Genomic DNA, 133,469 nt, shown 5'->3' on the forward strand with positions numbered 1-133,469 from the left:
TCTCAAAACCTGAGAAGAGTTTTGCCCTTGGCATCACGAATGACATCAACTCAAACAAGTCTCTGGCCAGCAGACTGTGAAATGTTGCACTCCGCAGCATGTCCAACAGAGACAATCTCCTAGGCTTACCTCTCTATGGCACAGATCCGCAGGTTTCTAGCCGTCGGGTGAAAGGTTTCTAGCCATCGGGTGAAATCCAAGGAACACATTGACATACTAGCAAAAGAAAATCCTGACTCAAACGACATCTACTTTCCTTCCTGGATTGACTCATACTACCCAAAACCTCCGGTGGCTCTGCAAGACATAAGCCTCTATGATTTCATTGCATGGCATGATGTGGTGACAGAGAAGCCCAAAATTGAAAACATCCCTTGTTACATATTTCCCTTTGGATACATCAAAAAGAGAAGTATGGCAAGCCAAATTATCATTTAGAGATATCTCTAATTCATTTATAGATATCTCTAAATCATTTCCAGATATCTCTAAATATTTGAAGATATCTTCAAATATTTAGAGATATCTCTAAATCATTTTAAGATATCTAAAATGCATTTTTAGATATCTAAAATGCATTTTTAGATATCTTTAAATCATTTGAAGATATCTTTAAATGGAGCTTTAAATGAGATATCTAAAATGCATTTTTAGATATCTTTAAATCATTTTAAGATATCTCTAAATGTTTTTGAGATATCTTTAAATACTTTTCAGATATCTTTAAATCATTTAGAGATATCTCTAAATGAACAGGAAGTTATTTGAAGATATCTTCAAATGATTTAGAGATATCTTTAAATGAACAGGAAGTTATTTGAAGATATCTTCAAACGATTTAAAGATATCTTTAAATGAACAGGAAGTTATTTTGAGATATCTTTAAATGATTTAAAGATATCTTTAAAACCCTCATTTTAAGATATCTCTAAATGACAGTTTGGCGTACCATGCTAGCACAATCCATATGGTTTCCATAGTATTTAAAGATATCTGTAAATCAATTTGAGATATCTTTATTTCATTTTTAGATATCTCAAATTGATTTACAGATATCTTTAAATTAATTTTAGATATCTTAAAAACTGCACAATTAAAGATATCTGGAATTCAATTTGAGATATCTTGAAATGTTTTACAGATATCTCTAAATATTTCAAGATATCTTAAAATGCAATTAGAGATATCTCTAAATGATAATTTGGCTTGCCATATGCCCTACTTAATCAATCATTACCATTACAATGTACAAGACTACCCAGAGAACAACTTATTTGCTATCCTCCTACTTTTCAAAAAGACAAAAAGAACAGACCTTCTTCCTGAAGGGTGCCATTCCTATGTGGGAGCCTTCAAAAAGCTATGGCCTATCATGACCAACTACAACAAATAGCTGCAGCTGATGAGTTAACTCAACTAGTAGAGCAAAAACAAAAGGAAATAGAGGCTGAAGAAGACAATTAGCTTGAAACAGAAGGACCTGAAAATCAGAGGCAATGACTGAATTTCTGAGATGTGGCGGCACAACCTCTTCTACAAAATGTAGAAGACATGCTGAAGCGCCTTAATAAAGATCAGCAGAGAGTGTTTTTATTATTATTATTTATTTCTTAGCAGACGCCCTTATCCAGGGCGACTTACAATCGTAAGCAAATACATTTCAAGTGTTTGACCACATTGCCAAAACTTTGCAACAACAAACTGAGACAAATGCCCCCATCCTCTGCATGTTTGTGAGTGGAACTGGAGGCACACGGAAGACTTTTCTCATTCAAACTGTCACAGCATGGGTGAGACAGAGCCTGGGAAAAGAAGTGGCAATCACAGCACCCACTGGAGTTGCAGCTTACAATATCAATGGGATGACCATTCACAGACTACTCATGCTTCCAGTGGAGCATGGCAAAACACTGGTGTATCGTAACCTCTGCAATGCCTTCGTACAGACATGCGAGATGTGACCCTCCACATTATTGATGAGGTGTCCTTGATTTCCAATGTCATCTTATTGCACATCCATCTTCGTCTGTGTGAGATTTTCCAGACTGCTAACACAGATGACGGCTGGTTTGGAAAAATCAACATCTTACTTCTGGGGGATTTGCTACAGCTTCCACCTGTGCATGAGAATCCACCTTGTGTGCCAGTTACTCAAGAGGAATTGTACAAACTGACTGGCTCCATGGGATCTGTGGATCTGTGGAATTTTCTTCTGTATGATGAACCCACACTTAAAATGCACCAGAAAAAGGACAGAACTTTTGGTAACCTCCTTAACCGTGCCCGATGCGGAGCCACCAACCAAGCTGATCGCAGATTGTTGACATATGTAGGCAATGCAAAACTTCTCCAATCATGAAACGTGAACTTATTCAGTCAGCAGGAAGAATGATTGCAGTCCAACTTATGCTTTGGGAAACCAAATCAGACGGGACCATTACAAAGCAACACAATGCCAAGTTTACTGCAGTGCATAAGAGCAAAATTACTGTGGACAACAGGAATTACCAATTATCTTCCATTTTCACACACCAAGGATAGGGTGTTACTTCAGGACACTATGTGTCTGTTCTTGCTGTTGGTGCTACTGGAAAATGAGTGCATGCAAATGATGCACTCATTGAAGTCAAACCTTGGCCAAGAAATGCAAAGGACATGTATATGGCCTTTTATGAAGAGATCTAATGCTTTACAAATGCCTTCATTGGCCTAAGTTCATAACACCACTATATCAAGGAGAATAATGTTTTTTTCCAGCATTAAAATGTGTTAGTATACTACCCTTTAGCACTGACATGCATATGTACCTTTTTATTATTATTATTATTTGTTTATTTAGCAGACGCCTTTATCCAAGATGACTTACAGAGACTAGGGTGTGTGAACTATGCATCAGCTGCAGAGTCACTTACAACAACATCTCACCTGAAAGACGGAGCACAAGGAGGTTAAGTGACTTGCTCAGGGTCACACAGTGAGTCAGTGGCTGAGTCGGGATTTGAACCGGGGACCTCCTGGTTACAAGCCCTTTTCTTAACCACTGGACCACACAGCCTCCTATAACCATTTTTAACCATTCATAACATTGTAGTTTTGTACCTACGTAAATATCAATACCTACTAAAATACATATTGTTTTCACCAGTGATGGATGTACATTTGCAACTAAAAGAATACAATGTTTACACTTTCAATACTGTCAAAAAGTCCCTTACACCATTGTTTTACTTTAAAATCTTCTCATTTCTGTAATATTACTCAACTTATTACTCGTTTTGTCTGTCTATTTACCATACACATTGTCTAATATCTTCCCCTCACTTTATTCATTATTTGATGAAGTAAAAAAATAAGTTATACCTATAACAAAAACAGTGCTGGGGCCCAAGATTCACACAATTGTTGTACAACTTCAAGTGGATTGTGACCATTCCCTTATTAGCTCAAAAGTCACATCTGCAACAAAAAACATTGACAATGCACAACCAAAAAAAGGCTCCAACACCCCAGCCCTGGATTTGCAATGCCTGCCCCATCAACTGTCACTTCCCATACACTTACCTTGCATTCTCATTTTCCCTTGCACTCGTTGCCATTATTGGTCTTATTCATCATCTTCATTGTTGGAAATATACTGCTTCATGCTCTTCGAGGTATTATTGTATGGGCCAAATGTCTGTCCATGTGTGCCCTGATCTACCTGTGCCTTACCTGCATGTTGTCCGTGTGTCTTCCCAAAGCATACTTGTCTGCACCTGTGTTGACGCCTCTCCCATTCCCTGGCTGTCTTTCTCTCTGTAGTAGTGCTTGTAAGGATAACTGAGAACACTTCAGTCTGTGTTGAGCACTTTCCTTGGCACATCTGTCTCAGCATCTTTATTCTGGTTACAACCCAGCTGATAAGGGAATGGTCACAATCCACTTGAAGTTGTACAAAGAGCATTTCAATGTAAAGTGGAGCAATGAAAAAAAGAAGCCAAGTTAGAAGCAACAATTGTGTGAATGTTGGGCCCCAGCACCTTTCCAATTGTGCCTATTTGCTTGATGCTTGACAAGGTTGCCCCAATTGCTTCTCCTAACTTGGGCTTTTGTGTTTGATATCACCACTTTAAAAGGCTGTTGGGTCTTTCTAACTTGTTTTTTACATTGACAAATGTTTTTGTTATAGATCTATTATACAGTACATCTGATAGAAGAAGCAACAGACAGACAAAAAAAAATGGTAACAATTGTAAGTCGCCCTGGATAAGGGCGTCTGCTGAGAAATCAATCAATCAATTAATAAATAAATAAATAAAAATAATGAGTTTACAAAACACGTTTTTTCAGCTTACTGTAACAGTTTCACTTTCTTTTTTATTATTATTATGTTTTTAATGTATTACCTTTTTCCTTCGTTTCAGCAATTAATTAATTATTTTCTTTATTTCACATTTTTGGGGCATTTTGTCCTTGGAACGTGAGCACACACAACCCTTAGTACATTTTTATTTTTGTTTTGTTTTTCTTGAATGCAACTGTTCATTTTAAGCTAATTTTTTACACAACAGTACTCACACGTGTTTGGTCACCGTCACTCATGTTGCATGAAATTTCATTTTCTGTTAATACAGCATTTGGAACCATTTTGGTTGCAGTCTGGAACCATGCAAGGTTGATAAACTGTTTTATCAGTTTACACATACGCTCAAGAAGCAATGGTAAACAAACATTTGCGACTCAGCAAACAAGATGATCAAGATTGTAATCCGGCATTTACTGAGATTTGCAGCTTCACTGCCAGTGCAGAGCTCATCTGACAAGGCATACACTGCATATTAATAAGGACCAACTGAGATGTTTGTCCTTAACCCCTGTAGGCTGGTCTTGCACTCTATGGAAGTGTGAAGAAAGGAAGATGGATAATGCAACTCAATTAACTTACATTGTTCTTGTCAGGCAGTTATGGCTCTGATTTAATGTTACTCAGGAATGCTGGCTGCAATTATCCAGGCAAGCTAGGACCAAAGACACAATCTGCATTAGAAGCTTTTTTTCCCTTTTTCAGCCTTCACACTTGCTACTACATATATATTCTGAATAATGTTGTATACCCCCTTGCAACATAACACTGAAGTATGAATACTTCATTTTTTTTTTTTACTGTATGACTTGACCCATACAGTATTCAAGATCAGACAAAGATGATTGGTAAAACAATCCTTAAAATATGACAACACACCACAACATAGTCTTTAAATAATACACTATTTATTTTGCTTTAAAATAGTTTACTTTTATACTACAGACTGAAAATTTCAAGCAGGTCAAGGACTTGCACAATGCAAGACAAAAAAAAAAAAAAATAATAACACTCAATTTTCTTAGTTAATTAAATACTGAAAGTAAAAAATGCTTATTAGGAAACCCTGTGTTTTAATTATAGGTGTGATTTGTTTAGTCATAACTGCCCTCATTGTATGTGCTCCATGCTGTAAAACAGAATTGTTAGATTTCCCACTTTTCCATAAAAATGTAAACTATCAAACAAATCCTCTGAAGGCCACCCCATATTGACAAGGGTTAAAATTAAAAGTAATTTCATTTAGTTATCTACATTCTAGTTATGTCAATTTAGATCTCGCTGGGGTTTATATTGCAAATCATGTTATAATCAGGGAGACCCCTAACCATTTGACAACATCTGAAGCTCCCCTGGCCATCCTTGAACATGTCTGCTGCATAACGGTTTCAAGCTGCAAGTAATTACCAGATCGGAGGAATGCACAGTCAGCCATGCATGACAAAATGCCTAGATTAAACTGACATTTAGTGCTAGCGATTTCCCGTGGATGAACCTAACTCTTGTAAAAAGTCAGTAAATGTACCTCAGTTTTTATGAGATAACACACTTTGGGATTAAAACAGAACATGTACATGACCAAAACACAACCCCCCATATTCACTTGTTTTATGGGAGGAGGGGGTTAGAGGGAGAACATGATATGAAAATAGATGAGCCAACAAATGAGCTCTTAGCTAAGAGGGCTAAAAAATTCCCTTTTATACTATCCAGAAAATATGGACATCTGAATACATTACACTTCGAGCACTGTGTGCCCAACTGCTTTACAAACACTTAGCAGACTTGCCAAAATATTTTATTACATACGTATACAACCTACATGAGGTATAGGAACTTTTAGGAAGCTAATCTGGTATTGAACTTTGAGCAAGTGAGCCGACAGTGCATTTAAAATATCACAGGCAAAGAAAACTTCAACTTCACCATACAGTGTTTTTTTGGTACAAATAGTTAAAAAGAGAATGTTCCAAAATATTCAGATTACATTTGATGCCATGCATAAAGCACCCAATCTATGTCTCATCCATCATTAGGTCTGGCACCAAATACATAATATATTCCTGAAAGGTCACACCACTTTGTTGATGTTATATGCAATATATGCTCACTTATAATTAAAACCATCTCTTTTATGTTTAAGAAAAAAATAGCAGAACCAACTTAATAGAACATATTTTGAAACAGTGCACAATCTGAGGAAGTCAGGATGCTATGAGATTTAATATTCTATATGGAAGTTACAGTATATTCTCATACTAAAGAGATCTGTTAGGGCAGTACAAAGAAAGTCCCCCAAACTTATTTAATGTTGAAATTTTAAAGACAACCATTTCCAATTAAGTTTGTATTTGTTTTTAAAAAGTGAAACCCGAAAAAAAAAACTTGTACAAAGAATCGAAGCTATAAAATTCCTGATTTTACCTGTTTGCTTAATAGAGAAAAAAAGGTAGTTCAGTGGTATCTTGTGCATGCAAATGTACCATAAAACAAATGAAGAATTAAATGAGCTACCTGTGAACTTCCTCAAATCTGATATTGCAAGATGCAATACCACAATGCTTACCAAGTGTTGCTAAAACTTGCAGGTGCATTTCTAAAATAAATAATAGCCACCAAACAGAAAAAACTTATAATTACAAATTAGGCTTGTGCATTATATAAAAAGGCCACTTGATAATACATCATTATGCAGCATGTGATGTTACAAATATCCTGCCTGGGATTCAGCCACACAAGTGTGGTATTTGGATGTGTAATTTGCTCTTTCTTGATTGCCCACTCATATTAGGAAAGTTAGTAAAGTATCCCTTTTGTCTCTATATATATAGCTAAACTTAGACCTATTATTTATGCATCTGATGCTCAAAGACTAATGCATGCATTTGTTTCACCTAGAATTGATTATTGTAATGCACTTTGCTCTGGTATCCCAATACACAAGTTGTCTCGCTTACATCTCATTCAGAACACTGCCGCTAGCATTTTGACTAAAACCAGAAAAAGTGAACATATTACCCCTGTTTTTTTTGCCTCTCTGTACTGGCTCCCTGTGCAGACTTTGCTTTTAACTTACAAGGCCCTGAATGGATTAAACCCCAGTTTCTTACAGGAATTATTGATCCTGTATACTCCTAACCGCACTCTTACATCACAGGATGCAGGGCTGCTGGTTATTCCAAGGGTGAATAAAAATATAGGAGAAAGGGCCTTTTCTTGTAAAGCTCCTAAATTATGGAATGCTGTGGCTGGGGCTCTTACTGTTTTTAAAGTCTAGATTGAAAATGTATTTTTCTATTTTACAATCAAAACTGCATTTTCTTTTTGTCCTTTTTAAAATTCTAATTGTATTACATCTTTTTTATATTTTAATTGTTCTATTTCTACGAACTAGCTTTTTTTACAATTAAAACCAATGTTTTTATCTCAATTTCTGTTTTATGAAATTCTGTATTAGATGGTTTAATTGTTCTTTGTGCGTGAAGAGCTTTGGAATCCTTGTGATGAAAGGCGCTATAGAAATGTGAGCTGTTGTTGTATGACTGTGAAAATGGAAAAAAAAATGATTGAGTAAAGGAACAAGTTTTAAACAAGTTCCTGCACCTTTTAGAACTCCAGTTGTCTTTAAAATTTAGCATCATCTTTAGCTAGCTTAAGAAACTTTACTTAAAAACCATGATACCTCTAGGTCAGTGAGGTAAAAATGAATATTGCTATATTTAAGTTAAAAATGAACTGCACTCAATAAAGGAAGTGTCCACAATTAGAAGTATTCCATAACACCAGGGAGGGCCTCCTGAAGGTGAAGCTAATATTTCTGCACCACAGAAAACAAAAATCAGTGCACAGGTTATCACAGTAAGTATTTGCGTCTAGCATCCTCATCCAAAGTGAGGTCTACTACTTCTGGCGGGGATGACCAGTTGGGTTGGGGTGAAACAGCTGTCCAGAGGTGAGATTGTCTTGTGCTGCTGTACTGTGAAATGGGGCCGTGCTTCCAAGATGAAATACTATGAATTACACCTCCTCTGGGATGGATGCACCTGAAGAGAAGTGAAAAAAAATAATCATAAAGGAGTAAAGGTTAAATACAGGGTAGTTAACTTTATTTACCATTGTTCATAAAAAAGTAGCCTCTATAAAATATACTTTACAGATGCAACCATTGAGGGCTTTCTCATTCCATGATAATTTTGGATAGCCTCAAATCACCATTTGCCACCAGGTCATACAATTTCTGCCCCCTTCCTCTTATTATGACAAAGATATTTTTGGGGCACAACTTAAACCTATTAAGAAAACATGCATTGCTTGCTAATTCATTTACATGTTAGAAATCCTAAAGCTTCAATGATCAGACTTGCAAATATAAAATTTGCCTACAAGCAAGAAAAGGCCATATGCAGATTCAAACTTTCAATGCAACATTCTCTGCAGGAGAGCTACAGGTCTCAAAACCCAACAAGGCAAGTTCTTATTAACATATTAACTTTGCTGAAAAATAAACAAAAAAAACAAACATTAAAAAAGACCTATGAGTTGGCTAACAAAGCAACTTAAACAAATTGACTGTTTCCTACAGATGTAATGATAAAGATGTATTTATGCCATTATAAAAAAAAACACTATATTTCTTGGACAGGGTTATTGGAAAATGCTTGTTAAAGCAACAAGTATTTAGCATTTTCTTTTGAACTACATGAAGAAATAGCTTATAAAAGTGAATTCCTTCCTGAACCGAATTTTCTACTTCTTATGATGAGGTAGAGTTAGAAAACTAGTTAACCTCCTAGTTACACATTTATATATTTAAAGTAAAATTGATCTGTACCTTGTATTTTCTTGCACACCCACGATTTCCACTTCACTGTCTGATGAAGCAATATTTATTTCTTCTTTGATTTGAAGAGGGCCACAAGTAGACAAATCACCAGTTGCAAACTCTGCATTTATGTGACCTACAAAAACATAAAATAAATAAATGTAAACTATACTTATAACAAGTTAAATAATCTTGTGCAGGTTAGAGTACTTGAAAAAAAAAAAAATAATAATATATTTTCATGAATGCAAGCTAAATATATTGTAGCGACCCAGTCAGTTCAGGTCGGTTCGTTTATCTTGTTTCATCTGGTCCAGTGCATTCATGTTATCTGTACTGTTCCAAGGAGGGACCATACCACTAGTTTTGGTAGTGTGTGTGTGTGTGCCGCTGTTGGGTGTGGACCATCTCATCTACAGCCCTTGCTCTGCCCTGCCCCCCCCCTCACCCACTAACGAGAGTAGTGGTCCGCTCTCTTCTCTGTGTATGAGGGGACATAAAGCTGGAGCCTGTGTGTGTGTGGAATAGAGCGAACGAGAAAGTTAGCAAGTTTTTAGGTTTGTGACAGGAGGAAGGTTTTTGTGGTGTGGTCCTGACACAAACACGGACCCTGTTCAATAAAGTACTTTTGTTGGCGCCTGAATCCCGTCTCCGGCTCCTGCTCTAGTGTTAACGTGGTAATTTTTGTGGTGCATATGTAGAATAATATTGTCTGGCATTAGGTTTGAATACTCCATTTTTAACACTCGGGCACTAAATTACTCGAAATTCCCATCCCTAGTGCTTACAGTTTATAGCCTGTACGTTTAAATGAAGACACCTGTACGCTCATTTCAATAAAGGCACTTTTCCAATGACTGTTGGGTATCCATGTCTGAAGTCATTGTTTATTGTTATTGAACCAAATGTCAATGCCTCCTCAACCAAAAGCCTGTCCTTCTCCAAGTAAAGGGCTAAACACACTACAACGTTTTTTACGCCAGCCGATTCACAGCGATTTTTTGTATTCACATGAGCGTTTTTCTCTTCTTCAATGTCAATTGGAACGCCTGATTCTAGCAGTGCTTCTATATAAGCAGCACGATGCATATCTCGATATGCACTTCAAACAGAAAATATGAGAAAAGTTGAATTATATTGTGTTTTCTATCAGCAGAATTACCAATGGGTTGAACAGAAATTCCATCCACTCACTTTCATGGTACAAATTGTACTGTAACTGCCATTCACTCTCATCAGGCTTTGTGAGTTGTTCTGTTCTTGTTTGAATTGAAATAAATGAATCCGCTTTCAGTAAACACTGCAGCTCAGAAACGACAAACTGCAGTGTGAAGTATTGTGGTTTAATGAAATTAGATCAAATTGGCTACCTCTGCTTTTATTTTATTTGAAATACCGGTAGGCTATTTTTTTTGTCTGCTACGTGTATCAAGTATATGCAAATCAGTGGTATTTTATAGATGTGAACCCACATTCTTCTACTTTGTTCTCATCTTCTTCGAAGCTATAGCAATGCAGCAGCCTGCACCCGATCCACATTGCCTCCAAATGTTGAAGGACTCTGGAAAACACAGCGTTTTTCGTCCAGAAATCGAACCTGTTTCGATTTATTTTTTTTGCAGCGTTTCTCGCAGTGATTACGCTCAAGTGTGAAAGGTAGTATTCAATTCCATAGGTTCGAATACGCTCAAGTGTGAAAGGTAGTATTCAATTCCATAGGTTCGAATACGCTCAAGTGTGAAAGGTAGTATTCAATTCCATAGGTTCGATTTTTTAAAACTAAAAACGCCGCAAATAAACGTTGTAGTGTGACTAGCCCTTTAATCTATGTAGATGCTTTATTTTTCCAGATACACATTTTTACCCCATAAAAGCCTTTTTCCCAGTGGCAAAATGTAATGCATCTGTTTGAAACCTTTAATGTATCTGTTTGAAAACATGCATTTAACATGGACACATGGTAAAAATCAGTGCAAGTATTTATGAATTAAACATTTGTTCATGTCATTTGTTTGAAATACACCAGGAGGATAAACAAATATGGCCACAAAACAGTAGGTCTACCATTTACCAGAATACAACCAGAGATTAAAACAAATGCACAGTGAAGGAAACCCACAATCAAACTTGACAGAGAATGACAGTCATACCGTCACATTCGGCCTGTAGTGTTTCTGTAACCCTGCTAATATCAAGTCAGTAGTACAACATAAGGTCTCTGACAGTGCATTTGTGATTGCATGAATCATTGAATATAGAACAGGAAGCCAATATCTCAAAAGGTCATATGACCATAAACATGACCTGATGAGTTTCCATAACACTGAATGCTAACTGCAGATTTCCAAACACAAAGCAACAGAGACTGGTTTTCATATGAAGTAAATACTTCCATATAGTTACTGCAAATCACGAATTAGTGTGAAGTTTCACTCAACCTGAGCAGAGCTGAATACATGTACACTGTAAGCAGGGCTGAAGAACGTGTGCCGAAGGATTTGGTCGGGGTTCCGAAACAAACGTAAAGTATGTTTTTATTAATATGTATTCTGCTTAGAGATACATGTATATAAATGTGTTACTCTATGACCTGAGGGACCTTTCAATACTTCCTTTATAAGAAATAATGGAAACTACTGTCGATTATTTTCTCAAAATAAGTATAAATAAAATAATTCATTCCATTATTATCAGTAATAAGGAAAAAAAAAATGTACCTGATAAATTTAGTTAATGAAACATTATCTGCTTATATCCACTTGTTTCCTGATATTTATAAATTATATAAAAACATATATATTAAAACACATGAAACAGAATACAACTAAGTCAAATACATCAGATTTAAATGAAATGCCTGTCTCAAGTGACATCACAACAAAAAACAACAATTAGGCAGTGCAGTTCAATCCCTCCCCCATTCAATGATATGCATTTGCAGTCTGTACTGCAAAAGTACGATGGCCCAGTAAGTCAAAAAATGAAGTGCGGTTATCACTTATACCCAATCACGGGCCCAGAATGACACTTCAGTATGATCGTGTTTTCACGATTACGGTCCTTAAAGGGTTAAGTTTACTCCCTCCCAGCACACGCTCACGTGTGCTACAATACGCAATCTATGGAAGGCCATCGGGGTCAAAAACACATTATTTTACGTGTTGTAATTCTAATTGTTGCATCTACTAATTTGGCCAATCAGATCACTGAAAATGAAATGAGAACCAATGAATTTAAAGAAAATAATATGTGTAATAAATGATCCAATTAAAAGTCGCCTACATCTGCCATTCCTGCCCAGTTCGTGGCGCTATATGGACTTGGCATTGGGTAAAGTCCAGTGAAAAATGGATAGACCCGGAACCTCAGAGACAAGCATCAACTGGCGGTTCAGAGCCTTAGAAATCACTTTAATTCAGTGGTAACCCCACTCTAACTAATATGTAATGCTAAACAAGTGTTAAAAGATCTGACATTGAATTTAACATTAGCGATGGTAACTCAATATTTTTTGTGTAAAATTGAAATAAATATAATTAGAAATTAAAAAACTGATATAAAAATCTTTATTTAAAACAAGTTAATGACCTGCCACTATGTAGGTACTACTATAACATGACCAGCCCCTACGTAGAAAATGAATAGTTAATTTATATTTATTTAAAACACGTAGTATTTAATATATTCCGATTGGTCCAAATCAATAAGTGAATTAAATATTTATGGCATTCCATATAATTGGACTGTGTGTGTATTCTACATGTCATTTTTTGGTAAATTACATTACTAATGCTAAATAAGATTTAAAATGAAAAAATAAATAAATAAATAAATAAATAAATAACACACTTTTCCCAAATTAGTAAAAATATTTAATGCAACAAAGAAAAACAGAAAAGCATCACCCCCCCCCCCCCCACTTACTGTAGGCAAGTGTGTTTTTGATCCAAAGAGAGAGAAGTACTACTTGAATAAGCAAGGTACATTATATACACTACCTTACTGTTGTTTACCCTCAGATTGTATAATGCACTCCATAAATTGGAAGGCAATATTCATACTTAAAGTACTGCTTTAAGTTACATAGTCTTTTAGAACTAGGCACTGAAGCCAAGGCTACAAACTGTTTTGACTCATGATCCTCCAGAGAAACTATTCATTCTGCAGAGAACATTTCCCCCACTTCTCCCTAGGCTATGCTGCAAATCCCTGGTGGTGGGTGGGGTCAAATATCTACCTCTCGTCTACAACCTCATGATGCTGAACTTTGTTTGCTTGTAGTACTAGTCTGTTAAAAGGTGCAATAACAAAGCAGAAAGTACATTAAAATGGTACCAGATTTTCAGGTAGAAGAGTCACCCCAACCAAAGAAAAACATCCCCCGCCACAATAAAAAAAAAGCATCCCCCCCGCCCCAACCAAAAAAAAGCATCCCCCCACCCCAACCAAAAAAAAAGCACCCCCCCGCCCCAACCAAAAAAAAGCATCCCCCGCCCCAACCAAAAAAAAGCACCCCCCGCCCCAACCAAAAAAAAAAGCATCCCCCGCCCCAACCAAAAAAAGCACCCACCACCCCAACCAAAAAAAAGCACCCCCCCGCCCCAACCAAAAAAAAAAGCATCCCCCGCCCCAACCAAAAAAAGCACCCACCACCCCAACCAAAAAAAAGCACCCCCCCGCCCCAACCAAAAAAAGCACCCACCACCCCAACCAAAAAAAAGCACCCCCCGCCCCAACCAAAAAAAAAAGCATCCCCCGCCCCAACCAAAAAAAGCACCCACCACCCCAACCAAAAAAAAGCACCCCCCCGCCCCAACCAAAAAAAAGCACCCCCCGCCCCAACCAAAAAAAAAAGCATCCCCCCGCCCCAACCAAAAAAAGCACCCACCACCCCAACCAAAAAAAAGCACCCCCCCGCCCCAACCAAAAAAAAGCACCCCCCGCCCCAACCAAAAAAAAAAGCATCCCCCCGCCCCAACCAAAAAAAGCATCCACCCACCCCAACCAAAAAAAAGCACCCCCCGCCCCAACCAAAAAAAAAGCACCCCCCGCCCCAACCAAAAAAAAAGCACCCCCCGCCCCAACCAAAAAAAAATAAAAAAAGCTGGTTCAGCAGATCTTTAGAACATTAAGTTAAACATTGTAAATTAAACCTACGGATAGTGCCTCTCAGGTCCTAAAGATAGCTCTGCTAAATAATTAAATAATAAGAATAAGAATAATAAAGACCGGCACCAGAGAACTAGAGTTGCTCAAGCACTAAAAATTTGAAATTAGTAAAAATCAGGGTGTAAAGGCACAAATGTACATCAAGAAGATAATCACATTTTTTGTCAAATACACTATATAAAATGAAAAAACCCAAATGGAGGTCATTATGACTAACCTGTTTCCATACTTGACCCCAGATCCCCTTTGTTTTGCCAAGAATTTGATCCCATATCCTGGGTTCTGTAAGTTTTTAGTTCCTGAGCTACAGCAGCTGCTAGCAGATTGTTGACACTTACTACTTCAGGGTCAGAGTTAGTGTCAGAAATGTCATAGTGTGCTAATACAGGAGGACCATCTGTAGGAATACAACAAAAAAAATCCTGTTATTTAAACTGTACTGGAAATTCCACATTTACTAGTACTAGGTTTTTTGAAAACTCTATCTACACTCAAGTATGTGCGCATTACAACCCTTGAAATCAAAAAGCACAGCCGTTTCCCTGGGGCTTCTTAATCCATCCAGTCTTATGTACTTTACTTGATAAAAAAAAAAAAAAATTAGTAAAACCAAATTAGTAGATATACATTCAAAGCAGATTTGAACAAATAGGCCTATGAAAATGGAGGCATTTCTTGGTTAAAAAAATACAGTCTGTTTCTTTTACAGTACTACAGATTAGACGACAGATGTGTACCACATACAGACGTGCTCAAATTTGTTGGTACCCCTCCACAAAAAACGAAGAATGCACAATTTTCTCTGAAATAACTTGAAACTGACAAAAGTAATTGGCATCCACCATTGTTTATTCCATATTTAATAGAAATCAGACTTTGCTTTTGGTTTTTTATTCAACATAATATTGTAAATAATAAAACAAATGAAAATGGCATGGACAAAAATGATGGGACCACTAACCTAATATTTTGTTGCACAACCTTTAGAGGCAATCACTGCAATCAAACGTTTTCTGTAGCTCTCAATGAGACTTCTGCACCTGTTAACAGGTAGTTTGGCCCACTCTTCCTGAGCAAACTGCTCCAGCTGTCTCAGGTTTGATGGGTGCCTTCTCCAGACTGCAAGTTTCAGCTCTTTCCATAGATGTTCGATAGGATTCAGATCAGGACTCGTAGAAGGCCACTTCAGAACAGTCCAATGTTTTGTTCTTATCCATTCTTGGGTGCTTTTAGCTGTGTGTTTTGGGTCATTATCCTGTTGGAGGACCCATGACCTGCGACTGAGACAGAGCTTTCTGACACTGGGCAGTACGTTTCGCTCCAGAATGCCTTGATAGTCTTGAGATTTCATTGTGCCCTGCACAGATTCAAGGCACCCTGTGCCAGGCGCAGCAAAGCAGCCCCAAAACATAACCGAGCCTCCTCCATGTTTCACTGTAGGTATGGTGTTCTTTTCTTTGAAAGCTTCATTTTTTCGTCTGTGAACATAGAGCTGATGTGACTTGCCAAAAAGCTCCAGTTTTGACTCATCTGTCCAAAGGACATTCTCCCAGAAGAATTGTGGCTTGTCAATATGCATTTTAGCAAATTCCAGTCTGGCTTTTTTTATGTTTTTCTTTCAAAAGTGGAGTCCTCCTGGGTCTTCTTCCATGGAGCCCACTTTCGCTCAAAAAGCGACGGATGGTGCGATCAGAAACTGACGTACCTTCACCTTGGAGTTCAGCTTGTATCTCTTTGGCAGTTATCCTTGGTTCTTTTTCTACCATTCGCACTATCCTTCTGTTCAATCTGGGGTCGATTTTCCTCTTGCGGCCACGCCCAGGGAGGTTGGCTACAGTTCCATGGACCTTAAACTTCTTAATAATATTTGCAACTGTTGTCACAGGAACATCAAGCTGCTTGGAGATGGTCTTGTAGCCTTTACCTTTACCATGCTTGTCTATTATTTTCTTTCTGATCTCCTCAGACAACTCTCTCCTTTGCTTTCTCTGGTCCATGTTCAGTGTGGTGCACACAATGATACCAAACAGCACAGTGACTACTTTTCTCCATTTAAATAGGCTGAATGACTGATTACAAGATTGGAGACATGTGTGATACTAATTAAAGAAACGAATTAGTTTGAAATATCACTATAATCCAATTATTTATTATCTTTTCTAAGGGGTACCAACAAATGTGTCCAGGCCATTTTAGAATATCTTTGTAGAATAAGCAATAATTCATCTCTTTTCACAGTTTCTTTGCTTTATTCTATGACATACCAAAGGCATGCAAGTATACATGATAAAATAGCTTTTAATTTCATTGCCTTTCAGGAGGAATGAAGCATTATTTCAATGAGCTGTAAGGGTACCAACAAATTTGAGCACGTCTGTATTACTGGACCTACAGTATATAGGTTATACTTGCTCTGTTCTAACAGGATTGTAAAACACTGGCTTTTCCAACACAGAAAATAACACTGCTATGGTTAAATCTGTTTGTATACTACTGAAAGTTCGACCCTCTCCCTAGGTATTGTCATCTTCAGTGGAAACTTATGACAATTCCTCCTGTGGCTTCATATACTGCATTGGCCCATGTGTCCATGTTCATCATCAAAATAAGCGACCCAGTTGCTGAAGATGAGTGCAAGACGTGAGGTTCTAGAGGGTTATTCATTAGCGTAACTGGGAAGTTGGAATAGTGAACAATATCAAAAGAATAAAAGTTCATATACAAGTATTGTACATTAGATGGGGTACTAATGTATTTTCACTTCTGCTGTATCTTTTCCTCTCATTCAATAGTCTTGCATACAAGCTCATGTGGTTTATCTAGACTAAACTGTACACACATACTGTGTAAGCTCATGCATACACAAGTGTGTACTGGTTACTGTATACAGTATTTCACATATTGAGTGTTTAAGGTTAAAGAAACCCAGGTTCTACCAGGGTAATGAGAGTATTCTACATCTTATTCAATCATTTCCAGAATTAGTCCAAGATTTTAGTTTGTCTCCTGTGATATTATGTAATTACAGCAGTAAATTAGTTTAAAGCAAATTTCAAGGCTTTTTTGCTATGCAGTCTGACATTTAATTAAAAAAAAAAAAAAAGTTATCTAAACTCAACCCTGGTCTCTTGAACAAATGGATTTGTGGTTTGGCACATTTTGTTGGGAATCCAGTGCTATCACATATGAAAAACACATAAAGAAAACAGATAGGTAGCCTATAAAAAAAAAATATATTCAACAAGATAGTCACTCTTATTTAAAGAACACATTTTATCAAACAGCCAACATTTTACTGTTTCATGCTTTATTCATTATCATTTCTTATTAAAACAAAGCAGAATTCTGCATCATTTGTCGATAATTATGCTGCAAAGTGAAATGATTTATGAAATGTCAGCTAAAACTAATGAAAATGTACTTTATTGTAACATAGCCAAAGCAAAGCCATGTCACTGCAGAAACACTTTTGGATCTGGCTTTAGTTCAGAAGACATAACTTGAGAGCAAAGTACAATATTGCAACTGTTATATTACTGGAATAGTTAACGTCAAATATTGAATCTCAGAAATGTGTTTTTCAAAATGGTTAGTAGAAAAAACAGCCTAAAAACATTGAAAATTTAGCATTGTACTAAACACGTAGTGATATGATAATCACCATGCACAAACATACATCTGATTAATATAAAATCATGCAGATTAATACTCTGGTCACCTACCCATTAAAATACTTGTGCTCGGAAACTACTTCAATTCTTCATCAGTAGAAAAAGCCATCTTAAATGCTCTTTGTAGCTTCACTTTCGTAGCTTCTGCACTTTAAATCATCTTTGCTTACAATTTAAAATGTACCAATATTCTTTGTCAGGGTTACATATCTACATTTCAATAAATATTAATGACACCCAGAAAAAAAATAAAAAATAGCCAAGTATGCAGCATCACAGACTATAAATACATCGGACATCTGCAACCAGCCATGCTTTCAATTTGGAGCATGCTACAAATAACCCCCACTCATTAGCAAAACACACCAGCTTCTATAAATCCCCTATGCACTTACTTTCTCAGTAATCACATAATATAAAAAAAGTGTATAGCACTGACATGTTTCAAATTTGTTGTTACAAATGCATTTAAAAAATAAAATAATTTAAAACAGAACTATGATATACAAAGGCAGCAATAAAGATGAAAGGAAATTATATGACACCAATACTGTATTAACATGCCATCATTGGTGTACGGTTAATCCAAAAACCCACAGGTTACTGAACTACAGTACACTTTTTAAATGGAGCGTTCTGAAATAAAATTACATTAAAATACAATTCCTTACAGTTAATTTAGATCAGAGGTTCCCAAACTGGGGTACGCGTACCCCCAGGGGTACGCGAGACGTGTTTAGGGGGTATGCGTGACAAATTGTGTAATGGCGAACATTTTTCTTTTAGTTTTTTTTTTTTTTTTTTGCATTTTCATAAGACTTGTCATACTCACACAAAACTTTAAAACACATTGGAAATTCCTTTTAATTTCTGCCGTGAAATGGAGAAACAAACAGAGAGCCGTGCAAGACAATCTCGCAGCAGCGGGACACTTGGGATCAACGCTGTGGTGTGCTCGTTTATTGCAAACCTCTAAGTGGTAACAATGAGAACAAAGATACACAGGGACAGTGACGTACAGAACTCTCACCACCAATAACTGTACAACGCGAATTAAATGTATTATATTTATGACGTCTGTTTTTAGTTTTTTATTAATTACATTTTTTTGGTGCTTATTATGAGCTATTTTCGATTTTTATGTAAATCGTTTTTTCAGAGCTTTCGATTTTTATGTACTGTATGAAATTATTGTTTTCTGTTACTGTACTTTACAAAATGCTTGTTTTTTTTTTTTCTGTCACAAAGTAGTAACTGTACAGTACCACACTTTGTACCTTCTTTCCTTTGTTGTCTTCCACAACGAAATCTCTGTGGTCACGGACACATTCTTCTGGGATTTTTTGTGTTTAGGCATTTTTTTTACATTTCGCCACAATTTGCAATTCTGTTTTAAATCCTACGTATCTTAACTGTGATACAGCTTTAAATCACACGAACAAGCCTCCAGTCGAGAAAGTATTCAGAACTAATCAATACAAGTTAGGGAAAGGTAGTTTGTTTTTGTTTTTTTATGTATTAGGTTTCTGAGTTATGTGAATTGAGTATATTTCCGTGTTTTTCTGGTGTTCATTATACACAGATTTTTTTTTTTTTTTTTGTATAAGGGATGTTTTATCGGTTAAACCCTAAAATCAGTAGCCGTAATTATATTATTATAGTCATTTCAATTGTAAGTATATTATTGTGTATGTGTATAAATCTGTGTATTATGAATGCATATATTAAAAACAACATGAAAATATAAATCTGTATGCTAGGGGTATGCAGACAGTTGATAGGTCTGGAAGGGGGGTACGCTGCAATCAAAAGTTTGGGAACCTCTGATTTAGATTAATGTTTTTTTTTTCTTTTTTTTGGGGGGGGGGGGGGGGGGAGAGACAATGACACGATCATACAGATATAAAAAATAACTATTTTAGTCTACAGCTATGGCCAGAATTTTAGCATCACCGAGAATTTTAGGATTGAGACAAAAAAACCTATATGAACATAATTGATATTTTATTTAATATCATGCAATCAAAGATACTACAAATTGACATTGCAAAGGTATACCAGAAACCATAATAATGTATTATTTATGTTGCTCTTACTTAGATTAGCTCTTATTGTACTTTCATAACTGCTCTTATCTGTATTATGATATTCTGTAAAGTGATATTTTGTACTGTGAAATTTTGTAAACATTTTAAGTTGCCCTGGACAAGGGCGTCTGCTAAGAAAGAAAGAAAGAAAGAAAGAAAGAAAGAAAGAAAGAAAGAAAGAAAGAAAGAAAGAAAGAAAGAAATAATAATAATAATAATAATAATAATAATAATAATAATAATAATAATAATAATAATAATAATAATACAAGTAAACAAGTTGTAATATGCAGCCTGTCTTTTTAAACAAGGTTGGAAGAATGATGAAAGCAACCCCATAAAAATTGACATTTCTCCAGTAATTGTCCAAGTTGCCCAAATTTTCTGTAACCTAGGCCATCTACTGTATTGAAACACATATCTTTACCCAAAGCAAACTGCACTTTTATTTTCAAATATTACAAGGAAACACTGTACATTTTGAAAATGTATTTGTTAGGTTAATTTTACAGCAAATGTACAAGGTTTAACAAATGTCACTTTGCAAAATAACAAAAAAAAAAATTACATTTTCACTATAGGAGGAGTGAGCATGAGAAGTAAACGGACACACTTCCCATTAACTACAGAATTTAAAAGCATAGTCAAAAACAAGAGTAAAAAAAAATATGGCACCGTAACACACTAACACACATTTTTAAAAGGACTAGTTTTATAATTTAAACTTAAACATAAAGTTAGTGGATCTTATAAAAATGCTTTAGAAGATACATATCACCAAATACTTTGAGGCAATTTGAATGATATACATTTGCTATGCAAACAGAACCTCTTTCTCCAAAACTAGTCTTTAACATGAAGAAATCCATATTTTTGTCTTTTGTTTATGATAGAAAAAAAGCATCCCTTTCGTAAAGCTCTGGGAAAACAAACAATTTTGTAGCTCAGACCCACCCCCTTGTATGAAAGCATAATGGAGTAATATTAATCACATTTTTCAAAGCCCTGTCAAATTCTGTTACTAGAAATTTGTGCAAAAGATGAACAGCAGTTTCTTTCAATAGCAGCTTCAAAACGTAAAAAAAAACCAACAAAAAAAAACCACAATAACAAAAAAAAGTTGAATTATCTATTAGAAAATGTGTCTATTCATGTTTAATCTAGATTTTTACAATTTCAGGGCATGCTTTGGATGTAGCACACTCGGTACCCTGTTCTAGAAAATGTCACTGAATACCACTTAAACTATTTATATTACTTTTTTAGCCATGCCTTATTGAACCTGCATGCCTTAATATACAGATTTGCTTGTATTGCTATGATAATTTGGTAGAAAAAATGCGAATCTCACACTGATTTCTATGCAAACATACCAGTTTCCATCATGTTAAATTTACACTATTTTCTTTACTACCAATTAAAAGTTTGTCCTTTGGTAGCCCCACAAAATAAACTCCTATTTGTTATTTCACACAATACTTCATACTCTGATCAAACTTGCTGTATAACCTACAGTTTTTCCTCTTTATTTACATTAGCAGTACACTAGAATGTCAGACTACCAGCTATAAAATCATAATAACATGCAAGTCAGTAATCATCAAGTCAAGGCGTGATTTGATTTGTTTTCTAATAACATGGACAGCTTTAGAGTTGAGCTGACCAGGAGCTTGCAAACCAGGAAATTGTCACATAATGCATGCACACTAGAATTCGTTAGGTTATCATCATAACCCTGGTTCCCGAAACCTGATTATTATATACCAAAGCTGCTCGGCCCAGCCTGTGATGCAGTCATGCCTGCCTCTGAGGATACAAAAGGACTTCGCACACAGATCGACGTAATTGTTCCTTCAAGCCTGCTGCAATCATGGACACAGCGAACTTGAAGGTAAATGGTTACATTTCTATTTCAGGGAAACAAGGGTTATGATAATAACCTAATGTTCCCTTTCAAGTACGAAATGTAACTATTACCAAAAAGGTCAGTATACCCAAGCTGTCACAAGGGCATGATTGCTTTACGACCAGAATGCTACAAGGTTAAGCTGAGACTGCCTTGTGCGTTACAGAATCCCATTAACAAGTACTATGGCTAAAAAACTCACCTCTATGCCTGTATTGTAAGGGCTGACTCGGAAGCCAGGGTTTTTAGGATCCATGACATTCAGTCTGTAGAACCTGGTGAAGGTATGGGAAGTAGACCACAAGGATGCATTGCATATGTCTGACAGATGCACCCTGGAATAAAGCCCATGCGGTTGCCATGCCCCTGGTGGAATGGGCAGTGAGCTTTTGTGGAGGGGACAAGTTGGCTCACTCATAGGAAGTTCTGACTATCTGCTATCCATTTGCACAGCCTCTGTTTAGACAGGGCTTGACCATAGGACTTCACCCCACAGCAACAAAAAATTGTTCTGACTGCCTCCAACTTGTCATCTTGTAACCACAATATGTTAGGGCCTGCACTGGACAAAGCGTATGGAGCTGCTGCTCTCTGTCAGACTGAAAAGGAGGTGGATGGAAAGCCTCCAATTCAAAAAAGTAGGCTTGGTACGGAACCTTTGTCCTAGCTTCTGCAAAAATTGAGAATAACCTCATCTCTCACCCGTTTTGAAGAGGTGACTGTAAACAATATCCTTCATAGGCGGCAGAAGTGAGCTCCTGGGGAGACAGTCATTTTTGACATGGCAAGCCGAAATGGCTGCCAGATAGACCTTTAATGTGGAAGGGGATTTCCCCCGTCAAAAAGGTCATGCAAAATTGCAGTATAACTGCCATGGGTCAGGTCGTGGGGTCGAAGGCAGACACCATGTCAAAGATGCCCCGCCAGGAAGTGAGCTCCTGGGGAGACAGATTAATTTTTGACATGGCCCAGAAGTCGCTGGAACGTCACTACTGTGAGTGCTCTGTTGAGCTGAAAGTGCTCTAAGGTGGCTATTCTCTGCACGCTAACGTCCGACAGACTGGACACTCCTAGATAGGAGGCTGTCTGAGAAGATATGAGCTGGCTCTTCACAAGATTCACTGCAAGACCCAACCTTTCAAAGTGGCCAGTGACAAGTTCCGTGTAGGCCTCTGCCTGTGCTGGAGACTGGGCACAAATTAGCCATTGTCCAAATAATTGAGCACTCTGATGCCTTTGAGTCTCAGTGGGGCCAGGATAGCTTCCATGCACTTCGAGATGGCACAGGGAGCTAGAGAGAGGCCAAATGGCAAGACACAGAACTTGTACGCGTTTACCTGAAAGGCGAACCACAGGTACTTCCTGTGCGCTGGTGTTATGGGGATGTGGAAATAGGTGCCTTTGAGGTCCACCGTGGTGAACCAGTCGCCTGGCCTGATTGACTGAAATAGCTGTTGCTTTGTCAACATTTTGAACTCCTTTGCCTCAAATACAGGTTGACCTGTCTGCGGTCAAGGATTGGTCTGAGGCCACTATCCCACTTGGGCACTAGGAAGTACCTGGAGTAGAACTCTTTCTCTAACTGGAGGGGGTCTATTATTATAAATAATAAAAATAATAATAGTACAGGGCACTTGCAAGACTCCATTGGCCCTCTTGATCAGCGGTAGAAGCTCTGCCGACAGTGAGAGATTGACCACAGGGGATGTACTGTCGGACTCCACACCCTCAGACGGGAACACCAGCTCTTGTTTGCCCACCTGCACAGCCGCGGGAGAGACATTTCTCCAGCGTGCGCTTGGAGAATGATGCACAAACCTCACAGAAACTGCGGTTAGTCAGTGCCTCCCTGACGTGCTCTGCCGTGCTTGTCTTCAACAGGCAGATTGTCCTTGCATGTGTGTCGCTGTGATAAAACCCAGGCATGATGCAAGTAGCAATGCAGTGTACAGTAAACAAACTGCAGGTGCTGTCTCAGTCTGCTTATAGACAGCAACGGGCCGGGTCAAGATCCGAACAAAACCGTTTTTTGTACTGGACCGGGGGTGTAAGCACCGGTCGGTAGCGCAACGGTACGGGGTCGGTACAGTACCGGTTTGTGACTGTAGCACCGGGTCGGTACGGTGCAGTAACTGCGGTCCCGGTTTGCCAACGGGTTGGGAATGGAGCAGGTCAGTGACCTCGGTACCAGTACAGGTCCAAAGGTTCAGAAAATAAATGTCTCATAACTTAATACAAGATTTTTAATTGAACAAGATAGAACTAAGCAGCCTGTGAGGAGAGCACAAGTCAGCCGACTTATGTTGCTTGATCCCTGGGAAGGAGCGAATCAAGCCACTGGCTTCACGCGGGGCACAAGACCACTGCGGGAAATAACAAACAGGCTGTAGTGCACAATATATGCGTAATTAATTTAAAAAAAAAAAAAAAAAAAAAAAAAGAATAACTATCACAACGCAAATGTTATATTGTATAAATTATGTAAAACACGATATGAGCAAATTATACACATATAAGCAAGAAGTACTTATCTAATACCAGGCTCCCCGGTCAGTTCTTGAAAGGAAAAATGGTGCCGAGATCTGTGCATGCAGTCCTTTTGTACCCTCTGGGGCGGGCATGACAGTGTCAAAGGCTCGGCCGAGCAGCTTTCGTATATAATATTCCAGTGCATACTGTAGCAATAAGGCTGCAGACCAAAAAGGTAATGATTTTGCACAGTCTGGGGTTGCATTGGATTAAATGTAGACCTCAACAACTAAATTGAAGTTGGAAGGTTCTATGAGAAAAAATAAATAAAAAATTAAGTCTGAAGGTCAGGCCACCATCTTGAAGGTTACATTTCTCTTTTATTTTAGATGGTTTCACAGTTATGTAGTGGCCAGTTTAAAATTCTGGAAGTTTTCATGACACCATTGTAAAAACCTGAGTCTTAACATCACATTATGACAGCCTCCTAGACTAGAAACCCCAGTAAAACAAAGCACACTAGATCATGCAGAATTAGTGCTTTAAGTCCATTAATAGGAGTGTGGGGATGGTCATGTTTCCAGCCTATTAGAACTCAACCTCATTACAAGGGCCTGTTTCATTTTATTTTAACATTCACATTTTACAGTAGTTTGGCCAGAGTTTAATAATAAGAAAACAAAAAGAAATTAATATTTAAAAGTTATATACTTTCCAGGCCTAAAGACACAGTTCTTAAATGCTCGAGTGATCCAAATCTTGACTAGCAGGGTTTCCATTTTCTGAAAAGCTGGTAGGAGGGTGGTTGTTGTTGAATGGGATCTGGAAGGATTCAGAGTCGATGTTTTGGTGGCTCACTACATATGGCGTATAAGCTTGCGAGTGCAAATGGCTGCCGGACATTTGCATGCACGCATTGGACTGGGTGGTGGGCGGCACCCTTTGGCCGATCATTTGGATTTGGGGCTCTGTGGGTTCAGAGCGTGGCTTAGTCTCATCATCGGTGTCTAGTCGAGTCAGTTTGTCCATCCACACACGAAACCTCTCCTCTGTCTGCCGCTGCATCACCGCAAAACGGTTCATGGCTTCTTCCAAGACGTTGCCAATGCAGTTCCGGTCCCATGAAGTGCCGCTGTCTAGCAGTCCCTGAATTTGACCGGTCACTCCTGCAGAACCTTCGGCGCGACTGAAGCCAGCTTTAAAGACATTGAGGCCATTCGATAAGCATTATTATCTCACATTTTTGTTTGCTTTTTTTTTTTTTTTTTTTTTTTAATTTAGTTGTTGCCAATTAGCTTTTATTATTTTCTCCCCAATTTGAAATGCCCAATTATTTTTTAAGCTCAGCTCACCGCTACCACCTCTGCGCTGACTCGGGAGGGGCGAAGATGAACACATGCTGTCCTCCGAAGCCTGTGCCGTCAGCCGCCCGCTTCTTTACACTCTGCAGACTCACCGTGCAGCCGCCTCAGAGCTACAGCGTCGGAGGACAACGCAGCTCTGGGCAGCTTACAGGCAAGCCCACAGGCGCCCGGCCAGACTACAGGGGTCGCTGGTGCGCGGTGAGCCAAGGACACCCTGGCCGACCTAACCCTCCCTCCACCCGGACGACGCTCGGCCAATTGAGCGCCGCCCCCTGGGAGCTCCCGTCCACGGTCGGCTGTGGAATAGCCTGGACTCGAACCGGCGACGTCCAGGCTATAGAGCGCATCCTGCACTCTAGCGAGTGCTTTTACTGGATGCGCCTCTCGGAAGCCCTTGTTTGCTTTTTAAAAATTATACAAATGTGTTATTGTCTGTATGTTTGGCATGCTGGTGACATGAGAAAAACAAAAAAACACATGCAATATTTAATACACTCACATAAGTTATCTGTAGATTTAAAATGGCTGATGCTACGATAAATGAAGTAATTCCAGAATCCAACATGTAAAACAATAGAAGATGTTCAATCAAGTGAATAATGTGTACATGACTGTATACATATCATTTAGATAAGCAACAATGCAAAATGAATAAAGCAATGATATTTGGCCTCTGTAAAGTTTATCATTCTGAACAAGCTGAAATAAAACGATTTACCCCGGTACCAGAAAGTAGGCCTATTGGTCACAAGTGAGGTAATACAATCAGGATTAGCCACAAGCAGAAAATAGTAGGGTATACCACCTCAATTCTATCAGCTAATCAAATAGCTTTGTTAATATGATCTCCAAAAAGAAGAAGCCAGCTAGCTGTACTTAACTCAATATTACGCAGTGAAATACAAAAATACAGTGGGCGGTATTGATATTGCAAATAATTCCATTTCAAACTGTACAACAGGGATTAGAAGAAATGCAGCAACAACTCTGATCTTTACTATCTCTTTACTAAAGTTAAGGCAATTAAGTTTAGGTTTTAAATTGGAATAGATTTACTTGGGTTCTAGCATTTAAATCCATGTTGGCCTTGAGAAGTGACTGCAAAAATTTCCCCTTTGTTAGAAAATGCCATATACAGGAATTAATAGTAAGTCCAAAAATTACATATTAAATCACTGGTGAACAGTATGTAAGGTATTTAAGTATGGCTATCACCTTTAAATGTGTAAATGGCTTCATTTAGTTTACTGATAATACATTTCATAAAAAATAACTATACACAGACATCAAGCAGCTGACAAGTCTGTATCAATCCCCCCACCCAAGATATATTTTTGTATTACGTTGCAATTGCATAACGACTCAGTAGTATTCAGTTTCATTATTAAACCACGTAGCTTTTTTCCTTGCATGCCAAAACCTGTATGCATGCGGCTGTTAAGAAACTACAGAGTCCACAATGCACCTGACCAGATTCAACTTCCTGCCAAATGAATGCTGAGAGGCTAGCCTGTGGAGTGTAAATTGCCTAAGTATATCACAATGCAGTGTCCATTTTAAAATAATTATTCTCTCATCTTTGTGGAAAAGGAGACTGTACAGGAAAAAGTTGGCACGGTTCAATTAAGAACTTGTTGAACTTGACAATATATTTCATAATATATATCTAAGGTATAAACCACGACAGGCAGTGCGGTTCCCATGAAATATACACACGCCTGGGTGGTGATTAGAAGCTAGTTCAAAAGTTAATTGTCTTTTTTTTGGGGCTTTCGCTTTTTATATACTGTATGAATTTATTGTTTTCGGTTACTTTCCAAAATGCTTGGGTATTTTTTTTCTGCCACAATATCTATAGTAACTCAACAGTACTTGCACACTTAAGTTGTACATTCTTTCCTTTGCTGTCTTCCACAACAAAATCTGTATGGCCATGGGCACATTCTTCTGGGGTTTTTGTGTGTCAAGGAATTTTTTTACATTTTGCCACAATTTCAACATGAACGGATTAACCATTTCCAGTGTTTTCCAGGGGGTTTATTGACTATATACTGATTTCATTTTTGATTTAACATATTGCTCATTCTTCACTAAAGTTATGAGATTGCATTTTTTACAGGTTCACCCAGTACTACAGTTCCCAGTGGCCTGATGTCACTTACACACAGTTTTGCTGACCCAATCAGCAAACGGCTCGTGTAACAAGCACACTCCTTCAGGGGCAGGATTCCCTGCTGAGAGTATTTCAAGAAGTCCAGGATGCTAGCCTGTTATCTTTTTATTACTAATAATTCAGGAACCGTTTAATATTTTTTCACAAAACTTTTTTTTCAAAAGGCTCGACCACATGCACCTTACTCGGTTTGGTGCAGAAATTCAGTATCGTGTAGCCTGTATATGAGAGCAAAAAACACACACACACACACAAAAAAACATATTAAGTATAGGGAGAAAAAGGGAACTTACTAAAAAATGGGTATCAAGATCTCGAAGGTGGCGTCACGAAACTCTCCAATCATTCACAACACTGGAAGTCAATGGAACTGCAAATTTGTGGGCAATTCCAACAAACCCAGCCAAAGTTAAAGTTCAAAGTTATTAAAGTGCAAAGTTAGAGGTTTAACAAGAATTGGGATATAAAAGATCAAAAGCAAAAGAAGAAATGGAGGGAAAATTTGGCTTGCTGCTATGAGAAGAAAATAAATAAATAAATAAAGAGGCTGTCCTTGTTGAAGATCTTCCACATCCTGCTTTAGCTGAAATCAACCCACCTGTCAACCTTCAGCAACAACCACCGAATCTTCCTAGACATCCTTGACATCAGCAACAACCTGCACATCAGTAAGACCCTACAGATTGACTACAACCTCTGAGTCATCCTTCTATCTGTAATCAAGATCCATTAATGCTGTTTTCTCTCACTTCCACTCCTAACTCTGCAGCATCCAGCCAAACATATAAAAAGGGGCACTGTATCAAAACTCAGGAATAAGTTGAAAAAAGCAGAAGCAAAGTTAAAAAAGAAATACAGAAGTAGAGAGAATCTGAAAAACAAAAATATAAAGAATGCAAAAGAAAAAAACCAAAGAACTACCAGAGAAATGGAAACTCAAAGAAATGTGATTCATCAAAGAACAACAAGAAATACCAATTGGATCATCTAACTCTCTATCTAAAACAAGTGTAAGGAACAAGACACCCAATGAAGTTTCTGAATTCCTGCATCAAAATGATCAATATTCACCATCACAAACGGAAAAAACTAAGAAATAAGAAGAAAGGGGCACACTGGAGACTCGCCACAAAAAGTTCCTTTCAGAAAATCCAACAATAAAACTCTCAAAGGCATTTCTGTAAAAATCGTCCCTTCTGGATTGTGAGACCCAAAATAACAGACAGAGAGACAAGCCCTTGCAAAATCCATGAGAACTTTAAACAAAAAAATCAAGAAGTTGCAGCAGCTCTGTGTCATCACTACAAAATCAGCAAGTGAACATGGAGTGCATGTACCAACATTGTAAAAAGAGCAACAAGATGACATTTCCTACTAACTCAAAACAAAACATCATATCCTGGGAGGAGTGGGCTACAAAAACCACATCACTGAAGAAAACAAGATGCAACCGCTACAGAATTTGAAGCCAAATCCACACGGCTCGATAAAAAAGATTCACCACTGTTGAGAAACTAGTTGACTTGGCCAAAGATCATTTTCCGAGATTTTGCACCCATATTCAACACTGGCCACCAGTTTGATAGGATGAAGAAACTTAGACAAACTGGCAGAAGATGAAGTGATAGTTCATATAGACTATAGCAAAAATTATGTCTGCAAGTACCATAAGGAGGTGAAGGAGACCCACTTCGGAGGATCACATGCCCAAGTAACACCCCATACTGGAGTTAACTACCCGAGTGGTGATAGGGTAGATTAATTTGCAACTATATCTGGCAGTCTTCAGCATGATGCTATCGCCACATGGGCTCATTTGGAACCTGTGCTGGACTACATGCGAAAGCAGTTCCCAAGTGCCACAAAGATACACTTTATATCTACACCTCAGCATAGAAACAAAACACACTTCTGCCTCATATTTTCAAAAACAGCACTGCTGTCGTTGTAACCGTACAATTTATAAGGTCATACAATGCAGGATTCAACGATAATGTGGCACAATTTTTTTCGCTTTATAGGTGTGTATGATTTGTTAGTAACCGAAATCTCAGTAAACAACTGAAGACAGATAAGAGGATAATTTCTTACCACTTAATTTGCAACGATGAAACATAACCTGGTTAACCGTACTGATGGCATATCAAATGCTTAGATGACAGATATGGTTGCATTCTTGTAGAACTTAAGGATAAAACAAAATACATTTCAACAAAGAATTGCATTAGTTCCATTAGTTAGCTGAGCACAAGGTGGTTTCAATAATACTTTGATTTAAATATAGGCCTACTATGTGATAGTTTGGGATATAGAGTATTTAAAACAGTAGGTAGGTGTTTATTTTTACATTATTTTAATATATAATTATTAGTCGTATAAAATTGCTACCGAATAAGACGGTTTTGCTACCTACTTTCCAGGTAGGTAGCAAATCCTCACTACTGCCTTAAAAAGTTAACTTCTAGCCCTGATTAAAGCTAAGATTTCCAATCAGACTAACAGTAAGTAAAGCACCTGAAGACACATGCCATAATGTTTAAAAACCACTTGGCTCATTGCTGGCATTAAAATAAGAAGGAAAACAATTATATTACAACAGTTCAGAAAACAAATGCACAGCAATGTTAGAATCATATTTACAGTCTTCCACTAACACTGTAGTTCAGTCTGCAAATAAAGGTGTTTTGAAAAGACCTGTTTAGCTTATTGCTGGCATTACAATAACAATAAATATTTAATTTATTAACAGCCCAGTAATGTCATGTGAGAGCAATCCTATTTACAGTATTCCATAAATGAAGTTTCGTGTTTTACTGGCATTAAATGAAACACTGATAAAGGCGTGTTGACTGACTCATTGCTTGACAGGTTCTCTGCTGTGTATCACCCGATTGTAATTTAAATAGCACCCCTTTTAATGTAAATGCATAATAAATCCTCCCAGTTGTTCCTTTACTAATACTGCCTTGTTACTTGCAATGTTTAATAAGAGGTGTGCCGCCATGTCTTTATGAAACAAACAGTGTGTAGTGTAGTGACTACATCCTTTACACAGTAAAGCGATCAATTTTCTTAGCTTACTTCAGGAAAGCCCCGCCTTGAGCACAGTACCTTGGGTCCAAGTTTTTCAGCATTGAAGAATGCAGTGCTTTGCTATTTTTTGTTGCCGTCTTTTTTGCTTTCTTGTTCTCTACAAGTTTACAACTGGCAATATGATCTTTTAATGGTATTGACTCATACATGATCAATCGAATGACGGCTCAATTTGCAGAATAGTATCCCACCATCCTCATATAGATAATCAGAAAATGTTTTAGCTGTCTTTTGCTGAAACACTGCTTTTTTTTTTCTTTGTTGGTGCAGTCACAGTATTGAGTTTCAGCAGAGACACATGAGTAAAGTCACATGATGAATTAACTCAACTTGGCTGGATGTAGTCCAAAAAAGAAAGCCTGTGTAAGCATTATTGTGGGTTGTAAAGAGGATATCTTATACCCCTTCTCCACTGACACATCCAACCCGTGAGGGCTCGGTACGGTACGGGTGGTTCTCCACTGGCTATTTGTCGAGCGGAGCGAGAACCAAACCGTGAAATTCTGGCTTCACAAGGCATCTGAATCCGGCTGCGAGTTGAGCCGAGCCAGAGGCGGGGTTAAGGATTTTCGTCATTACATTGCATCAGTCAGTGCACTCCAGAAAGAAAAACAACAAACATGACGGGCAGCAAGTGTGATGAGAGAAAAGTACAGCCTTGGGACACTGAGGAAGTGCAGGCCCTAGTTTCTCTGTGGGAAGATAGAAGTGTTCAGGAAGATCTGGAGTCGTGCGTCAGAAATGAGAAAGTTTATGCCTGAATTTCTGACGATTCGTGGGTATGGTACACTTAACTCACACACTGAAAAGCACAATTCTACCAAATTTCTCATCCTTGGCCTTAATTATGTTAATATAAAGAAGGAAAAAAATGTAGAAAATAAATCTAAACTTATTTACAAAAATAGTCAAACAAAATACTGTACAGTTGTACCATACCTACAACTTTTTTTAAGCACACAAACAAAAAATAATTAGAAAAAAAACTACTATCCTTAAAGCGGGATACCTCTGGAAAATCATTATTTATTTATTTTTTATTTAGTAGTCACCAATTATTTATTATTTTCTCCCAATTTAGAATATCCAAATATTCTTAGGCTCAGTTCACTGCTTAGAATATTTTTCTTATTGCTTATTTTTATTTTGTGTTCTTGTGTACAATGCTTTTTGATAACACGGATGCTATGTGGCCCAGTGTTTAAAGAAAAGGGCTTGTAACCAGGAGTTCCCCGGTTCAAATCCCTCCTCAGCCACTGACTCATTGTGTGACCCTGAGCAAGTCACTTAACCTCCTTGTGCTCTGTCTTTTGGGTGAGACGTAATTGTAAGTGACTCTGCAGCTGATGCATAGTTCACACACCCTAGTCTCTGTAAGTCGCTTTGGATAAAGGCGTCTGCTAAATAAACTAATAATAATAATAATAATAATAATAACTTGTCATGAAAGGTGCTTTATAAAATTACGATTATTATTACTTATATCATCGTAAAGCTTGCATGGCAAGTATTTGTTTGTTGCGTCGGTGGTCATTAAATGAAAACAAAGCTTTACACAGGAAGAAACATAAATCGTGATTTAGCTAATATGTGTTGTTTGTATCACTTTTTACATTGTGTTTGCCAATTAAAAGCAAATATTATGTTGGAAAAAAACATAGTATAGTTTCAGTGGCCGCAGTATATTTTGCTGGAAGTATTCTATATGATACCGTAATGCTAATACAAGTGATGAAATCAAGTTATTGGCAGGTGATTTTTTTTTTTAAAGCTTATTTCACCTTTGTAAGTACTCCTAAGAAAAAAAAATTGTATTTCTGCATTTTGTCTTCCCCACAATGTCAACAGTAGTGTTCTTAACCAGCAGCTAAAGCGTATGTAAATACAAATCATTTAAAAAAAAAAAAAAAAAATCTAATTAATGTGAAACACTGAAGATTTTAAAATATATATTTGAGTGATTTTCAAAACCTTATGTAGAAAATGGAATCTGTAAAAACAAACATTTTCATTTAGGAGCCTTATCTTTTCACTCCACAATTCATAGCTAATGGCAATTTCACACATGCTGAGTGGATGGAAAACTTTAGAATGTCAAAAAGTACTTTCAATTACATTTGTGATGTACTATGCCCTGTGCAGCAGTGCAGAGATACCCGGTTTCACTGTGCTATACCTGTGAAGAAGAAACTGGCAATCACAATTTGGAAGCTAGCTACGAACGTTGAATACCGGACATTTGTTTGGTGCGAGTCGCGCAACAGTGTGTCAAAGTGTATACGAAGTTTGTAACGCCAGTAACAAAAAAATTACCGCCAAGACACTTCCGCAGACCTTTGTTGAAACAAACTATTTTAAAAGACAGATGGGGTTTTCCAGTGTGTGGGAGCACTTGATGGGTCACACATTGGTATCATTGCCCAAGAAAAGTTTCACCATGACTACTTCAACAGGAAAGTGTGGCATTCAATTATTCTTTAGGGGGAAGATTTTGGGATGTTTGTGTTGGATTTCCAGGAAGTGGTCTGTCCATGTTTTACACCAGTCTAGTCTATGCACATTGGGCAGCCAACGGAAACTCTTTCCAAACATGCCTTCCAATATAGGTGGCACAGACCTCAACTTGCATATTATTGGTGATCCAGATTATCCTGTGAAACTTTGGCTGCTTAAACCTTATGCAGACACAGGGAAATTAACAAACCCTCAGAAGACATTTAACTATCGGTTAAGTCGGGCTCACTCAGTGGTGGAAAATGCTTTTGGGCGGCTTAAGGGCAGATGGAGATGCTTGCTAAACAGAAATGACAGTAAACGACCTTGTAACACAAATGGGTATAAGCTTTCTATTGTGAGCAGGAAGGGGAAAGGTACTTTGAGGAATGGTCAAGCTTCACCTGCTCTGAGCAGCTGCAGCAACAGGTGTATGTAATGCCAGAAAACCCAGATACCTCAAAGTGGACAGAAGACATGTTCTGGCATTAGGGCGTTCTTCAGTACTTCATTTTTTGCAATTCTGTTTTAATGCTGGTGTTTTTATAGCACATTGTAATTTTCCATGTTATTTTCAAGTCTGTAAATAAACATGTCACCACCAGAATGAGTACTAGAGATTAATATTTAAAAAAATATTTATTGTATATACATATATTAACATATTAAACATTTAATAGTAGTAACATAGTAAACAATCACATTTAAGAACATGGAACACATAGCATAGGAAAGTGCAAAATGAGAACACGAACAAGAGATGAAAGGAAGTTAAAGCACTTTAGAATGAATGGTCGGAAAGTAAGGCAAGCTGTTTTAACATTTAATCTTGAATTTGTTACCAGAAAGCAAGAAAGCTTTAATCCTGTAGCAGCTATACTGGTATTTCACTGGGTTTGTTCCGTTCACGCTTTTGACCGAGTTCTTGGGTTGATTCTGGAAAATGTTTGTGCGTAGATGTGTGGGGGCGGAGTTTTTAAAGAGTACAGTTTTATATAATTTAATCCTAATAAAAGAGATTAATGAAACATGTGGTTTCACCTTATTAATTTTGTTTTGATCCATCGATGGGTATTGGACTGATTCGATGCACCGATCCACCGTCCTAGCCTTAGATATCACAAATTATATCCTTGATATTAACAAATCTAAATTCCGATATCAAAAATCACATTTTTCATAGCAAAAATGGGAGAAATACTGATATCAAAACATGGAATTTCTGATATCAGAAAAATAATTTGACATCAGAAATACATTTATCAGAAATTCATTAACAAATGTAAAAACATCTTGCCATAGGACAGTTCCATACAGGAGCAGTTACAGGGTATAGTGAGAACTCTGAAGGCAGAGTTATTGATTATGGAGTGTGTGAATTGTTTGGATTTGCTGTAAGGACTGTAGCAAGTTGAGCAAACACTGACAAGGAGCATCTGGTTCTCAATCAATTGCTTTTGGTGTTCCAGTTCTTGTCTTCTGCACTCCATATCATGCCTTCTGTTCTCCTGTTCAAATGTAAAATTCTCTCTATTTGGAGGTAGCAGGCATCAAAATTTGCAAAACCAGATAGGAGGGCACTGACAGATTCTGGGTGTTTTTTTTTTTTTTTTTTTTTTTTTTATTTCCTGGCTGAAAAGAAACAAATAGACACCTGTAAACAAACAATTAAACAACACACATGATCTATGTCGTGGCATAACATTAAAACATGCTGTACAAAAATAGTTTAACTTATCTGCAGGGGCTGCATTATGGCAACAATAAGATTTAAAAACAAAATCATATATAATACTACTTTGTGCAATAGTACATTGCTATAACTGCACAATTACCTCTGGGACGTGCTGCAGGTCCTGGGGAAGCCATGCAGGTTGGGCAAGATCCGGGTGATCCATCACTGGAATCACTGGTTCTTGGTTCTGAATGATATATATTTCACATATGTTAGAAATGCCCACAAACTGCATGCAATAATGTACATTTAAATACAAGAATAACTGTTCTTTAACTGAAAAAAAAAATAAAAAAATAAAAAATGAATACCTGTCATTCTGCAGATTCTGGGGAAAAAGGTCCTTGTGTTTCACATTCTTCTCTACTGGAGTGGTTTGGAGGGGCATTGCTGATCAGTGTTTCTAATAGAATAAAATAATATTTTAGAAATAGATTTTTTTTTAAATCTTATTTTATTTTAGCATTTGTTTTTTTGTTTATTTTTAAAAACAATGAACAGGTACACAGTTCAGATTAAATAAACAACAGTGTACTTCTTTCGGGTATAAAGTTGCCGAACAACAACAAAGCTTCATTTAAAACAGATAAGTCTACATACCTTCCGAACAAGGGCTTGTATCTTCCTCCGCCGGACTGGTACAAACACCACCTTCGAGGCTGTGTACTGGACAGCATCCCAGTATGTTGTCCGTTACCTCAGGTATTAACGTTTTTTTGCTGTTGCCGCTTTTGTTGTTGGCGTCCTTCACTTTTTTGTATGCTATTTTATTTCTTTTTTATTTTGTGACGACACTGAAATGCCATCCTTTCAATTCCCATTGCCTGTGGCATTTGAAATTTTTTCATAAATTAAGATGTCGCACTGCACCCAGTAACTGCTCCTGAATGGAACATTCTGACCAAATAGTCAAAAATGCTTTAATGTCCTCATCCCATCCCAAGGCAAGCAAACATTTTATTTTCTTGGCTCACTAGCGACCACCATTGTGAAATCCAAAACACTGCCGTTGCATATCATGCTATGTAATAACACTTCCGCCTAGACCAGTTGCAGAGGTGCCAACTTATAGTAGCGGAAATACAGTAGCATATAGTAGCAGCCCTGGCCCTAGAAATCAAAAGGTTCTTAGGGTTCTGGCAAGCCAATGCCCTAATTTTTGCTGTTCAATCTATAATTTTGGTAATTGTAAACACATGGCATTTAAAAATGAAAAACCCCAATAAAAATATTTCAAACACTTTTTTTTAAATTTTGAATTATATTCTGGATTTAAATTAGAAACAGTAAGTGCTATCAAACCTGGACTGAAATATTCAACTTCAAAACTTATAAAAATAACACCTCAAGAAAGATTTAACATAGTTATTTACATTTTTACTATGCAATTATCAAAACACAAAATGCTGTGTAGTATCCAATAATTAAGTGCACATATTTCGATAGATAATATTGAAGTCTTCCAAAACACAGAAAAATATAATAACACAAATGCAATATGAAACATACATTAACAAATATTTACTTAAGAAAAGCAATAACTTACTTTAACTTAGTGGTGCCTTGCTTCACAACATCCATGGAGAAAAACAAGGTCTTGTTATTTTGTTTTACTATTCCATGCCATCACCAGCCACCTCAAAACCTAAATATTTCTATACTTCACTGCGCAGGCTAGCCAATACGGAAGTAATTTAATCTTCTCTGAGTATAAATGCACGACACATCTAAAAGTATTAAGTACGGTGTCATGCTGAATGTTGCATTATTTTGAGATGTGTTTTGATGTTTTAAAAGTTCACATTTTAAAAATACATTAATAACAGTGCAAGTAATCGCATGGAAAAAATGCAATGAACCACACGGACGCACGCGCATATCTCTCAATGATCCCAATAGTGCTTAATGCAGCATGCAAATAGCATTCGGTACCTTGCGAGCACGTTCTGAATGGAAGAAAAAAAAAAAAGATATATACATAGATCAAATTATTTAAGCTGATTTTCCTGTTTATTATGCTTTTTTGTGTTAAGTTTGTTTTTAGGTGTGTATCATGTTCCTTAATTAGTTAGAGCCTTATCGAGCACTATATTCTGCAATTTTGAAGACTGACTGGATTCTGTTTTAATTCTGGAAACTGGTGTTTTTATGTTTTTCTAAATTGCATTACCTTTTACGTCTTAAGCAGTTCTGTCCATGGGTAACATTTTGATTTAATTTTGCCGTTAATGGAGAATTTTACATATTGCTACAATACAAACCTGATTTAAAAGTATGTACTGTACTACAGTTCATGTGTCCACAGTCGTCTCTTTTGGCAAGTGATATTTTCAGAATCATATCGTTCTGAATTAAAATACTACTGTTGATAATATAGTACTGTATCAACAAAATCAACTACAGTACATCTAAATGGATGTCTACTTATTTTAAAACACAGTCCTTTCAGCTTTGTATTTTTGACACTGCATCTTTGTGTTCCCTGAAAAAACACACGATTTTTGTCTTTTACTTTTGTTAGTCCCCCCAACTCGTGCACTAACAAATTTCAAATAAACCTAGATAAACCTCTCGTTTTATCTGCAGTTTGCGGTATTTTGTTTAGCAAGGTTTAGTTTTAGAGAAAGGGAGTATTTATTTTTGGGTACGCTACATTGTCAAAGTTTCAAGAAATAAAATGTAATTATTAATTAATATCTTTTGAAAATGCAAGCCCACTTGTTAAAAAAAAAATTAAAGCGCTGTATGTATGTATGTAAAGATCACAACCGAGTTCACAGTAACATACTGTGTTCATTTACATGATCGCTAAGCTACAAAATACAAATCTAATTTGCTGACCTACATAGCTACACGTAAATGCTGCGTGCATACACAACCACACAATTTACAGATACTCGCAGATTTGTATTTTCAGTGCATGACATACTGAATTTAAGGAAATAAAGGAAGTGCCTAATTAAATGTTTTTACATCCATTTCCTGACTTTTTTCTGATTCTGTTAATTCACGATTTCCGTGACCTCCGTCACAAAATCGTATCCTTAATTATCGCTTGATACTAAAGCTATTCATAAGTAACTTAGTATTCCTCAATTTAGTTGCCTATTATTACTTTTGTTGCATGTAATGGGTAACTTGACGACATATTTATTTAGCTGCTGCCTTCACCCAAGGCGGCTCATCTATTTATTTTATTTTGCTTCAGTCTCAAATAACTCAAGATGTTTAAATTTATAGACGATAATATTTGTAATCTTGGATTTATGCAACACACAGGGAATTAAGGTTTAGGCTATTTGACTATGAAAGGAATGAAAAAAATGAAACCAGATTTATATTGTATAGAGAGCAAGTAGCTGAAGCTGCTTCTAAACACGATACATCTATACTGTAGGTACAAAGGTATCTTTCGTAATAATAAATCAAAAGCAATATTTATAAGACCGTGAAGTTAAAGCCAATAGACTTTAAAAACAGTAATCCTGTCACATACATGCCCTAACCGTTTATCGACCATGATCAATCTCTTTAGAAAAGTCTATTATTTAACAGAGAAGATTAGTTCAGATATTGTAGATCTTACCAAAACATTTTTGTACACTGTGTTGTATGTGCTCCGTGCGCTGCCATTGCTGGCAGTGTCACACGAGCTGTTCAGTGTGTTGATATGTAAATAAATCTTGTTCGCCTGTGGGGCGTATCAACTTCAACCTCTCGATCTCCTGCCTGTCACTCAGCAGCGAATGCACGCACCCAGACGGGTACTCTGTCATAAGCATTAATACCCTGTATATTTCTAAACAAGGGATTTAGGGGAGCTCCCCAATAAAAGTTTGGAATCTCAAAACAATAACTGTGTGAATATAGTAATTGTTACAGCTGTGTATAGCAGTATTTAAAACATGATTCATTCATCTGACTTCTTACATATAGGCCCTTACTGTGGTCCCACCGCAGTCGGATATGCGACAGATTGCATACTATTCAACTGACGTTACAATGTTGGACCCCAATGTGGACTATGTAGAGTTAAACAGAATCCTGCATCAGGCCAGTATTACAAAGACGCAATAAAAAAAAATATATATATACAAAATACTGGATTACGGTATTAATGAAAAGAATGACCTCAGACTTGCCATTTATTTAGTACAAAATAAATATCTAAATTGACACAGTTTCAGACTTAAATATAAGCCTGGTTTCTACATGAATAGAAAACTGAACTCTGGAAAAACTACTTCGCCACATGGTAACACGTAACACAGTATACAAGGAAACGATCGCACGCATGGTCCAGAGTGTGCATGAGTCTACAAACATTTCCATGCAAAGTTGCATGTTGATAAATCTCACACTTTGTTACTGTGCGTACGCACAGTTTAAAATGAAATTTGTGCATATGCACGATTGATAAATATAGCCCCTGGTCTGCTTTAACCCTTTGCGGTCCTATGTCGGACCAGGTCTGACATTAAAATTGTTCCTTTCCTGTCCGACATAAAAAAGCCGTCAATCACAGGTCCCTAGTCGATTTTTCTGAGGAAAACGCAGAGAAAAGCTTTCAATGGCCGAGAGAAGCCGAAAAAAAAAAATTAAAAATAAACAGAGGCGGATCTGAGCAATACGCATAGTCCCTTCACCACAGACATAACACGGACACAAACAATCAAGACAGCTGCTTCCGCATTCAGCACTGAAAAAGAATTACTTGGAAAGCATTATTGTGGAGTTCGGTGATAAATCGAGTGATCAGGAGATGGTTTATCAGTATGCACGACTATGAAGAGATATGTGAAATACAGCGAACAAGGGGTAGGGAAGGGCTGGAGATGCAGTACTGGAGTGTCATGTTGATATGCAGTGCCCTTTAAACCTGTTTTACTGTGAATAAAATTACTTTTAAACCACACGTGTAAAATAAACAGCTTGTGTGAAAATAAAATTAGACCTGATGCGCCTGACAGGTGCTGAATAAACGGATCGGAAAGGGATAATAGCGAGAGCAGTGGGGGATGTCTAGTTGAGTAGAATGGTTGGTTGTCCTTTATGGAATTTTGCTTTTGTGGATTCTATTGTTCTTTTAGACAGAAGATAACCTTACGCCAGCATTAAAAATGAAAACACAAAAGATATGGCAATATGGTAAATAAACCATCATTGGTGAATGTTTCTTGAATCAAATCAGTAAGGTTGCACTTAAAAGCAAAATAGGCCTATATGTGGAAACTGCAGAAAACGTGATCACTATTAGCAGACGTCCTACTATTGTACAAGCATAACTTCATAGTATATTATTTGTAATGTCAAAATGCCTTTAGCACAAATACTTTTGGAAGGCATAAGAAATTGAGTTTGTATTTTTGGGCTGAATAAGTATTTAAATCTGTTAGTGTATAGTTAGTGATTGTTAAATCACAATCTCAAAATCTAGATTTAACTATAAATTGTACTCATTCAAGTAAAAAATGTCAAACTATTTACAACACACAAACCCCCAGCTGGAAGAAAATATCTATTTACAGGATCTGTTTCTTTAAAGAACTGTAGCGTATGAAAAAAACGTATTGTACCTCACAAACCAAACACATAACTGTTGTATGAAAGTGATGTGGATTTTTAAATTAGAATCATTTAAATTCAAGCCATTATATGCACTAAAAATGATAGCAGATCCAGCGTGCAATGGCCTTGAAGGAAAAACATCTGTTGCGATAAATAAATAAAAATAAATAAATAAATCCCCCAGTAATTCATGTAAGGTTAAAGGGAGCAATGGACCTCAGTGGATCTTGGCAATAGAGCATTCAATGTTCTTGGTCAACATACCAAATATGTGTCTATTCACAAACCTCTTGCTAAAAAGAGTAAGTTTAGCCCTTGCCTTATTTCAGTGCTGATGGTACATGCAAAAAAAAAAAAAAAAAAATGCACAGAACTTTTAGCATATGGTTGCAAGGGCTATAATTCTTCACCTTTCAGAAGATGTTTAAAAATAAGATTTTACATTGCTGCTGGGAAAACAGCAGCTTGATATTTTATTTTTGGGTGATTTTTTTAGCTATTCAATTGTCAAAACTACAGATTTAATACTAAAACATTTCACATCTGTCTTAGCTAGAAATATAATTATCAAAGAGCTTTAAATGACTAATTCAGTACTGGCTAGTGTGCAAATTGTTCTCTTATCTTAATGCACTTTAAAGAAATACAAGTGAAGCAAATTCTATTTACTAACCTATACTGGTACAGAACTTGCACCAACGTAAAACACTAAAATTAAGATAAAACTGAAAACGTTTTTAAAATGTTGTGCACTTCCTCAAAAAAGATCTACAACTAGTTAAGGGGCTGTGCTATACCTGAAACAGCACTCTCTTTAAACATACCTGGGATGTTGCCTGTGATTGTCTTGCCGTTTCCTGACACCTCTTTGTCGTCATCGGAGGAACTGGTGCTGGAGTCGCAGGTCAGGTCGCTGTCACTGGTACTGCTGTCCTGCAGCAGGTTGTACTTTTTCCGGGCGGCTGCCTCCCTCTTCTGTCTCAGCAGTCGTATACGCTCCTTGTGCTTTTGGCTCCGGTGGCCCTTGACCTTGGCTAGCCGGCCATTCTGTTTATCTGCACCCGTCACCTGCCAGCGGTTCTTCTTAGCAGCCATGGAGGTTGTGGAAGACATTTCACTCTCAGACCGCGAACGCCTCGATTTCCTACCGCCTGCCACTACCATCCCCACGGCCCCAGAGTTGGAGTCCCCACCTTCTGCGGCACCGGAAGCCCCTGCTCGGGGTGCCCCGTTCTCTTCAGCAGAGGACAGTGTGTCCGAGTCAGCAAGGTGGCCACTGGAGGATGGCGACAGCATGCAGTGGTTGGAGGAGTCACTCTCGTAGGTCCGGCTGGGCGTCTGTTTCTCACTCTCCGTGGAGGCCTGCTGTGACTCAGGAGAGTCCCGTCGAAGCTCCATTAGAAGGCAAGGCATGGAGGAAAGAAGACCTGGGTCAGTCTGGAGGGGACTGTCTCCTTTCTCCGAGGGGGAGGTCTCTGTTTTCAGGGTCTCGTCTCCTGCTGCAACTTCCAAAGGGGTTTCTGGAGGGGTCTTGGAATTCACAAGCTCTTCCGCCTTCTCCGCATCAGCCATCTTCATGTCAGTCGGTTGCCGGACCCTCCCTGGTCAGATCATAGAGCACAGGGGAATAATGGGGCTTAGGGGGCAGGGAACGTTGATAAAATCCGTCACAGGGGCAAGCCTACATTAAAATAATAAAAAAGGAAATGTTTTACTCACATTTCACCTCTGACAGCAGATTTCTGAAGTGGGTCAGCCTACTCTTTGATAACGGTTTTCGAGGAAACATCACCAGCTCAGAATGAACTATTGTATTTTTCCATCTCAACATGTTTTAAAGCGAGCATAGCAAATGAACATGAATTTAAATGACCATTTCCATCAGACCTTCCTAGTATGTTAGATGTTGGCCACATCTCAAGACGTTGTCACACAAGCAACTTTTGTTGATGGCAGAAAGAGAGCTTGGTATTAGTCCTTGTGCTTTGGATGTCATCTTATTTCTAAATCATGGGTTCACAATTTTTTTTTTTTTTAACCATGTGACAAAACTATCAGATGTGATTGGTTGGTATTGTGTTTGTTGCTGTTGTATTGCCAGTGAAATAGAACAGTGTCCTAAGCGTGGCAGTGCGGTTCCAGCTTGTCGCTGGCTTGTAAACAGCATGTTGAGTGGAATTGTCACACAAGGTGACACAGGGCCTTATTTTATTTATATATATATATATATATATATATATATATATATATATATATATATATATATATATACACATACATATATATTTATATACATATATATATTATATACACACATACATATATATTTATATACATATATATTATATACACACATACAGTATATATACATACAGTGTGTATATATATATATATATATATATATATATATATATATATATAAATAAAAAATAAAACATGTAACAAAAGTTGCCCCTAAAAAGGCATGCCAGTAATTGAGGGACTTCTCTGGTAAGTAAAATAGTAATTTGATTTCTGCCTTTGAATATACGTACAGTAGGCAAATTACATTTACATATTGCATAGATATTATTTATTTCAAATTGCTAGTACACCAGCAGCAGTGGCTTTTCTCTTATTCACGGTTTAAAATTATTGTAGGTGGAAATTTACCATCGTTCAGTGTTGGAAAATAAGTTCAAACTTACTTGTGCTGTATGCAATATCGACAAATATCCATGTTACACTTCCTGATTTCTGAATTATTACAAAAAGACAACAGTGCTTCGCAGTCTGTACCAAGGTGTGTCAGATTAACAGTCAAGGGAGGTATTAAGTGAGAATGATTCATGAACTCAGCAGGTAGGTTTCAAGAGGTTGTTCATGTGGATTCATTGTGTTTGAGGTCTAAAATTGTTATATTTCAAGTACGGCTTGCAAGCAGTTCATTCCCACTTCAGAAATCGATCCACATACCCACCTTTAATTTCTACAATTCCATAAACATTTATTTTCTCAGACTTTCACACGTCAAGAAACCTTGTGTACCACAAGCCACCCGACATATTAGACATCAAGAATCTGAAATGCTGGTGTAAATGTGTGATAATACAACGGCTAGACAATTAAAACATTCAACCGGGATGTCCCCTATGGACATATTTACGACAATTGTTTGTGTGTCTATAAAGCCTAGACCTAGATCTCTGCATACTTTCCAACAGTAGTATCTAACCAATATGTAGTTCATAATGTACACTAACATTGTAGCATCTTTTAATGATAAAATATAACTTGCAAGCAGAAACATTACAATTTTAGATCCATTTACCTCCTTGACGTGGACAGATCATTTTACAACCCAGATTAGGGTAGTGTTTGGTAAAGTGTGTCCCGGTCAAGACAGAGTCATGAATACTTATGTCATGTTGGTCATATCACATGTTGGTAAAGCTAAACCGTAACTGATATAATACTAGGAGTCTTATTTCAATCCCTGAAATATAACTACTGTACACAAACACGTAATTTTCATTACAATAAAACACTGTAGCCTATCGCCAGAGTATATAAGACAACAATATGTTGTATATATATGTCAAGTACTCAACACACTGAACCCTAAAAGTCCATTGCACACTGGATCCGATAACGTATCCGAATTTAACGTGCATCTAAAACAGAAAAAAAACGATCATGTGCATTCCCTATTGCTCCTTGCACACTGAGTCTGTAATTGTTTTACGACGGTGATGCGTCAATTTTGCAATCGGAAAAAGGTTCGATTTGATCCGATTTAACTTGCGTTAAATTACATTGACCAATGAAAAACGACTGAGAAGACACGTGGATTCTTGAAGTTCCCTGAACAAAATGGAAAATATAATTGTGTGTCAACAAACAAATTACTTTATGATAACTCCAAAGACTTTGAAAAAATAAAAAAAAGAAAACATATGGAAAGACACTGCCGCGGACTTGGGCATGAATGATATGCATTATAAAACATGAAATTATGAACTGACAGCATACATAAACACGTGGCTTTTGTGCAGTACAGGTTATTACAAGCATATACTTTTTATTTCAATTGTAGTCGAGGAAGTAAAGAAACAATGGCCTAACCTGGTGACATATCAGAAGGGCAAGAGAGGTCAGGGCTTAACAGTCAGAAAAGAGGGGCAGTACATGAAAGGGGTGGTATTTCTGGCTCCATACAGAGTAGTAGAAGGTCATTGTTGTAAAGTATTTTCGGTAGCTCATTGCTAGCTTCCCAACTTTTAGTTATATTTATTATAGGAGCGAGTGTTTGAAAATTAAATATTGGTCATATGGTTTCTGATGCTATGACAACTGTGTTGTGTAATATCATGTTTTTAAATTGTTTTATGTATTGCGCAACATTATTATAGATCTAGTAGAAACGTAACAATTAGCAAACATTTTAACTTCTATCAGCGTTTGCTGATCATTAAGTTTATACTACATTTAACATTTGTGTTCAAAGTTAAGAATTGTATTTATTTTTTTATTAAAATACTGAAACTACGTATATTTACTACATCATCTACTGCACATCAGCGCTCTGAAGTACGATATCTAGTATGCAATGGATTGACTCACGACTTTTTCGGATGACGGATACTTAATGACAACGGATACAGTGTGCAATGGGCTTTAATCTCAATGCAGCTTTAAAAGGAATAATGTGCAGATTCGTGGTTTAAAACGGACAGCCTGCAAACTGCTCATGCCATTTAAAGTATTAGCTAGACTTATGGCTGGATAAGAGACATTGGCTCAATATTTGTCTGTAGTCCAGCTGGGTATTCTGTTTATCGACACACAGAAAACAGAAGCAGTTTAAACTGCCATTGTTTTGCACCTTCAAAAGAGCATCGAATCTCGACATTTAAAAAATAAAAACGCCCAACTACAAAGTAATTATTTAAATCACGGATACGGGATAGTAGTGTGCCTTAAAAAACAAAAAAATCGAAAAAGCCATGGTTTAGCTATCAGTTTAAACCTCTTTGAAATCAAGAACTGTTAAAGTCAAGGACAACTAAATTCACTGTCTTTTTAAAGGATAAATTATGGTACCATATACTGTATGTATACTGTACTGGCCTAGTACGGTAGCTACGCGCCTAGTTTTTATAAAAGCTGCTGCACCTGTCGGTTATATTATTAAACAGTAAATTTCTACCGACAGCAAAGGGTACTGCATCCGTTGTTGCTCGATGCAAAATGCAGAGGCCCAACCAAAAAAGAACCCACGGCAACCAAACAATCACCCTAGGCCCTTAATATGTTCCCTCTCAACCACATATCCCACGGAACTGTGTAAAAAAATGGACACAAGGATATAGTCATCCAGCCTTTGCAAATAAACTAAAAATCTAAGCATTATTGCAAACCCAGGCAGGCCCGCGCTAGTCCCCCCGCGTCACTTGTCTCAGCAATTCCCTTGGCTGTGCAGACATACAATCACCAACGAATATGGTGCATATAGAAAAATAACAACAAACCTGGTAATCTATTGCACCACTAACAATCACTGAAATTATTATTAAAAGCACATTTTGCAAAACCTAAAACAACAATGCAAACCCTAATACGAAGCGGTGTTGGGAAAAGTTATAACAGTGAAACTAGCTGCTGGAGCCAGGAGGCTTTCCGTCTTTAAATTCCAGACAAAATGTTAGAGGATAAACTTACCTGGAAATAAAATGAACTTTTTTTTACGTTCCCACCTTCATTAACATATTATTTCACAGGCCATACATACAGCAAGACTAAACACCAGATTACAGCCCGATTTATTTAACGCCTCCTCCTCCTCCCTCTACCTTGTTCTACTTCTTTAAAATGTCACCACCAGCCGTTGTTCAGAACACCGTGCGTCACTTCCGGCCTGGCCAGTCATGGGCAATGACGTCAGCCAAAAACGCAAATTGTTACGGTAGCTCAGGTTGCCCAGAATACCGCGCCCCCTACAGACGTGGAGTCATGAAAAACAAAACTAGAACGTTAATACTCTACTTTTGGTCCTGCTTTATATCTGTATGAAAAAAACACAGTTGTGGCTCCAGGGCCTGAGGAGTACTTGTAATGTCATGGGCTATGTCTAATCCATCCATGTACTCTGTACTTTACTGTGTATTACCTTCTGTGTTATTTAATAATAGTGGATGTTCAATATATGTCAAGGGTCTTAGCTTTTATTAGCATTTGCAACATTATCACCAATCCCTGTGTCTTTGCTTGTTTCTGAATCTTATATTCAAAAATTATGTTTTATTCTTGACTACTTATTTTCAGCATGAAGCCAAGACACTATTTTTTAATAAAATAAGATGTCCCTGTCAGGGCCAATAAGTGATGTTCAGGTGAGGGTAGAAAGAGATCCTGTCAGCCAGTTCAAAAATGATATGATCAGCAGGATTAAGACAGATCTATATTGAGTAAATTATATATATATAAATAGCATTTAGGATTTTATGGGGTGCTGTGTATTTATGGTTTGATGCAAGTATGGCAAAACGATACACATTTCTTGGCGACTACCCATACATTAAATGACAGATTATTGTAAATAGTAGAGGAAGGCATGGATAGAACATCTGAAACTGCGTACCCATTGTAAAAAAAATAAAAAATAAAAGAGAAATAAATGAAAAGCCTTGGATTCAATTAATCACATATTTATCTTTTATAAGCATAATACAGTCAAATACTGTATATAGTATACATACATTTCCTCTCTTCAGATCTGTAGACTTGTATCGCCTCTTTTTTACAGCTGGTTTTACAGACCCTGATTAGCACCAAATCTGAACTACCTAATGTTATTGTAGGCAAGGTAAACCAATATTAGTTAATTGCAAACAGAAATGCACTCAATGCTGTGGGCTTAGCTACAGAAATAACTGGATTAATTGTCATATTGTACATTTTATCTAAATCCTCAGTCTTACAAATCTATTGTAAATCCTAGCAATCTTACAAATCTATTGCACTACAAAATTTGCTGAAAAAAGTAACATTACAATTTTTTTAAAAAATGTATATTATATATATACTGTGTATATATATATATATATATATATATATATATATATATATATATACAGACGTGCTCAAATTTGTTGGTACCCTTACAGCTCATTGAAATAATGCTTCATTCCTCCTGAAAAGTGATGAAATTAAAAGCTATTTTATCATGTATACTTGCATGCCTTTGGTATGTCATAGAATAAAGCAAAGAAGCTGTGAAAAAGAGATGAATTATTGCTTATTCTACAAAGATATTCTAAAATGGCCTGGACACATTTGTTGGTACCTTAGAAAAGATAATAAATAATTGGATTATAGTGATATTTCAAACTAATTAGTTTCTTTAATTAGTATCACACATGTCTCTAATCTTGTAATCAGTCATTCAGCCTATTTAAATGGAGAAAAGTAGTCACTGTGCTGTTTGGTATCATTGTGTGCACCACACTGAACATGGACCAGAGAAAGCAAAGGAGAGTTGTCTGAGGAGATCAGAAAGAAAATAATAGACAAGCATGGTAAAGGTAAAGGCTACAAGACCATCTCCAAGCAGCTTGATGTTCCTGTGACAACAGTTGCAAATATTATTAAGAAGTTTAAGGTCCATGGAACTGTAGCCAACCTCCTTGGGTGCGGCCGCAAGAGGAAAATCGACCCCAGATTGAACAGAAGGATAGTGTGAATGGTAGAAAAAGAACCAAGGATAACTGCCAAAGAGATACAAGCTGAACTCCAAGGTGAAGGTACGTCAGTTTCTGATTGCACCATCTGTTGCTTTTTGAGCGAAAGTGGGCTCCATGGAAGAAGACCCAGGAGAACTCCACTTTTGAAAGAAAAACATAAAAAAGCCAGACTGGAATTTGCTAAAATGCATATTGACAAGCCACAATCCTTCTGGGAGAATGTCCTTTGGACAGATGAGTCAAAACTGGAGCTTTTCGGCAAGTCACATCAGCTCTATGTTCACAGACAAAAAAATGAAGCTTTCAAAGAAAAGAACACCATACCTACAGTGAAACATGGAGGAGGCTCGGTTATGTTTTGGGGCTGCTTTGCTGTGCAGGGCACAATGAAATCTCAAGACTATCATGGCATTCTGGAGCGAAACGTACTACCCAGTGTCAGAAAGCTCTGTCTCAGTCGCAGGTCATGGGTCCTCCAACAGGATAATGACCCAAAACACACAGCTAAAAGCACCCAAGAATGGATAAGAACAAAACATTGGACTATTCTGAAGTGGCCTTCTATGAGTCCTGATCTGAATCCTATCGAACAACTATGGAAAGAGCTGAAACTTGCAGTCTGGAGAAGGCACCCATCAAACCTGAGACAGCTGGAGCAGTTTGCCTAGGAAAAGTGGGCCAAACTACCTTTTAACAGGTGCAGAAGTCTCATTGAGAGCTACAGAAAACGTTTGATTGCCTCTAAAGGTTGTGCAACAAAATATTAGGTTAGCGGTCCCATCATTTTTGTCCATGCCATTTTCATTTGTTTTATTATTTACAATATTATGTTGAATAAAAAATCAAAAGCAAAGTCTGATTTCTATTGAATATGGAATAAACAATGGTGGATGCCAATTACTTTTGTCAGTTTCAAGTTATTTCAGAGAAAATTGTGCATTCTTCGTTTTTTGTGGAGGGGTACCAACAAATTTGAGCACATGTGTGTGTGTGTATATATATATATATATATACACACACACACGACAGACAACAATCCAGAAAATACAGACATTCAATCCCCCCCATCAATGGCACACACTTAACTACCACCCACAAAATCAATGATATTTCAGAGGGCTGATCAAGTGTTACAATCTTCTGAGAGGATGCAAGAGTTCAGGATTTTATACTAGCTATGAAGACAGTGGTCTCCAAGTGCGCTGGGTGCTTTGATCTTTCCTTGTTTTAATGTCTTGGTTTCAAATTTTTAAAAAAGTTAGTCAAGTGCCGCTTCTTCTCTGACTCAGACTTCATCTAAATCAGTCATTCAGCTTTGAAACAAGTTGCTGTTGTTCAGCGGTCTGTGGCCTACATACCACAGAGATTTCACTTGTCACATAAACCCACTTTACAACATTACATATTTAGACAAATTGAAAGATTAATAAACCAGCTACTTCTATATCCATACAGGTTTGAAATGAAAAAAAATGTAGTCAAGAGAGTTACGTTTTTAATCAGTAGTTATTTACATATGTACTTACAATGCATTGCCCTTTTACAATTCATACTGGAAAGTAATAGTAACATCTTAAAATCTGTCATTAAATCATATGCCTCGCATGTTGATCAGGCATTGCTATTTCCATCATGTCCACCTTCATTGTAAGTTCAGCATCAATGGCAGCCTTAAATACAAAGAAACAGAAAAACAATTAGGACTCTACACTATGCAGTAAATAAAGTGGTGCTCTGGAGTGGTCTTTTGGCAAAATAGAATTCTCATGACAAGTAATGTTCTTGTTTTCTAAACTTTGTCACTATAACTCAAGTGAAGTCAAAATTTCAGCAACAACCATGCTAACTCATTTTGCTACAGTACACGGCTTCCTTTATGCAGCACTGAAGTGAATATAAGCCTCAGGTGGGGTCCTATTACCTGTTTGACAGATCCCCAAATCAAACTTATATAGGTATGTAACAGGGGGAGACCTGTGCTGACTCTTCTGGCGTGTTCATAGTGCTGCAGGGAGAGGGCAGCAGCTCGTCAATATCCGCCTGTCAGGCATGGCGGTGACACGGAGAGGGGGGAGAGTGGGTGTGCGAACTTTCCTTCTCTCCGAGTGGCTGGGAGGCGGGTCTTGGGAGAATTGCTGACCCTATAAGTTTCATTCTGCTGTTCCCTCAGGTCTGCCCACGGAGATGTAACCGGCGTGCGGAAGCGCTGGAGGACAATTAGCCGGGAGGAAAAATCCCAGCAAGATAAAGAAATAATAAAAGAAACAAACCAAAGAATAGCGGTAGCGGGGAGAACTCTTGGGCAGGCCCCGATAAAGTGTATAGCAGGCTGAGGGAGCTGCTAGAGTAGGACGGAGACCCGGACCGTGCGGGTAGCGACGGTCGGGGTGAAGCTGCCGAGCGCAGCACTCTTTATTTTGTAGTTTTGTTTACTGTGTTTTGTTTTCCCTGTTCCTTTCGCCTTTTGATTAGTGTTTTGTTTTGTTTTAACCTCTGTACCCTGTACCGCTCTGGTATAGTTGTGGCTCTGTCGCTACCATAGCTGGTACGGCAAGCCACAGACAACAGCGCCCTCTGCGGGCTGAACCAAAAATCAGCTTCTAATAAAACTGGGCACCTGTGCTGTGTTTTCAGACTCATCTCTCTGTGTCCTGTGTCAGTGAATTACCCACCACCCTTCCACAAGGTATTACAAAAAAACAAAAATGCACAGTCCACACTGGGAACACAAGTACTTGGAAGTACTTCTGGATAACTTGTTTTATGGGAAGATTTGTGCAGTTCAAAGATATCTGAGAAAGCCTGCAAGAGCTACGGCTGCAAACCAAAGACAGGATCAAGACTGCTGATCAAGAAAAGTAACCAGCAACCCAACAGACCTCCGAGTTTATCTGGGTACATAATATGTTACTGTTGACTTTATAGAAATGTTACACTCAGTATGTGAGTGCACTGGCTTATTTTGTAGGTGAAAGTCTGCATATTCTCTCTGAGCCAGTCTAAGCAGTGACAAAACTCAAAGATCTCTATTTTGAAGCCACTGCAAAGGCTTAGGGAAATTAGACACCTACTAGTTCCCTTTTAGCTTCTTCAATCTTCACTTGTGCAAGAGACGGATTCTGTGGAGACAAAAAAAAAAGGTAAAAATTAAACCAGACCAGTATTCTGAAGCTGCATGGGGAGTATTTTATATCAGTAACACAATTGTAGAATAGAAATATGATGTTGTTTAATACATAATATTTAAGGAAAATAAGTCACAGGCTTTGTATGTGACAAGGGGATGTGGAATCCCTAGTATTCTACATTTCTCAAATGTTTATTTGCTTGTTTGACATTTTTAGGTCATTTTTAACTAATTAAAGTAGATAAACATTATGGCTAATGCCTGTCAGTGTTTTTCTACTTTTTTTTTTTTTTAAATATCTGTAAATGTGAAGTTTTGTATTCATTACTGTTGTAACAAAACATGGTGTACAGCTGTCTGCGTTACAAGTGCTTTTCAATTAGTTTGACATGTGCATTTATGTCTTTCAGAAGCAACTGTCTGTATACTACTAGGTTTACTGAAATGTGTAGTTCATTGTACGAATAATGAGTTGTAAAAAATATTACTTTCAGAATACTTTATTCTTCTTATTGTAGCACCCCACCAATCACTGCCTTATATCCCCATACTCCTCTGAGGACTTAATTAAAATAAATGAGTTTGCAGTTTTGAAAATGGGCGAAAAGCCAATGTGACTGTTCTTACTGGAGTTAAGTCTAGGAAGGATTCCAGCTTCTTTTTCATAGGTATGGTCTCTTGTTTCAGCTTGGCCAGTTTCTGTTAATTAAAAAAAAAAAAGAAAGAAAGAAGAAACACAACATTGAAAAGATGATAAAAATGTGCACGTGTAGCATTTCTGTTTCTACACAGAGTTCACATAATGGAGTTTCCTGACCTCTGAAAGATCCAGTAGGGCCTGGTGAGATAAGGAGGGCTCCATCCTGCTCGCAGACAGCTGATTCTGTGGGGAGAGGAAAATTGTTTTGGTAGGTAATTATGTATCATAACTTAGAAGATTCCAGAAGTATAATCTATTACCCACATGTTCTTCAAAAGTTCCAGAATTGATATGAAATATCCTTGTTTTAGTTACAAGGAGCACGTTCAACTACACAAACATTCCTGAATATCGGTAAACTGTGTGACTAAAACAATATACACTGCTGTGCAAAAGTCTTAGACATGTTGCACTTTTCTACTCTGATGCATTATAAGCATCAACAATTTACTCAAAGCCTCCACTAGTGTTTTCTAGTATTACAACAACCTTGACTTGCATAAAGAAGGAAAAACATTGAGTAAAATAGCTTGCATCACTCGATTGTCAAGGTGTGGTATCTGAAGCATAATTAGGGCTTCTGTTTTTCGGGTTTTATTAATTGTATTTTTCGGTGCTTATTTTTAGCTATTTTCTAGTTTTATGTAAATTGGGTTTTTTCGGGGCTTTCATTTTTGATATACTGTATGAAATTAGTGTTTTCGGTTACTTTCCAAAATGCTTGAACATTTTTGTCAAAATATGTATAGTAACTCGACAGTACTTGCACACTTAAGTTGTACCTTCTTTGCTGTCTTCCACAATGAAAACCCTATGGTCATGGGCACATTCTTCTGGGGGTTTTGTGTGTAGGCATTTTTGTACACTTTGCCACAATTCTGTTTTAAATCCTCTGTATTTTAACTGTAATACAGCTTTAAATCCTGCTAACAAGCCCCCATCCTGATTGTTGTTTTAAATCTCGCAAGCAGAGTCTCCAATAGAAATGTAGGAATGTGCTGTCACTCAGTAGTTGGGGCGGGTTTAAAGTATTCAGAACTAATCAATGATAGATACAAGTCAGGAAGGCGGAACATTGCCAAGCAGCACTGGGAAATGTATTTATTATTATTTTTGTAGTAGGTTTTATTTTTTTTTAATGTGAAAAGGGTAAAGTCAACGTGAATAGATTAACCATTTCCACAGTTTTTACGATGTTTTCTGGTGTTTATTGGCTATCCACCAATTTAGTTTTTTTGTATCGGGGAGTGTTTTATCAGGTTTTAAATCGGTTAAAACCGAAAATCAGCGTAAATCAGCAAGTACAGAGAAACATCATCTGTATTTGACAAACCCAGGACTGGATGACCCAAAAAGCTGTCCAACAAGGATGAGCAATACTTGAAGATAATATCCTTAAGGAATAGAAGGAAGACCTTTGACCATTGTTCCATAGTCCAATTTCTGTGTTCTTGTGCATATTTGATCCTTTCAGTCTTGTTCCCGTTTCTTAACTGAAGGTATTCTTACTGCAACACATCCTTTAAGTCCTGATTTCAAGAGTGACCTTCATATTGTGGATTTGATGGACAATGACACCTGTGCCTTCTGCCAGTTCTGTTGTCAATTCAACACTTGTCTTCTTTCTATTCCTTAAGTATATTATCTTCAAGTATTCGTGTATCATTTTTTTTTTTGTTATTGAAACAGATGGTAAGTTTAGTGAAACCGAAAACAAAAAGTAACTCCTGAAATCGAAACTGTTGTTAGAGTGCACTTCAGGCATTAGTTTTCCTAAATATACGTATTTAGATATCCTGACGGCGTTTGAGCGGCAGAATTGCAAAAATAATAATTTTATAAGTACTTCCACCTAGAACCGCCAGTCGCGTCTTACAATACAGTACATTTTTTTCAGTTTTCTTGTATAGCCTACAATAGTATAATTTTAGTACACAATCCCCACCCCTTCCTTCCTAGTCCACACGGAAGTATGTATTTGAATGGAATGTGGGAGGTGGTGTGTCTGGCTGTAATTCAATTAAACTGAGTTTGTGTTTTACGTGACAGCTCCTGGATGTAAACAAACCTGGAATTATTTTTTTTATATATAGACAATGTTATGGAATCGTTTTCGCCAAATCTTGAGATGTTTGTGTTTTGAGAGAAATTAGAAGCATTTTCTCTAGCAACGAGGGCAACAAGGATTTTCCCACAACAATATCAATGGAGGTGCTGCTATTTCCACAGAAGCACTCTGCTGCAGGGTCACGCTGCAACAATCAGCCCCTAGCCTATAGCCAACTATATACGTTCCCAGAAATTAGAACTAGTTACTGTGCCAAGTAAGAATATCTAAAATATTTAAAATTCATAATTCATTCAGAATGAATAATATTAACTGGAGAGCGTACATTTAAACGTCACCCCCAATTAATTAATTGACCGTAAGGTTGCAATGTTCCGTTTGTTAAACAATCGTCCAAGACAACAAAAACAAAAAAAAATACAAGACGTGGGCTACAAGCTCAGTAGCAAAAAATATGCGCATTTAAAAAATAATATCCAAGTTAGCCGTCCAGCAAGAAAAAATGATTAAACTGTGTTTCTCACCCATTTGAGAGAAGTGTAGTAATGAGATCTTCTGAGTTTTAGCGTCCAAATTAAATCTTCATTAGTTTATAATCCACAAGGGAAAGATAGGCAACACAGCGGCAGGGCAGTGAATCATAAAAGCATGTTCAGTGAAACAGAACGAGTCCGTTCTCTCTGAACTAAGCTAACCTGATCTTAACCAAACTTTCTTTCTTTTCAAGCGCTAATATAAACTATTGATAAATAACTATTGAAAAATAACAAACAAGCGGCAGTCCCTCCCCAGCAGACCTGCAGGTGCGTGACTAAGTACTGTATGTGAACTTGCCTTGCGCACAGGGCTCCCCTGGATCCTAAACACTGCTCGGTACAGACGGGGATTGCAGTAACCACACACCAGCCATGAATTTTGCAGACATGAAAGATTTGCTGATATAAGGGGGTTTAACAGTAGAGTTTTGAGCAAAATACGGGAGAAAATCTGTCCTGGGAGATGTCCGGAAGAAGGGTCCAAAATACGGGAGAGCTGACAGGTCTGAGGTATGCACCACAAATACCCGAACTGACACAGGAAGGGACTCGACACTGCCAACATTCACATTATAAAAGGTATCCGTGGCTTACTGGTAGCTGTCAATTTAAAAAAAAGTATACTGCTGGAACTGTCTTTTGTTAAGTACAGAAAAGGTGATATGGAACAGCACTGGCTACAGTCTAGGATGTCTACTGAAGTCAGCACAAAAACATTAGCGTTCCCAAAGTCACTAAGTGCAACACTCAAAAGTTTTGGACAAACTCGGACTGATGTTCAACTGAATGAGCAAAATTGTAGGCATACAATACATCACAACAAGCAAGTAAGAAAAAATCGTGAGGTTCTTAAAAGCTTGATTGACTCTGTTTACCTTGACAAGCAAGAATTGGCGCTCGGAGGGCATGATGAAGGCACCAATTCCTCAATAGAGGTAATTATGTGGAATTACTTTCTCTGCTTTCTGACTATGACAGCATGTTATGCAATCGTTTGTCAATAGCCACAGTATTCTCAGGTACCTCTAACAAGATTCAGAATGAATACAAGCAGAAGTACAGGAAGTATGTAGCTGTAATGGTAGATTAAACAACCGACGATGGAAATGCAGCTCAGCTGTCTTTTTTTATTTTATATTTTTGGTGGCCAATTAAGGCAGGCTGCATTTTCGGTTCTTCAACACAACCTAAAAACTTCTTGAAAATCCATTTTAAGAAATCTGTGCAATATCAGTAGTCATGCAAGGCCAAATAAGGTCATTTGAAATTTGAAGGAGCATATGTCTGCCTATAAGAAAGCTACACGTAAACCCAAATTGCCCGAAAGGTCCTACCAAAATAGCATGACAAAAAGGTAAGACTAGTTTTTATTTTTGCATGTACACCAAGCCATTGTTAATTGAATAGGTTACAGTCTACTAAAAGTTCAAGCAAGTTCTACTCAAGAGTATTTAAGCAGCACTGCTCTGTAGAGTGACTGACGATTCATGCAGCAGCAGTTTCAGTGGCAGGTGGCGGTCAGAATTGTATCCTTTGGACCTGACATGTTAAATACAAATATTGTGGCAGAGTAGGGGGAGGAAATAATGAAAACGAAATGGGCAACAGGACTACATCCCCCAGAATACCTTGCGGTTAAAAAGAAGCAGGATGGGAAACACCCAACTAATGGAATGAGGGACACCTGCCTAAAAAGCAGGGTAAAATGTTTGGAGAAGGGCTGTGTGAAGACTCAAAAGCCACAAAAATGAGCACAGCATTAACAATATGTTAAGGTATGTGCATAACGATTTCTGTTCAGCTTTAAAGTAGCCTAAAATTACATTTAGATGAACGCAGTTTTCATTATTGTGCATTTAAATGTGTTATAAACTGATGGTTCCGTAATTTCATACTGAAGTTCAATAAAATAATTAATGTAGTATAATGTATTCTGTGAACGGTAAAGTAATATTTTATGTACGGGCTGGGAATCACCAACCCACTTAAGTGTAATCTCCATTAACTTTGAAGGCCTGGTCACATGGGCAACTTTTGTCGTTGGCAACAAGGGGGCGACAGATGTTGCCGGCTTGTCACCTCATGTTGCCGAGTGGTTGCCCAATGTGGTCACATGTCTCCCACTTAGGACGATGTTCTATTTGTCAGGCAACACGAGTGCAACATTTCCAATACCAGCCAATCAAATTTGCTAGTAGTGTCACATGATAATAAGAACTGAACATAAAGTCAGACAGACAGCATATGATACATTTTGATTCCTGCATTTCATCCAATTAATTATAATGTAGTCTATAGATATGCAATACAGTGTGTATGTGGATAAGCGAACATTAATGTCCACGATTACAACACCATAGTTAAGCTATGAATACATTTCTTACAATAATAAAATACATGTGTAGCGTATTTTTAAAAATATGTTTTATTTTAATTTGCCATGTATGCAGTATGCTTGTCATTCCTACATTAACCCCCAATCATAACATCTTTCATTTTATCAGTAAACAAAGCTAAATGTGTTTTAAAAAATCTCAGGTCTGCCTTGCTCATGAAAGCCTAGAATTAAAAAGTATAGTATTGAAAACAGTATTGTTTAGGATAATGCATACCGATATATTTATGATGTTTGGCATATTAAACACTAGCTGAAGTACCCAGCGTTGCCCGGGGAAATTCAATATTTCAATATTTCATGCATGACAAATTGGGGAACGGTAGCCTTATGGTTTCCTTTAAGTTACTAATCTAAGGTGTTGCACAATGCGCTCAGACCCCTTTCCCTTTTTTTAAACTATTTTTTTTTGTGGTTTTTGCCATTTTTAAATTTTTTTGTTCTTTTTATTTATTTTTTGGTTTTGTGGGTTTCTTTAATTTGAGATACATAGCTACTATAGTGATCCAGCAATGGGGTTACTAAATAAAGTAGCCCGGGGGTCAAAATTATGGATCCAAACATAGCCCTCGACCTTCCCCTGGATAAAAGAGGAGGCCATGCAAAGTTTGGTTGCACTGGCTCCTGCGGGGTCCGAATGCATAATGGAACAGACAGACAGACAAACTTTCTTCTTAATTCTTGTATTAAGATGTAAACCTACTCACTAAATAATTATACTAATACACACCATTTTATTTAATTAAGAAGGAACTACAGGTTTGTTAATGTAATTAGTACATTTATATATCGTAGTCTTCCTTCGCAGCATGTTTACGTCTCGTGACAAAAACGTGCATTATGATTGGGTTACATTACATTGCTGCCTGTGTGTTGCCAGCTTGTCAACTGCATGCTTGTCTCTCACGTGACCACCGCAAACTGCAAGGCAATACATAGGCAACAAATGTGTTCCTCTTGTTGCCGTCGACAAAAGTTGCTTGTGTGACCAGGCCTTAAGCGTATAAATATTTCTGGAAAATCAGTTTTACAACTAAGCGTGTTACACTTAACTATAATAATAATATTGTAAGACCAGAACTAACTACCAATATATTGCTGATACTAACCTTTTATGAAGTGCTCACTACACAAACGTGTGACTGAGTTGGAGTCCAGTTTGTCTTCAACTTTGAGTTACCAGGATCCGTTTTTGCTGCCCTGATAATGGCTGAAATCCACTTTGCCCGCCTGTCTGGCTCAGCAAACAGGAGAGCAAAGTTGTTCCGCTCTTCTGTTGGTGCACCCAACAGCATAACACACTTCTGGTATTGTAAAATCGAAAGTTTAACAACCACGCCGTTTTGTGATGACATCACCTTAATTACAGCACCCCTATCACTCAATTTGCCTACCCTGGTGACTTCTCTATGGCACATACCTCTTCCCCTGGTATGTCTACCATTCACATACTGACAAGGATCCTTAATTTCTACAAATAGTCTAATGGCTGTAGGCCACAACAGAAAAGACACAGTTCTGCACCAGCAGTTTATTTATTTATTTTACTGACCTCTGCAGCCTTTATTCTGAATTTTAAGTCTTCAGATTTGGCTTTGAAAAAATCCATATTTTGCAGCCTGTTTTCAGCTCTAGCTTTCTCGACCACCTGGTTTTCTTCAGTTTTGCTCAAGTCTCTTTGAAAAACAAACAAAACATTGGGGTCTGTTATTTAAACAAAACAGTGGCAGACTTGACTGTCCTCAAAATAGGATGCAGCAGTTTGTTGCCAAAACAAAAGGATTTATTTATTTTTTTGTAAAGAAATATCGATTTATTTTTTTAAAGAAATGTTTTTGTACTTAATGAGTTAAGGTTTTATTACTGGTTCTTATTCCACCCTAACCCACCAAAATAATACATGTATTTATTTACTGCCATTATATGTGGCTTGTCATGCATATTCATACAGCCTGTTCAGTAACACTAAGAGGTGCCACAACATCATTTCTATACAGTTCTCTGGAACCTTGGGAAGTACTGTACAGCTCAAAGGTAACAAGTGCCAAGTTACTTTGACTCCCACCACCTCTACTTACTCTTGCAAGCTTTTGCGCAGTACCAAAGCAGATGTCAGTTTTTTTCTCAGGATAGTCAGCTCATGATCCATTTCTTGGTTCTTCTTTTCAGTTGCAAGGATGTCTGCTGTAAGGTCATTCATGGCTGGCACATAACTAGAAACAAGAAATACAACTACTATAAATGTCTGTCCTCATTTAATAAAGTGTACAGTTGTTTATTCATCAGTTTGGTTTGGCAGTATGTCAATACGGTGTATTACAACCACAGACACGTATACAGCATCAGTTATGCAGAATGGGAATTAATCTGTTATTGAGTGCCTGTATAAGAAGTGTAGTTTTGAAACCGCTTTTACTCCATGTGGAAGGGTGGTGGGCAATTCACCGACACACAGGAGACAAAACTATTTGTAATGCCGTTCAGGCGCACAGATTTATTTTTTACCCGCAGAGGGCACTGTTGTCTGTGGCCTAAATACTGCCAACTGTAATCAGGACCACAGGGTTACCAATATGGTAGATAGTCCAGTGAACACACAAGTGCTCAAAATAATAATGAAAACAAAAGGCACAAAGAAAACGGGAAAACAAAACACTACTAACAAAACTACAAAATAAAAGTGCTGCACTCTGCAGCGTTTCCCGTCGCTACCCGCACGGTCCGGGTCTCCGTCCTACACTCCACTGTTCCCTCAGACTATGGTCTATACTTTTGGGCTTGCCCACGGTTTCTCCGCTACCCTACATTTATTTTATTTTCTTTTGTTTTGTTTTGGTTCGCCGGCCGTTCTCGGTCCGACAATAGAGCTTCCGCTCACTCATTTTTTGTCCTATAGGGGCCGACCAGAGGGAACAACAGAGCGTTATTGTATAGGCCCAGCAATCCCCCAAGGCCCGCCTCCCAACCATTCAGAGAGAGGGAGAGACCACACACCCTCGTCCCACCTCTCCGTGTCATTGCTATGACTGACTGCCGGATCTTACGGGTTGCTGCCCTCTTTCTGCAGAACCATGCATGCGCCAAACAGTCAGCACAGATCTCCCCTGTTACAGTCCACTAGACTTCAGACTTTGCATCTTACACTAAATCCAGGTGAAAGTCCAGGTGAAAATGACATCTTGAAAATAAACAGTTTAACAGTAAAAGTGCTGTTAAAACCCCAATTTAGCCACACTACTTCAGGCTGACTTTGATTTTCAGTTCTAACTGCATTACCTTGCCAGTGAGGTATCCTTGGTATTCAGTGCCATGGCGCTCCCTTCCAGGGCATTCAGATAGCTGGATGCTGTCTTGGACAAGCTGCTGGAAGACAGACCAACACCTTCCAACAGCAGCTCCTGAAGATAACTTCCTACCGAAAACAGGAGCAAAAGCTACATTCACATTTACACAGCACTGACAGCATGCAGTAGTCAGAATACCTCTACAATAGGGTTGTACAAGTGCAGTCCTGGATGCCTATCCAGCTCCAGGCATAATAGGTCAAATTAAATAATTACCTAATGGTCTAGATTTGTTCAGTTAAACACATTGAAAGTGGTTGGAACAAAGAGCTGGGCAGCAAAAGGCAAACTTTGCCCACCCCTGATCTACATGCATTCAGGGATGGGGTGTCCAAAGTTGGCCCTTCCACTCCTGGTCTTTGTTCCAACATTATTTTAAAATGTTCAAGTGAACCAATTAAACCAGCATCTAGACCCTGAAATTGTTCATTATATCATTTTACCTATTAAATGGCTCTTCCACTGAGAAAGGTTTTAGGAAAATAGTCCTGAATGTTCATAAAGGATCACATACATAATGAGTGAAAAAAAACAAAACAAAAAAAACTTTATTAAAACAAATTACTTGACTTGTCAGAGTTACTTATAGTTTATCTGGACCAAGGCTCTCAGGGATGCAGGTATGCACGCATGGTTTGTCAAGACTCCCAGGTTTGTAGTTGTCTGCGTCCTCAGGAAGCACATCTGTCAGTCTGATGCGGACAGACCCACCACGGATATTTTTTTATTTTAATTTTTTTTAAATCATGTAGGCAATACAGTTGCGTTGTGTGAGGTGCAAGCTTCAGAATGTTAGTGAGCTTGTACTCGTATTTATAGTGGATTTCATCATCAATAAAGGTAAAGGACTAGCTTACTGTTTTGAATTACTTTTTTAAAAATGTGTATCAATTTAAATACAACACTTGTAGTGTTTATTGTTTTTATCATTTCAGGACTGAACCCTGTGGTTTTACTGACTATACACATCGCTGTGTATAGTCAGTGTTATTACTTAAAAGCCCTTAATAAAGCTTTGTTATTTACCAGCAAACTGTTGTTGGACTGTTGTTTCTAAGCACTGCATCACCTCTACACCTGTGCACTACAAACCACTTTGCCACAGCAATGTAGAAACATTTGCTCTAATCAACATTTGGGCCGATGATTCAATCCAGAGAAGCTTGGATAAAAGCGCCCGTAACAAGCACACTAAAAATATTTAACTTACAGAAAGAAACTCCTGGAGATTTTACATAGTGTATACCGCCTAATAACTATAATAGACAGCTTTTTTTCCCCCCCAAGTGAGGTGTACTTTGATCATACACAACCCCTCAAATATGTTTATTTTGATAATGTGGGAAATGTCAAATTGTGTTTCACCTACCTTCTGTACCATATTCTGCTGCTTTCTGCTTGAGATCCTCTGTCAGCAGAACCACATCTCTACATCTAGCTTCACTACACTCTGCTAACTGGTACAGGATTTCCGTGGTCCGAGTGTTCACTTCATAGTGTGGAATAGGCTGGTCACCAAAAATGTTACTCAGCCACTGTGTCACCTAAAATAAAATTAGTTAAATGTTAGAGCCGGCAAACAACCTATATGGTGAATTGGCTATGTGCAAAGGCATCCACTGCCCCACCTCAACTTTATATGATTTTCATAACCCTGCAGTCATTAATCTATTTTAATCATTTGAGCAGTGATAAGAAAATAAATCATGAATATAAAACATATAATCTTTGTTACACTATTGAATTACCTTTACGGTCTTCTCGCACATGACGGTTTGTTGAAATTGTTGCGTTTACTACGTTTATATTCAGTACAATGCTCCCCGGCACTCTCCCGCCATGTTTTGATTTCCTTACTACCACAATTCATAGCGCTTGGTCTAGTGACGTAACACAACACATTAAAGAGACAGTACTGTAAATTGTAATATGCCTACATTATTGTGGAATTATTGCCAAACACTGGTCCCATCCATTTTTTAAACACTCCTTAATGCAACATACCATAAAGCAGCCCTTAAAGCCATAGACATATTTATCAAGAACAAAAAGGATGTTTGGCCTGCCTTGTGAAAACAATGTCATTTTGACAACGGTGTAGCTTATCAGTCTTGGGGATGACTTTGTTTACATACTATTTGTATCCTAAACAAATACTATTTGTTTACATACTAATTGTATCCTTACAGTAGCACAGTCAACCGCTCTGCAGACTGACCTGCTAAATGTAAGTAAGCAAGGTGACATCCTCGTTCAAGGACTGAAACCCGCCTTGTTTTCAAACGGATGCAGTTGTGTGTAGTATTATTAAACAGAAGATTATTATTTGTAAAAAAGTAAGGATAATGTGTAAATACAGTAGCATACTAGCAGTGGTAGTGTTTGATAAACCTTAATTACGATTTAATATTATTAATAATAAAATATGTGAGAGAACCGTTTCCGGGTCAGCAGTGACCTTTTGATACAGAAGCGGCGCCGTGCTTCCATCTTTTTCACTCCGCACAGAGTTGAACCGGCCAGTGGAGGAGCAAAGGATAACCTGTCAAATCTGTACAAAATGCTGTCAGTCCGTGTTGCAGCTGCACTTGCCCGTTCCCTGCCCAGACAGGCAGGATTTGTAAGCGTTAATTTATTTATTTATTTATCTATTGTTTGTGATTTTTTTTTTTTTTTTTTAAATATTACTTGTGAATGGAGAGGACATCTAGGAATGCCGCCATCTTGCTCTTGAGGCCTGCAGTGCTGATGTGATGCGGACTTTTGAGTCTGCAAGTAGCATGCATTGCAAGTCATCGTTATTGTTGTTATTTGTGATAGTCGGACTTTTCTATGCAGTACCTGTTTTTATGCTCGGATGTGTTCAAATGAACGGCTTGTCATTTGTTTAGACCGGGCTGGAATAAATCCCGTCCCACTGAATGTCACGAACATGAAGGTCAGGGCTTGTCGATGCCAGTACTTTATACTATGGTTCATGTTAAATTACTGATGGTGTCTATAAGACCTGTAGCGCTTACACCGCTCATTTGTGGTAAGGAATGTATTGGGAGTTTAAATATTACGAGACTTTTGTAAGTGCAATGCTGTCATTGGTTTTAAGACACTTGGTTTTGGAGACGTCAGTATAGAATGGTACCGTACATTTTTGTTTTAGAATTTTCTGGAGTCTGGGATTTTATTGTAGTGTTTCTGTTTGTAGTCCGTTTTTCTGTTAATGGTCAATACACCTTCACGTTTAACAGTCTGTAACGTGTTTTTTTCAGTCGTCTTACTTTGATTTTATTCCTACCGAATCACGACACCAGGTGTTTATTAATATACCTAGAATATCTCGATTTAAATTCGCAGGTAAACGAACGTTTTTCATCAATACTATGGAACATGCATTTGAGGCAAATAAACCAGTGTTTACTTTCAATTTAGTGTGGGCTTGACTCCATGATCCTGCCCCCCTATTTCATTTTTTTTGTTTGTTTCTGTACTTGCATTGACAATGGCACGCCTTTCTTTGCTCCCTCCAGTAAGCGGGTCAATATAAATATTCCTTGAAGGTCATGATGAGTCTGCCTGCCTTCATACAATTCTACTAGGCCTATTGTAATGTACTGCTAAAGTCCATGGCCGCTTTAGAGTTGGGTTTATTAGGATGTTGGAATACTGTGAGTGATTTGAGGGTATCATTGGTGTACACCTGGTGGGATACACTAGTTCCTTCGTGTACTAATAAATATGTTAACTTATGTAATTAACCGTTTGATGTGGTGTTATACTATTTCTGCAATAAGTCTGTCTACGCTCAACAGGTCTCCAGAAATGCCCTTGCTGCTGCTTGTGTAGGTGTCAAGAACCTGCACACCTCCAGGCCATGGCTGCAGAAGACAGGTCAGTACAGGAAGGTTAACCAAGCATGCTGCAGACTGAATTTAGGATGTCTCTTCCCCCACCCTGGAACACACACACTCTATTTACTTTATGTTGGAGGTCGTCTAGTTCTGTTTATGCAATTCAGGATTTCCAGATTTTTTTCAAATATAAAGCAACAAATGAATAGTTGCTGCTGCTTGCCCTCTAGTTTACTCAATTTGTCAAGCTGCAGTCAAACATTTACTGCCAGTTAGGGTTGGGACGATTTGATAACTTGGTAATATTGTATTGAACAGAAGTCACTTAAAAAAAAAAAAAAAAAAAAAAAAAAAAAAAAAAAAATCAATCTCTATCTATCTATCTCTTTGAGCTTATATATATAAATTTAATCTCTCTCCATTATAAAAATTACTGAGTTATCAGGGAATGTATGATTGTATTGATTATGACTATTTAGTGACAGCTGAATTTGCTATATTTTGTTTAATTCCACAAGTAATTGTTCTAGTAATATTGAATTAGTACGCCATGTACTGGTATGAGTAGCCGCTGCTTCTGCCCTAACGGTGACCCAGTGGTTTTGAGGCTCTTGCTTGATTTTGTTGAAAAGGCGGTGAGTGAAAGGAGCAAAGAGCACTTTTCTTGGAGAAAATGGAGGTATCCATTGTGCAAAATATGCTATGCTAAGGTTATCCTACCAAAAGAAACCAATTATGGACTATTTTAGAAAGTAGCAGGTAGCTTATATGTTCTTGCAGCCACACATCACTGTAAACAATTCTATATAAAATCTGTTTAAAATAATTTCTTGTATGCAGTATATGCAAGGTACTGTGTGGTATCATAGCTTGTTAATGCTGCAACATAGGCTTTTGATTTGTATACTATAAGTAGTTGGTTAAAGAGTGCGTGAAATTCCTTTAGTTCCAACTAAAGTTTTTCTGAACTCTACAGTAGTGTAGAGTAGGAATTTATTGTTGCCGTTATGTACAGTAGCCTATAGGCTAAAGTGTAATGCTTTTTTATAGCAATTTTCACAACTTGAAAACCATTTAACATTCACTAAACAAATAGACAAAACAAGTGTATTGTGCCCTCCCAGGTACTGCTGAGGTCTCCTCTATCCTGGAGGAGCGTATCCTGGGTGCTGAAACCTCTGCTGAACTTGAGGAGACTGGCCGTGTGCTCTCAATTGGTGATGGTATTGCCAGAGTCTATGGTCTCAGGAATGTGCAGGCTGAAGAAATGGTGGAATTCTCCTCTGGCCTCAAGGTAATACCAAAGTGGGAGGCTCTGGGGTTTCATTATTTGACTACATTGACAATCTGTACAAGAGCATCATTGCAATTGCTTAAATGTAAAACTGGAGATTTATGAGGTAGTTGTACAAAATTGTAGTAAAACCCCTGCTTTTCCTAAATTTCTTGAATCCTTTCCCATCTAGGGGATGTCCCTAAACTTGGAGCCTGATAATGTTGGTGTGGTAGTGTTTGGTAATGATAAACTGATCAAAGAGGGAGACATCGTGAAGAGAACTGGTGCTATTGTGGACGTGCCAGTCGGAGAGGAGCTGCTGGGCCGTGTTGTAGATGCTCTGGGTAATGCCATTGATGGGAAGGTAAGGAGTTATTTGGTAATTGTGACCCAAGACTTGTAGGTCTTCAACATATTGGATATTTCTTAACTTCTTTTTTTTAAATAAATATTGTTATCTTGTGTTCCCTCCCAGGGTCCCCTTGGTTCTAAGGAGCGTAGAAGAGTTGGCCTGAAGGCTCCAGGTATTATCCCCCGAATCTCTGTGCGTGAGCCCATGCAGACTGGTATGAAGGCTGTTGACAGTCTGGTACCTATCGGTCGTGGACAGCGAGAGCTGATCATTGGGGACAGACAAACTGGGTAAGACGTTCATAATTTGGTTTGAAAATGCACCTGTGTCCTTGGCTTTCTTAATTTTGACCAGTAATTGGTAGTACATTTCTTCTTGCTAAAATTTGAGTTTTTTTAAATTGAACAGTAATTTAAGGTTTTGCTGCATTTTACAGCAAAACTGCCATTGCCATTGACACCATCATCAACCAGAAGAGGTTCAATGACGGAACTGATGAGAAAAAGAAGCTGTACTGTATCTATGTTGCTATTGGGCAGAAAAGATCCACTGTCGCTCAGCTGGTCAAGAGGCTCACTGATGCTGGTAAATATTGAGGACTTGTCAGATCTATCTTCGTCAACCTAGAATTCAATTTCACATTCCAGTTTTAAGCCTGTTAAATTATTTTGCATGAATGTTTGGGGCGGGGTTATGTAGATTCCATTACATTAATAACTCTTCCCTCACAGATGCCATGAAGTACACCATTGTGGTGTCTGCAACAGCCTCTGATGCTGCTCCCCTGCAATATCTTGCCCCCTACTCGGGCTGCTCTATGGGAGAGTACTTCAGAGACAATGGCAAACACGCGGTCATCATCTACGATGACTTGTCCAAGCAGGTCAGTAAGTGCAGTGTGAACAGGATGTGAGTGGTGCGGTGTACAAAGTGAATGTCCAGGCTAGGGATGAAACGATGGTACGTTTTCGTACAGTGGTTATTTTTCAATTACTTTTTAAACTGAATAAAGAACTTTTTTTCTCTGTGGGATATGGTCTGCAACACAAAGAAGCTACAGACTTTTTTTTTTTTTTTTTTTTTTTTTTTTTTTAAAAGAGCAAGATTCTAGCAAGAATGAAAAAATACTAGCACACAGGTGGAAGAAAATCTTAATGAAATTTTGTTTTTGTATTGCCATCATTAATAGTTGCAAAAAATGATACATAAGTGTCAATGGGATTGCAAGCTTTTTTCCTCCTGCTTTTATTTACACATTTATTTAAATGTACTTGGAAATTGTGCATAATTACAAAATATGAAGCATTTATTTCTTTCGGCACATTTTAAAGTACTTGCTTTACACACATACACTGCTAACTGGTCAATTATTTTTCAAATAGTCTGCAAAATAAATTTTGTACTATACAGCCTGTAAATATGGAATAGAGCAGTATGGGCATGATCTTTATGCATATTCCTTTTTTATTACTTTTTGTCATTTTCATTTATAATGCAAGAACACATTTCAATACCGTTATCAACTTTACCAGAGGTAGCCTGTTTTTTTTCTGGTGGCAGAATAGTCTATAACATGTACATTTTAATGAACGTATTGAAATTATATACAGAGGACAGTATAGGGAGGGTGCGCACTGGAAAAAGTGTGTTATTGAAGTGACCTTGCTTGTTGACTGACGTCTGAGTACTGAAGGGCATGTTTTGAAGCCGTTGTGCTTTTGCCACATTCTGCGGATAGGCTCTACATCCTATGGTATTTCCCTGCTAATAAGAGAAAAAAAAAACACACACATTTGCAAAAAGCCTAAAGCAAGTTTAACATACTACAGGAGTGTTAGTAAAATATTTATTACAAACAGATTACATTACTTTGGAATGTTAGCTATATAACCTAGACACGAGTTTACGAAAAACTTTTTTTTCCTCAGTGACAGCTGCACATCATGCATTGCATTTTGTTAACCCTTTGCAGTCCATTTATTAAGTGCGCGTCAGGTCCAATTTATTTTCACACGCGCAGTTAATTTTAGACGCACTGTTTAAAAGTATTTTTTTTTCCAGTCAAACAGGTTTAAAAGGCCCTGCATATCAAAGCACTCACTAGGCATCTCCAGCCCCGACCCACCCTTTCGTTCGCTATAGCTTCCACCTATGCTAAGAAATAAATAATAATAATAGTCGTACGTACCGATCAATCATCTGATCACTCATTTTATCACCAAACGCCTCAATAATGCGATTCAAGTCATTATTTTATTACTATAACATCTCAAATGTCTGCTATGCACTACTATGAAGAGGTATGTGAAAAATACAGCGAACAAGGGGTGGTGCGGGGGCTGGAGATGCAGTACTGAGTGTCCTGTTGCTATGCAGTGCCTTTTAAACCTGTTACTGTGGGGGGGGGGGGGGGACTTTTAAACAGCGCGTCTAAAACTGCGTGTGTGAATAAATTGGACCTGACGTGCCTGAATAAATAGACCGCAAAGGGTTAATGTTACATTTATAGCCCACTTGTTTTTCTTGCATAAATATGCACCTGGATGCGAGTCATGCTGTTGACAACTAATTAGCCAAATTTTGAAAGCTGAACTTATTGGCAGGGAAATGTGTTGCTTGCTCTGTTTTTTAATCAAGTTTACCCAAAAGTAAGTTTACAGTTCCCTAAAAGTTGAATAGGTGTTCCGTAGTTGTGGATATCTGATGTTGGTGTTGCTGCTTCTGTGCTTGCTGATTGCATTTCTGATACTAAGAACTGGATGTCGCAAAACTTTCTGCATCTTAACTGTGACAAGACAGGTTATGTTAGGTACTGCCCACCAGTTACGTAAAACCATTGCTGTAAACTTGTCAGTTGATGGTACTATGCTTGAGTTTAGATCTAAAATGAGAAATTTGAGGGTTATATTTGATCCTGGATTAACTTTTGAACCTCATATGCAGAATACTGTTAAGGCATAATTTTTCCACCTTGGAAACAGCTAGGGTGCGATCTATGCTTGCTGCTTCTGTAGCTGAAAAACTGGTTCATGCATTTATTATTATTATATACATAAATTTATAATATATAATTTCTCTTTTTTTTTTTTTTTTTTTTTTGAGCATTGATTTATTTTAACACTCTGCTTGCGGGTGTCTCCAAAAGCACACTGTCCAAATTACAACATGTTCAGAACTCTGCATCTTGTATCCTGACAAGGTGACATGCAAGGGATCATATCACTCCTGTTCTAGAGTCCCTGCACTGGTTGCCTGTTGGATTTCGTGGTTTTTTTTTTTGTTTGTTTTTTTGTTTTTTTAATTTTACTTCTTTCTTTACATGGTTTGGCTCCACAGTATTTATCTGATCTCTTATCAGTCTCCACCCCTTCACGCAACCTTCGCTCAACTGATCTTGGATTGTTGTGTTCCCTCTGTTCACCTACGTTCTCTGTGCGACCAGGGATTTTTGTTATGCCCCAAAACTAACACCATTCATAGAGATCAGGGATTCTGCCACTCTTAATGCTTTTAAGTCTAGAATAAAGACCTACTTTTTATAGCAAGGCTTTCTTATGACATGTTTTAATTTTCTGTTTTGTTTGTTTGTAAAGCGCTTTTGAGAGATTTTTAAAGGTGCTATATAAAATAGTTAGATTATATATTTTATATTATATATTGTAATCTGGACTTTGGTTCTCTTTCAGGCTGTTGCCTATCGTCAGATGTCTCTGCTGCTGCGTCGTCCCCCTGGTCGTGAGGCTTACCCCGGTGATGTGTTCTACCTGCACTCCCGTCTGCTGGAGAGAGCAGCTAAAATGAATGACAAATTTGGTGGTGGCTCTCTCACTGCCCTTCCTGTCATCGAAACCCAGGCTGGTGATGTGTCTGCCTACATTCCAACCAATGTCATCTCCATCACTGATGGACAGGTCGGTGCACTTTTTATTGGTGTAATGTTTTGGTACTAATTTTGTCCCTAAACTGCCTAGATGAAATTGTACAGGCCAGTCAAGAAATATTATTTTGACTGTTAAGGTAATTGGTTAAGACTTTACTGAACAGAAAAAGCCATTTTCCCTTGGAACTTTCTTATTGCTAATATTTGCTATTTCTGTAATCTCTCCCCCACCTCTGAACATTTCATTTTTAAGAGAAATGTTGGTCACTTTTAATGTGTTCCCCACCCCCCGCCCATTTAGAGTTGACCAGATTAAGTATACATTTCTGTATTTGCCTGTGTTTGTGCAGATCTTTTTGGAAACAGAATTGTTCTACAAAGGTATCCGCCCTGCCATCAATGTCGGTCTGTCTGTGTCCCGTGTAGGATCTGCTGCCCAGACCAAAGCCATGAAACAGGTTTGTCACTTCTTTTTTTGGCGGGGCTTTTTTCTACCTAATGTGGAGGTTTCTGTGGGAACAATGCTTTGATTGTTGCTTCAATCTTGGTTCTCAGGTGGCTGGTACCATGAAGCTGGAGCTGGCCCAGTACCGTGAGGTGGCTGCCTTCGCCCAGTTCGGTTCTGATTTGGATGCTACCACTCAGCAGCTGCTGAACCGTGGTGTGCGTCTGACTGAGCTGCTGAAGCAGGGACAGTACTGTAAGTATCTGACATTGCAGTAGAATATTTGTACTTTCTTTTTTGGTTATCTAAGCATTGCCATGTTAAGACTGGACTTTTTAATGTTGGTTCCATTGTGAATGACCAATGTAATATGCGTTGTAGAACTATAATATTGCCTCATTTCCCAGGCCCCATGGCTATTGAGGAACAAGTAGCAGTTATCTATGCTGGTGTCAGAGGTTATCTGGACAAACTGGAGCCCAGCAAGATCACCAAGTTTGAGAGTGCTTTCCTGCAACACATCCTCAGCCAGCACCAGCAACTTCTTGCCACCATCAGGTATAGAATTCTCACTTAAAGGAAAATTCCTTTCTAACTTCTATTTACAAACAAGCAGTAAATTGAGTATTCCTTTAGGTTCTTTTTAATGGTCTAAAGTGTTTTTTTTTTTTTTTAAACAGAACGGAAAGTGCAATCTCTCCACAGACTGATGCAAAATTGAAGGAGATTGTCCAGAACTTCCTGTCCACCTTTGATGCATAAATAGTACTCCTTGTCCATTTGTTTTGCATAGTGTCCCCATTTTAAATGTATGAACTCTACTTTAGAAAAAGCACTTCATCTTTTCAATGTACAGGTTATTTCTCTCTGAGAATAAAGTGTTCCAACTCCAAGACCTTGTCTTGTTAAATGTACAGAAAGTGCTGACAGCAAAACTTGTCTCATTGAATGTTGGTGTCCACAACTGTGTATGCAGCAAGTATAACTGATGTACAGAAGGGCATCCCCAGAATTCCATGGTCTCCGTGATTTGATAAATGTTCATACCAAGCTTCATGATAACATTCCCTATATATAAGAAGTCTTGGATGTCACTTGCCTTGGACTGCATTATTTAATACAAAGTAGCACTTGTGTCATAATTATTGGCTACAATCCTTCAATTGGAGTACAGTGATTAGAAGTCTATCAATCATATGGCACACATTTTTAGCATGCAGAAATGAAGAATACAGGAAGGGACAGTTTATTCAACTGTTATCACACATTCATGTAATTGTAAATAATACATTAAAAAATGTGACCAGGGCAAACTTTAACCAACTTAACTTTTTTATATTTTAAAAGAAAGCTGGTTATTCCTTTGCCCTGACCGAGGACAGGAGTTCCCAGGGGGTGGCGCACAATTGGCAGAGCGCTGCCCGGGTAGGGAGGGCTTAGGTCGGCAGGGGACTCCACGGTTCACCACACACCAGCGACCCCTGTGGTTGATAGGGCGCCATCGGATCTGTGTCTAGTGGCCTCGCTGTGGATCTGCAGTGCGTAAAATGGATTGGCAGGAGCACATTGTGGAGAATGCATGTTCCAGCTTCCGTTTCCCAAGTCATCAGGGTTGCAGCGGTGAACCAGGATGAAATAATTGGAGAGAACCGGGGTAAAAAATTGACTATAAATTTAAAAAGGAAAAAAAAAAAAAAGCTGGCTAAATGTGTTGGATGTATTTAGTAAGCCTTAAGTGTGGAAATTCAAATGGAAAATTGCTAAAATGCCACCTCTGGATGAACAGAACATCTTGGGTGTGAAGTTTCAGCAGACAGGCTGTAGGTGGTAGTGTGAATGCATGCTGTCAGTGTTTGCAGTTCCCTTGGCATTATACAGTCAACCACTCGCATATCTGACCCTATACTTCAGTGACAGTTAAGTGACACGTATCTGATTTCATTTTGGGCTGTTCCAACCCTTGTCTGTTTTTCAGGAAACTCAAAAAATTAAAATTCAATGTCAAATACATAGCTGAAAGGACAGTTTCAAAATAAATCCATTTAGTTGTACTGTAGTTGGTTATAGTACTATATTTTCAACAGTTTTTATTTCAGAACAATGTCACTTGCCAAAAGAGATGATTGTAGACACGTGGACTGTACAGTACATTCTTTTAAATCCATTAGGTATTAATTTGTAGCAGTATGTAAAATTCCAGATTACGACCCAGTGGCACAATTAAATCAATGTTACCCATGCACAGAATTAAATAAAATGTAAAAGGCAATGCAGGGAGTGTAACTGCAGAGACGCGTATGTTTCCAGCCGCTGGTGAAAAACAACATTGAAATAGGCAAGTTAATTTAATAGTTTTAAATCGTTGATTGATGAGGTAAACCAGACTGCACAAATAGTAATTTTAGATTTCCTTTGTGTGCTGGGCTGTGTTGAATTGGGAGGCTGATTAGAAACGTGTATTAAGTATACAGCTCCAGGCCTACAGGATAGTACAAATTGGCAATCAGTGTCTTAGAACGTCAGCCAACCAAGGGCAGTCTGAGCTGTGGCGTGAGGACCTTTTTCAAATCCCTCCCAATGGCTACTAGAGGCCTCATTTTTACTATGACACCTAATGTCTGGATTCCCTGGACAAAGCGTGCTCACTTGTTCTCCACTCCCAAAGTGAATGCGGGTAAGTACGTGCTCCACATACCCTTACTAACTTCTGCCCCTACACTGCCTGTTATGAACTTTAATCTCCTTATTCAATTTTCACACTCTGACTAACAAATCTCTGCTTCTCCGTGAACTTATGCACCGATACCAATCTTGATCTTCTCTGACTAGCTGAAACCTGGCACGCTGTAAACGGCATGCACTCGCCGCATCTAGTTACCCCAAAGGTCTATTCCCTCTGACAAACCTCACCTCGCTGGCGGAGACAGGGGCATTGCTGTTCTTGCAAATTCAGTTCTTTCTTTGCCTGCCTTTTCTTCATGTGAGCATCTCGCCATCAAGCTCCTTTCTCCCATGTCCCTCACGCTTGCTGTTATTTACTGTCCACCTAAGAACTGCTTTTATTGCAGAGTTTTCTGAATTTCTCTACCTCGTATGCACTTCTATTGCAAAAATCCTACTCGGTAGCATTGCAAACCCAGTCATTTGTGGTGTCCCCCAAGGATCTGTTCTGGGGCCCCTTCTCTTCAATATTTACATGCTTCCCTTGGGTCATCTCATCCGCCAACACAGCTGCATGTTTCACTCCTATGCTGACGACACCCAGGTCTACTTAAAACTCGACTCTGGAAGCCCCTCTGCCGTGGTCCAGCTCTTGGTTTGCATTCAAGACATTGAAACCTGGATGTCTGCCAATTTTCTTCAGCTGAACACTCACAAATCTGAACTCGTAGTAGGATCTAAAACTCAAGAACCTAAATATAGCTGCCCTGAACCTCGGAAACTGCTGCTGCCTTCCCCCACAGTACAAAGCCTTGGTGTACTTCTTGACAGCAACCTCTCCTTTGATGCCCACATCTCCGTGGTCAAATCTTCCTTCTACCATCTTTGAAACATCTCCAAAGTCCTTCCCTTCCTTTCCCTCCCAGATGCGGAGATACTTTGTCATGCATTTGTCTGCTCTGAACTACTGCAACTCTAGATGGTGGTTTCCCAGCAAACACCATCACCCGACTGCAGCTAGTTCAGAATGTCGTGCCTTAACAGATGTAAAAAATGTGACCCCCCCCCCCCCCCCCCGCCCCGCGTCTTGCCCAGCTGCACTGGCTACCTGTAAAGTTCAGGATTATTTTCAAAACTCCTGCTCACCCGCTATGTCCCTGCTCGCAAGCTGAGGTCCTCTGACTGGCCTGCTTGTTATCCCCAAGTAAAAGTGCACCATACTTGGAGAACGCTCATTTAGCTTCATGGCTCCGACTCTTTGAACTCTCTCCCAGCTTTGGTGTGTGATGCTCCCATTGTCGCTTGCTTTAAATCAACCCTCAAGACCCACCTGTTCTTTTTTGCTTTCCATGCTCTTTAAGCCTGATATCTGCTGTGTTGCTGCTATTATTTCATGTATTATGCACTTTCCACTGTATTTAATGTATTGCGCACTTTTTTTTTTTACTTGTACTTGTCTTATAAAGTGCTTTGTGATGGTGGTCCGGTATTAAAGGTGCTATATAAAATAAAGATTGATTGATTAATTGATAAAAAGATTCAGAAAAAAAAACAAGACATTATCCAGATTTGTAACAGTATTCAGAATTGCATGTGCTGCTCAATCAGTATCTTAAACTGTTTAATGATTAACTGTTTCACATTGCCATAGCTGGAATCACTCTTGTTTTTTTATTTGTTGCTGTAAACTCGCTGAAGCTCTGTGTAACCAAGTGTCCTGACACACATCCCACATGGACCGATTAGCACAAGCAAAATAAAAAAAAAGAAACTTGTGAGTATAATCAAATACATTTTAACATTGAAGAGAAGGGCTTTGTATCAGAAAACTGTTGACAGAGTCACGTGTGATGGGTAAGTCCATTAATTTATAACACACACACACACATATAATGGGAATTGATTTTATTCTTAATACAAGGATGGTAAAACGCAACTGACGTGCACTGTATCTGGGTATCGAATATCCGAGTGCTGACTGCAGTCCAGTTCTGTTTAATATAGCTATTGCTACGTGCAGGAGATGGCGCTATTGCATGTAGATATGTGTAGCAGCTCTGCAAAATACAGTTTTGGTTCAGCAGCAGTGAAGTGTGTCTCTTTATTTTGTCTGTCAATCTACTACACTTACCATTCAGAAAATGTGGTCATTCACACAAATTACTATGAAGAGGACACGGTATCACCACCAAGAATCCTCAGACTAGATTCTCAAAATTGCTAACTCAAATTACAATTATTTTATCTATCTATCTATCTATCTATCTATCTATCTATCTATCTATCTATCTATCTATGGTGATTATAAATCATGTATAAGAAATCAACCAATCACTAAAGTATATGCCAAAACTAGAACATTATATCCTGGATACAGATGTCATCCTATGCACAGAGCATATAGAAAAATTCTAAAGTAAAAAAAAAAAAAAAAAACACCATTTATGTTTAATAGTACAGTAGTTCCTGAGTAGGATCTTTGCAGTCCTCTTGCCAAAACTGCACAAGATGACATTTCTTATACAAAAGGAGACTCTACACACAATATATTAACATGACCTGTGTCTGATTTATTGACTGTACACTTTCTACAATATGCACACAACAGGCAGTGCTGTCATAAAAAAAAAAAAAAAAAAAAAAAATAATCTAAACTCTGCAATAAACTACACAATGCCATGTTTTAAAGGTTAGGACAGGTTCAGAGCACAAATAATACAATGTAAGCCATGTACAAATAAAAACTGAAATACAAATAGGCAGTGCTCCAAATAAGATTTTGGGTCATTGAGTAATTTACTCTCCAATGTAGACACTGAGTAAAATGCAACATTACCTTGAAGTGGTGAGTACATTCAACAAATACTGTACATACTTTAATGCTTATTGTACAGTTTTTTTTAACTGTATGTTACTTTTACTGTACAAAAACTTGATCTTACAATAAAAACAAAATTATTTGTATTTGCTTTATTGACCACAAACACTATGGCTGTGAAGCAAATGGAATATACTTAAGAAAATCTGGGTCTAGCCAATCAGGTCCATGGTGTGAGATACGTCATGTCTTGATGAACTCGAATACCATCAACATGGAGGAGCTTCTAATATCTGAAGTTTCTCAGCATCCCGAGCTATTTGATTATAAAAATAAGTATTTCAGGGACGTTAATTTGAAAAAATAACATCTGGTGCACAGTTGCACATGTTGTAGGGATGCCAGGTAGGTATTATTCATGTCGTATTTTATATGTAGCCTAGTATATAAGCAGCACATGTACAATTAAAGCATCCTGCAAACAATAGAAACTTCCAGACTGTCAAGGTATATGGGCTTACTATGAAAGGGGTTATGCTAAGAAATTAGGAGAAATGTTATACAGTGCTGGGAGGTGGTGGGCGGTCTTTTTTTTTTTTTTTTTAATTGCCGCTTCAAAACCGTTGATGTGTGTCCACCAAGCAAAGCCAGACACACAGGATCGGTATACACTACGCGGTACTCTCTCAGTATCACACCGTATATGTACTCGAATGTAATTTACATATATGGCCAAAAGTTTTGCATCACCTAGTAGAATATTAGGATGCAGACATAATTGTTTTTTTTTTTTAAACATATATGAACATAATTTCGGTATTTTATTTAACATCATGAAACTACAAAATGGTATCTCAAAAGTCTACCGGAAACTACAATAGTAGTACAGTATTTCATGTTAGATTTTGAAATGTAATTTTTTTTTATTTGTGGATAACTACAAAGCGATACGTAATTTCAATATGTCAATGTAACGTTATTAATGCTATAGCTCCCCCACCAAGGGGCAATGTATAAAATACTGACTTGCCTGCCCTTGTATGAAGTATGTGAGGGATCAAACACTTCAGGGTGCATGGACATCTCCGTAGACAACAGTTTCATTCTTGAGTTTTTCTGGCAAGCACGTGTTGTCAGCAATTGGTTGTGATTGGTTAATCTGCCGACGGTAGCCTACCGTGCGGCAGCCAGAAAGAATCGCTCTGGTTTCTATTTGAGCGGTACCGATCAGCGTCACCGCGGACTAGCGGTATCATCCCACGCTGATCTGTCCAACGTGGCAGCAATACAGGTGGCAAAATGCCTCGCGTTCCGCAACGCGCCTGTATGTCCCTGGCAGAATCCCAAAACAGGAATCCAGTCGCTTATTCACCAGTCACAAAAGACACACATTGCAAGTGAGTGGATTCAACTGTAGGTTTTAATTTTTTTAATTTTTTTTATTGAAAACCCAGACTTATTCTGGTTACATGTTTTTGGCAATTCCAGGCAGGCTACAACCTGTCCCGTCATTTCTCTAGCTACTGCATGCTATATGTTCACAAGACCTTTGAGACACTGGAAACCAATTAAGTACAAGAAGCTAGATAACATGCAAACTCAAGCTGTGCAGCAAAATTGCTATGAGTAGGCCTATGTGTTATGCATTAAATTTAAATATCATACGTAATTAATATTTTTTTCAATGCGTAAAACACCCAATATGCAGCTTATCTGGAGCGCTGCACGTACGAACCTCAGGATAAGAAAGTGACTACTGGGGGCTCCCGATGGCGCATCCAGTAAAGGCACTCTGCGTGGAATGCAGGATGCGCCCTATAGCCTGGACGTCGCCGGTTTGAGTCCAGACTATTCCATTGCCTACCGTAGACGGGAGTTCCCAGGGGGCGGTGCACAATTGGCTGAGCGACGGCCCGGGGGGGTAGGGCTTAGGTCGGCCAGGGTGTCCTCGGCTCACCTCACACCAGCGACCCCTGTAGTCTGTCCGGGCACCTGCAAGCTTGCCTGTAAGCTGACCAGAGCTATGTTGTCCTCCAATGCTGTAGCTCTGAGGTGGCTGCATGGTGAGTCTGCAGTATGAAAAGAAGCGGTCGGCTGACGGCACACGCTTCGGAGGACAGCGTATGTTCATCTTCGCCACTCCCTGGTCAGCACAGGGATGGTAGCGGTGAGCTGAGCCTAAATAATAACTGGATACTCTAATTTGGGAGAAAATAATAAAAAAATTATTGGCAACTACTAAATTAAAATTTCTGTGATTGTGTAACTGATAGCAGCCAAGAAAGTCACATCCAAAGCATTGGATAAAAACCCTAAAAACAGTTCCTCACCTCAACTTGTTCTGTACTTTGAATAGCTCAAAATGTATTATGTCTGCCCAATGAGGTGTATTTTGCCACAATCAAGAATTTGAGTACAAATAACGCAACAGCCAATGTAAGATTTACCGGTACATACATTTTTGGCAAGTAATCATTTAAGGTCTAAATAACCCTTAAAGAGTAAGTAGCGGAGTTCTGAAAAATATAGTGTGTTGCTACAACTGTTTAAATAATGTACCTGTAATTTTTGTTTTCATTCTTAACATCCTGACAACCTTTTACACTTATAACATTAAGGTCTGGTTCAAAGCTCTTTTCAAAATGGCCACTCTACTGGGGTTTGAGGTCTGTCCTCTGATCACTACAGGAAAAGCAATACTTTTTTTTTCCCCAAACATAAGAAGTGCTGACTTTTCTGTTCTGTACCACATCATGGATTGTTATTGCTGTGTTACTTGTTTGACAATGTGGGCAATAATCCTTACACTATCAGTGCACTAGAGCAGCCATTTTGAAAAAAGCTTTGAAAAGAAAAATTACAGGTACGTTATTTAAACAGTTCAAGCAACATGTGGGGACATGTAACATATTTTTTTGGAACCACGCTACTTACTTTTTGAAATATATTGCTGTTCTGTCAGTTGCAGTTTTAAACTTTCCAATTTTGTATGTGTATATAAGGAAAGAGCACCACGAAACTACATTTTGTATCATTCTTACTTCACCATGTATCAGAATGACTATACTTCCTTTAAATTTCTGTTTTCATGCAAACTGTCTAGAAGGAACTAACAAGTATCTTAAAATGTGTACATCAGCATGCTCTCTTTTTTAGATTTGTAATCTCCAGGTACTGTTTGAGTACAACAATGTAAAATACTGTATCATATATAAAATCTGCTTTGTAACATGGTGTCAAAGCCTATTTTATTACGTTATATAATTAACTAAAGACTGTTGAATGTCTATGAAGAATACATTACATGCATCTGTAGTGCCAAATTCCAGTAGTTTCCTTAAATCTTCTCAACAAAGGTAATAATGTATTGAACAATATTTGATTTTTGGTAAAACATTAAGAAGCACCACATTTTAGAATTTATAATTTAGTGCTTGGAGTTGTGGATGAATACTGCACAATATATATTTTCTTGAAGCAACTCTATTTTTCATTGCTTGTGTGTTCTGAACAGTTGTGCCGCCAATATATGTGTTAGATATACTGTAGTCTCGCTAATCCGAACCCAGATAGTCCGAATTGATTAATAATCCGAACCATGCTATCATAATGAAATGCATGCTAATAGGAGCTGTAGAACCAATACTTCAATATCAAAGGTCTATGATAAGTATTACAGGTTTCATGAAACATATGTATCAAAATCATAAAACAAAGATTAGACAAGGCATATTTAGTATGGTACAGATATAATCAATACTCTCAACAAGTCACTAATCTGAACGTGGATATGGTCCTCACAGGTTTGGATTAGCCAGTCTAGTGTACATTTACTTACATGGTTATATCCAAACATTCATGTATTTGATGTTACCAAGAACTGAGTCGTGTGAACACCACATTCTATGTGCTAAAGTCATTTAATTAAATAATTCCATAGGTGTTACCTGTTGTACACTTCCATTTGCTATGAAGGCCTCGCATACAGTATGTTGTTGGTTTTTTTTTGTTTAATAAATTTAGTCATTGCCAATTATTTTTATTATTTTCTCCCAATTTGGAATGGCCAATTATGATTTGAAGCTCAGCTCACCGCTACCACCCCTGAGCTGACTCGGGAGGGCGAAGACGAACACACACTGTCCTCTGAAGCGTGTGTCGTCAGCCGACTGCTTTTTTTCACACTGCGGACTCACCATGCAGCCACCCAGGAACTACAGCGTCGGAGGAGAACGCAGCTCTTGGGCAGCTTACAGGCCAGACTACAGGGGTCGCTGGTGCGCGGTGAGCCGAGGACATACTGGCAGACCTAACCCTCCCTCCCCCCGGGCGACGCTCGGCCAATTGTGCGCCGCCCCTAGGAGCTCCCGTCCACGGTCGGCTGTGGAATAGCCTGGACTTGAACTCGCGACGTCCAGACTATAGAGCGCATCCTGCACTCCACGTGGAGAACCTTTACTGGATGCGCCACTCGGGAGCTCCCCCAGTATGTTGTTTTTAAAGAAAAATATGAAATAGCTACAAGTACTTTCATTCCTGAAAACCCTTGGGAATTCACCAGGACAGTCAACCTTTGCTCACCTTCTTTCAAGTCATTAATCAACCAGCTGCTTCCCCTAATACAGCAAATGATATGTATTTCTGAGGTGAAATGACCTAGGATGTGCAAGTATATAGACTATCTGGCAATAAGGCATGCAAACTGACAGTGTTCTTTAATCTACAAAGGTATCAGATATATTAAAAACTGCACATATGAGATCTAAATAGTGAATGACAGGTAATATTTATAGAATTATTTAATTAGCTACAACCCTTATAAAATGAATGAAACTTAACAATTATGCACACATGTGGATCAGTGGTATTTTGTCAATGCACAATATGCTTAAGCAGTGTTTTTTGGTATTTTGTCAAATTAAATTGGCAAATAGAAATGCATGCTGATATCGCTCTTGCTTTGGTGTAGTATGATAAGTGCACATCAGTGTAAGGGCTCAGGTTCGAGGGATGTTGTTGAGGTTTGTAACTGAAAGGCCATAGGTGTTATGCATAAAGTAGATGGCATTTCCAGATTGTCCTGTTAATACACCGTATTTTTTTATTTTTTGTCTGATTGATAAAACCACTCTCATGATAAATATAGTGACGGTCCTGTGTTTTACTGGACTAATGTTTTAGGTGACAGAAAATTACCTGCAAGTTTCCAACAACTACTCAAATGTTGTATTTAAATTAACTTGTCCCATTCTTATAACTTCAACAGAGCTATGGGAAAGTGTATTTTGTGGCAGCATAGCTTGTGAAAATCAAACCATTCTGAGAGAAACAAAAAATAAATAAAAAAATTATCCACTCAGAACTTAATATTCTTAAAGAAGAGGTTGTGGCAAATGCAGAGAAAAACTAATTTAGGCAGGAGTAACAAAACACATCGTAAAGCAGAGAGTCTTGGATTGTCAAAAGAGATGGCAGGACAAAAGACATAAGGTTAAAAAAGCAGTACTTCTCCGAGAAGATCTTGGCACTGTTAGTGGCTATTTCACTGCTGAATCACCTCGGAGAAACGTTTCCATATTAAAAACAAGTATCTTAAAAAAATAACAGACTCAAATAAATTCAATTAAGGTTCAATACAACTTACCCAAAAACCACCCACCTGTAACCTGTTGTCTTTCAAACAACTGATGTAGCCCTGACTGCTGCAAAATGTACGAATCATGACATGATCCCAGAAAGTTGGTACACACATCAGTTATCTTATACAATCTGCACAAAACTATACTGAAACTGCTGGGCTGTTGCTGATGCCATGAAAGACTCAAAGGGAGAATTCTATTGACTTAATTTTAAATTTTGTGACAGCTTCCCGTGTCAGATTTTGGTGTTGCTTTTAAACTAATAACCCAATAAGACAGGCCTCATGTACAATTAGGTACTGGCAAGACAGGGCAAACAGCAGTGATCAATAGCAATAAACGTACAACACAACAATCGCTTACTGTGCTTATTTTGAAAAAGGGAAGGTGCTCTAAAACAGTGCTTCCCCAATAGGCATGTCATGCTGTCGTTGCTGAAATATCCTGCCAGAAAAAGATGAAGTTGACCTACAGTACTGTATGCTTCAAAGCATGTTGCAAGTCATTTACAGTATGACAGTTTTAGCAATGCAAATATTTTTTTAGCCTAATGTTTTCCTTTCAAAAAAATAATTATATATATATATACACACACACTGAGTCAATTCGTTGGGGCATGGACTTTACAAGGTGTCGAAAGTGTTCCACAGGGATGCTGGCCCATGTTGACTCCAATGCTTCCCACAGTTGTGTCAAGTTGGCTGGTAGTGGATCTCTACTCCGAATAGCTCGTTCCATCTCATCCCACAGATGCTCAATTGGATTGAGATCTGGTGACTGGGCAGGCTACTGCAGTAAGCTGAATTCACTGTCATGTTCGTGGAACCATTCCTGGACAATCCTAGCCTTGTGGCATGGGGCATTATCCTGCTGAAAAAATCCATTAGCAGATGGATACACTGCTGCTGTGAAGGGATGCACCTGATTGGCAATGATGTTCAGATATCCTGTGGCATTCAAACGTTGCTCCACTTTTATCAAGGGGCCCAATGTGTGCCATGATAACACACCCCACACCATCACACCACCACCACCAGCCTGCAATGTTGACACGCGGCATGATGGATGCATGTACTCATGTGGTTTTCTCTATACCCTAGTCCTCCCATCAGCGTGAAAAAGCAGGAACCGGGATTCATCAAACCAGCCAATGTTTTTCCAATCCTCCAGTGTCCAGTGTTTTCGTTCCTTAGCCCACTGCAACTGCAGTTTCTTGTGTTTTGCTGAAAGAAGTGGAACTCTGTTAGGTCATCGGCTGCCATACCCCATTCGTGTCAAGGTACGACGAGTTGTGCATTCTTTTATGGGTCTTTCGGCACCAATGTTGTACTGGACTGTCAGTTGACTAACTGTAGCCCGTCTGTTGCTCTGCACAATTCGTGTCAGCCTCCTTTGGCCTCTTTCATCAATGAGACGTTTTTGACCACTGGCCTGCCGTTGGCTGGATGTCCTTTGGGTGGTGGACCATCCTTGATACACATGGGAAACTGTTGAGCGTGAAAAACCCAGCAGCGTTGCAGTTCTTGACACACTCAAACCGGCGCGCATGGCACCTACTACCATACCCTGTTCAAAGGCACTTAAATCTTTTGTCTTGCCCATTTACCTTCTGAATGGCACACATACAGTACACAATCCATGTCTCAATTGTGTCAAGGCTTAAAAATCCTAATTTAACCTGTCTCCCCTTCATCTACACTGATTGAAGTGGATTTAACAGGTTACATCAATAAGGGATCGTAGCTTTCATCTGGATTCACCTTGTCAGACTATTTCATGGAAAGAGCAGGTGTTCCTAATGTTTTGTACACTCAGTGTATATATATATATATATATATATATATATATATATATATATATATATATATATATATATATATATAGTATACTTTTTTTTTTTGAAAGGAAAACATTAGGCTAAAAAAATATTTGCATTGCTACAACTGTCATACTGTAAATGGCTTGCAACAAGAAGAATCTACAACCACAATGGGTCAGAGTTATCAAAGTCTTTACTTCAAATGCTGTTTTGCAACTTTTTTTAAATAAAAGAAAGTAAAACTGTTAGTGCTAACAGTAACTAGCAGTTCACAATGTTAATTCAAGACCTAGTTTTTATAACATTGACAGAATTTATTTTTTAACAAAAAAATGGTGCATTGTGGTGCATTTTGGGGCAAAGACCTTGACACACATCTGGTGCAATGTTTGTTTTTTTAGTGTTGCTTCTTTATATACTGTCTGGCAATTTGTGCTAAGTTAAGCGTACTAAATGAACTGTATGTAGCACAGAAACCCTGAGACCCTTCAAATTTGACCACAATTTGACAAATTCCTGTCTGGTTACCATTTTATGGTTATGTTGCTTTCTGGATGATAAAAACTTAAACTTTAAGATATTTACTTCATACTTGGTACTCCACTGTACTCTTTGGTTGTATAGGTCAGGTTCGAACGTGAATCTCATACAAGGAAAATTAACCCTTTTGTCAGTAATTTTAAAACTTGCTGCTGCCTCCTCTCAGAATCCGTTTGAGGTACAGTACTGACTTGATATTTGAAGGATTATAAAAACACTGCATGCTATATGTTTTTAGTTGTGTTATTGACCTCTGACCTTATATGGCTACCATGCACAGTTCACAGTGTTCTAAAAAAAAAAATACATTACTGGTTTGGCCAGTAAACAAATAAGTTCTTGAATGCCACATTGTTTTAACCATATGAATGATTCAGACCACACACTGTGAGATACCATCACATTTGGCACATTTGACTAAATTCAGTGATTTTCTAGATAATGTACAATTTCTTTCCTCTGCATTGAATGCTAAGTCTTTGTCTTTATTATAGGTGACATGTGAAGGATTTATTTTTATTTTTTTTTTGTTAAAAATGTTTGATGCCCTTAAGAAAGGGGATTAAAGCTATATGATGTCAAGTAAATAATGAATTCCAATGGACAGATCATTAAAAAAAAAAAAAAAAACACTTTGATATAATGCCAGCTTAGTTTCAAAGATATTGCTGGAGAGCAGTTGGGAGTAAGATGATTAAAATGCAGCATGGAATACTAACCTGCTATGTAACTAAAATGCACAACAACAGTGAACATTTCAGTTAATTGTGTCTCCTACGGTTTCAACAATGGAACCAAATGATTATCTTGGTCAGACAAAATGGAGTTAGGAACCATTTCTGAAAACAGATGTAGGCTGTTTTGAAATGTCTGTAATAGGGCGTTGACTTTTTTTTATAATTGTTGTATTTTTTGTTTTTTAATGCTAGAGCTCATGAAAAGTGAGGTACAATGGCGGTGGTTACAGTCAAGCATGCCCGATGCTTCATGAAGTCTTAAGAAACAACTTGGTACAGACTGAAATATCACAGTCATCGAAACTCATCTATTCCTCCTGTTTAGAATAACTTTTTAGATAACTGTCTGTTTCAATCCTCATATCGTTGTGAATTCAAACTAGGAAGGATTTAATTATTGTTGCTTAAGAATTTCCTAACTTTCAGTATTAAGCAATTAATGAGAAAACAATTCCTATATGCCAAGATTAGTGTTTTTCAGTGTGAGACGTGCAGCTGAAAGATAATTTTTTGGTTTCTGAATCTGTATTCATGGGTTAGAACAATCATTAAGGAATTGGTTTAAAAGGATGCCTGCTACTTCTTCTGGGCTTCCTGAAGGCTGAAAACCTCATAAAACTGAAAAGATGCCTTTGAAAGATTGGGAATAATAAATCTTTACTAAAACCCCAAACAAGTCCTGTTAAAAAAGAAGAGATGTGTTTATCCATGAAAAGATGTTCTATTTTTCTGGCTGAGAATTGTTCGGTGAATTTCACTGCAAAGTTTAAATGAGGATAGGAAAAGATAATGAAAAAAAAAGTGTTGCAATTTGATTGGTTTGCCAAGAAAGACAAACAGAAGTAGCGTCGAGCTTTAGGACCCAGTGAGAACTATAATCGAGGCTTAGAAACACAGCGTTGAGGAACTAAAGATAAGGTTAATTATTTAAATGAGAAGTTCAGCTTGGATTTAAAATAAAGATCGTTGACAGCGAAAAGCCCGAACTTTCTATTGATATTGTACTTTTTCAACAGAACAGGTTGACTGTACCGACAACATAACGAGGTCTTTAGAATGAAAGAATCACATTTCAAAGATAATTTCTGGGTAAGTGCATGTTGCTATTTTTTCATTAAGAAGAAGATTATTTATATATAAAAAAGTAGTTATGTTATCGTTGACGTTTATTTTAATATATAGATTTTTTAAATTAATGGTTTACTAACTGTATGAAGCACTGACGTTAAGTCGCTGACCCATTGTGACACTTTTTTAAAAAAAAGACTTGAAACAAACAAAACAAAAAGAAAAAAAGAAGCATTTTGAATGCGGACACAGCTAATCTGTACTTTGTTCAATAAAATAACAAATAGTAAACTGAATGTAATTATATTTTGTAGACAAAATAGTTTATTAAAAGTACACACATAGCCTACAATTATCTACTTAAGAAGATTTTTACAAACCCTTTTAATTTTCGCCGAATTTACTCTAGAATAACCCTCTATTTTGGTCTGATTTATAATTTCGCTTAATGTTGAAGTTACAGTAGTAGTATATAGTCAGCACTCACATGTCTGACCCCATACAATTTTGAGTTCAGATTTGACGTGTATGTAGATGAGCACGTTGTAAAGTGCCCCCCATCCCCCTCCCCCATTTCGTACTGAAAGAGTATATATATATATATATATATATATATATATATATATATATATATATATATATATATATATAATGACTTGAAATTTGTTAGCGCACGAGTTGGGGGACACAGATGTACTGTAGTTTGTTTTGTTGGTACAGTACTATATTTTCAACAGAAGTAGTATTTTAACCCTTTATAGGACACACGTAAAATCTGACTTGCTAGAATTTTTCTTTGCTGATTTTATGAAAGACTGATGACAATAAGGTAGATTGCATATCTCATTTTTACATTTTGCTAAAAAATTAAGAAAAAAAAGTAGGTGCCTAATGTGTCCCCTAGCTCAAAAAGGGTTCCGAACCTCAAATTGGAGGTATAGTTTTATATGTATGTAAACTTGCAATAAAACAGAACTTTCAGTGCCAAAATGTTTCATCAAAAAGACTATTTAAACACATATGCATACAATAGTGCATTGCAATACAAACAATATTGAACTTTTATGTACAATAACATTGTACATTAAACCTTGAACCATAAATCTATAGGCTATATATTTTTTTGTTTTGAATAAAATATAAAATAATGTGAATGGAGAATTAACGTTTTTTTTTGGTTTTGTCAAACTTGTACTTTACTTGAACAAAAGTTATTGTATTTCTTGCTCTTATTGTATTACTTGTATTGTAACGCTTGAAATGTTTTTGCTTACGATTGTAAGTCGCCCTGGATAAGGGCGTCTGCTAAGAAATAAATAATAATAATAAATAATAATAATAACATCAATTACCAAAAGTAACACATTCAAATCTCCCAGTTTATAACATGGAACAACTCGCTTGAACATGGAATAAGTCATTACCGATTGAGAGGTTAAAAACATGTATTGAAGGAATATAAAAACGAATGAAAAAATGCGATAACTAATTCAAGACAGTATACTGCTTTCTATAATTTTTAACGTCAGTTGATTTTAAACACATTTCTAAGATTGTGCATTGTTACTTTGTATGATATGAGAGAAAACAGTTTCTTTCTGAGGACAGACAAAGAGCCAACTGACCAGCCAAGCATTTGTTGCACCTCCAGTAGGTTTTCACCTTAGTAGGGCATAACTTGCATATCCTCCTCAGGCTCAAACACTGGGAAATGTTCAAAGCCATCATACCTTGTCTCAGTGGTAGGTCTAGCACACCTAGGGGATCGCTGGCTCCCTACATTCACAGGGTCACATGAGAGTGACAGACGCCCAGGTTTCTTTACTGACTTGTGTAAACTTTCACTAATGCTGAGGTGGAAATCTTTCAGATGGACTGCCTTCTCTAAAAAAATAAAATAAAATAAAAAAAGGGACGGTTAAACAAGTCAATTGTAACATTGAAGAGATGGGCTTTGTATCAGAAAACTGGTGACTGAGTCGGAAATCTCATGTGACGTGTAAGTGTATTAATTTGTATCATATATATATATATATATATATATATATATATAATATATATATATATATAATGGAGATTGATTTTATTCTTAATACAAGGACGGTAAAACACAACTGAGCTGTATCTGAGTGGAGTGCTGACTGTAAAGGACTTTTTCTAACCTGTGCATTCTTTAGCTAGTCAGATCGTGCTGCACGTGCAAAACTTCAGGAGGCACTTTTTACACAGAGCATTGTGGGAGTCTGGAACCAACTCCCCAGTAATGTTGTTGAAGCTGACACCCTGGGATCCTTCAAGAAGCTGCTTGATGAGATTCTGGGATCAATAAACTACTAACAACCAAACGAGCAAGATGGGCCGAATGGCCTCCTCTCGTTTGTAACCATTCTTATGTTCTTATGTCTGGAAATCTAAAAAGAAAGAAAAAAGCTGAGGATTAGTAGCAGCCTTACAGTTTGGTGTCTCCCAGCAAGGAGACTAATTACATACTCGCTCATCTCCCTGGGGGTCATATGCATCGTACACATGGGAGGAGTCGTATGCAAAAAACACTCATTATCATATAATAGACGTATCTCCCCCCAGCTCAACACGACACGACCATCATGACAATAAATAAAGACATAAAGAAGCGTTCTTACCTTTGTATAAGTTAGTGATCCACAGATGTGTCAGCCGCACGAAGAGAAAAAAATGTGCAAGACTAAATGTATTGCATATGATAAATATTTGCATACTATTTTCTTAATAGTGGAAAAATATGATAAATTACATTGACAACGATGTAAAAGACTGGAAAATATGATAAATTAAATTTAAAAAGATGTAAAAGACCAAAAACAGCATAACGTACCAGATTTTAATGGCCGCTTCCCTGCTTTTTTAGCGGAAGTTGTTTAGGCATTGCTTAGGCATGTGTGAGCATGTGCAGTGCGCTGTGTACCACTTTTTACTGCGTACCACTTTTTACTGCGTACCTGAAAATAACAGTACACCGGTACTTGATTAGATGTAGTGGTTTGTAGGGATGGATTATGAGGTGATACTGATATTCCTTTATCCGTATTCTGAATATCTTAATCGTTTGCAGCAAATACAATGAAAATGTATTACATGTAATAAATAACACATTTAAAACTGACTACTACACCGAATAATGCCATCAAAATAATTTCCATAGGGACAGGGACTCACATGTTGACTCTTCATAGCATGAAGAGTGGCACGCTGTCTCCAGTGGTGTAGCTAAGGGGGTGGTTTTAGGGGTTTGAACCTCGACCCCACCCCCCCCGAAATTCATTATTCAATGACGTTGGAGAGAAAATAATGTCAGCCACCTGCGACACTGTAAACCCCCGTCCCCAACCAATGTAAGCTCTGAACTGTGAGCTGTTTGCTTTGCTGCTCCCTAGCACACTTAAAAATAAATAAATAAAAATAAAAATCAGTCAAACACATATCTAGTTGTGATTGGGCAGTCCTGCCATTTTACACCATTTTGACAACAATTTGTCACGTGATCGATTATATGTCTAGCATATTATTCAATGTTAACCACTTTAGAGTTTATATGTTTAAACGTTTAAAATTCCCATCCCTAAACATCACCACATAAACAGGTTTGTTTCAGAATTCGGTGAAATTTAGTCCTGTGTGAACCGTCCATTTCTTTTTTATCCCAGATCATTTTCTCAAAGGTCCTCTGCTTATTTTACAGGACATCGGGACCTTTTGTAAATTTTTTTTTTTTTTTAATTTAGTCGTTGCCAATTATTTTTTATTATTTTCTCCCAATTTGGAATGGCCAATTATTATTTGAAGCTCAGCTCACCGTTACCTGCTCTGACTCGCTGACTCGGGAGGGCGAAGACGAACACACACTGTCCTCCGAAGCGTGTGCCGTCAGCCGACCGCTTTTTTTCACACTGCGGACTCGCCGTGCAGCCACCCAAGAGCTACAGCGTCGGAGGACAACGCAGCTCTCGGGCAGCTTACAGGCAAGCCCACAGGCGCCCGGCCAGACTACAGGGGTCGCTGGTGCGCGGTGAGCTGAGGACACCCTGACCGACCTAACCCTCCCTCCCCCCGGGCGGCGCTCGGCCAATTGAGCGCCGCCCCCTGGAAGCTCCCGTCCTTGGTCGGCAAAGGAATAGCCTGGACTTGAACTCGCATCGTCCAGACTATAAAGCGCATCCTGCACTCTGGTGCAATTGAAGATATGTATGGAAATACAGTACATGTCACTCAAAGGACAAAATGGTTATTGTAGCCTTTGGAAAAGAAGGTACAACGAAATTAGTTATTTAAACCTGGTTCACTGTTTACAAATCATGCACAAACGAGCCATCTCTTCTTTTGGAATTTACCGACTTTCATTGATTAAAACTAATCCACGTCTGGGAGGTTACTAGACGCCCTCTGCTTTTGACCAACTCTGAGGACACCTGATTTTTAGTTCCGTGCGAATCAGGCTTTAAACAGCTGTTGTAAAACTGAGACCTATGAGGTCTCGACAAGTTTGAAATGTAAAACAGGAAGATGGCTTTGGGAATCCAAACTGTTATTTAATTTGTATGTATGATAACTGCATTAGTGGTTCTAAATGTGATTGTAAGATTGCAATTTAGAATTTATAAGTGATTTATTTTTACTTACAGAAACACTTATAAATTATAACCCAGCTGCATAAATCTCCACCCCCCTCCCCCCCAAAACAAAATCCTGGCTACCCCGCTGTCTGTCTCGTCACCACTTCGTCTTTCTATTACCAGCCAGGAATTTACATAAACTTCTGTAGTGGTGGCCCCTTGTACTTTAAAAATATAAGACTGGATAGACAGCTGAGAAGTTTATGTAAATTCCTGGCTGGTAAAAATGTCGCTCAGGCAGCTGAAAGCACGCTCACATTCACTTGTTGATATAGCGATGGTTCTGATCGCTTTCAATAGTGGTTCTAAGGCACTGGGCATATGGGTAGCTTTGCATTCCTTGTATTTACAAAATCCTTTTATACTCTCCACTATGTCGATTTTTAGATTCTGGCAATGATGTCTCACTTCCCTGCTGCTGTACTGAATATCAAGCTCTCCCTCCTTTGGCCAGGATTCAGGATAGAGCATTTTGACTTTGTTGAATGATATTTTTGTCATCACGTTCTTTAGATGGGGCTTCCAGCACCTTGGTACTGACATAGAAGTTATTGTCGCAAGTCTAGATCTGAGGTTCTCTGCCAAACTCCAAAAAAATGACGTGTTAATTTGCACAACTTTACTGTGCTCATGCAACTCAACCCCCTTACAAGCTAACTGGCTGCAGGCTTAATTTTCTTCCTCTGTGTAGGAGCCAGGAGTGTTCACCATTGACTCAAAGACTCGGTCAGTACTTGTATAGTATTTTGTCTGCTTTGGGAAGGGTCGTTTCACGTTGTTGAAAATGGGAAGATCACTTAATTCAACCAAAGCATCCAACGTGACCCTCAAATTGTGAACAAAGGCAAGCGATCTGAGGGCACTGTCTCTCTCTCTCTTTCGAATCTCTGTTTGTGTCAATAGAAGCTTCAGAAAAGTGCTCATGGAGTGCTGTATAATTCTCCCACACTGCTTTGACACTTCGTTCATGAGACGCAACCCAGAGAATTGACAAAATACGTCCAAGGCTAACAAATGCTGTCCAATTTCTCTTGCACATTGAGTCAGTTCTCTTTTGTTTTTTGGAGAGGCATGGTACAGTGAGTATAACCCACTGATTCAGATCTGTGACTTCTTTAATGACGTCTCCGTTGGCCCGCTCTATACGGTGATTTGAGCAGTGCCACACAAACAGATTCTGGTATCGACTTAGAAGCTGAGTTGCAACTCCAGTCCGCTTTCCCAGCATTACTGATGCACCATCACAGGCAGAGGAAATCAGACATTCATGCAAAAATTCATCATTGAAACCATGTCTGTGTAGACACTGTAGCAATGCATCAACACTATAATTGCTGGTAGTTCCCTCAAGCTCAAGCAAGTCAAAGAAAAAAGTCTAAGTGTTTACTTTGACCTATTGCTGACCACAAGCACAATACAAGAACAGATTTACCACTTAAGGTGGTGGATTCATCAATCAATAAACACATTTTTCTTTTGTTTTGCAGAATATCATTCACCGTTTTTTTCTCATTTCTTATGCAATGTGATCAATAAAATAGTAAAGGGGGTGGTACTCAAGCCTTTGCTTGTGATCATTTTATTTATGTGATAATAAAACCGGCCCACATATGTTATTGCACTCCATTCGGATTTTTAAAAAAGTGATGGTAGAGAAGTCTTTTGACGTGCCAGTACTCAAATGTTTGAAATTGAGAAGTGCCGGTATCGCCCCATTTCAAGCACTGGGCGTTTTATAGCAGAAGTTGTTTAGGCATGCGCTGCGTACCACTTTTTAACACACACCAAAATATAACATTTACATCTGTAGTGAAAATAGCTACACTACATAAACTGCATCATGCGATATGCAAGCAATACGTTGCACTTAAAGTTGTGGTCATACTCTAAAAGGCTAAACCCATCAGTTATTTCTGAGAGCACATGTATTTATTTTTGATGGGATGTTTAAACTCTGTTGGTTCCTGCTCTGTAGTGATTTAGTGGGTTAGAGGAAGATATGTTTATTGTGATTTGACTGTAAAATGGTAGTTTGAGGTAAACTGTGTGATGCAGAGATCATTCAAGAATGAATCGATTCATTGAAAATTATGCTTTGCATGCAACTGTTTATTCAAACAAGGTCCAATGAAATTACATTCCTACAAACATATTTATAATGTATAGACATATTACAAAAAAGGGTGTGCCATTTTCAGTGTGTATGCAACATGAAAACTGGATAGTAAACATTTAACAGTGTGTCTTGCAGGGTGGTTCAAATCAGGTCAGTAGATTTTACCATAAAGTTGCCACGTTGGTGACAAAGCATTTACACTCTTGTGGTAAGTGGTACGTGCAGGTGCAGTGTGGTCATCCAACAATGAAGAGACGGACAACAAAGTACAGGTGAAATGAGTTCTGTTTATTTTAATCCAGGGTTCTGATGACCAAACAGAAAACAAATAGGAGGACTGGCAATACACAGCGATGTGTATTGCACAGGGATATGAAGGGTTGCAGTCCCGTGAATAATAACAATGTCCTAACACCAAACACAAACACGGTCACCTCTCCCAGTGAGTGCTGCAGTGCGGGTGGTGAAAGTACAATTACTTTCGTTAACAGTTAGTGTTCTGTTGTCTGGGTTTTGTGCTGGCCGTGGGCAATCGCTCCAGATCGTGTTAGCCGTCAAGTCTAACAAGACAAACAGTAGACTTTAGACAGACAGACAAAACAAACAAAAACACTCACGGTTAGTTTCTCACTCGGGTCCTTTCGGTCAATAGCATAACCATTACAAGGAACAGATCACATCACTATGTCCCTTATTTATAACGTCAACCATGACCCCTTGGTTAACTAGCACACCCGCTCCTCCAATCCGCGGATGCCACGCCGTTAACCTTCCGGGTCAATGGTTTAGTGAACCATAGCTCCGCCCCCTTTCTAGATGGCCGACTTCCGCCGAACCCTGGGAATTAATTGTCAGACCAACTAGTCCAAGGTACTTTGTTCCCTTTACACAGCTCCCTCACAGGTTGGGGGAAGATCTAACACCAAGAATCATTTGATCTCTGTCACAGTATACAACAGAACTTTGGTTCTTTAATAAAGGCTTTCTGCTTAGCTGTCAGAATCTGCACCGTCCTGTTGATCTCACGGACCAATCCTTTCGCGGAACCAGCCCCCTTTTCTTGTTTCCATAGTAACATGCACCAGCCAGTCAAGTTAGGGTAGAACAGCGTGAATTATCATTCTGAATTCAACCTGCGTTGTCTGCAGTTCAGAAGAGAAGGCTATTGCCAACTTAAAGAAAATTAAACTCCTGTGTTGCAGGAGTGCTGCAGTGCTACAGGCCATTGAGTTTCCCTGACTTGCTCAGTTGATCAGCTTAGACGGCATGGGAAATAAAAGAAAAAAATAATTTTCTCAAACTATCTCTTATTTGCCCTAAACAAAATGTCTAAGAAGCTGAAGCAACAGTCAGATCTATTTGACTCCATGAAAACAGGGCACAAGGCGGAGGCTGGGAGTAAACCAGTGACCCTGTGCAGCGTAGTGAGTGTCGAAACCACAAAGCAAAATAGACTTGTTTGCATCCGTGGTTTTAACAGTTTTTTTGTAACTTCATCTCACTGACAGAGGACTGCACAGAATCTGTAACAGCACTGTATCACACAACACTTCCCGTTAGACAGAGAATTCAAACTTGCGTAACTTGAAGGAAATTACAGGGTTGTGAAAACTTGCAAGCACTTGGGTGTTTCATTTTCTTTATTAAAAAAAAAATGTTAAACTTCCTGCTAAATACCAAAACCCCCCACTGAACTTCCTTATTTTGGGACTGGTTTGATAGGCAAATGTTTGGTAGTAGCTCATACAGAAAAAATGCTTTCCTTCCATAAAATTATTTTAAACATCAGCTGTGTGTATGTGCATGTCTAAAACCAATAACATACGGTAATACAAATTATCAGTGTTCTAGAATATCAGTAATTAATGATCCAGTAAATATTTTTTAAAAAGCAGTGTGCCCCAAGATGGGGGATTAAATATTTTACATTTGTGCTAACTTGACATGAGCTCTTTTGGCATATTAGAATCTTCATTTCTAATGTTTGCACTAACAGTTTGTTCCATAATACAATAAAAGAGATTATTGTAGGGAGAACAAAGGTTCACATTCCCATCAGTTTATTGGGTGGGGATTGCTAATGTCATGGTGGGCTTTGAGGTAAGAGAGTTTGGTAACCCCTGCACTAGGTTATGGCCAGTGTGAGCGTGGATGGCATATTTAGAGAGGGTACCACTAGGTTTTATGATTGAGTGGCAAACATTATGTGGTTGGTGATTTGAAAAGTAGTTGCATCTTTGGGAAAACATTTAGTACATTTCAGTAGCTAAGTTAGTACATTTCCTTTAGCTTAATTTAACAATCTGAATAAAGTACAATACTGTACACATTCTACATGTCAACAGTTTTTTTTTGGTGCATGTGGTGGGGTAAACCCCGCCCCTGTGTGTATTTGTGGTATTTTGTTTCACTGTATGGTTTGGTGTGTTAAAAACACAATGTTATTATTGTTTACAGCGTGGATGAGGTTAAAATTTTAAACCCATCCAGATAAAATCAAGAGACTGCGTGGTCAACAGCGAGTGATTATTGACAAACTGGCTGTTGACCACGCGTATGAGAAACCCTGTGCCGAATGTGGCAGAGGGATAAACTAGGTAATTAAGAGCCAGTCGACCCCTCTGCCACAATATAAAAACCCACAGCTTTGGCTGAATGTGGTTGGAGTGTTCAGGTGTGGAGAACGGGAGTTGAGAGAGAGGAGGTAAAAGAAGAAAACGAAAGAAACAATTGCTACCCGTGCTGGTTCAACACCAGCACAGTACTTGTTTTCGTTATTATTAGTTTGTCTATTTGTTTTGGCCACCATGCCTTTTCGTTTCTGTGAAGTGCTTCGTTTTGTTCAACTGTTTTATTTTTTTATTAATAAAACGCACAGCAGCGCTTACCTCGCAGTCCTGTGTGTCAATTCTCTTCCTGGTCTGACGTCACCACAAAGCCAACTGTTCACAGCGCTATATTGTTTTGGTTCTGTGGACCATATTCCTAGATGTTTGAGTACAGCAAAGTGATTTACTAATATACTTAGATTTTTTCTGAGGACATGAGTGTGCTCTATAAGAGCTGCTTTTTAAAAACAAAATGGTTGTGCATTTAATTTCATCCCAAAAGTTAAGGGTTAGAATAAGAACACACCTTCCTTTTCAAAATGTGATTGAGAGAAAGCACACACTGCATGTTTCATTGGGTGTGGGTTGAGTGCTCTAGTGTGGTGGTGAAATGCTGGCCTCCTGTTATTTTTTATTTTTTATTAAATTAATAAAAGTAGAAGGAATAATATTGTTTTATCCCGGCGTTTAGTATTTGGACTTGTAACCTCTTATATAATTCTGAAATGTGCCTTGTCTTTGGTTTCTGGCATTCTGTCAGCGCTCGGCAGCTACGTGTAAGCCTGGGTCTGGTAAGCGTTTGGTTGGACAACTCCTATAGAAACCCAGGTGGTGCAGGACATGTCATTGGTGTTGATGCAGGGCGCTCACCCATTTCTGAAGCACTTCCAGAGTTCAGACAGTTATTTTTGGTACAGCCCTAATGCTGTATACAGTACTGTAGTTACAGGTTTACCGGTAGATCTCAACAAAAAAAAAAAAAGATAAAACAGTATTGCATAATATTAAAGATGGTTGTGTTCTTAATGTGTCTGCATTAGATTCCCATTGCATTGCTACTTGGACCTTTTTTATCATCTTAAAATTAGACACAAATCACCTAAGCTTGTTATAAGTACATTATTGAGCTCATAAAAAAGCTTATTTTCATCCCTGGCCTGCTTTGATATGAATACAACTGATCCCCTTATTCAGAGGTGCAAATTATTTTGAAATGTTTAGCACCAGAGAGCTTATTGGTGCTAAATGATCAAACCCTGTCCTAATCAAGCCCCGACACAACACAAGCCTTCCCTCCAGTGTATGTGGATGAATGTGTGTGGGCCATGTGAGTAGTCCAAACCCAATGAGTAACTATCATCATCTATGGTTGCTAAGGAATACATGTAAAAAAATAAAGAAATAATAAATTAAACATTTCTACTGGTGCCAGAATTTAATGTTGCTGGCGCTATATGAGGTATCCTGGCACTACAATATAGCACCATAGCGACAAATTTGCACGTTAAAATAGTCATACTGTAGGTTATTTGAAGGTATTATTTAGCATACTTCTCTTGTGGTCTTTATTCACATCTATTGGTTTCCTTCCTGTCTACAGTGCTTCATTATAGTGCTTCTGACACTAGTGGTCCCTTTTGGTTTTAGCTAGCAACAAGATAAATAATTTGTTTCAAATGGTACATAGCTTCAGCCACTAAAAGAAAGTCAAGTAGACAAACATTGAAGGCCTTAGAATGCCTAGGGCCATATTTTCAAATGGTTTACTCCAGACTTTAACTCCTAACTCTTTTAAAGAGGTAAAACACCTGTTAATTTTACAAAACCTGACCCAAACAACTACGTTATGTATTTCAAGCACTCTCAGTGGCAGGGTTTCCATGCAGTTTAGAAACCCCAAATTCTCGATTGTCGTTAGCAGCACATACCACACACACATTCCTCACATTATAGGAAGTGCACGTCCAAAACATAATACGACTTAAAAGAGGGTAAATTGCTTTTTCACATTAAAAAGTAGCGCAAATTGACCAAAAACTTTTTTGTGTGTGTGTGTGTGTGTGTGTGTGTGTGTGTGTGTGGAAACATGTCCAGCTTCTGCTATGAACCCTTTAGGTAATGTGCTTGTTAGATTTCCAGGTCAAAAATCTAAGGTAGTCCTACTAGCAAAATATCATAAGAAAAAGGTGAGACTTAGTTTTATTTTTCCATGGAAACCCCACCAATGTGTTTTGTTTTTCATTTTGTAACTTTTTAACATGATTTTTTTTCTTTAAAAAAATAGTTAATTTAATTTCATGTAATGAATGGAGGAAATGCTTTGAAAATACTGCCCCTAGTTTCTTATAGTTCTACCTGTAATGTACATTGTGTTTAATAAAGGTTCTTAGCTGCTAAGCGTGCTTTTTATATTGGTCAAATGCAAAAGTAACACTGAGGCAGATGGCAATGGTTTTTATGTTCAGTTACTTTTTTGTATCAAGTAAAAACCTTAGGAGGAGGTGTGTGGTCCAGTGGTTAAAGAAAAGGAGCTGTACAGATTTATATTTTTACATAATGTAATGTGTAGCCTACCTAAAACACATTAGCTTTATTTCAGCGCAATGATTTACATTTAAAATACATTGTGCACTATAAATGTATGTGTGTGCGATTTTATTGTATTGTTTTTAAACCCGACACCTCTTTGTCGGACAAACATGTCTGAAAGCTTTTTGGGGGTGAAGGTGGGGGCGCCACTATAGAATCTGATGGCATATATAACAGTATTAAAATAGGTAAAATGAAGACAGAACAGAATGCTTTGTACAGATGACATTTACATTTAACAAAAACAATGTCATTGTAACAGGGGGAGACCTGTGCTGACTCTTCTGGCGTGTTCATAGTGCTGCAGGGAGAGGGCAGCAGCTCGTCAATATCCGCCTGTCAGTCATGGCAGTGACACGGAGAGGTAGGAGAGTGGGTGTGCGGACTTTCCTTCTCTCTGAGTGGCTGGGAGGCGGGTCTTGGGAGAATTGCTGACCCTATAAGTTTCATTCTGCCCACGGAGATGTAACCGGCATGCGGAAGCGCTGGAGGACAATTAGCCGGGAGGAAAAATCCCAGCAAGACAAAGAAATAATAAAAGAAAGAAATCAAAGAACTAGCGGTAGCGGGGAGAACTCTTGGGCAGGCCCCGATAAAGTGTATAGCAGGCTGAGGGAGCTGCTAGAGTAGGACGGAGACCCGGACCGTGCGGGTAGCGACGGTCGGGGTGAAGCTGCCGAGCGCAGCACTCTTTATTTTGTAGTTTTGTTTACTGTGTTTTGTTTTCCCTGTTCCTTTCGCCTTTTGATTAGTGTTTTGTTTTGTTTTAACCTCTGTACCCTGTACCGCTCTGGTATAGTTGTGGCTCTGTCGCTACCATAGCTGGTACGGCAAGCCACAGACAACAGCGCCCTCTGCGGGCTGAACCAAAAATCAGTTTCTAATAAAACTGGGCACCTGTGCGGTGTTTTCAGACTCATCTCTCTGTGTCCTGTGTCAGTGAATTACCCACCACCCTTCCACACGTGGTGTCAGAAGTGGGATTCACTGGCACTGCCCCCTTCAAGCAGTGCGCACCAGCATGGATGCTTCCCAGTTTGCGGAGATGATGAATCTCCTGCGCCAGACCCTGACGGCAGCGGTGCAAGGGGCGGCTAGACCGGCGGGACCTGACCCCCGGTTGATGAGACCCACCAAGATGACGGCAGAGGATCGACCCGAAGCCTACCTGGCGGTGTTCGAGGCGCTGGCGACCTCTGCCGGGTGGGATCAGGCCCAATGGGCCAGTTACCTCTTGCCCCAGTTAACGGGGGAGGCGCAGGCAGCAGCGAGGACGCTGTCTCCCGACCGGATGATGGACTACCCCACACTAAAAGCTACCATCCTGAATCGCGTGGGGGCCACACCGGAGGGCTATCGGAGGAGGTTTCGGGAGGAGCGCTTCCCACCCGAGGAGCACCCTAGAACCATCGCTCATCGCTTAAATGAGTATGCCATGGGATGGTTGAGGCCAGATGCGACCACGAAAGCCAGGCTGGTGGAGGTGATTGTGGTGGAGCGCTTTCTGGAGTGTCTAGCTCCGGAACCACGGCTGTGGGTACAGCGGCAGGCACCCGCCACCCTGGATCAGGCAGTCGCACTGGCAGAGCAGTACCGGGCAGCCGAACCAACGCCAGCCAGGCTGCCGGGGAGAAACACTGCGGCATCATCTGCCCCACCGGCCCCGGATAGGGCGAAGGGACTGGGGGGAAGGGGTGTACAAGGTTTTGGACGGGGGGGGCTGTGCGAGCTCCCGGCCCGGGGACCGGGGCAGCGTGGGGTTCCCCGCGGGCTGCTGCGGGGTCAGACCGGGGTCTCGCACGGTTTCCTTACCGTCGAGCCCCTTTGATGGCTCCGGTGTTTCCACCTCTTGCCGAGGCTCCAGGGCGAGAAACTAGCCCACTGCGGTGTTGGACGTGCCGGGAGGTGGGACACCTCGCGCGGGATTGCCCCGTGATGGAGTGTGACCTCAGCCGACCAGGTAAGCCTGTTCAATTACCTCAGTCACTTCAGTTTTGTTATTCCTGTGACAGTGGATGGTACAAAAACCCAGGCGCTCCTGGATGCAGGGTGTGGTCCCTAATACAGGATAGCCTAATCTCACTGGGGCATAAACGGTTATTGGGACAGGTGCATATTAAATGTATTCATGGGGATGTACGCTCCTACCCTAAGATAAGTGTGAATATAACGATTGGCCAGCAGGGGACGCAGGTGCATGTAGGGTTATGTCCTCGCTTGCCAGTACCAGTAGTTCTGGGGCGGGACTGTGGGCAGTTTAAGGATTGGTTAGCTGCTCTGACAGCCCCGCCCACCCTATTGGCCAAGAAGGAGGAAGTAATTGGAGAGATCTTCCCCTTCTGTGACCCGAATTGGTTTTGCCATAGATTTAGACCCCGAAAAACTAAACGGGAACGTCGGGCCGCTAAGAATGAGGGCTGGCGATGGAAGGAGTCCGAGAGGTTTCAGGTGGGGGCGGTTGGTGAAGAGTCGGGGGGGGAGGCTGCGGAGCCGGCACGGGGGTCTGGCTCGGCTGCCTCCGCTCCGGGCCGACCAGACCCAGAGCTGGAAGCCATGGGAGCTGATTTTTTAGCTCGTTCCCGTGACTTCCGACTCGAGCAAGGGCGTGACGACGTGCTGGGCAGGCTCTTTGACCAAGCAGCGGTGGTTAATGGTCGGGTGGTCGAGCCCAGACGCGCCGCCATGTACCCTCACTTTGAAATTAATCGAGACCTGCTGTATCGTGTTGATAAATTACCCCAGACGGGGGAGGTGCGTCATCAGTTGCTCATTCCTCAACCCTTTAAGGAGGATTTGTTGCAGCTTGCTCACGCTATTCCCCTGTCTGGTCACTTAGGTAGGGACAAAACCAAAGCGAGGCTTGTGACACGGTTCTATTGGCTGGGGCTGGATGGTGACGTCAGACGGTTTTGTGAACGGTGTGGGGAGTGTCAGAAAGCTAGCCCTAGAGCCGTCCCACGAGCACCACTGGTGCCGTTGCCCCTAGTGGAAGCTCCGTTTGAGCGTATTGGGATGGACATAGTCGGGCCATTGGAAAGGAGTGCGGCGGGATACACACACCTATTGGTCATTTTGGATTACGCGACGCGTTATCCAGAGGCCATTCCCCTCCGATCTATGTCCGCTAAGTCTGTTGCCAACGAGCTCGTGAAGGTTTTCTCCCGGGTGGGGATCCCCAGGGAGATACTGACCGACCAAGGCACCAACTTTATGTCCCGGCTAATCCGCGGAACATGTAAGCTTTTGGGGATTAAGACCATTAGGACCTCGGTGTTTCATCCTCAGACCGATGGTCTTGTGGAGCGCTTTGATAAGACCCTTAAGAGCATGTTGCGCAGATTTATTAGCAGTGATGTGCGTTACTGGGACCAGCTGATTCCTCCCCTTCTCTTTGCGATCAGAGAGGTACCCCAGGCTTCCACGGGATTTTCGCCATTCGAGCTGCTGTATGGGCGAAGACCCCGGGTGTGCTCGATCTGGTCAGAGAGATGTGGGAGGAACAGCAGGATAATTCGACTAATGCAGTCCGGTATGTGTTGGACCTGCGCAAACGTCTGGAATCTGTTGGGAAATGGGCGCAGGATAATTTGCAGCAGGCACAACACAGACAGGAGACCCAATACAATAGAGGAGCCCGGTTGCGCACATTTCAGCCGGGGGATAAAGTGCTTCTATTATTACCCAGTTCTGAGTCAAAACTCCTGGCTAAGTGGCAAGGACCCTTTGAGGTTACACGCCGGGTTGGGGCGGTGGATTATGAGATCTGCCAGCCGGAGCGACGGAGAGAGAAACACATTTATCATGTTAACCTCCTGAAGCCCTGGCTGCAACCGGAGGCATTGGTAGTGGCGCAGGCAGATGACGTCACCGACCTGGGACCTGATCTTTCTGTGTTGGCGAAAACAGGGTCGGTACAGATTGCAGAGAATCTGACACCTACACAGAAATGTCAGGCTCGGGCGCTGGTGACGGAATTTCCTGATGTGTTTTCTCCCGTCCCGGGGCAGACTCGGGTAGCCCATCATCACATTGAAGTTGAGCCGGAGGCGCTAGTTCGCCAGAGGCCATACCGTGTACCTGAACGTAAAAGACAGGTAATAAAAACAGAGATTGATGAAATGCTGAGACTGGGGGTAATAGAAGAGTCCCAAAGTGACTGGAATAGTCCAATTGTTTTAGTGGATAAGCAGGACGGGTCAACTCGATTTTGCATTGACTTCAGGCGAGTTAATGAAAAATCGAAGTTTGACGCTTATCCCATGCCCCGGGTAGATGAATTGCTGGAGCGTCTAGGCACGGCTCATTTTATGACGACACTGGATTTAACGAAGGGGTACTGGCAGATACCCCTGACCCCGGAATCCAGAGAGAGGACGGCGTTTTCGACTCCCTTCGGATTATACCAATTTAGGACCATGCCCTTTGGGTTGCACGGAGCACCAGCCACTTTCCAGCGGATGATGGATCGCATTTTGCGGCCCCATCAGCAGTACGCCGCTGCTTACATAGATGACGTGGTTATCCACAGTGAGGATTGGCCGAGTCATCTGTGTAAGGTAGCGGCAGTATTGCAATCCTTGCGGGAGGCTGGGCTCACTGCTAACCCAAAGAAATGTGCCATTGGGAAGAGTGAGTCGGAGTATTTGGGGTATCGAGTAGGGGGTGGCCAGATCAGACCGCTGATTGCTAAGGTGAAAGCCTTGGCTGACTGGCCGGTCCCTACAACCAAGTCGAGTCACTCCGATACTACCTCCTGGGGCGACACTTCACCCTGGTTACAGATCATGCCCCCTTGGCATGGCTTCACCGGATGAAGGATAACAACGCCAGAATCACGCGGTGGTACTTGGCCCTGCAGCCCTATGCCTTCAGGGTTGTCCACCGAGCAGGGAAGCTGCATCAAAACGCAGATTTTTTCTCTCGGGGAGGCATGGGGATGTAGGATTTTCGAATGGACCGGTGGTGCCATTCTAAGGGGGAGGATATGTAACAGGGGGAGACCTGTGCTGACTCTTCTGGCGTGTTCATAGTGCTGCAGGGAGAGGGCAGCAGCTCGTCAATATCCGCCTGTCAGTCATGGCAGTGACACGGAGAGGTGGGAGAGTGGGTGTGCGGACTTTCCTTCTCTCTGAGTGGCTGGGAGGCGGGTCTTGGGAGAATTGCTGACCCTATAAGTTTCATTCTGCTGTTCCCTCAGGTCTGCCCACGGAGATGTAACCGGCGTGCGGAAGCGCTGGAGGACAATTAGCCGGGAGGAAAAATCCCAGCAAGACAAAGAAATAATAAAAGAAAGAAATCAAAGAACTAGCGGTAGCGGGGAGAACTCTTGGGCAGGCCCCGATAAAGTGTATAGCAGGCTGAGGGAGCCGCTAGAGTAGGACGGAGACCCGGACCGTGCGGGTAGCGACGGTCGGGGTGAAGCTGCCGAGCGCAGCACTCTTTATTTTGTAGTTTTGTTTACTGTGTTTTGTTTTCCCTGTTCCTTTCGCCTTTTGATTAGTGTTTTGTTTTGTTTTAACCTCTGTACCCTGTACCGCTCTGGTATAGTTGTGGCTCTGTCGCTACCATAGCTGGTACGGCAAGCCACAGACAACAGCGCCCTCTGCGGGCTGAACCAAAAATCAGTTTCTAATAAAACTGGGCACCTGTGCGGTGTTTTCAGACTCATCTCTCTGTGTCCTGTGTCAGTGAATTACCCACCACCCTTCCACAGTCATCTTGCACCCTAGCATGTATAGACATTATCCTTGAGGCACCCTCTGCTGAAGCAAACCACAACTCAACTCCCGCTATTTATTTGAACAATGTCGCACGACTCTCGCAATGCTAGAGATCTTGCTAAAACACAACAAATATTTAATTTAGTATATTGCGGCTCTTTTCATTAACATATTTTCTCTCAGTACATACAACAAAATGTATACTTGCCGAATTGTTGCAATGAACATGCAAACTGCGGTATGTTTGCGCTGCGACTGGCCCATCTTAGTACATTTGCCCTTGAGTCTTTTATCTTCAGTAATTAAGAAGATCAGTCTTAGTTTCTGGATGTGAAAACCTTTTGTGGGCCCACAAACATTGCAGAGTGTATCAGATTATTTAGCAGATTTAGAAAATTCTAGTGGCTAAAAGGGTGAGTGATAATCAGGGTCTGTGGAACCAGCCATAGAAGTAAAGGGGTGATCAAGAAACCCCTTCCATAACACTGTCAATGTGCAGTCACCATGGGCAGCCAAGACAGCACTGATCCCTACTTGTCAGCAGGGCTGCATAATAATTGCACACATGCACACAATGAGCGGCGAAGGATTTGGTCAGGACCCGAAGATATTTTTCTATTTGTATCATTTGTTTGGGAGCAGACCGGAACATTCTCATGTCAGCATCAGCATCAGCTGCCACCAGAAACCCCCTACTGTGATAATCTCTTATCAGATTCAAAGTGAAGAACCAGTATTAAATCTAGTCTTTTGTTAATTACAGATGTAGGGTTCGACATTAACCATTGCCTGACGGCCCGGGGCCGGTAGAGATCGCAGTTTGGCCGGTAGTTATGAAGCACCAAAGCCCGACTGGGACGGTTACATTTAACTAGTATAATATATATATATAGTGCACATGGCTTCCGTTTCATGAATCCAGGAAAATGGGCCAGAGTGCCAAAAAGCTGAAAATTAATTTCCAAACTATTTCTTAAAAACACAACTACGAACTAATCCTAACTTTCCCGCCACACGTCATATTTGTTGTACAGTCAGAATCTGAGACTGTGTACCGAAGTGCTGTGTTGGTGGTACTCGTTCCCGCGAAATCGTTTTTTCTACGACTAAGCAACCAATAAGCCAAAAGGAAAGCGCTGAAATCAATAAATCATCCAGTAATTATGGAAAAAAAATGAAGATGAACATTTAGAGTGGATGCTTCATCTGGCTTCATTATGACAGTGAAAAAAAAGTAACGTTCTGCCTTGTTTGGTGTCAGTTTCCCAAACTTGCAGATAAAACAGCAGCTTTATTTGTTGTGAATTCAACATTTGGTTTACATCATATCCAGTCTCACAGTAAGATGTCCCGAAGGATACCCAGATACACGATCAAATGCCATTCACAATCTTTCCAGGACTCATTGGTATCACTCAGCAAGATTAGCGCTGATCTGGGAGAGGCTACACAAGCAACAACGCTCCGAGAAAGATTGTTATTATTTTGTATTATGAATATTCTTTTACTAGTGTTCATTATTAGGATTAGGGATGGGAATTTCGAATAGTTTCCTATTTTAATACACAAGGTGCAACATTTCTGTGTATTCGATTACCCGAACTCTGGTCCCTTACGCTCCCAAGAGTAAAACGCAAATGCGTGTGTACAAGCAGACTGCATACTGTAAGCCGGTAAAGTTTAGCCGGGTTCACAAAGTGTACAAACAATGTCAAAGACGAAATTTCTTCGTTCAATACCCTACTTCCTTAGGCACAAGTTTTTCCTTTTGTTTACTGAATTAAAATACAGAACTCAATGAGCAGCAACGTCACAGCGCATATCTCTTCCAATTAAAGCAACAGTAGCATAATATTGCGCAAACCACCAAATAATAATTTTTGCTGTAGTGTATTCAGAATAAAATAAAACCTATCATATAGCAACCTAAATATTCTACATCTGTTTAGTTCTAACAAATAATATTTATAAAATCCTAAGTGTAAATATTGTAATCTGGCCAAAACAATAGAAAATACATTCCAACATTACAATAGTTTAACATTACTAATTACAACTAGCCATCAACTACTGACATCAGATGAATCTAAGTCAAGTTACTGTGTTTATTCAATAACCTGTAAATAATTCAAAATAAGGACACCTGGTTGTACTTTTAATGGTCAGTTCAAATGCTGATGTTACTCCATCCATTCACAGATAGTCAACAGTAGATGTTTTACATTGAACTGCAGTCCAGAAAATAACTCCTTCCAAACTCCAAGTATCTTGCCTTTTCTTAATAGTCACTGGGTTCTGCTTAACATTTACTATGTCTTTATATTCATCATAACATTAAATTACCTTTCTAATTTCAATGTTACCCAAGTTTGGATTACTTCTTTTAGCACTTGCTAGATACATTATTTTATTTCAGTTCACACATTGAAAGTTCGCCGGTGCCATGCTCCCAGAAGCTGTTTCACGACTGGCTAGCAACAGCTGTAGAAGCTGCTGTATACAGTCATTACAGAGGAACTCATGCAGGGATCTGTTAACATTAGCTAAAAACAAGGCAATAAAATTGGCAACATTTTCAAACAGAATACGATTACTGTAGAATGAGTATCATTTGCACACATACATTTTCTTAATCTTAATAGTATTTTCATTTTCTGACAAGCACACAAATGTGTGCATATTAAATGGCTGAAGTAACATATATTGAAAGGCTTCGTTTAGCCACTTTCTTTTGAGACGTGGGCTCTCTTTGGTTACCATACACAGTTAGAAACATACTGAAAATAAAAACCATCTTGAAAAAAATATATAAATATATTGGGCCAGATAAAATTACATCCGGGCCAGCAAAAACACTAGCTCAGTGGCCCAAGGGGCCAGTAGTTAAAAATGTAAATGTAGAGCCCTGAAATGTATAATTATCTGTACAGAATGTTGTATATAAAAAATAAAAAAGCATCTTCGTAGCCTCGATGGTGAAAGAGTGTCCTGGATCTGTGCTTTCTGTTGGGTTTATACAGTCTTCTGTAATGTCTGTAATTCAGGCAATCTGTTACAATTCTAGCAACTTCCTATATTACTAGTGAATAATAACTTATGACATGAAGCTGCAATGATGGTTTTATTTAGAACTTTGCCTTTTGCAGATGTGAACTGTGCTGGTGTGCAGTGCTAGCTACTGTGAAAACCTTTGTATATGTCTATTTTCTAGGTATTTTTAGGGGGTCCTAAAAAGGGGAGAGCGACTTATACACCGATGTGACCTATAGGCTTATTGCTGTACATCACATTCACCACAGTCCATCCCTGCAGGACATGTCATTTCCAGCTATTACAAAGAAGCTGAGTAACAGGGAGGGAGAAGGGTTCAAACAGGTTAAAGCTTGAGTGTGTATGTGTGAGTGGGTGTCTTGTTTAGGCAGCATCAATGAGTCAGGTACCATGTTTTGAGCCAAATTACAAACAAGTAGCCTAGACTGTGGTTATGCATTAATCAGACTTGTTATTGCATTGAAAGTAAAGGGTTTAATGTATTACTCCACATAATTAATACTGTAAGAAAAACTTGGGAATCACTATGGAGTCAGAACTGTGTTTGGATACCCACATTAGCTCTGTTGCGAAGGCCTCATTTATCATTTGAGGAACATTGCTAAACTGAGACCCACTCTATCTGATAAAGATGCTGAGATGTTGGTTCATGCTTTTGTTATTTCACTGTAAGATTATTGTAGTGCTTTGTTTGCCAGCCTTCCAGATTTCTAAATGACGTCAGTTCCAACTGTTTCAAACTGCTGCAGTGCTTACTCATAAACGTCAATAACACGTTACTAAGGGACTAAAATCGCTGCACTGGCTTCCTGTTAAATTCAGGATTGATTTTAAAATTCTGCTTACTACTTATAAGTTATGTTCACTCTAATTATTTTTTTTGTACTGAGAGGACTACAAACTTCTCTGAGCATTACTTTTCTGTCAATGGGCAGCTTAGTTGAATACTAAATATACTAAATACTAACGTCGTAGTTAATATAAACTGCCCTACTAAACAATGATCACCAGCAAACCGCAGTAAAGTTAGCTTGACGTTTGATATTCGTTTGATATTCGACTCACGCTAACCCGACATGAATGAAAATGGCTGGATCTTCCCAACCACAGAAGCTAGAGTGCTCAAACCAACTTTAATTTAAAGGAGACCAGTTGTGAATTGTTTCACAGTCTCTGTTTTACATGTGAATCCTAAGAATAATTTGTGGAAAATAATAACATACCGCATATACGCACACTTAGCCTCAGCCACGCGTAAAAGGGCTTTACCTCCCTAACCACAGCAGCTACAGTGTTCAAACCAACTTTAATGTAAAGAATACCAATTGTGAATTGTTTCATAGTCCCTGTTTTACATGTGAAGCCTAAGAATAATTTGTGAAAAACAAAACATATCGCATATGCGCACACACTTAGCCTGACATGAGTAAAATAGCTTGATATCCCCAACCATTTGTTTTTTTCACAAATTATTATTAGGATTCACATGTAAAACAGAAGCTGTGAAACAATTCACAGCTGGCCTTCTTTAAATTAAAGTTGTTTTGAAAATGCTAGCTGCTGTGGTTGGGGATATCAAGCACTTTTAATTGACACTGGGACGGTGGTGTGTATATGCGATATGTTATTGTATTTCACAAATTATTCTTAGGCTTGACAGGAAAAACAGAGAATGAAACAATTCACATTTGGTATTCTTTACATTAAAGTTGGTTTGAACACTGTAGCTGCTGTGGTTAGGGAGGTAAAGCCCTTTTACGCGTGGCTGAGGCTAAGTGTGCGTATATGCGGTATGTTATTATTTTCCACAGATTATTCTTAGGATTCACATGTAAAACAGAGACTGTGAAACAATTCACAACTGGTTTCCTTTAAATTAAAGTTGGTTTGAGCACTCTAGCTTCTGTGGTTGGGAAGATCCAGCCATTTTCATTCATGTCGGGTCATTGTGAGTCGAATATCAAACGAATATCTAACGTCAAGCTAACTTTAGCGCGGTGACCAGCAAACGTGATTGTCAGTAAATGCAACACAGGCAACAAATAAAATTGAAAATATCAGCAAGAACAAGGCACTATAAATGTTCAAGATTTTAAATAGACTAAGGTTTTAACATCGTCCGACCACACTTTCCATCCTTTCAGCGCCTTCCTCTTAATTACCAAACCAAAGAAATAACATACCGCACTCACACGCAGTATTATCTACGATCAAAGAGAAACGCAGGAAGCACATTTTTCTGCATTTGTATTATTTTTTATTTTAAAAGGTGCTGTAAAGATGTTGCCATCTCTTCGAGTTTTAAGATAGTGAGGTCACTTGTGGCCTGATGTTTTTGATGAGCGACACCCACCAGATTGCAGCGTGGCCGAGCACGCACGCAGCTTAGAGGGAACATTGCTTATAAGGCCCTTCATGGTTTTTTGGGCCTTACAGGAACTGTTGGTATCTTATGCTCCTAGTCGCACCTTGAGATCAGTACCACTTTTGGTAGTTCCAAAAAGTCACCTAAAATCACAAGGGGCAAGGGTTGTTCTGCTCTCTGCCTTTGGAGCTATGTAGCAAGTCATGTCAGGAATAATGGCATTGTAGGTTCAATTTCCTGCTGTTGAACCGTACAGTGCTGAACAATCAGGAGTCGTTTGGCAAGCACAAGGCATCATTTTGGGTCAACTGCCAGCATGTGAAGTGACCACTTACACGCTACAAATTCAACCACATAAATGTATACGGTTTGACCTAAGTAACGCAACAAATAAAAAGATTAGGAACTCCCAGGGTGAAGTTTCCTGTCCTCCCCTTTCTATAAACCTTGTGCTGAACCATCTGTCAGGACTGCCTCCTAATACTCTTTTGTTGCCATGGTGCTCGAGTCATCTAGTAATGAAAGTGGGAGCAACTTCTAATTCATATGTTTCAGATATGCAACACTTCCGGTCTTTTAGATCATTTCTATTTTATACAAGATAACATATAAATGTTTTTAAATTCACTGTTTAGGACTCAAGAAACAGGAAGCTTAAGGGTCCGCCCAATGTTAAAAATCACGCCAGCGACCTGGCCCTTTAAATACTGCACTGTAAGAGACAGCCCTGCTTGTACGGCATGCTTCGAAAAGGAGATTCTGGGCTTAAATGTCTTACTCATGTATTTCCAGGATTGTAGCCTGGCATTAGAGAGCCGTGAATGTAAGTGTTTTGTAATGTTAATGCTGAGCTCTATGACAGATATACCTCGGTGCAGTAAACAAACATTTTCAGACAAACTCTTTACAAAATAAGAGAAATGGTGACATCAAAGGCACAAGGACCTATTTTCCAATAAATATGTATGTTTGTTTTTTGTCTTAACAGTTTGTGGATCGGTTGCAAGTCAGCTGTTAGGGCTAGGTTGCCATGGTTGTCAAGTAGTTACAGTGAATAGCTCCATCTTGATCAGGGTCCCACACGAATAATTTGAATGTGTTTTTTTTTCTTTTTTCTTGTGCTCATTTTTAAATTTTTGTTTGGGTGCTTTTGGTCCCGTTTGTATATATGGCCATAATTTCTTTATTTATTCCCATGTTCCCTAGATGTTAAAGTTTTATTGTAAAATACATTTTATAAATGGGTTTTTCTAAAAAGCGTCTCTCTTTTTCTGTGTTTTTTGTTATCTGTACTAAACAGGGTGAGTCTCAGACTATTTCACTTTTTTTTATGGAAGCCTAGTGTGTGCACATTCATTTAATGTATGACATGTACCTGTAACCTTCATAGTTCTAGGAGCAAATCTAACAACGGAAATGGTTTGGACCCTAAAGAGTTTAAACCAACATCAAACCAAGTTTGAAGTGAATTGGTTTTGGTGTTCTAATCGTGGGAGCGCAACCCTCAGTGTATTCAGCTACTTTTAGAGCTATGTCACACTTTAAAATAGGCACATGTTCATCATGATGAAGAGGCTTTCTGTGGAGTGTATCTTTTGGAATTGATTGTTTGATTGTTGTCATGCTTTCACTCAATAGCCTTAATGTAAAGGGACAAGTGAGCATTGTTACCCGATGGTGTGAGGCTACTACATTTCCTGTTTTTGTTATGTACACAGAAACAATTAAATAGGAACTATTTAAGCTGTTTGAATACATCGTCCCTTACCTGCTAATAGGGCAAAGCTGTTAAATGCTACTTTCGGAAAACTGCAAAAAAAAAAAAAAAAAATGTAAACTTAAGTAAGAAATCAGTGACCAATTACATTTGTATACATTCTACAGGGCATTATGGTGCAATGCAAGGAAGAAGACATTTTTTTACAACCCTGTGTTTTTTTTGTTTTAAATTTCAGTTTTGCCCTTTTTGCATTTGTGGTCAGTTTTATTTTGTCTTGCTTTTACTTGAAGTTAATGATCACAGTAGAGTTTCCTGGTCTATGCAACTAAAAACAACAAATACTGTATTTCAAAGTGCATATAACAAGTAACTGAATGCTCCTGATAGAGGCTGCCTTGCTGGTCAAAGGATTTTGTAAACAAGAAGTACCACTTTTGCCTTTTTTGCTTTACAAGTGTACTGTTTCAACCACATGTTAATACAAGAAAGGAAAAAGTGGCTGTGTGTTAATTAAACAAATCTACAGGAAACTGTTGAGTCGTCAACAAAACCATAGTCAGAACAATTCAACAGAAAAGCAAATACCATTTTATAATACAATAATTAATTAATAATTGTAGTATTGCACATTTCAGACGTAACACAGAGAAAAGGGCTTGCGATTTCAGTTAGATTTTCATGTTGTTTGCTAAAAGTAGTACAATTAGACATTTACATATTAATGTGACAAGGCTATTTTTTACCTGTTTTTTATTTGTGTAATTGTTTTACAGAATACAGAAATCACCAGCACAGCTGGCTATGACTGTTTAATTCAGCATCTGAATGATGGGAAGAAGACATGCAAAGAAATAGAAGACTTTATTAAAGCAAGGTAAGGCAAGAGTGGTTTGATAAGCCATATACCATACGACAGTATCAGATCGATCTGACCACTTTGTGTTTTGGTTATACAGTTGTGTGCCATTTTATCAGTAAAGTGGAGGGTTCTTTTTGCACACGCAACAGCCAGTGCAGATTAATGCACAGATAGTGCCAGACTCCTTTATGTTGCTAGACCATTTCTGTTTGCAGACAGACACATTTTCATGGTCTATAAATGTTGTCTGGGATTAATATTACTAGATTTGTGAACTTTTTGGTAACCAAACTGCAAACAACTATCGTACCCTTTTTGATATCTGTCAGACATAAAATCTTACTATGTCTGAGTGACATTTCAACATTATTACTGGTCCCCTTGTGCTGGAGAATGAAAGGGAGTCCAATGGAAATGCTGCCAATGCTTATTAGCAGACATACTGTATGTATGAGCCACTTCCATTTTTAAATGTCTAAAGAACTGCTCTCATCCAAAGAATGATTTTGCATTTAAATTAAGGAAATGGTTATTTTTTATTTTGTTTTCTAGATCTGGTTGCAGCAGTTTATTAACTAATAACTTGTGTGTTTCAAAGTACGATTTAATATGTTCCTTGTGTAGCAAACATATGAGGGGAAGCATTTGTTCATTTCATAAGGATCATCAAAAACTGGAACTGGAAATGATAGTAGTCAAACTGATTTTGGTTGGATTGCCTTTTTTCATGATACAAACCTTTCTGTAAGAGGTGCCAATCCCCTACACCAGGGGGGCACAAACACGTCCTTCTAGAGTTTGTTAATAATTGACTGATTAAGACCTTGAAAGAGGTTAAATTGGCTTGAATAAGTAATTGTGGGTAATACTGGAATAAAGACCAGGATGGCTTTCCACTATGCCTCTGGGGATACTTTATTTTTGTTCACAAAAACACAGTTTTCAACTTTTTTATTTTTTGGTAGAACTGGCTGCACTCCCATTCATTTCCCCCAGACAAAGTGTTATATTGTTGATGGATAAAGTCAGCTGCCTGAAGGAGCAAGTCCAAACAGCTTGAATGTAATCGGATTAAGTGCACCCCTTATTTATTCAATGATTAGAAAGATCTGCTTTTCACTTTTAACTATTGACAATGGAAAAGGGTTCATACAGGCTGATCTGTAGATCTGCTTCTGTTTCTAACTGTCCTATACATTGTGTGTGATAGATCCATTTCGGTAAATGAATCACAAAACTTAGAGTTTTGTGATTCATTTAGAGAAAGAATCTTGAAGTACAAGCTTCTCCTAAGCCTTCATCCTGGCTTGAGGAGGCAAATTTTAAGGGTATTGAAGTATTGCTTCTATTTATGGGCAAAATAAATAACTTCCTCTTTCCCCTTTGCAATGAATGGAACATGACTGTTGAAACCTTATCGTAATTAAATGTGATATGTAATGTAGTTGGGTGGCCTTATGGCCAGTTCTGTATAAATATGTCTGATAAGAAATGTGTATCGTATTTTAAGTTCTGTTTTTCAACTTGGAATGAAACTTTAAACAAAAACCTAAAAAAATCTTTACTGGCTGGCTTGCTGCAACAACAACCAGGCTTTCTAGTATACTGTAATTATTTGTTTATTTTAGCAGACGCCTTTATCCAAGGTGACTTACAGAGACTAGGGTGTGTGGACTATGCATCAGCTGCAGAGTCACTTACAATTACGTCTCACCCAAAAGACGGAGCACAAGGAGGTTAAGTGACTTGCTCAGGGTCACACAATGAGTCAGTGGCTGAGGTGGGCTTTGAACCGGGGACCTCCTGGTTACAAGCCCTTTTCTTTAACCACTGGACCACACAGCCTGGTCCAGTGGTTGTAATTGTACTAGACTCCATACAGAACTGCCCAAACCCTTGGTGTGGGACAATGTGTTCTGTATATTGCAGAGAAGTGAGATCAGTTTCCATTTTGCTGCTTTTTCCCTCGTGGTGGAGAAGCATTTATCATTTCAGTTGTGAAAATACCTTGTGATTGTACTTCCATGTTTGAAAACTATTGTATTACCGTACACGTCTCACTGATTTACAATTCAGCATTGTTATTATTATCATTAAGCACCATTAAGGATCTATTTATATATGAGTATTACACAGCTGACAACTTTGTTTTATGAATACAGCACAAAGTTTTCATGCAGTTTTTAAAAATGACAATGTTTGTTATACTGTAGCACATTGCTGCTACATAAGTTGACTTTTATGAGTCCAGCTCATAAATGAGGTATATTCATGTGCTTTATTAAGCCTGTATGAGTTTGCAAATGCTCTACTGCCACACCTTCTGCTACTAATATTTCAAACCAAGGGTGGACAGTCACGATCCTGAAGGGCCACCCCACGCCAGGTTTAACAGGTAAAATTAAATAATTAACTACTTTTAAGGTCTGTATGGAGGTTTAATTGGTTCAATTAAACAATTTATAACTGGGATGGAAAGAAGACCAGGAGTGGAAGGCCCAACTTTGGCCACCCCTTTATTTCTTTTTTTTTTTTTTTAACCATTTGAGCTTGCTTGTAACGTAAGATGGCCGCCTTATTAGGGGGTGATGACTTTGGTTTCCGGATGATAAAGACCAAACGTTTCATACTGTTTGACAGAAACAATTTGACTGGTGTTACGCAGTAACAATGACCCCGCCACATTGTTTTAGCTTCTGGCCATATCAATACAGACCACATGCATTGACATGGGTTATTACTGTTGGTTCACATTTACTTTACTTGATTCTCTTACAAACCATTCATCTGATATGACATACCCCATAGATTATTCTACTAGGGATGCTTTGTTCATAAAAAACACCAGTTTCTAGTTTTGAATTGCAGTTTAACATCTTTTAGGTAAACACATTTTAGCTCAACTTTTGTGCTCACTCAGGGTTTCATGAGGTAAATCATGTGGGTGTAGTCTTTTCCTCTAACATTTATTATTTATTTTTATAAGCAAATACAGTACATAGAGTAGCAGAAAATATATACACAATCCAATCCCACTCTATCAGTTCACAGACAACAAATAGTTAACATGAATGTGCATGTGTACTGTGTATGATTATATCTCTATAGTGTTAAATTATGGCACATTTAAACCTCACTTTTTACACAAGGATTTTAGTGTATGTGGTCTGTTGGTGAGAACAGTGTGCTTATGACTTCTCTAACAGTTGTGGTTAGAAATACTGTGTCTTGCTTGTAGAGAACTTGTCCAACGGTTTTCACAGACATGATAGTTTGTTCCACCATCCTGCCTCAAGGAGTGAGCTCAACAACATACGTCTCTTTAAAAGTCATCCTATGACACACCTTTTTTCATGTCTCTTTTTCACCAAGCACAGGATTGTACAGCTATGGTCAAAAGTTTAGTTCAACAAAAATTTTAGGATTGAGACATGCAATCAAAAAAACTACAAAATTATATTGCGAAAGTGTACCGGAAGCCACAATAGTACCACAGTATTCATGTTAGATTTCTAAATGTCACATTTTTCAGTTTTTAAGTCTGTGGAAAACTACAAAGTGATATGTAATTCAATATGTCAACGTAACATTATTCAACAGGTTTCATTCGACTTTATGAAGCAAAATTAGTTAATTCTATCTGGACTTGCATCTGTCTCTCAATGGAGCTCATCCTTTTCTCCCAAACACTGTTACAGACTGGCCTGAACCCCACAAAGAGAAATATTTCATCCACCAGGACTGTGTGACACACGTGGTATTCAGCACTGACTGAAGAACTAATAACGCTTGCCTGGCCTTTGGTGCTTTTTTCCTGCTTTTGCCTTTTTGATGTAAATTATTTGTGTAGACATTTTCAAAAATAATCACACAGGCATCTCTTTTCTGTGCAACTAATGTTGTGTGGGGCTGTTTGTTTGGGTGTAGGCTTTTGGTTCCTCTTTTTTTTTTATTCAAATGTAAACATGTCTTGCTAGAACTAGACTACAGCCTTAATTAAAAGTAATCAAACTATAAGAGCCCTAACAGTAATAATCCTGGTGGTGTTTTCCAACAGGGTTGATTTATTGACCCCCTTATTAACAGCAATAAATACAGTAAAACATGGTCTGCCACGGTTTAGGTCAATTAGAAAGGCCCAGTAGTTTTTAACTTAAACCTTTAAGCTGTCTGTGTCAAAGTTGCATATTTATTTATTTATTTATTTATTTATTTATTTATTTTTATTTATTTATTATAAATGTAGTCGTCGCCAATTTTTTACCCCGGTTTTCTCCCCAATTTAGTATGCCCAATTACTATTTATCTGTATCCTCAGCTCACCGCTCGCGCCCCCCCCCCCCCCCCCCGCAGACTCGGGAAACGGCGGCTGGAACACGCGTCCTCCAAAACGTGCTCCTGCCAAGCCGTCAGTTTTCACACTGCAGATCCACTGCGATGCCACCAGACCTATAGTGCCGAAGGACAACACAGATCTTGCGGCTCCACTGCAGAACCACAGGCACCCTGTCGGCAACAGGGGTCGCTGATGCGCAGTGAGCCATGGATTCCCCTGCCGACCTAAGCCCTCCCTCCCCGGGCAGCTCTCAGCCAATTGTGCACCGCCCCCTAGAAACTCCCGGTCACGGTCGGCTGTGACATAGCCTGGATTCGCTCTCCAGGCTATAGGGCACATCCTGCACTCCGCACGGAGCGCCTTTGCTGGATGCGCCACTCGGGAGCCCCCCAAATTTGCATTTTTAAGTAGATTTAGATCATAGTGATATAGTTTTAATGGTGGCCTGTTAATATACTGAATGTCATTAAAGTGCTTGTTTATTTATCTAGTTGTTAATAACTGTGTTTATTTATTTATCTTGTATATTATTTACAGGGCTTCAATCGAGGAAAAATATGGGAAAGATTTACTTAATTTAGCCAAGAAGAATTGTGGCCAGGGTGAACTCAAGTAAGTTTCTATTACTTACTTTCTATTAATCCACCTTCTCAAAGTCTTACTCCTCAAATTTTTATCTTTTGAATTGCAATACTTTTTCCTGTTCATGTAAGCACAATGCAGAAATACTAAGAAAAGCTAAACACGGATTTTGAAACGGAAACTCCTTTATATGGATGTACAGTAACTAGTGCCACTCATTGTTTTACTTCAACAGAACATTGACAAACTTCGGTCAGCCTAGGCCTTGTCAATGTAAAAAGTCACAATTTGGTCAAATTAGTTTAGTATACTCGAGCTATAGTGTGTTGTATACATTTATATATTAACATTTGTACGTCTCTAACAAATGCATCCGCCAGTTTGTATACAGTAGAGCATTTGTTGATCATAAAATGTATAGATTTTATTTACTCAAGCAATGGCCTGCTGTTCATACTCCAATTCCAAATCTACCCCATGCTTTCACATGTTCAGACAATGTTACCTCTGCACTGATTACAGTTTGGCTCAGTGGCATGCGAGTTGGCCCAGGCAGGATACCTTACAGACAGGAAACAGGCTGATTTTAAAATTGCTGTTTGTTTTCCAGTACATTGAAGCGAGCGCTGGATGTCTTTAAGCTACGTAAGTATTATCATTGTTTTGTTGCCCTCAGTTTGTCTGCTAGCATTCTTGTGGTATTTTGACCCTGACAACTAAAGTGTTCCAGATAAAAAGCCATTTGAAATATCAGCAAACATAGCCATTACAGAGCAACTTGGTATGGGCATAAAGGACCAGACTTTGCTATTCTTCTCATTTATACTCCCTATTGTATCATTTTTAATATTATGCTTCTGCAGTATTCCTTACTGTTTTATTTCTTTCATATGCCAAGAGCAAGAATGTACAGCCTGTGGACTGACCAAGCTCTTATTTATTTTTTTAGAAATTGAGAATGTGGGGCAGTCTCACATCCAATTGGCACAAAGTTTTCGTGATGAAGCAAAAAGGCTTGAAGATTTTCGTGAAAAGCAAAAAGAAGCAAGAAAGAAAGTAAGGGGTTAATCAGAAAACTCTCTCAAACCCAACAGAAAAGGGAGTTGCACTGTCTTTCCACATATGGCCATTGACATGGTATGGCATCATAAAGGCAAGCCCTGCTGAAAGTGCCTGAAGCTGGATTTATTTATTTTTTTTTAACAAACATTCACTGTCTTTAGAATGTTATATAAAATCCCAGACAAAGTTTACATTGAAATTGGTCATTTATTATTATTATTATTATTATTATTTATTTTTTAGTAGACGCCTTATCCAGGGCGACTTACAATTGTTACAAGATATCACATTATTTTTACATACAATTACAGTATTTTTTACACATTATTTTTACATACAATTACCCATTTATACATTTGGGTTTTTACTGGAGCAATCTAGGTAAAGTACCTTGCTCAAGGGTACAGCAGCAGTGTCCCCAACCAGGGATTGAACCCACGACCCTCCGGTCAAGAGTCCAGAGCCCTAACCACTACTCCACACTGCTGCCCTAACATCTATAAATATTAGGTGTGTAGTTAACAATTTGACTGCAGACCTTTGTAGTAAATGGATTTTAAATAGGCCTATTTTTTATATATTTTTTAGCACCAAGTTTCGTGAACTATCATGGCTATGTGGCTAAGACAATATGCACAATTGGTGGGTACGTCATTGCCATTGTGGTCAAATAAAAAAAATACAGATATTAATATTTATAGATGTTAGGGCTGGTGTTCAGACAAATGACAGTAACCTCTTACACAGTGGCTAACACATAAGTGGTATCCATGCATTGAACTAGATCTGTGTTTTTATTTAATATGTCGGTGGGGGGTGGTATGATCATGTTACATTATCAGAGGTCAAAGGGCACAGTCATGTTTTTAGCTGTTTTTGGAGTTTAAATGGCTAAAAAATGCGTTCTGCCTGAGCTAGAAGTGTTTAAGATAAGTTCATCATAATCCCCAGATTGTCAGTTGTTACCAAATAGATTTGATCTATATCTTAGGTTATGACAGTGTACAAATCTGAATTTGACAAATTTGTATATATATATGTATTTTTAATTCTTTGAAAATCTCAACGCATGGTGCAGAATTCTGTGTACCTCAAAACCATACACGTTATACATCTATGGAAAGCTTTTTGTCTTAGGGCTTCTGATTTTCGGTTTTAACCGATAAAACCCAATAAAACACCCCGATACAAAAAAAAATTAAACCGGTGGATAGCCAATAAACACCGAAAAACAATGTAAAAACTGTGGAAATGACTTTACCCTTTGGAAACTGTGGAAATTAATTTACCCTTTGGAAACTGTGGAAATTAATTTACCCTTTCCCATTAAAAAATAAAACCACTACAAAAATAATAATAAATACATTTCCCAGTGCTGCTGGGCAATGTCCCGCCTTCCTGACTTGTATCTATCATTGATTTGTTCTGAATACTTTAAACCTGCCCAAACTACTGAGTGACAGCACATTCCTACATTTCTATTGGAGACGTGTGAGATTTAAAACAAGATTACAATCAGAAATGGAGGCTTATTAGCGGGATTTAAAGCTGTATTACAGTTAAGATACAGAGGATTTAAAGCAGAATTGTGTCGAAATGTAAAAACAATATCTACACACAAAAACCCCAGAAGAATGTGCCTGTGACCATAGGGATTTCGTTGTGAAAGACAGCAAAGGAAAGAAGGTACAACTTAAGTGTGGAAGTACTGTCGAGTTACTACTATACATATTTTGACAGAAAACAAAACTCAAGCATTTTGGAAAGTAACCGAAAACACTTAATTTCATACAGTATATCAAAAACGAAAGCTAAACTAGCTAAAAAATTAGCACCGAAAAATACAATTAATAAAAACCAAAAAACATAAGCCCTAATTATATTGCACATCATATTTTTAAGAATGTTCATAGGTAGAAGAAATATTTGAATAATTATGCATGTGTGCCAGCATTGACATTCTTGTATATTTCAAATGTAACCAAATCTTGTGCCAAATCTTTTTAAAACATACATTTAAGGTACGTTACATAAAAAAACGGCCTATTTTATTTTGCCATTGACGTACCCACATAGCCATTGATGTACCCACCCTAGAAGGATGTATTGGAGCCTAGTCTGTCCTACAAACACTGCTGGTGGTTGAGGTTCATCACCAGATTTGGTGCTCAGGTAATACAGTGAACATTCAGATGTGCTTGCTTGTGTGAATGGAAAGACAACCTCTTACTGTTATTCAAAGCGATAAATCTACATTTGCTATGTGTATGATAAGACTGCATCTAAGTATGTAAATATTCTTTTACGTAGGTGGAGCAACATATGGAATCTTTTCACAAGCAGAAGGCAAGCCTATACAAGAAAACAATGGAGGTAAATTCGGAAGTTCTTGGTTATATGTATATTCTTTGTGGGGATAAGGTTCATCTTTCACATCTTGGGACCTTAGCAGTTTCCGAATGCATGTACAAAAACTGCTTAATAAAGAAAAAAAACTGCTTTGGTGCATACAGTACAAGCTGAGAACTGCCCCTGCTTGTTTTTACTTAATTTAAAAGCAATTAACACACTCTCCCGGAAGAACTGAGCGCCTATCCACTGGTAACCTCTTTGTTCAAGTCTGAATGAAGGATCTGTTGTTCCAATTAACCCATTCGCTCAGCCTTGTCGTTGCCAGACAGAAAGTGGTTATTTTCCATTTTGTGTTTCTGTTAAAGATTTCCTAGTCCCCTACTCTTGCAAGGTGATGCCAATTCATTGACATAGGTTGTGTTCTGTAGCACTGGAGTTTATGCCAGGTAGTACTTTGAACATACAGTAAGCTTTTCTAAGATAGTAAACAATAATTTCCCAGCAACTATAACACAAATCTGGTTCAATTATCTTGATACAGCTTAGTAAGTATTTGGCTCTGCTTTTCTACTTCTGGGGAGAATTTTATCAGAGAATTGTGGTCGGTGCTAAAATTGTCAACATAAAACCCATTGGTTAACTTTCCGTCATGGGTGTTACTAAGTTTATACATGAACAAGCCTCAGGAGGTTTTGTAAATATACAGGTTTAACCTTGGATTATAGTGATATTATAACATATAACTAACACGCAAAGGTATACTGTTCCAGGCCCTCATTAACGGCTTCAGGGAAGGATTGTACGTCTCAAAACATCAGAAGGAATTACAATTCTAACTAAGCTGCCAAAACGTTTTGTGGGATATGTCATCGATATCAAATTACTGGCAAGGTCAAGACTTCGTTTTTGCTGATCACGCTTCTGTGTATCAACACAGACTTACCACCACAAAGATCCCGGGCTTGCTATAGTCTGATATCAATGTAACAAACATACCATTTTTCAAAACTTGTATCTGCTGTGCCATAATTGTTACACAGGGCAGCAGTGTGGAGTAGTGGTTAGGGCTCTGGACACTTGACCGGAGGGTCGTGGGTTCAATTCCAGGTGGAGGACACTGCTGCTGTACCCTTGAGCAAGGTACTTTACCTAGATTGCTCTAGTAAAAACCCAACTGTATAAATGAAAAAATAATGTGATATCTTGTAACACTTGTAAGTCACTCTGGATAAGGGCATCTGCTAAGAAATAAATAATAATAATAATAATAATAATAATAGGGTACTGTAAAAGAAACTTACATATTCCGCAAGGTTCTTTCAAATGTGTTTCTGTTGACTTGCAGTATAATCTTTTTACAGGCGATATATTCAGTAATATAAAATAATAACATAACCATCAATTGTTCACATTGGTCACACCCTGTATTGTATGGATATTGGAGCAAAATAACTGCCCCATCACAGTAGTCATGTTATACCTCACAGGTATAACATGACTACTGTATAAGTCACACTTGTGTGTAAATCACACACATTATTTTTCACGAATTTGTTTTCATTCATGTCAAAGATCTGAAGTAAAATCAAGTTTATGTCCAGCAAGGAGTATTTATTTTTAATTTTTTTTTTAACTGCAACATATTACTGAAATCTGCTGCCCTAGAAAGTGACTTGTACACCATATTATACAGTAATGGCTTCTGGTACCTAAACTAAATAAATAACTGGATGTTCTGTTTATTTCTTTTAGTCAAAGAAAACCTATGAGCAGAAGTGTCGAGATAAAGAGGATGCAGAGCAGGCACTGAATCGGAACACCAATACCAGCAACACCAAACAGCAGGAGAAGGTAGGCTGTTACCAATGTGTTACTTTTACATAGCAGTTTTTAATCATCAAAAGCATACAGGGCCCAGTGTTCTACTGTTGGCAAATTGCCCATTATCATGTACTATTGAGTGGATAATTTACCTGCACTTTGCACACATTACAAAATATAGGCCTCCGTGTCCTAATTCTTGCATGTGAATGCCAAGTTGCTTTTTACCTGATCCTGCACTTAAACAAGAAACTAGGCTCTGAGCAACTGTGGGAAATATTTGGTAATGGTAGCATCTGCTCTTGCTATTGCTACAGATTCATATCCATTCCCTACCAATCAGGACTAAAATATGTATATTAATGACTTGCATGGAAATTTTATGCTATTTGCTCTTTTTAAATATTTACATTTCTCATGGACTTCAAGCTTTCACTCTTAATTGAACATGAAAAGAAAAAAAATAACTTTCTACATCAGTTTCATATTAAAGACTTTCAAACAAATACTGTTATTGCATCGATACTGTCACACTGGTGGCATGACAAATTGTCAAACTATTGTAGGATATTTCTGCTAAAACCCATTATATACATACTCATTAACACAAATCTGTAATATTTTAGCTCTATGCCAAATCTCTTCAGACAAAAGCAGCTTCAGAAGAAGCAGGTAAGAGATCTTCATATCTGTCCAGTCATGTTTTTTTAATTGAAGTGCCTTCAGAAAGGATCACTGAGAGTGAAATATCCTCTACCCCCCGCTAAGGCTTGAGGAGCCCTCATATGGCATTGTGTGCAAAGAGAATCACTGAAGTAAATGCCCACATCACATCTTATTTGAATACATAAAAGACCTTGACAGCAGTGATGTCAGCGTGCCGCCTTTCACATGCACACATGCAACTACACAGACACTGGCCCAAAGTCATTCGATAGCCTTTTTTTTATTTTATGAAAATTATTCTGTCAGGAAATACTATTATTAAGCTTGAGGGCAGGATAAAAGCTTCACATACAGCTGTGCAGAGTCGCTTGTCTTCAATAAAGAATTTTGAAGGGAGCGTCACATTGGCTCTGGCGCTCCGCTGGGTTATGGAGGCAAAACCGTCAGGGACTGTTTCTCCACATCTAACCACAGCGAACCCTGCTTAGGCACCCAGTGAGTTCAGAGCAGACACCTGCAGGGCTGGCCTTTGTCCTCCAGAGGCCGGTACCTCGCTGACATCCGCTCTCAAGTTCCTGGGTGTAAATGAGGAAGCTGGCTTGGTCATGGGGTGTGGGCAATAATTGTGGAAAAATAATTGGACATTCCAAATTGGGGTGAAAATCGGGAGTAAAATAAGTTGGCACACTAAATAAAAAAAAGAAATAGACAGGCCACTGAATTGTCTGAATATTTAACAAGTTGGTGTGTAATCCTTTGTACTTCCTTCTGTGTTTTGGTGTTGTTGTGTATTTAATAAATTACTGTATTAAATACCCCGTTAGCAGCTGTCTTCTTAAAATATTAGATCTTTCCATAGACTAGTGTATCAAAAATGCAGCAAAAATCTACGCATGCTATTGAAAGTAAAACTGGAAATCCTTGTGCAGAAGATGTTGCTCCGCAATTTACAGTTGTTTAATGTGACAGGTACTTAACAGGTATCTTGCCTATTGCTTACATGTTTTCAGATCGAACGTATCAGCAAAATGTAGCAACACTGGCTAAAACCGTAGACGAGTGGCAGAAGGAGCACATGAGAAGTTGTGAGGTAATCCTGTTTCTTTCACTTGGTCATGAAAACCCTCCTATTTGAAATGGTGAGTGGGAAACCTTTCATTTAATAATGTATGTTTTAGATGTGAGGTACTGCAGCATTAAATGGTTTTATTGGTTTTAACGACTAAAAATGACTCCCCCCCCCCCCCCCCCCCCCGAATTTTGTTCTCTTTGGAATATCTGCAGATATTTGAGAACCATGAAGTGGAAAGGATAAACAATCTGCGAAATGCTTTGTGGACTAACACCAATCAACTTTCCCTGCAGTGTGTTACTAATGATGAGGTGAGAGGCCGTTTGACTATTACAATCTTCTTTAAAACAAGGAACATATTAGGACTGCAATGTATAAAAGAACAATGATACTGCATTACATAATGTGAGGTGTACCAGCAGCATCATGGGCGTGGTCACAGATTGGTTTCCCACCATTTTTGCAGTTTTGCTATGCTTTTGCCAGGGTTATACCTATTTACCATAGTTTACCCTCGATATGCTTTACTATACCTCGCTATCCTTAACAATACTTGCCTATGTTCTACCATGCTTTCACTATGTTTTACAATGGTAAACTTTTATAAGGGAGTGGTCAATACAAACTTTTGTTTGAATGTTTAGAAAAACAATGGTTCATTCTGCAGGCTTGAAACTCTTAACATTCAGAGAATATACACAAGCCAGGTAATAATCAGCTCACAGTTGAAACGATCACAAAAGTAACTATGCTACAGACTTCTAGATATCATTGTACTACCAAGTCAGAGTTCTGTCCTCTTTCTGCAGTAAGTTTGGTCAAAAAGGAACAACAGCACCACCTGCTACTTTAAAGAAACACGTATTATTATTATTTATTATTTATTTATTAGCAGATGCCCTTATCCAGGGCGAGTTACAATTGCTACAAAATAGTATCACATTAGAAAATATCACATTATAAAGTGTCACATTTCAGAATATCACATTACAGATAAGAGCAGTTGTAAAGTACAATAAAATAAGTAGCAAAATATCAACTTCAAATAAGAGCCAAAAATAGAGATAAATAATTACATGTAAGAGCGGGTTCGACTAAGAACAGTTAACTTATAGTAAAAATATTTGCTTATATGAGTAAAATCCAGTAAGAGCATGTAGTAAGTACGATAAATGGATAAGAACGATTTCAAATAAGAGCGATTACAAAAACTCTTATAGATACCTATAAGAGTAAAATCAAATACAAGATACAGGAAGTAGTTATAATTAAGAGCAGTAGTAGAATACGGCAAGGTATGGAGCAGTTCAATGCAAGTACAAGCTGATGCAAGTACTGGTACAATTGGGTGCCATATAGTCCAGTATAGTCGAGAGTTGTGTGGTTTACAGATGCTGTCTGAACATGTGTGTCTTGAGGAGGCGCCAGAAGGTGGTCAGAGACTGAGCAGCCCTGATATCTGTGGGTAGGTCGTTCAACCACTGAGGGGGCAGGGTGGAGAAGGAGCAGGCTCTGGAAGCAGGGGAGCAGAGTGGAGGGGGGGAGGTTACAGCTAATCTGTCGGTGGTGGAGGAGAGGAAGCTTTATAGTATCTGATAAGGAAACACAGATCTAATTCCTCAGTTATCTCATTATGGGCCCTATTCATAAAAGTACCTGCCAACTGCCGTAATAAAACTAATTTAGTTTAAAACTAACTTAAGTCGTCTATATTGCTAGTCATAAAATGATCTGAGAATACAGGGGACTGTCCCAAAGCACTTTATGAATGGGTGTAAGTTGTTCAAGAACGAAAATCTGCCTCTTTTTGATGACATCATCAGCATTATTAATGTTCCCTGGTTGCCGTCGATAGCTGTTGCAAAAAGAAAAACGGAATCCACCGACAGTAGCTTACTACCGAAACCGGAGTCTGCAGCTGCCAGTCACGGGCAGTTTACAAAACCTGATTCCGATGCCCCTATCACGTCTGCCAAAAATTCAGGACATGTCATAATTTAGAAAAAATATATATTTTTTAAATAAATACTTTGTATTTTCGTTTTGTTTGGCAACGCTGGTAAACACATTTCCGTACGCACACATAAGATTTCCATTATTAACTGCAGGACCAAAAAAAAAAAAAAAAACTAAACAAAAAGCACTGCAGGAGGACGTTTGAATAATACTGTAATCCTATAATAATAATAATAATAATAATAATAATAATAATAATAATTTTGAAAACATTAAATGTTAATCTTACAAATTCTCAACTATTATTATTAACAATAATAATAATAATAATAATAATAATAATAATAATAATAATAATAATAATAATAATAATAATAAACCCTGCTTATAGCAGGGAATCAATCAGGGGCGAGTTTATGTTTATGAATCAGTGAAAGTTTCACGCCATATTGCACACTGCACACAAAATTGATCGTTTTGTGGTGCGTGAAAAAAAGACTCCCTTTCGAACACTGATCGAGCCTCGCACTGTACTTGTTTACGGAGACTTTTTGTAAGGGCAACGCCAGCCAGGATACAACACAGCCTATTCTGCTTAAGCACTAGAATATACAGACTGTGTATGGCTTCTCATGTTGAGGGCTCTTTTTGCAGTGTATAATCTGAAACGTTTCCATGTTCTGTCCTCAGCTGTATGAAGAAGTGCGGAAGTCGTTGGAGCAGTGCAGTATAAAGAAGGATCTTGAGTACTTCATAGACCTGAGGAAGACTGGAGACAATCCACCAGGTATTTCTTTGAAAACGAGAACTTGTACACGCTTGTACCCTCCAATTATTAAGACAGATGAATATCTTGGCATTCCTGAATAGATATTTGTCTCCTGGTAGGATGATTGCCAAGACTGCTACTAAACAGTTTGGGTTTCTGCAGTTGTTCCAACGAACCCCTAGTTGCATTTGTTCAGCTGTCCCAATACATGTTAGAGGGTGGTTTAAGCAAGGCATGTAATCTGGAAATTGTTTGTACAGTTGATTTAATTTATGGCAAACCTCTAAATCAGGGGTCTCCAACCCTGGTCCTGGAGAGCCCCAAATCCTCAGGTTTGATAGGTGTCTATGTCATCAATGGCTAAAGATCGGGACACCTGTTAATCTTGACTAATTAAACCAATAATTGGTACAATTAAGTAACTGAGAGCTCAGTTGAAACGAAAACCAGAAGACCCAGTAGCTCTCCAGGACCAGGGTTGGAGACCCCTCCTCTACATGAAGTGTTATTTGCTATTTAATTATGTGATTACAAGCTTCTAGCTACTGCAGTAGCTTCCTTATTTCTGTCAAGATCTGACATTCAAACTTTCTGACACTTATACTTGTAATTCAGTAGTTATCTTCTACCCATAGCACCCATTCTATACGAAAACTTCTACAATGTTCAGAGGCCCCCTTCATTTTCCCAAACTCCAGTTAATGCTGGCAGGTAAGAGAACATTTAAAAAATGGTTATAGCTGTGTTTTTTTAATAGAGTAAGTAGTGTGGCTTTAAATTACAGTGTTGTCATTTGTATTTTACTGTTCCGTTAATTATTCTTAAGTCTAATAAGTGTAAAGCATGAGGTCAGAAGCTGTTCTTCAGTTCTAGTTGCCAGTGTCTTTATGTGTGTAAGCACCAGTGTTACCTAGTGAACACCAGCTGAGGGTTGAGTGTCCCTTTTGTATTTCCAGCGATACAGAGGTGTTCACCAGATGGCGATGGCGCTTACTAACTGATACTCTGGCTGATCCTGCAAATCGCTGCAGCTAGAACAGATAAGCAGCTCTCTGAACTCTGAACCTTAAACACAAAATAGAAAAAGCACACTATTTTAGTTATGCAATGGGAACCACATAGAATTACATGATAAAAGGTAATGGAGCAGTAAAAAAATCAATTGGAAGCTTCTTCCACTTTAAAGAGATATTATAGTTTAATTTCTTACCTCTTTAATATCCTTTTTTTCATCATGTCTTTATATTAGTAAGCAGCACTTCTAGTGCACAGTTGTGTATTGCTTGAATTACAACAGACACTTGGCGCCGATTCTCTCTTCTATAGTGACACTTTGGCTGATCTAGTCTATGTACCATATGTTTATGGCTGGCAGAAAGAGCAAGAGCAAGCACCTTAGCACAGCCACAATTATAAGGCTGTGTGGTCCAGTGGTTAAAGAAAAGGGCTTGTAACCAGGAGATCCCTGGTTCAAATCCCACCTCAGCCCCTGACTCATTGTGTGACCCTAAGCAAGTCACTTAACCTCCTTGTGCTCCATCTTTCGGGTGAGACGTAATTGTAAGTGACTCTGCAGCTGATGCATAGCTCACACACCCTAGTCTCTGTAAGTCGCCTTGGATAAAGGCGTCTGCTAAATAAACAAATAATAATAATAATAATAATATGAGTGTAAATATCATAAAAAAGTAATCTAACAGTAAACAACAAAAGAAAAGGCAAAGAAATGGTTTATTTGGTTCCAAAGCACATTTTTCCTGGACTGGAAACGCAGGCGACTTCATACCCACTGCTCTAGCTGCTCAAAGCTATGCATATTGCAGGTGTAGAATCTACACCCTAGCTACTGCAGGTGCACAGATTATTTTTGGAAAAGGCACCATTTCTAACAAGCTTGCAGTGGGGAATATAATTTCTCTGGCTGTGGTGAAGGGGAGATTGCATATAAAGTTAGGACTGGGTAGAGATAAACTTGTATAACAGCCCTCATACACTATATATCTAGTCTGAATAGAGTCACTTGTTTGTCATTCTGAATCTCTTTAAAGTCACGGGGAACTGGTGGAATCTGGGTGGATTCTTTGGTCAATGCCTTTCCCCTCCAGTACCCTGGTTATTATTATTATTATTATTATTATTATTATTATGTATTTCTTAGTAGACGCCCTTATCCAGGGCGACTTACAGTTGTTACAAGATATCACATTATTTTTTTTTTTATTTATTTATTTTTTTTTACATACAATTACCCATTTATACAGTTGGGTTTTTACTGGAGCAATCTAGGTAAAGTACCTTGCTCAAGGGAACAGCAGCAGTGTCCCCCACCGGGGATTGAACCCACGACCCTCCGGTCAAGAGTCCAGAGCCCTAACCACTACACCACACTGCTGCCCACTACCTGGTTCATGATACTAGTCCTTCTAAGCAGTGTTTGAGTCTTTATTTTTGTATGATAGGTAGGGTCATAGTTTTGTTCTTAGTGAGGGTGCAAATTTAGATATAACACTTTCTTTTTACTTAACTTTTCTTTGAAAATAATTTTTAGGTGGCATTGTCTCTCACCTCCAGGACTCTGATTCACTATACTAGACATACTAAACAGAGGGGGCCTGTCATTAACAAATGTTTGCGACTGGTTTACGCTTTCATAAATTATTTGAATTCAGACAGAGCTATATCCACCTGTATTTACTCTGGGCAGCCTTATAGTCAGTTATGTAAAATTATTGTTTTTGTAGGAGAGGACCATTGCCAGCTCCTGTGAAGTCAGCAAGTAAGTTGAGAAAAATATTGAATCTGTTTATCTGTGAGTTATTTTTAATTGTTGTTGAATCTGGCTAATTCCTGTAACATTAAACACATGCCACTGTTAAATGCAGTCAGACATATCCAGTCAGCCATCAGCTGTTTCATCAGCAACGGTTTGACACCTTTCAAGGGCTGTATTTTGTTATTCAGAAAAAGGCAGCTAAATTTGTACCATCCTGTGTACTGAAGCTTTCTGGATGTTTTGTTGAGTCTAACATACTTCTCATTTCAAAAGATGACACCTTATATGCAACAGTGGAAGACATCAACTACAGTGAAGTGCAGTACTAGAGGACCTATGTAAGTTTCCTTCAATTAAGGGTTGTTATACATAATGTCATTGCAATTCACCCCTTAATGCTCTTATAGAATATGTTATAGCAAAAAGCCATTTGAAGATTTGTTTTCCTCAAGTGTTCAGTATTTTGGATAAAAGCAGTTCATAAAAAATAAAAAAACACACATATTGAAAGGGGTAATTTTAAATGTTTCAACGTGTTTTGTTCACTTTAATCCTTTCTGGAACTGCAATTGAAAAATGAAACACTACTGTGCACTAATTTGATGCCAAAGTAAATAAAAAAAAAAAAAGTTTTTCCAGTAAGTGTTTTAAAAAACTGGAGCTTTTTCAACATGTGTAGATCATGTAATGCATGAGGTGAATAGATTATTTCTCAGTGGGGGTGACACATTCAGATTTTACTTTCCCTTTTGATCTCTCAATAATAGCAAAAATAATAATTGCTTTACAGTATTTGGTCACCGTGATGCAGTATTGTATTTAAAATTATTACAATCTGAATGTAGTACCTATTTCTTGGTACAGTTAAGAGCAGTAACACAAACATTCTCATTTGAACTAAGTTACTTACAGACTGATTAGCACCAATATTGGACAACCATACCTAATGTAAAAGTGCATAGGTGTGAGGTCTGGGAAACATGGAGAATCTTAAAATACATTTGTGCAAAGAAAGACATCTTACTTCTTAGTTTACATGTAACAGCCTGTTTGAATCAGGGATGACTGTAACATCAGCTTGGCCTATATCTGTTTGTGCATTCTCAGCAGTTTAAATTTAAATTAGAAGTTGTTTGTTCACTTGTTTTTGCTATAGTTCTTGATATCAGGAAGGTGTAAATCTGCAGCTGAAGGAGGCCATTCTGAATCTCTTTGTTCATTCTCTGCTTGCAGGCCTTCAGCAGTATCCAGTATGGCTGAGAAATATTCAACTTCATGCACAATATTTGTGTATATGGAAAGCTGCACAGCCATGGACGATGTGTGTATTTATATCAATCTAAGACCCAAGTGAGACCTATTAACTTCTATAATAACTCAGTTCTACCCAGTTTAAGCAAGTACCTTATCCCTGTAAGGCCATCTATACCCACTACAAGAATGAAGGTTGAGGCCTGCTCTACACATTATCATTTGAGAATGAAAAGATGTGTATCGCAAATGCATCACACCCATCGGTTTATAATACAGTCATTCAATTGAAAGAAATGGATAGAACTATAGTATAATACCTGATTTTAGGGTGTATTACAGCAGTATAGAACTAGGGATTTTGATGATTAATTTGAAATTGAAGGACATGCTGTATTGGTTTGTTAAACTGGTCACAAGCCAGGTATTGTGGCTTATAATTACGGTTTCTGTTTTTCTTTTTCAATTAATTTCATTTTTCACTATTTGAGTTTTATGTAAATAGGTTTTTATGGGGGCTTTCCCTTTTTATATATTTTATGAAATTATTGTTTTCGGATACTTTCCAAAATGCTTGGGCATTTTTTTTTATCAGAATAAAAGCAACTCGACAGTACTTGCTAGTTGTACCTTTCTTTCTTTTGCTGTCTTCCACAACGAAATCCTCATTGTCATGGGCACATTCTTCTAGGTTTTTGTGTGTCAGCATTTTTTTTCATTTTGCCACAATTTGGAATTTTGTTTTAAATTCTCACAATCTAACTGTAATATAGGAGGCTGTGTGGTCCAGTGGTTAAAGAAGGCTTGTAACCAGAAGGTCCCCGGTTCAAATCCCACCTCAGCCACTGACTCATTGTGTGACCCTGAGAAAGTCACTTAACCTCCTTGTGCTCTGTCTTTCGGGTGAGACGTAATTGTAAGTGACTCTGCAGCTGATGCATAGCTCACACACCCTAGTCTCTGTAAGTCGCTTTGGATAAAGGCGTCTGCTAAATAAACAATTAGTAGTTGGGGCGGGTTTAAAGTATTGAGAATGAATCAATGATAGAAACGAGTCAGGAAGGAGGGACATTGGGATAACTGCATGGTTTTTTTTTTTTTTTTTTTTTTTTTTTTTTAAATGGGAAAGAAAGTCAACATGAATTGAGTAACCATTTCCAGTGTTATTCCGGTGTTTATTGGCTATACACCGATTTCATTTTTTGTATCGGGGTGTTTTATCGTTTTTTATTGGTTAAAAAATGAAAATCAGAAATTCTACTTATAATCGTGGACTAAGAACAGAAGTAGCCCCCGCCCCCGCCCCCGCCCCCTATAGTCTAGAATAAACTATACAGTATAGTAAAATGTGGATTTAAGGCTGGTGCATGCCTCAGATGAGGCACATTCAACTGTGGCTACCCTACCAATTGTCACTAGAAATCAACCCCTGCACTAGCTGCATAACTGAAGCATGAACCAGCCTTCAAAATACTGTCTGAATGGAAATACAGCCAGTCAATTATCAGAATTCTTCTGTTGACATAAGGAGTGTTCTGCTGACCCGGTGTTTTGGATAAACAAGGATGTATTCATCATACTTACTGTTTGGAGCAAAACAAAAGCCACAGGTTTCCTGAAAAGTAATTTCTGGAAAATGTGCTCTTTGTTTAAAAGAATAAGTTGTTGCTTGCGTTCAGCTCTCGTCTGAAGCATTGTGACCAGAAGATACTTATTAAATTAGTATTTTCTATGAAGAGCATATTGTCAGCTTTCAACTTACAAATATTTAGTGTTTTCCAGAAATATCGTATTTCAAGCCAGCTGTAGCCAAAAGAGTCTTCATTGAATTTAATTATAAATCAGTATTTGGATAATCAGTGTCTGCTGCATTATTCTCTTTATATGTAAGTGATAATATTTATCTACACATCCTTAAGTGTTTCAAACAAGGACATATAATTGTCTTGTTGGTCTGACTTTGGTAAATATTTCAGATTATATTTAAGAATATATATTATCAGGTTGTTGTTGTAATTTGTTTTTTGAGCTGTTTAATTATGGAAATAATAACGCTATTTTTCGTGCTAAAATGTTGATAGTGGCACCGATGTTAATTATTTTAACGCTGTATTACAGATGAATGTAATGTGTCTGAATTGTTTAATTAAATGGTTTGTATCTGAGTTTTCATTTTTTTGTATGTTATATGATTATGACCGTAATAATCCATTACTCATATTCTTCCTTATATTAAAGCATCATGAATAGGCTATTTTTTAATGAATGCCAACATTAGTCATCTACACAAAGCTGATTTCATGGGATTTCAATCAGTCTACTTTGGGAGTAAAAAGTGAAACTACCAAGTCATGCAGTGCTGCTGTGCAGTCAGTAGGTAGGAAGAGGAAGTTCCAGTCTAAATTGTAAAGCCCATGCTTTATAAAGCAGCAGCGTTACCCTGCAGTTTTTCCATGTGCTTTTTCAAAATATTTGAATTCATGGAAACTATAACAAGATCCAAAATGGAAAATTACCTATATGGTAACAGTATCCTGGGAGACAGTCAGCATGGTTTTAGGAAAGGGAGATCATGTCTAACTAACCTGCTTGATTTTTTTTGAGGATGCAACATCGACAATGGATAACTCAAAGCATACGACATGGTTTATTTAGATTTCCAGAAAGCTTTTGACAGTCCCGCATAAAAGATTAATTCTTAAACTGAATGCAGTAGGGATTCAAGGAAATGCATGCACATGGATTAGGGAGTGGTAGAAAACAGAAGGTATTGATTAGGGGAGAAACCTCAAAATGGAGCGAGGTAACCAGTGGTGTACCACAGGGATCAGTATTAGGTCCTCTGCTCTTCCTAATCTATATTAATGATTTAGATTCTGGTATAGTAAGAAAACTTGTTAAATTTGCAGACGACACAAAAATAAGAGGAGTGGCAAACACTGTTGCAGCAGCAAAGGTCATTCAAAATGATCTAGACAGCATTCAGAACTGGGCAGACACATGGCAAATGACATTAAATAGAGAAAAGTGTAAGGTACTGCACGCAGGCAATAAAAATGTGCATTATAGATATCATATGGGAGATACTGAAATTGAAGAAGGAATCTGAAAAAGACCTAGGAGTTTATGTTGACTCGGAAATGTCTTCATCTACAAAGTGGGGAAGCTATAAAAAAGGCCAAGAAGATGCTCGGCTATATTGTGAAAAGTTTTTAATTTAAATCAAGGGAAGTAATGTTAAAACTTTACAATGCATTAGTAAGACCTCATCTAGAATATTGTGTTCAG

The 133,469-nt window shown here is 38.5% G+C and overlaps 4 protein-coding genes and 1 long non-coding RNA gene across 8 annotated transcripts; 2 read left to right on the forward strand and 3 right to left on the reverse strand.

Annotated features, from left to right (window-relative positions):
• Positions 1 to 5,228: 5,228 nt before the first annotated feature.
• Positions 5,229 to 46,779, reverse strand: LOC117408697 (protein ARK2N-like). Of its 3 annotated transcripts, XM_058995919.1 has the most exons (5): positions 46,593 to 46,777; positions 41,717 to 42,573; positions 14,551 to 14,730; positions 9,174 to 9,300; positions 5,229 to 8,385 (listed from the first exon to the last, which is right to left on the reverse strand). In XM_058995919.1, the coding sequence occupies exons 2-5, from the start codon at positions 42,468 to 42,470 to the stop codon at positions 8,196 to 8,198; spliced, it is 1,251 nt and encodes a 416-aa protein (XP_058851902.1). In that variant the 5' UTR covers positions 42,471 to 42,573; positions 46,593 to 46,777; the 3' UTR covers positions 5,229 to 8,195. The 3 variants fall into 3 exon arrangements, with proteins under 3 accessions (XP_058851902.1, XP_033869826.1, XP_033869825.1); XM_034013935.3 differs by lacking the exon at positions 14,551 to 14,730 and having other exon boundaries at positions 46,593 to 46,775; XM_034013934.3 differs by lacking the exons at positions 5,229 to 8,385; positions 9,174 to 9,300; positions 14,551 to 14,730 and adding an exon at positions 16,242 to 25,662 and having other exon boundaries at positions 46,593 to 46,779.
• LOC131699398 (uncharacterized) lies at positions 35,187 to 41,706 on the reverse strand. Its single transcript, XR_009308105.1, has 4 exons — positions 35,925 to 41,706; positions 35,636 to 35,727; positions 35,425 to 35,511; positions 35,187 to 35,221 (listed from the first exon to the last, which is right to left on the reverse strand). It is a non-coding gene; the product is annotated as an uncharacterized LOC131699398 (long non-coding RNA).
• A 3,312-nt stretch (positions 46,780 to 50,091) lies between the features above and the next one.
• LOC117409609 (HAUS augmin-like complex subunit 1) lies at positions 50,092 to 62,686 on the reverse strand. The gene is made up of 9 exons (XM_034015896.3): positions 62,532 to 62,686; positions 62,153 to 62,327; positions 60,716 to 60,851; positions 59,518 to 59,652; positions 58,992 to 59,115; positions 52,558 to 52,623; positions 52,368 to 52,439; positions 51,685 to 51,732; positions 50,092 to 50,283 (listed from the first exon to the last, which is right to left on the reverse strand). Exons 1-9 carry the CDS (start codon positions 62,550 to 62,552, stop codon positions 50,200 to 50,202), a joined length of 861 nt encoding a protein of 286 aa, XP_033871787.2. The 5' UTR covers positions 62,553 to 62,686; the 3' UTR covers positions 50,092 to 50,199.
• Positions 62,687 to 63,247: 561 nt separating this feature from the next.
• LOC117408365 (ATP synthase subunit alpha, mitochondrial) lies at positions 63,248 to 71,474 on the forward strand. Its single transcript, XM_034013301.3, has 12 exons — positions 63,248 to 63,403; positions 64,590 to 64,668; positions 65,753 to 65,922; positions 66,095 to 66,268; positions 66,380 to 66,546; positions 66,693 to 66,841; positions 66,988 to 67,139; positions 69,943 to 70,167; positions 70,487 to 70,594; positions 70,692 to 70,836; positions 70,989 to 71,139; positions 71,262 to 71,474. The coding sequence occupies exons 1-12, from the start codon at positions 63,344 to 63,346 to the stop codon at positions 71,341 to 71,343; spliced, it is 1,662 nt and encodes a 553-aa protein (XP_033869192.2). The 5' UTR covers positions 63,248 to 63,343; the 3' UTR covers positions 71,344 to 71,474.
• Positions 71,475 to 85,441: 13,967 nt separating this feature from the next.
• LOC117408864 (proline-serine-threonine phosphatase-interacting protein 2-like) lies at positions 85,442 to 132,346 on the forward strand. Of its 2 annotated transcripts, XM_034014239.3 has the most exons (16): positions 85,653 to 85,713; positions 85,812 to 85,884; positions 111,456 to 111,556; positions 116,415 to 116,489; positions 117,070 to 117,104; positions 117,409 to 117,515; positions 119,832 to 119,894; positions 121,626 to 121,724; positions 122,321 to 122,366; positions 123,371 to 123,450; positions 123,645 to 123,743; positions 126,079 to 126,175; positions 126,793 to 126,868; positions 128,899 to 128,933; positions 129,204 to 129,268; positions 130,164 to 132,346. In XM_034014239.3, exons 2-15 carry the CDS (start codon positions 85,852 to 85,854, stop codon positions 129,257 to 129,259), a joined length of 1,002 nt encoding a protein of 333 aa, XP_033870130.3. In that variant the 5' UTR covers positions 85,653 to 85,713; positions 85,812 to 85,851; the 3' UTR covers positions 129,260 to 129,268; positions 130,164 to 132,346. The 2 variants fall into 2 exon arrangements, with proteins under 2 accessions (XP_033870129.3, XP_033870130.3); XM_034014238.3 differs by having other exon boundaries at positions 85,442 to 85,884.
• Positions 132,347 to 133,469: the final 1,123 nt, after the last annotated feature.

This window comes from Acipenser ruthenus, chromosome 2 (assembly GCF_902713425.1).
Source record: "Acipenser ruthenus chromosome 2, fAciRut3.2 maternal haplotype, whole genome shotgun sequence".
Lineage (NCBI taxonomy): Eukaryota > Metazoa > Chordata > Actinopteri > Acipenseriformes > Acipenseridae > Acipenser > Acipenser ruthenus.

What these genes read in the sequence shown, in the direction of transcription:
- LOC117408697 (XM_058995919.1), bottom strand. Translation starts at nt 42,470, where the DNA reads ATGAAGATGGCTGATGCGGAGAAGGCGGAAGAGCTTGTGAATTCCAAG. An exon ending in AATCACAGGCAACATCCCAG is followed by an intron (nt 14,731 to 41,716) that starts GTATGTTTAAAG and finishes GTATTCCTACAG; the next exon opens with ATGGTCCTCCTGTATTAGCA. An exon ending in GGGGTCAAGTATGGAAACAG is followed by an intron (nt 9,301 to 14,550) that starts GTTAGTCATAAT and finishes ATGTTTTTGTAG; the next exon opens with GTCACATAAATGCAGAGTTT.
- LOC117408365 (XM_034013301.3), top strand. Translation starts at nt 63,344, where the DNA reads ATGCTGTCAGTCCGTGTTGCAGCTGCACTTGCCCGTTCCCTGCCCAGA. An exon ending in TGCCCAGACAGGCAGGATTT is followed by an intron (nt 63,404 to 64,589) that starts GTAAGCGTTAAT and finishes TACGCTCAACAG; the next exon opens with GTCTCCAGAAATGCCCTTGC. An exon ending in GCTGAAGCAGGGACAGTACT is followed by an intron (nt 70,837 to 70,988) that starts GTAAGTATCTGA and finishes CTCATTTCCCAG; the next exon opens with GCCCCATGGCTATTGAGGAA.
- LOC117409609 (XM_034015896.3), bottom strand. Translation starts at nt 62,552, where the DNA reads ATGTGCGAGAAGACCGTAAAG. An exon ending in TGTGCGAGAAGACCGTAAAG is followed by an intron (nt 62,328 to 62,531) that starts GTAATTCAATAG and finishes ATTTTATTTTAG; the next exon opens with GTGACACAGTGGCTGAGTAA. An exon ending in CCTTCCTAGACTTAACTCCA is followed by an intron (nt 51,733 to 52,367) that starts GTAAGAACAGTC and finishes TTGTCTCCACAG; the next exon opens with AATCCGTCTCTTGCACAAGT.
- LOC117408864 (XM_034014238.3), top strand. Translation starts at nt 85,852, where the DNA reads ATGAAAGAATCACATTTCAAAGATAATTTCTGG. An exon ending in GAAGACTTTATTAAAGCAAG is followed by an intron (nt 111,557 to 116,414) that starts GTAAGGCAAGAG and finishes TATTATTTACAG; the next exon opens with GGCTTCAATCGAGGAAAAAT. An exon ending in GACTGGAGACAATCCACCAG is followed by an intron (nt 126,176 to 126,792) that starts GTATTTCTTTGA and finishes TTCTACCCATAG; the next exon opens with CACCCATTCTATACGAAAAC.